This window comes from Helianthus annuus, chromosome 3, assembly GCF_002127325.2.
Source record: "Helianthus annuus cultivar XRQ/B chromosome 3, HanXRQr2.0-SUNRISE, whole genome shotgun sequence".
In the NCBI taxonomy this organism is placed as follows: domain Eukaryota; kingdom Viridiplantae; phylum Streptophyta; class Magnoliopsida; order Asterales; family Asteraceae; genus Helianthus; species Helianthus annuus.
Window position 1 is genome coordinate 91,184,819 of NC_035435.2, and position 144,179 is coordinate 91,328,997.

General features: G+C 39.3%; 1 protein-coding gene across 1 annotated transcript; it reads left to right on the forward strand.

Annotated features, from left to right (window-relative positions):
• The first annotated feature begins 65,217 nt into the window (after nt 1-65,217).
• On the forward strand, nt 65,218-65,664 carry LOC110931848 (probable ATP-dependent RNA helicase vasa-like). The gene has a single exon (XM_022175221.1). It carries the CDS (start codon nt 65,218-65,220, stop codon nt 65,662-65,664), a length of 447 nt encoding a protein of 148 aa, XP_022030913.1.
• The last annotated feature ends 78,515 nt before the right edge of the window (nt 65,665-144,179 follow it).

A 144,179-nucleotide genomic window follows, 5' to 3' on the forward strand; every position in this document is an offset into this window, starting at 1 on the left:
TTGATAAACAATCATTCCTCATGTGCAAACTTAGCAAGGAAACATAATGTCATAACCATCAATCCAAACACAAAACACAACATGAATCACTAATATTCAACAATAAACATCAAGAAACACTAACCGGTTGATGGGTTTCAAAGGTGTGTATGAATCTTCCAACCGAGTGTGTGTGTGAGCCGATCCAAGAGTCCAAATCCGAGAATGAGGGAGTGTTTGTGAGGGAAAGTAGGAGAGTGTGTGTAGAGGAGTATGTGTGTTGTCAAAAGAAATGGTAAGTGTGGCCATGAGTGTAGCATATATACTAGTTCTTCATGGTTCACCCTAATGGGTTTACAAGTCGGCTAAAGGGGTTATGGCCCAAATAGCCCAACCGGTTACTGTTCACTCGAGACCACATGGTCTCGAGTCGGGTCCTTGTTGTTTCGGTTCATATACATACACGCATACACATAAACATAACATATAGTTCACATAAGATGTTCACATATATCATTACACCAATCATGTCAACTAATCACATAACGTTACACGAAAGGTTCTAAATTTCGAGTTGTCACAATCAGGTCAGTATTTTCGTACAGTAGAGATCCCGAAAACTACCGAGGGCGGAGACAGATACCAGATTTGGTACGATTTGTGCATTTTTGCGCATTTGAATGACTTTATATGTAAGCTTCTTCAATTTAGGGATTTGGCCATTTTTAGCTCTTTTCTAGAAAAGATATCATAGCGTCTAGGTCAGCATGTATTTGGATGCAGCAGAAGAACAACTATGATATCCCCGAATAAAATACCAATATAAAGACCCGAAATCTCAGACTTTGGCAATCTATCAACGCAAGATTTAAGACCATTAAGCCATATGCCGCAACGTGTTACCCACAATGATGTGTAATGCCTGATAAAAGCTAGAATCCTTGTGTAGATGTTATGTTTTGCTCCCTAACAGCAGTTTACTCGTTGGTGTTGCTGAATCTACCAACATGTCGATGCTTGGTACCCCGATTTCTTTTGTTTTCTGTTTTTCAAGAAATGACAAAGTGTTAGCAATTTTCTATCATTTCCTCTAACAGGAGTCAGACACAAGCATCTAATTTTGATTTTTTGGAATATGCCCCCTAAAATCTTTATTTTCGAAAGTCCATTGCCCGAAAATGAAAATTTAACGCTTCAGAAAATCTTTTTGGTGGGCAACATTTTACGATACTTGTTTTACTTTTAACAAACGTTTTTTTTTTAATATGGACAAAAGATAGAGTATTTACAAATGCTTTTGGACAACAAGATTCATTTCCACTCAAGGAAATTAACCATTTCCAACCAGGTTACCAGCTGGTTGAATCGGGTTTTATCAAAAGTTTTCGTGAATATGTCAGCCCGTTGATGTGTTGTGTCCACTGGCACCACTTGAATGTATCCTTTCTCGTAAGCATCTCAAATTACGTGAATAAAAATTTCGATATGCTTTGTTCTTGAGTGGTGGATTGGATTCTTCACAATTCCCAGACATGCTTCATTATCGATGAATATCGGAGTCTTCGTGATGTTGATTACGTAATCCAACAACTGATTCTGTATCCAGAGAACTTGTGAACAACAATTGTAGGCCGCAGTTTACTCAGCTTGAGCAGTGGAGATGGACACAGTTGTCTGCTTCTTGCTTTGCCAAGAGATCAGATGATTTCCCAAGAATTGACAACTCCTGATAAAGACCTTCGATCCACTTTAAAACCTGCATGATCACTGTCAAAATAAGCAATAGGATCAAAATTACTATCTTTAGGATACAAAGACCCAGTTTCGGAGTTCCTTTAAGATAGCGGAAGATGCGCTTCACAACGGTTTAATGTGATTCTTTGGGATTTGTCTGAAAACGAGCACAGAGACAGACTGCCCACATAATGTCAGGCCTGCTTGCAGTTAAGTACATCAGGGAGCCTATCATTGAGCGGTAGAAGGACTTATTCACTGTTTTTCCTAGAGAATCTAGAGTAAGCTCCGTCTGTGAGGCGAACGGGGTGCTTGCAACTTTGCAGTCATTCATGTTATACTTTGTGAGAATATCCCGAATGTACTTAGCCTGGTGAATAAGAATAGCGTCCTCCTTTTGCTTCACTTCTAATCCTAAGAAGAACGTGAGTTCTCCCATCATGCTCATTTTGAACTTTGCCTTCATGACGGTCTCGAATTCTTTACACAACTCCTCATTTGTTGACCCGAAAATGATATCGTCCACATTAATCTGACTGGCATTACATCTTCTCTGATTCGTTTGGTGAAGAGAGTCATGTTGATTGTTCCTCTGGTGTACCCACACTTCAAAAGATAAGTTGACAAAGTCTCGTACCAAGCACGTGGAGCTTGGTGAAGACCATAGATGGCTTTGTGCAACTTGTAGTAGCGGCCTGGAAAAAATCGGATCTTCGAAACCTGGAGGCTGACACATGTAGACTTCTTCGTTTACCTTGCCATACAGAAAAGCACTCTTTACGTCCATCTGGAAAACTTTGAAATTTCTGTAAGACGCGTATGCCATGAATATTCTGATTGCCTACAATCTTGCGACTTGAGCAAACACTGCTTCGTAATCAATTCTTTCTTCTTGACGAAAACCTTGCACCACCAATCTAGCCCTGTTATTGATCACTACTCCACGATCATCCATCTTGTTGCGAAAGACCCATTTTGTACCAATCGGAAACTTTCCCTCAGGTAGATCTACTAGCTCCCAAACTTTGAGTTTGCGAAATTGAGATAGTTCTTCCTGCATGGCTTGAACCCAACTGGAGTCTTGAATGGCTTCTTCAATATCTCGAGGCACAGACTGCGAGAGAAAAGCGGCATAGAGCCCTTTATTGATGCTTGATGACTGACCACGTGTACGTACTCCTTCTTCTACTGCACCTATGACATTCTCAAGAGGATAATTGCGATTTTTCTTGAATCCTGCATTTTTGCGAGTGTCAATTTGCTGCGAAAGGTTGGTGAAGTGTTTGTCAACGTAGATTACTGGAGGATCATCTTCCTGAGTTGGTTCATCCACATTCGCCTGTGAAGAAGAAGCACCATTTTCAGGGGTGTTCACAGGCGAAGTGTCACCATTTACTTCATCCACAGAGAGAAGTGGATCAGTATAGAATGGAGAAAAACGAGTAGTGAAAGGAGTTAAACCAATATCTGAATAATCAAATAGAGGTTCAACTTGAGCAGCTTCTGAAGGTCCTTCTTCTGGAACATCTTCTGGAATTTCGAAGGTGTTGAAAATCACACCCACATCGTAAAACCAATCGGGAGTACTACCAGTGTTAGTATAGTTTCCTTCTTGGAAGTCAACGTAATAAGATTCAATCACCATCTTTGTTCTTTTGTTGTAGACTCTGTAGGCTTTCTGAGTGGATGAATATCCCATGAAGTAGCAGATATCATCCACTGCTTCGAACTTGATGAGATTCTCTTGAGTGTTTAGAAGAGTGCAAGAACATCTAAACGGCCTAAAGAAATCAATAAGCAGCTTCCTTTTGAAGGGAAGTTCATATGAAGTTTTTCCGTGAGGTTTTACAATAAGAACTCTTTTAAGAACATAGTATGCTGTATTTACCGCTTCTACCCAAAAGATGATTGGTGCATATGTCTGTCGACTTCGTCTTGTATCGAGTCTTGTATCTATATAGGATAAACCAGAGCTCGGTAGTCAAGAAAATAGAGTTTTAAAGTGGGTGGACCAGTTCACACGAACTGGCAAAGCCAGTTTGTACGACGTGGCACTTCACATGAACTGGTAATGTTAGTTTCATGCGAACTGGCCAAATCTATATATAGGGAGCTCATGTGTTTCATTTGTAACTTTGTGATTCCGGAGCAGAGGTGCTGCCGAAGTGTCTCCAGGCCGTGTAAAGCTGTGAAATCAATACAAGAGACATCATAAGTGATACTGAGTGTAAATCAAGCTGATACAACATCGATACATCTGTTTCCACCTTTCGTATTGATCTAGAACTCTTCTGAACGACTCGTATAGGTCGAATCTCGATCCTACAAGTGGTATCAGAGTTCAGGAGGAAGAGTTCTTACCATTTAAGCTTGTTTTCACTGAAATTTCTCATTTCTACTCATTCTTCTTCACATTTTTCAAAATTAAACAAGTTTTTACGGTTAAAATGGATTGATTTTTACATATAACACGCGAAACATAGCTTTAATCAATCCTTGAAAGGGTCAGACGTAAAATCGACCTAAAATGGGATCAATTTTGTCAAAAACATACCCGATCGTGTGACATCAGCATCAGTTCGTGTGAAATACACTCACTTCACACAAATTGGTCTCCCAACTCGCTTGAAAGTGGCCCAGTTCGCTTGAAACTCATCCAGTTCGCTTGAAAAGTGTTAACTTCGCATGGAATTGCCTCCAGTTCGCATGGAATGAGATAGATCGTGTGAAAGAAACTTCCACTTCGCACGAAGTGGTCATTTAAAGTTGATCAGTTCGTTTCAAAGTATCCAATTCGCATGTATTGAACATTAGTGACCCAGTTCGTATGAATTGGACCCATCAGGTAGTTTGAGTTCAAACCGTTTGAACCTGATCATTTGAGATAAAGGTCACTTCACACCAAACATTAGTTCACACCAAAATTCAAAATCTCACCAAAGTTCAATCCGTACCAAAGTCACTTCGCATCAAATTCCGATTGTTTAGATATCACATCAGTTTGTTTGAAACTTCAATTCGTTTAAACCTTGTGATTTTGTGAACTTTCAACATCGAAACATGGAAGAAGAGTTTTATAATGCTTTTGTTACTGAACAGGTCATTCCAGCTACCGTTGCTAAAACTGTTAATAGTGAAAATCAAACAGGAACTTTCCAAAAAACGTTGAAGCTTATGTACATTAAGGATTTTAAAGGGTGGCAAAACCGTTTTGAAAATTAGGTGCAAGCTTATAAGTTTGATGCATGGATTTCGTTAGATAAAGATTACGTTAAACCGAAAGATGAACATGGCAATGAAAAACCTTTAAGTGAATATTCAGCGAATGAGAAATTAAGATACACCAGTGAAAAATGATGATTAGCATTCTCCAACAAGCGGTAAAAGAATATATTTTTGTTCTGCTTCAACATGAGGAAACTGCTAGATCAATTTGGTTAGCGTTGCTTGACCAGTTTAAGGGAACTGCTGAAATGATAAAAAATAAACGTGCATTACTAAAGAAATCTTTTGATATGTTTACAGCTTGTAAAGGTGAGACGACTAACAAGACTATCGATAGATATTGTCATCTTGTCCAGGAAATGAAAAGATTGGACATCAAAAAGGAAGATGATGAATGGGTTGATAAGCTAGCTGATGCATTACCACAAGATAAATGGGGAACATTTCTGTTGATTTTAAAGCATACCCGAAAACATGAAGATGTGAATTTGAGTAAATTCATTCAGAAGCTTGAAGAACATGAATTGGATGTTCAGAAAACTGCTATCATGAATAATCCAAGTGCTCAACAAGATATTAGTTTATACTATAGAGAAAGTAAAGTTGAGACTACACCAAGTCCGAAGATTCAGACTGCTTTCAGTGCTGATGGTACTTCTGGAACAAATGCTAGCACTACAACTCATAGTGGTGGATATTCTTCAACTTATTCAAGCTTTGAACCAAATTTTTCACCAAGTTCTCAACCAAAAACTTCAACAAACTTTAATGGTCAAATTTTGCAATGCAATGTTACAATGAACATTCAAAATGGTCAAAATTTGTCTCCAGAAATTGCAAAACAACACATGGCATGACTTGCTACTATGTTTGAGTCGTATGAAAGTTTGGTTGCTGGACGAATCGGAAATCCGATGCTCACCAAAGAGGATTATGACCAAATTGATTCTAAAGAACTTGAGTTAATGGACATCAAGTGGTGTTTAGCTAGTGTTTTGAGAAGAGCAGAAAAATTCGAACAAATCACCGGAAGAAATGATCTTCGTGATGCTGCTACATCTCGACTAGGTTTTGACAAATCAAAGGTTACTTACTTTTGTTGCCGAGAAAAAGGGCATTTTAAACGAGAGTGTACAAACAGAGAAGCCACCGGAAGACAAGATCCGTTCGGAGACAACGATTATCATAGAAAAGCAATTTATCATCAGGTTGCTGAAAAATCAAAGGAGAGAGCTTGTTATGGTCTGTTAGAACAAAAGGATGAAAGGCCTCCGAATGGTGGTTTGATAGACCAAGAACATGAAAGATTACCAGAGGGATTTAGCTGGGATAAATACATTCCGGATAAAAATTACTTAAAGAATAAAGCCTTTGTTGCTCGAATCTTGGAAGAAGAATCAGTCAAATCTAAGCCAAAAAGAAAGAAGATTTTCAAGTCATCAGAAAGTGATGAAGACACTGATGATGAGGAAGAGTATATTAATAACGCTAGATTAGAATTGGATCCTTAAAGATTTAATTTGTTTTTTGCAGATAAGATCGAGATGTTGAATGAGAAAAAGGCTGCTAGATTGAAGAGAGAATTGGAAGCAAGAAGGATTGTTGAAGAAGAAATAAAAGCAAGAAGGGTAGCTGAAGAACATACTAAGGTTCAGATGGAAGTTGCTAAAACAAAAGTTGAAGAGAAACCGACACAAAAGGTCGAGATTGATGTAAGTAAAGTAATGATAAAAGTTGAGACAGAACAGAATGTGATTGAGAAGGTGGTGGAGAAAATTGTTGAAGTGGAGAAAATAGTTAAGAAAATTGTTGAAGTTGAAAAAATTGTTGAAGTTGAAAAAATTGTCGAAGTTGAAAAAGTTTTCGAAGTTGAAAAGATTGTAGAGGTTGAAAAATCTTGCCTGAAATATTTGGAATCATGCAAACATTGAGAAGAAAAAGACAAGAAGTATAGTGAACTAGACAAGTTGAAGGAAAAACTGTTGTTCGATGTTAAGTAGGTAAAAGAATCGTATAATGTGCTGAACAGAACGGTTAATAGTTTGAATAAGACAAACTTAGAAGTAGAAGCTGCTTCGATGATGATGAGTTCAATATTAATGACTAAGCAGAAAGCCATCAATCATTATATTGATGAGTGTGCAAAGATGAAGCAAGAATTAGAAACCGAAAAGATTGAGAATGAAAGAATCATACGATTGCTGCTGAGTTATTCAAGTTATGATTATTTGATTGATAGAGTTTATTCTACTGTTGCAGGTCTTAAAGCATTTCAAGATAAGAAGTCGGAAGATACGGATACTGGTAAGAAACAAGGTGTCAAGTATAACAAGTGTCTGCCTCCGATCGAGGAAGGTTATTCTCCCAGAAGACAAGATTCAGAACAATTCAAAAATGCAGTCAATATAAAGTTCAAGTCTGAAATAACTGATGAATTACCTGACAACATTGACGTCACATTTTCAGCGTCTGACACTGATCATGAGTCCGAGTTAATTAAGTAAGTGGTCGATCAGGTGTTGGAAAAAGATGAAGAGTTAAAGTCGGAGTCTAAATCTGAAACGTTGAGTTCATCAGACAACAGTCCGAATTCACCGATTAAAAGGGCTTATAATAAAGATTTTCTAATGTCAAAGAATAATTTGAATGACGAAACTTCCAAAGTTGCATATACTTTGAATGATTCTGACAAATTATTTTCTGATGAAGAATTTCTAATAAGAAGTGTCAAAACTGAAATGATCAACAAGGTTTTCAAATTATCAGAAATTAATCTTTCTGAAATAAAAGGTGTAAATTGTGACAATCCTACAAAAAATCCAGGTATCCGTACAAATTAATTAATAATTAATTAGTGTTTAATTACTGTGCTTGACTACAATTTTGAACGAACTGCTTTCTGTTTTCTGATACATACATACTCATGCATCATACTTTATTATTGTCACTCCATTTATTATACACAAACAATAGTGACAAACTTGATGCACAAAAGCACAGTTAGCACAGTAAACGAATAACCCAGTAAACATACTGACATTGCCAGCACTAGACAAACACTGTTTCTGAGGCCAGTTTGAGCCGGGAATAGATTACTACACTAGTAGGGAGTGTAGGGAGGTGAGGATCATAAAACTGCGTCACTAGGTGATAGTTATAGTGACCGGAAGTGCCTAAAATATACTTTAATTACAAAATTCTGCACTAAACACCAAAATCCAACTTTTAGCAAAGCTAGTAAAGTGCAAAAACTTGGTAAAATAGTCCTAGACACTTTCCAAAGTGTTGGGAAATTTAATGTGTCAATTAAAATTAATATAAAAGACACTTTATAGCTTTACTTAACACTTTAACGGATCAACATCCAACCGAACAACCGAACTTTACCCACAACATAAAAATATTACCAAAAACATTGTTTCTACTTTTCTAAGCCAGTTAGGGTCCTCGAACACCCTAACACACCTTGTATTAAACAACACACAAATATCCTAACTAAGTATCATTAGATTTCAAATAGATCCTAACTATATCATCACCACTGTGACACCTGTGTCACTGTGACCGTCAAACAAATACCAAACCAATGAAATATTGTGTTTCATACTTTGGATTTGTATAAATATGTGTATCGTTTGCACATATCAATTCTTGTTCGGTTTCGGGCTTTAAATTGCTTTCTGGAAGGTTATAGGCGATCTGATGCGTAAATATAACCAGTTTAATGCAAAAAACACTCCGGAATAGTGACATAGGCTTAACATACCTTAAATAACCTTTGTACTTTGATGTAACGTATGTGTACAACATGTGAATGTTATGTGAATGTTATGTTAACACGTGCTTGTGATTATATGAATGATTATGTGTTTACGAACCGAACCGCACAACGTGACCCGGATCGCACATCACCTCTTGACCGCACAAGTAATAGGGCCGTAGTACTTGGAGTCCGGTTAGATGGTAACCCAAGTGATGGGTTCGGCCCATCACTCCTTAACCGGTTAACATTAGGGGATGTGTAACCATTCTCCACTTTTTACAAAAACATAAACACACACAACCCTACTTCCCTCTCGTCTCTCTCTCTCTCGGCTTGAGTTAAAACCCGACGGCAGGAACACCCACAACTCGGATCACCCTCTCCCCTCTCTAATTCGGTTAGTATGTTTTGATTCATGACCATTCGGATAGTTGTTGATGATAATATTCTTGTAACCGGTTAGTATGTTGATTATGCTAGTATGATGATTATTGTTTAATGATGTTTTGATATGCGTATTATATAGCCTTGCATGTTTGATCTAGGGTTCGTGATTAGCATGATTGGTTATGTTCTTACTAATTGGTTATATGTTGTTGGTTGGGATTGTCGGTAAAGGTGTTTGCTAATCGGCCACACGTTTACATGAACCGGGTGTGTGTTAATATGAATCCGAATAGATGCAATGTAATCGGCTATAATAAGAATCGGTTTGATTAGGTTGCATGGTAATTTATGAGTTTGTAAATCACATTATCCGATTTGATGCTTGATTAATTGCGAATTCTGCACTCTTGATGATGATGCTATGAACGTGTATGAATGTGTTTGATTTTGGAATGAAACTGATTTGATCTGATTTCCGAAACTGCCAAGGATGTTTGCTAGAATCACGGAATAATTGTTGCATGAATTATGGAAACCAGTTACACTCTTGGTTGCGACACAGATTGCGAGTCGAGACCTCACGATCCCGACTCGAGACCACACAACAACATCAGCCGAAACCATGGTTGCGAGTCCCGTTGCGACTCGTAATCGGACCATGACGAGCCGAAACCACAGTTGCGGGTCCTGTTGCGACTCGTAACCTCCTATGGCGACTCGTAACCTCTTGTTGCGACTAGTAACCCCCTGTTGCGACTCGAGATCGCTGGTTGCGACTCGAGACCATATGCACGTGCACACACTATTGGGTTATGGACTGTTTTGTTATTGGGCTGTTATGTGCTAATTGTTGGACCGAGTGTTTTATACTTGAACTGTTTAGATTGGGCTTTGTTATTCGGGCCGGGTACATTAGGCTTATATATCCTGAAACGCACAAGAATGTTAATGTTGTCTGTTACGTGCATACGTGTTTGCTATGATGTTTATGCGCATTGTTTGGAGTCAAAACCTGACTTGTATAAAAACCGTGATAGGACGTGGTTGACCACTTACTTGCTACCTGTACTCTTCGTGTATCTGCCGAGCAAACCAAGGTGAGTTCACACAGCCAAGGCATGGGATTCCCGGGTTGGGAATTGGGTTGGAATGTTGATATGATATGATTACTCGTACTTACGCATTCACTAGACTATAGACCATCGTCCTCAGGATAGTCAGGACACGTTACGTAAAACCTACGTAACCCAGTATTTGCCATTTGTCTCCCGGGTCGGGAGGACATGTTACGTAAAGCCTACGTAACCTAATACCTTCTACTGTCTTCCGGGTCGGAAGGACACGCTGCGTAAAGCCTACGTAGCCACCCACGCATACCACTGTCCTCGGGGAAGGGCACGTCACGTAAAGCCTACGTGACCCAGTACGTATTCCTGTTCTCGGTTTAAGAAGAACACATGGTTGCACTAGTCTAGTAAGTACCATAATGGGAATCCCCCATTGTTCAGGAAAATTGTGAGAATCCCTCACCAGTAGTATATACATGTATGGGAAGCCCCCACTAGATGAACTTACGCATTACTGTTACGAACTTACTTTCTGTGAACTAGCTCAACTAGTTTGTTGATTATTTGCTGCATGCCTTGCAGGACCTTAGGTACATTATGGAGCTTGCACAGGGAGGAGCAGGTCGTTGTGGGATACGGATCATGAACGATATCTGAACTTATAACTGTTTTGAGATTACATTACTATGCTTCCGCTACTTAAACAATGTTTGGTTTTGAAACATCAATCATGTCATGATGAATTACATTAATCACTTTTATTATTAAATGCTATGTTTGATATGATTGATGGCTTGATCCTGGTCATGTCACGCCTCCAAGCGGTGGTATTCCGCGTGTGGGATTTTGGAGGTGTGACAGATTGGTATCAGAGCCATTGGTTATAGAGAACTTGGTTTTAATATGGGAAAATGTTTTTATTAAAACTAGACTATAACCAGAACAGCGCTCTCAACGATCCACAACGACGCTTCGCTCCACGTGCAAGACTCGACATCCTAGGTAATAAGGTTTATGTTTATTGCCTGTTTGCTAGAATTGCTTAGAACTTTGCTCGCATTACGCTTAGATACACATGACACTATAGCATGAGAATCCCTACGTGCTTACACTTTTCTGTCATCGCCCTACTCGCGAACCACTCTCACTTGCGTTACTTTTACTATGAAGATCATGTCTGGACGAATTAACATGACACAAGCCCAGCTAGAGGCTCTCGTTCAAGCTCAAGTTGCTGCGGCACTTGCAGCTGCTCAAGCAGGTAGTATATCCTGTAGTTATAACTTACGCTAGGATCTTTAGATCCTATACTAGCCCTTGTATTTAAACTTTTCCCTATTCGTACACCATAGGTCAACCAGCGCAGCAAGTGTGCACCTTTAAGAACTTCATGGACTGTCGTCCAAGTACCTTCAGCGGCACAGAGGGGGCAGTGGGACTCCTCCACTGGTTCGAAAAGCTAGAGTCAGTATTCGAAATGTGCGAGTGCCCTGAGGCTCGCAAGGTCAAGTATGCAACTGGCACCTTGGAAGGAATCGCGCTAACCTGGTGGAACGCGCAGGTGCAAATTCTGGGGTTGGCAGCTGCTAACGCCACACCCTGGAACGATTTTAAGGAACTTATCAAGAGGGAATATTGCACGCGTGAAGATATTCACAAGTTGGAAGACGAGCTGTATAATTTGAAATGGTGGGGTCAGAGATCGAAGTGTATACTAAACGGTCGAATGAGCTGGCCGTTCTGTGTCCAACTATGGTGGACCCTCCATACAAGCGCATCGAGATGTATCTCAAGGGGTTGGCACCAGAGATCCAGAGCCATGTTACTTCGGCTAATCTTGATAACATCCAGGAGATTCAGCGTCTCGCGCATCGCATCACAGACCAGGCAGTGGATCAGAATAAACTGCCTAAGCGTGTCAACGCTACTGCTACAGTCACTCCTTCAGCTACTCCCGCTACTACCGGTGACAGCAAAAGAAAGTGGGATGGAGATTCTAGTAAAGGTTCAGCATCTGTTCAGTCTCAAGCTCAGCAACAGAAGACTGACCACTACCAGAGTCCCAGTCAGCAATCCTCTGGTGGTCATAGACGGGGAAGATATCAGGGATTTCACCCCAAGTGTCACAATTGCAACAGGCACCATAGCGGCCCATGCAGCAAGGGTCGTTGCCAAAGGTGTCTCAAGATGGGGCACGAGGCCAAAGACTGTAGGAGCCCACGGCCTGCAAACCAGAACCAGCAACCGCAATAACCAGCTCCACAGAACCCACAGCAGCAACAGCAGCCACAGCGTGGAAATCGGGGATGTTTCCAGTGTGGGGCTGAAGGTCATTTCAAACGCGACTGCCCTCAGTTGAACCAGAATCGCAACAACAATAACCAGGGCAACAGGAACAACGGTGGTAACAACAACAATAATGGCAACGAGGCTAGGGGACGCGCTTTTGTGCTAGGTCGAGGTGACGCAGTGAACGATCCCAATGTGGTTATGGGTAAGTTTCTCCTCGACAATATTTACGTTACTGTTTTGTTTGATTCGGGTGCGGATACAAGCTATATGTCTGTGAAAATGTGTCAACTGCTAAAACGTACACCAACACTTTTACCCACCAAACATGTAGTAGAGTTAGCTAACGGTAAAAATCTAGAAGCCACGCACGTAGTTCAGGGTTGTAATCTTATCCTAGCTGGTCAAGCTTTCTCTATCGATCTCATTCCCATAGTTTTGGGTAGTTTCGACGTCGTGATTAGGATGGATTGGTTATCCCGACAACAGGCAGAAATCTTATGCAGCGAGAAGATTATTCGCATTCCTCGTTCTGGTCAAGAACCTCTCGAAGTTCAAGGCGACAAGAGTGGTGCAGTGGTTGGCATCATCTCTTTCTTGAAGGCTCAGAAATGCTTACGTAAGGGTCACACAGCCATTCTGGCTCTTGTTTCAGATGCATCAGCAAAAGAAGGGAGACTGGAGGATATACCAGTCGTACGTGACTTTCCTCAGGTATTTCCTGAAGACTTACCTGGATTACCGCCTCATCGTCAGGTCGAATTTCAGATTGAGCTCGCTCCAAGAGCAGCACCCATAGCTCGCGCACCATATCGTTTAGCTCCATCAGAATTAGAAGAACTGTCAAAACAGCTGCAAGAGCTCTTGGAAAAGGGCTTTATTCGTCCAAGCTCTTCGCCTTGGGGAGCTCCAGTACTTTTCGTGAAAAAGAAAGACGGTACGTTCAGAATGTGCATCGACTACCGTGAACTCAACAAGGTGACGGTGAAGAACCGTTATCCCCTTCCACGCATAGACGACTTATTCGACCAGTTACAAGGGTCGTGTTACTATTCGAAAATAGACTTGAGGTCTGGTTATCATCAGCTGAGAGTCCGGGAGGAGGACGTCTCCAAAACTGCCTTCAGAACTCGTTACGGTCACTACGAGTTTCTTGTCATGCCGTTTGGGTTAACGAACGCGCCTGCTGTATTTATGGATCTTATGAATAGGGTGTGCAAACCCTATCTCGACAAATTCGTCATAGTATTCATCGACGACATTCTGATTTACTCCAAGAGTCAGGAGGAACACGAGCAGCATCTTCGCCTGATATTGGAACTCCTTCGGAAGGAACAGCTGTACGCCAAGCTTTCTAAATGCGACTTCTGGCTTCTTGAAGTCCACTTCTTAGGCCATGTGGTGAACAGGGATGGGATCCATGTCGATCCATCCAAGGTGGATTCGATCAGAAACTGGCCTGCACCGCGTACACCGACAGAAATACGCCAATTCTTGGGTTTGGCAGGTTATTATCGGCGGTTCATCAAAGACTTTTCAAAGATTGCTCAGCCGCTTACACTACTGACACAGAAGGGTGTCGTTTATCGCTGGGGAGAGCCCCAGGAGACTGCTTTTCAGTACCTAAAGGATAGGCTTTGCAGCGCACCTATTCTCTCATTGCCAGAGGGCACAGATGACTTCGTAGTATATTGTGACGCATCAATACAGGGTCTGGGTTGCGTATTGATGCAGCGGGATAAAGTTATTGCCTACGCCTCTCGTCAACTAAAGATTCATGAACGGAACTACACGACGCACGATTTAGAGCTGGGAGCTGTTGTTTTCGCGCTTAAGATATGGCGACACTACCTGTACGGTACCAGGTGCACAATTTACACCGATCACAGGAGTCTCGAGCATATCCTTAAGCAGAAGGATTTGAACATGCGTCAACGAAGATGGGTTGAACTACTGAACGATTATGAATGCGCCATTAAGTACCATCCAGGCAAAGCCAATGTTGTGGCTGACGCCCTCAGCCGGAAAGACACTCTCCACGGCGCGTGCGAGCGCTACAGCTTACGATTCAGTCTAGCCTTCCAGAACAGATACGAAATGCTCAGATAGAAGCATTGAAGCCCGAAAACGTCAAGGCTGAAGCCTTACGCGGCTCACGACAACGATTAGAACAGAAGGCAGACGGCGCCTACTATGTAACGTGGCGTATTTGGGTCCCATTTTATGGCGGTCTACGCGAACTTGTAATGGATGAAGCTCACAAGTCTCGCTACTCGGTACATCCAGGGTCGGACAAAATGTACCACGACATCAGCACTACTTATTGGTGGCCTAGTATGAAGGCCCACATTGCTACGTACGTTGGAAAATGCTTGACCTGTGCGAGGGTCAAGGTTGAATATCAGAAACCAGCTGGCCTACTTCAGCAGCCTAAGATACCTCAATGGAAATGGGAAGAAATTTCCATGGATTTCGTTACAGGCCTACCTAGATCCCAGCGCGGGAATGATACCATATGGGTGATCGTGGATCGACTCACCAAGTCTGCACACTTCCTACCTATAAAGGAAACGGATAAGTTCTCCACTCTCGCAGACGTCTATCTTAAAGAAGTTGTTTCGAGGCACGGGGTGCCCACGTCCATTATTTCGGATCGCGATGCACGATTCACGTCAGAGCTATGGCAAGCGATGCACAAATCTTTCGGCTCACGACTAGACATGAGCACAGTATATCATCCTCAGACGGATGGGCAGTCTGAGCGTACGATCCAAACTCTTGAAGACATGCTTCGGGCGTGCGTTATCGATTTCGGCAACGGCTGGGAAAAACACCTCCCTTTGGTGGAGTTCTCGTATAATAATAGTTATCACACCAGCATCCAAGCCGCTCCATTCGAGGCATTGTACGGGCGTAAATGCCGGTCACCTCTCTGTTGGGTAGAGGTGGGGGATAGTCAGATTACAGGTCCAGAGATTGTAGTGGACGCCACGGAAAAGATTGCACAGATACGACAACGTATGGCGGCAGCACGCGACCGTCAGAAAGCCTACGCGGACAAGCGTAGAAAGCCTTTGGAATTTCAGGTCGGGGACCGGGTTTTATTAAAAGTTTCACCCTGGAAGGGTGTAGTACGTTTTGGCAAACGGGGCAAACTAAATCCGCGGTACGTCGGACCATTTGAAATCATAGAAAAGATCGGCAAGGTAGCCTACAAGCTAAACCTACCAGCTGAACTCGGGGCAGTTCACAATGTCTTTCATGTATCGAACCTAAAGAAGTGCCTATCAGATGAAACCCTCATCATTCCTTTTAAGGAACTCACTATCGACGAGCGGTTGCAGTTCGTCGAGGAACCAGTAGAAATCACGGACCGGGATGTGAAGGTCCTCAAAAACAAGAGAATCCCTCTTGTTCGAGTACGTTGGAACTCCAAACGTGGCCCAGAGTACACCTGGGAACGCGAAGACAGGATGACAGAAAAGTACCCCCAGTTATTCGGAACCAATGCAACCACTACTGAGACTGAAGCTACTACTTCGGAATTTCGGGACGAAATTCCAGATCAACGGGGGGAGGATGTGACACCCCAGGAAAACCAGTGAACGTTATAACTTACCTAGCTTCCTCAGTGAGTGCATACCAAATTTCGGGACGAAATTTCCAATTAGTTGGGGATAATGTGACAACTCGTATTTCCAAACCGACCTTTGTACTTTGATGTAACGTATGTGTACAACATGTGAATGTTATGTGAATGTTATGTTAACACGTGCTTGTGATTATATGAATGATTATGTGTTTACGAACCGAACCGCACAACGTGACCCGGATCGCACATCACCTCTTGACCGCACAAGTAATAGGGCCGTAGTACTTGGAGTCCGGTTAGATGGCAACCCAAGTGATGGGTTCGGCCCATCACTCCTTAACCGGTTAACATTAGGGGATGTGTAACCATTCTCCACTTTTTACAAAAACATGAACACACACAACCCTACTTCCCTCTCGTCTCTCTCTCTCTCGGCTTGAGTTGAAACCCGACGGCAGGAACACCCACAACTCGGATCACCCTCTCCCCTCTCTAATTCAGTTAGTATGTTTTGATTCATGACCATTCGGATAGTTTTTGATGATAATATTCTTGTAACCGGTTAGTATGTTGATTATGCTAGTATGATGATTATTGTTTAATGATGTTTTGATATGCGTATTATATAGCCTTGCATGTTTGATCTAGGGTTCGTGATTAGCATGATTGGTTATGTTCTTACTAATTGGTTATATGTTGTTGGTTGGGATTGTCGGTAAAGGTGTTTGCTAATCGGCCACACGTTTACATGAACCGGGTGTGTGTTAATATGAATCCGAATAGATGCAATGTAATCGGCTATAATAAGAATCGGTTTGATTAGGTTGCATGGTAATTTATGAGTTTGTAAATCACATGATCCGATTTGATGCTTGATTAATTGCGAATTCTGCACTCTTGATGATGATGCTATGAACGTGTATGAATGTGTTTGATTTTGGAATGAAACTGATTTGATCTGATTTCCGAAACTGCCAAGGATGTTTGCTAGAATCACGGAATAATTGTTGCATGAATTATGGAAACCAGTTACACTCTTGGTTGCGACACAGATTGCGAGTCGAGACCTCACGATCCCGACTCGAGACCACACAACAACATCAGCCGAAACCATGGTTGCGAGTCCCGTTGCGACTCGTAATCGGACCATGACGAGCCGAAACCACAGTTGCGGGTCCTGTTGCGACTCGTAACCTCCTATGGCGACTCGTAACCTCTTGTTGCGACTAGTAACCCCCTGTTGCGACTCGAGATCGCTGGTTGCGACTCGAGACCATATGCACGTGCACACACTATTGGGTTATGGACTGTTTTGTTATTGGGCTGTTATGTGCTAATTGTTGGACCGAGTGTTTTATACTTGAACTGTTTAGATTGGGCTTTGTTATTCGGGCCGAGTACGTTAGGCTTATATATTCTGAAATGCACAAGAATGTTAATGTTGTCTGTTACGTGCATACGTGTTTGCTATGATGTTTATGCGCATTGTTTGGAGTCAAAACCTGACTTGTATAAAAACCGTGATAGGACGTGGTTGACCACTTACTTGCTACCTGTACTCTTCGTGTATCTGCCGAGCAAACCAAGGTGAGTTCACACAGCCAAGGCATGGGATTCCCGGGTTGGGAATTGGGTTGGAATGTTGATATGATATGATTACTCGTACTTACGCATTCACTAGACTATAGACCATCGTCCTCAGGATAGTCAGGACACGTTACGTAAAACCTACGTAACCCAGTATTTTCCATTTGTCTCCCGGGTCGGGAGGACACGTTACGTAAAGCCTACGTAACCTAATACCTTCTACTGTCTTCCGGGTCAGAAGGACACGCTGCGTAAAGCCTACGTAGCCACCCACGCGTACCACTGTCCTCGGGGAAGGGCACGTCACGTAAAGCCTACGTGACCCAGTACGTATTCCTGTTCTCGGTTTAAGAAGAACACATGGTTGCACTAGTCTAGTAAGTACCATAATGGGAATCCCCCATTGTTCTGGAAAATTGTGAGAATCCCTCACCAGTAGTATATACATGTATGGGAAGCCCCCACTAGATGAACTTACGCATTACTGTTATGAACTTACTTTCTGTGAACTCGCTCAACTAGTTTGTTGATTATTTGCTGCATGCCTTGCAGGACCTTAGGTACATTATGGAGCTTGCACAGGGAGGAGCAGGTCGTTGTGGGATACGGATCATGAACGATATCTGAACTTATAACTGTTTTGAGATTACATTACTATGCTTCCGCTACTTAAACAATGTTTGGTTTTGAAACATCAATCATGTCATGATGAATTACATTAATCACTTTTATTATTAAATGCTATGTTTGATATGATTGATGGCTTGATCCTGGTCATGTCACGCCTCCAAGCGGTGGTATTCCACGATCTGATGCGTAAATATAACCAGTTTAATGCAAAAAACACTCCGGAATAGTGACATAGGCTTAACATACCTTAAATAACCTTTACATAACTTAGAAATAAGTTTTGGATGGTTTGGTATGCCGAAATCACGTTTATTCGCTTATAGGGACTAAATTCGACAAACTGCGAAAGTATGCCAATTTGTACTGTAACGAACACTCCGGAACATGACGTTAAGTTAAACACACCTTAAATATCCTTTAACTAGCTTAGAAATAGGCTTTGAGGGGTTCGGTGTGCTAAAATAAACTTTATGCTCAATCAGACTAAAAGCGTCAAAAAGTTCACAAGTTTGCATTTTCGCGCATATCTTACATTCTGAATATATCCGGACATCCAAAAATTTATGTAATAATTAAAATATTGTATTTTAGTGATTGGCATTATAAAATTCCATTCGTCGCTCAATTTGGATCGTTTTTGCGTTCGTTACGACTTTCGTCGTAATTAACAGAACAACGCAACCGTACGACCAAACGAACCGACATCCGGGACAGTTTTGAGCATGTTTTGAGTTCCCAATACATTAACTTCATTTCAGAGCCTTGAAATGGGGTTAACGGGGCTTAAACGTGTCAAAAAGGCATCGAAAACCAAGTTTTGGGCATGCAGGGGCTAAAAGTGTAAATCTGTCAAAGTCTTAGGCCTGGGGCGTAAGCCCAAGCTTAATTCTTACGCGGGGCGCGAGAGCCTATCAGACAGAAACATTGAATCTGGTCATTTAGCTCGATTTTGATGGTTTTGATCAATGATTTTCAATGCTATGGGCTGGTTTGTGAGGAGAACAAGTCCCCCAATCAGTCCTTAACACTTGTAAGGCCTAGATCATTCCCTCTTCTCCAAGAAATGATCCTAACGGTTTTGCGAAAACTATATAAAGGCCATGCTTTCATTCCATTTTCCTTGCATTTGGTCCGAGATTTCTCTAAGTGGTTGTGATTATTCACTACCTACCTGAGAATACTTGGAACCAAATCTATTTGGACCCTTTGTAAGTCCTCTTTCGTTCTTTTATCGCTTTTCGAGTGTGAAAGTCAAACTTTGTTTGACTTTCAGCTTTGACCAGGAGATGGTCAACGAGAAGTTCGTTTGAACTTCGCAACATGAGCATAATCACGATGGTTATAGTCCTTTGTGACTATACCTACTGATTACCACGTTGACTAGGCATAGTGACGAGTCGTAGTTTCGTTCAAAATGCGCATTTAAGCGTATTTTGCAACCAAACTACTCTTGGTATCAAAAGACTTTGTTTTGATATCAAAACATGTTTTCTAACTTAGTTTAGCATGTTTTAACATGCGTAGCTCGTCACTTTTAGTTTAGTGCTTGTTTAGAGTCGTAAGTCAAGCGGTCTAAACCACCGCTTAGACTTTCGAACTTGTTAGGGCTCTGTCGACTTCATCTTGTATCGAGTCTTAGATATCATTGTATAGATCAGGGTACGTTTATCAAGAAAATAGGAAGAGTTAGTGTGTTAAGTGTCTGATTTCGCTCATAGGAGTGATTTCGCTCCTAGGGTATTTTAGGTGATTTCGGGCGAAATCACAACATGTTGATTTCGCTCCTAGTGTATCATGTGGTTTCAAGCGAAATCACAACCTTATAAATAGGGTTCTTATGAGCGAAATCAGTAGTTATCTCCTTGTAATCCATGCCGAAGTGCTGCCGGTGTGAGAATTGATTGTAATCAGCGTCAAATTAATACAATCAATGATTTAAGTGAAGGTCAAGCTGTTACTAAGTCAGATTCTTGTTTTCCGCACCTGAATCTGATCAGAACCTCTCTGATCGACTCATTTGGGTCAGCAAACCGATCCTAACAAGTGGTATCAGAGCCAGTTGGAGGAGTTCTGCGGTTTACAGCCGAATTTCATTGGAATTTCTTGCTTCTACACCTTCTTTCAATAGTTCAGGAAGATTTAACGGTCAAAATCAGTTCAAAATTTCACAGATTATAGAGAATTGGACATTAACAAATCCCTGAAAGTTTGACACCTAAATTCGGACTAAAAATGGACAAAATGGACCTTCGATCTGATTTCGCTCGAACAGACAAGTTATGATTTCGCTCCAAATTTCTGATTTCGCTCAGGATTAGAGCCTGATTTCGCTCCAAGTTGCCCAAACATCTAATTTCGCTCCAAGGTGCATTCTGATTTCGCTCCAGAGTACAGGTTTTTGAGGGATTTCGCTTCTAAGTGTCATCTTATTTCGCTCCAGAGTAATCATTCTGAATTCGCTCTTGACAACCAAAGTCTGATTTCGCTCCTAGAAAAGTTGTGATTTCGCTTCAGTGTAACAACTTCGTGATTTCGCTCCAAGTTATATTTTGAGTTAATTTCGCTCCAAAGTACCTGTTTTGAAAAACGTGATACGTCATCATGAGTGAAGAGTACTACAACGCGTTCGCTTCATCATCGACTGCTCCGGCTTCCATTGCTCAAGCAATGAATTTGGAAAATGAAACAAGAACAACACAAAAGCCCCCGAAACTGATGAGTATCGAAGAATACCATGGGTGGAAAGACAGAATCGAGAATTGGGTGCAGGCAAATCATCTTAGGTCATGGGAATATACTCTAAAGAAATATATGTTACCACGTACAGATTTGCAGGTTATCAAAGAGCTATCAGAGTTTACCGATCAAGAATGAAATATGTAAAAAGCTGAAAAAATGATGAGTTTATTACAGCAGGCAATCAAAGAAGATATATTCATACTGCTTCAGCATGGCAAAACATCGAAATCGATTTGGGATGCTCTTCGTGTGAAATTTGAGGGTAGTAAGAACATGATTAAGAGCAAGAAAGCATTACTCAAGAAAGAATTTGATTTGTTCAGCATTCTACCGGGTGAAGACACAAAGAAGCTGATTGAGCGATACTGCCACTTAGTGCGATCCATGTCGATGCTAAGTATTACAAAACATTGTGAAGAGTGGGTAGACAAATTAGCAGCTGCGTTACCGCAAAAGGAGTGGGGAACCGACTTAATGATTCTGAAAAATTCCGGGGTGTATGATGGATTAACGATTTCTCAGTTCATTGAAAAGATTGAAAGTCAGGATCTGGAACAGCAAAAGATCACGAGGATGAACAGTCCAAGTGGTCAACAGGATGTAAAAATGTATTACAAAGGTAGTGTTCCTGTTCCAGAAGCTGAGAGAAGTCCCAAAATCCAAACTGCATTTAGTGCTGGAGATTCTACAGAAAAGATTGATCAGAGTTCAACTAAAAGCAGCAGTGGATTCTCTTCATTTCCGAGTGTTAATCCGAAAGAGTAAACCACAAGTTTCCATTCTCAAAGCACAAAGACAGGTAATGGTTATGTGATCCAGTGTAACATCGCATTGAATCTTCCAGAGGGTCAAAGTTTTTCAGAAGAAGTCGCAAAAGATCACATGGCTCTTCTTGGTTCAGTGTTGCTATCTTATGAAGGGTTAGTGGTTGGGAGGATTGGAAATCCTATGCTCACAAAGGAGGATTACGATCAGATAGACGCCAAAGAGATGGAATTAATGGATATCAAATAGTGTCTAGCTAGTGTTCTTAGGCGTGCTGAAAAGTTCAAACTGATTACCGGGAGAAATGACTTTCTCGATGCACATGTTTCTACTTTAGGTTTTGATAAATCTAAAGTTACTTGTTTTCGTTGCAGGGAGAAAGGCCATTTTAAACGGGAATGCAAGAACAGGGAAGCTAGTGGTGCTCAGAATTCGTTTGGAAAAGACGATTACTACCGGGAAGCCATTTATCAGCAGGTTGGTCAACCACAAGAATCACAGACGGCTCATGGTAGAAAGATTGAGGATTCCAAGAGAGCGTGTTTGGTGGATTTTAACTGGAACAATTACATATCACCCGAAAGCAAAGTCTGCTTAGTCAATCAAGATGATGAAAGACTACCTGAAGGCTTCAGCTGGGACATGTTTGTTGACGAAAAGGGAGAATTCAAAGCATTCATTGCTAATATTTTTAAAGAACCAGATATGTTTGCCACGTGGATGAAGTCTATTGGTGAGACTGTGATGAATGTGGAAGAAGAGTCTGTTGTATCTGATGACAACTCAGAAAGTGCTGATGAAAGCTCACAGAATTCAGATGAGAGCATACAAAATGATGATAGTTCAGAAAAGGAAATTATATTTGATAAAACTCCATCTGATACTGGGTCTTCGGATGACAATTCTGATAAATCTGACAAATCTGTAGAGTTTGATCAGTCACCACCAAATGACAGCAGTGATGATGAGGAAGAGAAACATATAAACATTGCAAAATCTCATCTGTCTCCTGAAAGTTTTCATTTCTATTTTGCAGATCGTGTGGAGAAGCTAAAGGAGAAACGAGCTACAAAAGAACAACAAGAAGTAAAGACTGAAAGTGTTGTTCAAAATGAAGAAGTTACGGTTAATGCAGAGAAGGTGACTGAAACCGAGAAGGTGATTGAAGTGGTGAGAATAGTTGAAGTAGAAAAGATTGTTGAAGTTATCAAGCCTCGCATGAAGTGCTTAGAACCGTGCAAGGAATATGTAGCAAAAGATGAGAAATTGGTAGAGTATGAGAAGATGAAGGAACAGTTACTGTTCAATCTCAACTATGTGAAGGAATCCTATGACGTTTTGAACCGAACTGTAACTGGACTTCAAAAGACTAACTCTGAAAGAGAGGATGCTTTGACGATGATGAATGCTGTTATGATGTCAAAGCAGAAAGCTATCAACTTCTACATTGAAGAAAGTGCAAAATGGAAGCAAGAATTGGAAACCGAGAAGATTGAGAATGAGAGAATCAGACGTTTATTACAAAGTTATTCTAGTTCTGATTATCTCATTGACCGAATTTATCCAATTGTTGCAGGTTTTGAAGCTTTCCAAGATGACAAGCCAAAGAAGAAAGATAGTGGTAAGAAACCGACTGTTAGCTATAACAAGTGTCCGCCTCCAATCTGGGAAGGGTATTCTCCTAGAAAACCAAACGAGGAGAAACTTGAAAAACCAGTCAATATAAAGATAAAAAACGACACAACTGATGAATTACCAGAAAACATTGACGTCACGTTTACTTCTTCTAACACTGATCATGAATCTGAGTTAATCAAAAAGGTGGTTGATCAGGTGTTGGATACTGAAGAGGAGTCTGAGTCAAAATCTGAGTCTGGAGGGTCAAGTTCATCAGTCAATGGTCCAAAGTCATCGGTTAAACGGTCTTATAGTAAAGAATTTTTGTTATCAAAAGCAAATTTGGATGATGAAACATTTGAAGTTGCATACACTTTAAATGATTCGGACAAATTATACTCTGACAAAGAGTTTCCAATAAGAAGTGTTAGAGTTGACATGATTAAAAAGGTTTTCAAAATGATAGAAATTAATATTTCTGAAATAAAAGATTTAAATCTTACTGGAAAACCTAAGAAGTACACTTCAAGAGTTCAACAACGGTTAAACAAGAAAAAGGGTTACAATTCTGGTTCTGGTTTTCAAAAGAAACCAAACCAAAATCGTAGCTACAAAAAGAAAGGATTAGGTTTTGTTCTACCAGAAAATGATAAAAATGAGAAAAATTCTAAAACAAAAACAGAATTTGTTTCAGGTGGAAATGCAGAAGATGAACAGAAGAAACCGTTCCGGAGACAATCAAACCAGGAGTTTCTTGCTGATAAGAAAAGGTGTGACAACTCGAACTTTAGACTTATCTTGTAACGTTACGTGCTTATGTGAAAGTTTACTATTTAATGATTTTATGAAATGTTATGTGCTTTATGTGTTACGTGTATGTATGTTAAGCACACAACCCAAACCGCACAACACCCACTCGACCGCACAAGCCCATTTGGGCCGCAATTGCTTGTACTCGGACATATGGGCAAGCCCATGTGTAGGATCGGCCCATTCTCCTCTTACACGCATACAAGCAATCACCCTTAGGGTGTTACGTCTCATTTGTTACACAAAAACACAAGTCACAAAACCCTAGCTCCCTCTTCTCTCCTTCGAAGCCGACGGCACCAACATTACAAGTTGGATCAATTCTTGTTTACCCTCTTTGATATCGGTTAGTGTTTGATATTGATGTTGTGTTGAATGATGTTATGTGCTTATGATTGATTGATTATGTATGTGTTGAAATCGGATAGTATGAAAATAATCATGAGCCTAATAGATGTTAATCGGCCACCATGTTCTATATTGGGATTTGTTTTTGAATTGATGTTAACCGAATGTTTGTTAACCGGCTATAGATTGACATGAATCGGATGATATGGTAGATATAAAACCGAGTAGATGCTAACCCGGATATCATGTTCTATTGGATGGATTGTTGTGTGATAATTAAACCTTAGATGCTTATGATCGAGAATTTCGGGTTGTTATTCATATGATTCTTAGTGAATTAGGGTTCATATGATTTGGATGTTAAAATTCCCTGTTTGATCGATTCTGTGTGAACTGGTTTGTTGGAATTGTGTTAATTGATAGAATGTAATTATGGAAACTGTTAAATGAATTGTAACCGAATGGCTTAATAATCGGATATTAAACTGATCGCACACGAGACCTATTGGTCGCACAAGGGGCCCATTCGCACAAGCTTAACCGGATCGTACAAGATCCCTTTGGATCGCACAAGTTATAATAGTGTTAACTGTTGGGCCGAGGGCATGTTGGGTTGGGCTGGTCGGGTCGCACAACCCAAATGGAACGCACAAGGCTAGTCCGGTCGCACAAGATGGTTGGGCTCGCACAAGTTCACGGCCCAACCATCCGAGTCGCACAAGCTGAATTGTTGGGCCGAACAAGCCCAAAGTCAGTCGCACAACCCGATCGTACAAGACGAATTGGGCTGTTATGTTATTGGGCTGGTATGTGTTATATATTTGGGCCGTTTATGCTATTGGATCAATTATGCTATTATTGGGCCAGATTACTATTGGGCTATTTTACTCGCACAAGTCGAATACATTGTTTGACTGTTATGTGTTTACCATGATATTCACATGTTCGTTCTGTGTTAACCTGTGTGAAACAAACGTGTATTATCTAAGTCAAAACCTGACTTGTATGGTAACCCTGTTAGGACGAGATTGACCACCCTTAGTTCAAGAAACCCTCTTTGTGTATCTGCCGAGCAATCCAAGGTGAGTTCACACAGCCAAGGCATGGGATTCCCGGGTTGGGAATTGGGTTGGAATGTTTGATAAGGAATGATTACTCGTACTTACGAAATCACTAGACTATAGACCATCGTCCTCAGGATAGTCAGGACACTTACGTAAAACCTACGTAAATTAGTATCTACCATTGTCTCCCGGGTCGGGATGACACTTACGTAAATCCTACGTAACCTAATACCCACAACTGTCTTCCGGGTCGGAAGGACACTTACGTAAATCCTACGTAAACCCCACGCGTACCACTGTCCTCGGGGAAGGGCACTCATGTAAATCCTACGTGACCTTGTACGTATTCCTGTTCTCGGATTAAGAAGAACACTTGGTTGCAAATAGTCTAGTAAGTACCATAATGGGAAGCCCCCATTAGTAAAGATAAACGTGGGAATCCCCCACTAGTAATATATATATACAAGGCAATGGGAAACCCCCACCATTAGTGCATACATGCATGGGAAGCCCCCATCTAGATGAACATACTCATTACTATTACGAACTTATTTTCTGTGAACTCGCTCAACTAGTTGTTGATTATCTGCTGCATGCCTTGCAGGACCTTAGGTACATTATGGAGCTTGCACAAGGAGGAGCAGGTCGTTGTGGGCAAATGGATCTAAACACTTATGAAATTTCATACATTAACACTTATGTTTGGGTTTTACGTTAATGCTTCCGCTACACTTATTTATGTTGGTTTGATAAACACCTTTCGTATTGTTGGATAATTATTACTGTTTATTTACATGTTCAATATGATTGGTGGCTTGATCCTGGTCAGTCACGCTCCCAAGCGGTAATACTCCGTGGGTGGATTTTGGGGGTGTGACAGATTGGTATCAGAGCCATTGGTTATAGAGAACTCGGTTTTAATATGGGAAAACGTTTTATTAAAACCAGACTATAACCAGAACAGTGCTCTCAACGATCCACAACGACGCTTCGCTCCACGTGCAAGACTCGACATCCTAGGTAATAAGGTTTATGTTTATTACCTGCATTCTAGAACTATATAGAACTTTGCTCGTAGTACACTAGATACACATGACTTTATTACATGAGAATACCTACGTGCTTACACTTTTCTGTCATCGCCCTACTCGCGAACCACTCTCACTTACGTTACTTTTACTATGAAGATCATGTCTGGACGAATTAACATGACTCAAGCCCAGCTAGAGGCTCTCGTTCAAGCTCAAGTTGCTGCAGCACTTGCAGCTGCTCAAGCAGGTAGTATATCCTGTAGTCATAACTCACACTAGGATCTTTAGATCCTACACTCCTAAACTAGCCCTTGTATTTAAACTTTGCCCTATTCGTACACAATAGGTCAACCAGCGCAGCAGCAAGTTTGCACCTTTAAGAACTTCATGGACTGTCGTCCAAGTACTTTCAGCGGCACAGAGGGGGCAGTGGGACTCCTCCACTGGTTTGAGAAGCTGGAGTCAGTGTTCGAGATGTGTGAATGCCCTGAGGCTCGCAGGGTGAAATACGCCACTGGCACGCTAGAAGGAATAGCACTAACTTGGTGGAACGCCCAAGTCCAGATCTTAGGGTTGGCAGCTGCTAACGCCACACCCTGGAACGAATTCAAGGAACTTATCAAGAGTGAGTACTGCACAAGGGATGATATCCACAAGTTGGAGAATGAGTTTTATCACTTGAAGATGACAGGGTCAGAGATGGAAGCTTACACGAAGCGATCGAACGAACTGGCTATTTTGTGTCCTACCATGGTAGACCCTCCCATCAAACGCATCGAGTTGTACCTCAAGGGTCTAGCCTTAGAAATTCAGAGCCATGTTACGTCGGCTAACCTCGACAATATCCAAGACATCCAGCGTCTTGCTCATCGCCTCACGGATCAGGCGGTGGAACAAAACAAGTTGCCCAAACGCATCAGTGCAACCACTTCAGCCGCTACTCCCACTACACCCAGTGACAACAAAAGAAAGTGGGATGGGGATTCTAGCAAAGGTTCAGCAACAGTTCAATCTCAAGCTCAGCAGCAAAAGACCGACCACTACCAGAGTCCTAGTCAGCAATCCTCTGGTGGTCATAGACAGAGAAGGTATCAAGGGTTTCACCCCAAGTGTCACAACTGCAACAGACATCACAGCGGCCAGTGCAACAAGGGTCGTTGTCAAAGATGTCTCAAGATGGGTCACGAGGCCAAAGACTGTAGGAGCCCACGACCTGCAAATCAGAACCAGCAACCGCAACAACCAGCTCCACAGAACCCACAGCAGCAGCAGCCACAGCGTGGAAACCGGGGATGTTTCCAGTGTGGGGCTGAAGGACATTTCAAACGCGACTGTCCTCAACTGAACCAGAACCAGAATCGCAACAACAATAACCAGGGCAACGGGAACAACAACAACGGGGGAAACAACAACAACAATGGCAACGAGGCAAGGGGTCGAGCTTTCGTGTTAGGACGAGGAGATGCAATGAACGATCCCAATGTGGTTATGGGTAAGTTTCTCCTTGACGATATTTATGTTACTGTTTTATTTGATTCGGGTGCGGATACAAGTTATATTTCTGTGAAAGCCAGTAAATTGTTAAAACGTACATCAACACCCCTAAACACCAAACATGTCGTAGAACTAGCTAATGGTAAGAGTTTAGAAGCCACGCAGATAGTCAGGGGTTGTAGTATTGTCTTAGCTGGTCAAGCTTTCTCGATCGACCTTATTCCCATTGTTTTGGGAAGCTTCGACATCGTCATAGGGATGGATTGGTTATCCCAACATCAGGCAGAGATCTTATGCAGTGAGAAGATCATTCGTATTCCACGTTCTGGTCAAGAACCTCTCGAAGTCCAAGGCGACAAGAGTGGTGCTGTGGTTGGCATCATCTCTTTCTTGAAGGCTCAGAAGTGTCTGCGGAAGGGTCACACCACAATCTTGGCACTCGTTTCAGATGCATCAGTGAAGGAAAAGAAACTGGAGGATATTCCAGTTGTACGCGACTACCCTCAGGTGTTTCCTGAAGACTTACGTGGCTTACCGCCTCACCGTCAGGTCGAATTTCAAATTGAGCTCGCTCCAGGAGCAGCACCCATAGCTCGCGCACCATATCGTCTAGCTCCATCAGAACTGGAAGAACTGTCAAAGTAGTTACAAGAACTCTTGGAAAAGGGCTTCATTCGTCCAAGCTCTTCGCCATGGGGAGCTCCAGTACTTTTCGTGAAAAAGAAGGACGGTACCTTCAGGATGTGCATAGACTACCGCGAACTGAACAAGGTAACGGTGAAGAACCGTTATCCTCTACCACGCATAGACGATTTATTCGACCAGTTGCAAGGGTCGTGTTATTACTCCAAGATAGACTTGAGGTCTGGTTACCATCAGCTGAGAGTCCGAGAGGAGGACGTCTCCAAAACCGCATTCAGAACTCGTTATGGTCACTACGAGTTTCTTGTCCTGCCGTTCGGGTTAACGAACGCACCTGCCGTATTTATGGATCTTATGAACAGGGTGTGCAAACCCTATCTTGACAAGTTCGTCATTGTCTTCATCGACGATATTCTGATCTACTCCAAGAGTCAGGAGGAACACGAGCAGCACCTGCGACTTATTTTGGAACTTCTTCGTAAGGAGCAATTGTACGCCAAGTTTTCCAAATGTGACTTCTGGCTTCGTGAAGTCCACTTTCTAGGCCACGTAGTAAACAAGGATGGGATCCATGTCGATCCATCCAAGGTAGATTCGATCAGAAACTGGCCTGCACCACGTACGCCAACGGAAATACGCCAATTCTTGGGTTTGGCGGGTTACTACAGACGGTTTATCAAGGATTTCTCAAAGATTGCTCAGCCACTTACGCTACTGACACAGAAGGGTGTCACCTATCGCTGGGGAGAGCCCCAGGAGACTGCTTTCCAGCACTTAAAGGATAGACTTTGCAGTGCACCTATCCTCTCTTTGCCTGAGGGCACAGACGACTTCGTGGTTTATTGTGATGCATCCATTCGGGGACTTGGATGTGTGTTAATGCAGCGCGACAGGGTTATTGCTTACGCTTCGCGCCAACTTAAGATTCACGAACGGAACTACACGACGCACGATTTAGAGCTGGGAGCTGTTGTTTTCGCGCTTAAGATATGGCGACACTACCTGTACGGTACCAGGTGCACGATTTACACCGATCACAGGAGTCTCGAGCATATCCTTAAGCAAAAGGATTTGAACATGCGTCAACGGCGATGGGTAGAATTACTAAACGATTACGAATGCGCTATCAAGTACCATCCAGGCAAGGCCAATGTTGTGGCTGACGCCCTCAGTCGGAAAGACACTTTACCACGGCTCGTGCGAGCGCTACAGCTTACGATTCAGTCTAGTCTTCCTGCACAGATACGGGATGCTCAGGCAGAAGCATTGAAACCTGAGAATGTCAAAGCTGAAGCCTTACGCGGCTCACGACAACGAATGGAACAGAAGGCAGACGGTGCCTACTATGTAACAGGGCGTATTTGGGTCCCACTTTATGGCGGTCTACGAGAACTTGTGATGGACGAAGCACACAAGTCTCGCTACTCAGTACATCCAGGGTCGGACAAGATGTACCACGACATCAAAACTACTTATTGGTGGCCTAGCATGAAGGCCCACATCGCTACTTATGTCGGCAAGTGCTTGACCTGTGCGAGAGTCAAGGTTGAATACCAGAAACCATCGGGTCTACTTCAGCAACCCAAGATACCGCAATGGAAATGGGAAGAAATTTCCATGGATTTCGTTACGGGTTTACCCAGATCCCAGCGTGGGAATGATACCATATGGGTGATCGTGGATCGACTCACCAAGTCTGCACACTTCCTGGCTATAAAGGAAACAGATAAGTTCTCCACTCTCGCAGACATCTATCTTAAGGAAGTTGTTTCGAGGCACGAGGTGCCCACCTCCATCATTTCGGATCGCGATGCACGATTCACGTCAGAACTATGGCAAGCGATGCACAAATCTTTCGGTTCACGGTTAGACATGAGCACAGCATATCACCCTCAGACGGATGGGCAGTCTGAGCGAACGATTCAAACTCTTGAAGACATGCTTAGGGCATGCGTTATCGATTTCGGCAACGGCTGGGAAAAGCACCTCCCTTTGGTGGAGTTCTCATACAATAACAGTTATCACACCAGCATACAAGCCGCACCATTCAAGGCATTGTACGGACGTAAATGCCGGTCACCTCTCTGTTGGGCAGAGGTGGGGGATAGTCAGATTACGGGTCCAGAGATTGTAGTGGACGCCACAGAAAAGATTGCACAGATAAGACAACGCATGGCGGCAGCACGCGACTGTCAGAAAGCCTACGCGGACAAGCGTAGAAAGCCATTGGAATTTCAGGTCGGGGACCGGGTTTTACTTAAAGTCTCACCCTGGAAGGGTGTGGTTCGTTTTGGCAAACGGCGCAAACTAAATCCGCGGTATGTCGGACCATTCGAGATCATTGAGAAAATCGGCAAGGTAGCCTACAGATTGAACCTACCAGCTGAACTCGGGGCAGTTCACAATGTTTTTCACGTGTCGAATCTGAAGAAGTGCCTAACAGACGAGACCCTTATCATTCCTTTTAAGGAACTCACTATCGACGAGCGGTTGCAGTTCGTCGAGGAGCCAGTTGAAATCACGGACCGGGATGTGAAGGTCCTCAAAAACAAGAGAATCCCTCTTGTTCGAGTACGTTGGAACTCCAAACGTGGCCCAGAGTACACCTGGGAACGCGAAGACAGGATGACAGAAAAGTACCCCCAGTTATTCGGAACCAATTCAACCACTACTGAGGCTGAAGCTACTACTTCGGAATTTCGGGACGAAATTCCAGATCAACGGGGGGAGGATGTGACACCCCAGGAAAATCAGTGAACGAACGATTGAACTTACCTAGCTTCCTCAGTGAGTGTGTACCAAATTTCTGGACGAAATTTCTTTTTAGTTGGGGATAATGTGACAACTCGAACTTTAGACTTATCTTGTAACGTTACGTGCTTATGTGAAAGTTTACTATTTAATGATTTTATGAAATGTTATGTGCTTTATGTGTTACGTGTATGTATGTTAAGCACACAACCCAAACCGCACAACACCCACTCGACCGCACAAGCCCATTTGGGCCGCAATTGCTTGTACTCGGACATATGGGCAAGCCCATGTGTAGGATCGGCCCATTCTCCTCTTACACGCATACAAGCAATCACCCTTAGGGTGTTACGTCTCATTCGTTACACAAAAACACAAGTCACAAAACCCTAGCTCCCTCTTCTCTCCTTCGAAGCCGACGGCACCAAGATTACAAGTTGGATCAATTCTTGTTCACCCTCTTTGATATCGGTTAGTGTTTGATATTGATGTTGTGTTGAATGATGTTATGTGCTTATGATTGATTGATTATGTATGTGTTGAAATCGGATAGTATGAAAATAATCATGAGCCTAATAGATGTTAATCGGCCACCATGTTCTATATTGGGATTTGTTTTTGAATTGATGTTAACCGAATGTTTGTTAACCGGCTATAGATTGACATGAATCGGATAATATGGTAGATATAAAACCGAGTAGATGCTAACCCGGATATCATGTTCTATTGGATGGATTGTTGTGTGATAATTAAATCTTAGATGCTTATGATCGAGAATTTCGGGTTGTTATTCATATGATTCTTAGTGAATTAGGGTTCATATGATTTGGATGTTAAAATTCCCTGTTTGATCGATTCTGTGTGAACTGGTTTGTTGGAATTGTGTTAATTGATAGAATGTAATTATGGAAACTGTTAAATGAATTGTAACCGAATGGCTTAATAATCGGATATTAAACTGATCGCACACGAGACCTATTGGTCGCACAAGGGGCCCATTCGCACAAGCTTAACCGGATCGTACAAGATCCCTTTGGATCGCACAAGTTATAATAGTGTTAACTGTTGGGCCGAGGGCATGTTGGGTTGGGCTGGTCGGGTCGCACAACCCAAATGGAACGCACAAGGCTAGTCAGGTCGCACAAGATGGTTGGGCTCGCACAAGTTCACGGCCCAACCATCCGAGTCGCACAAGCTGAATTGTTGGGCCGAACAAGCCCAAAGTCAGTCGCACAACCCGATCGTACAAGACGAACTGGACCGCACAAGATCGTTATTTGATTAATGAATTGGGCTGTTATGTTATTGGGCTGGTATGTGTTATATATTTGGGCCGTTTATGCTATTGGATCAATTATGCTATTATTGGGCCAGATTACTATTGGGCTATTTTACTCGCACAAGTCGAATACATTGTTTGACTGTTATGTGTTTACCATGATATTCACATGTTCGTTCTGTGTTAACCTGTGTGAAACAAACGTGTATTATCTAAGTCAAAACCTGACTTATATGGTAACCCTGTTAGGACGAGATTGACCACCCTTAGTTCAAGAAACCCTCTTTGTGTATCTGCCGAGCAATCCAAGGTGAGTTCACACAGCCAAGGCATGGGATTCCCGGGTTGGGAATTGGGTTGGAATGTTTGATAAGGAATGATTACTCGTACTTACAAAATCACTAGACTATAGACCATCGTCCCCAGGATAGTCAGGACACTTACGTAAAACCTACGTAAATTAGTATCTACCATTGTCTCCCGGGTCGTGAGGACACTTACGTAATTCCTACGTAACCTAATACCCACAACAGTCTTCCGGGTCGGAAGGACACTTACGTAAATCCTACGTAAACCCCACGCGTACCACTGTCCTCGGGGAAGGGCACTCACGTAAATCCTACGTGACCTTGTACGTATTCCTGTTCTCGAATTAAGAAGAACACATGGTTGCAAATAGTCTAGTAAGTACCATAATGGGAAGCCCCCATTAGTAAAGATAAACGTGGGAATCCCCCACTAGTAATATATATATACAAGGCAATGGGAAACCCCCACCATTAGTGCATACATGCATGGGAAGCCCCCATCTAGATGAACATACTCATTACTATTACGAACTTATTTTCTGTGAACTCGCTCAACTAGTTGTTGATTATCTGCTGCATGCCTTGCAGGACCTTAGGTACATTATGGAGCTTGCACAAGGAGGAGCAGGTCGTTGTGGGCAAATGGATCTAAACACTTATGAAATTTCATACATTAACACTTATGTTTGGGTTTTACGTTAATGCTTCCGCTACACTTATTTATGTTGGTTTGATAAACACCTTTCGTATTGTTGGATAATTATTACTGTTTATTTACATGTTCAATATGATTGGTGGCTTGATCCTGGTCAGTCACGCTCCCAAGCGGTAATACTCCGTGGGTGGATTTTGGGGGTGTGACAAAAGGAATGGAACTGGAGTGTTTCATCCAAGAGAAACTCAAACCTGTTTCAAATGCAATGAAGCTGGTCACATTGCATGGAATTGTCCGAAAAATGCAAAGACAAAACAAGGAGTTTCTAAGAAACTGAAAGAAAAAGTTGTTGATGTTGAAGCACTAACAGAAAAACTTAAAATCTTTGAAAATTCAACTTTTGAGGTTGGTGAGTGTTCAAAGAAAAATATTTACAAAAAGAAAGCCAAAGACAACCAAGTGTGGGTTGTTAAGAAAGTTAGTGAGAAAGTCGTCTATGAATCTGGTTCCACAAATCCAGAAGAGCCACAGGTTGAAGATAAAGTTTCAGTAAGTGATGATGAATTTCCATCACTGAAATTTGAAGAGGTTAAAAAGAAAGTTGGTAAAGTTGAGATCTCGAATCAATTTTACTGTGAGAAAAATGAATTTGATGTCGAGAAAACATTCAATGGGAATGTTAAGAAAATCTTTGGAAAAATGCTTAATGGGAAAGCAAAAGGGGTTAAAGATTTTTATGCAACTAAAACGGCAACATATAACCCTACTGAGCAAGATTTGAAAACCCTCAAGTCTGAAAAGACTTGGGTAGAAATTCTTTTCCCTTGAAGTCTTAGGACTAGGTCGGAGATCCCAAGTTTGTAATCGTTGATCAGGAATTGGCATCATTCTAGTTCTTGAATAGATTGTTTGAAAGATTTTGAACGAAGTTTAAATTTTACAGGATTGAAGGACTATTCCGGAGCTTCCAGGTTGGTAAGTGAGAAGCAGGAATCGGCATTTTTGAGATTGATCCTACAAGTGGTAAAATGATTTGTGTAGAGGTTTATTCCTACATATGGTCGGATGTTATGAATATTTTTACAAGGGCTCAATTTACAAGTGGTTAATCAAGGACATTAAATTGTACTTGATTTAACTAATTTACAAGTGGTACAAAGATTTCGTCAAGGTCATTGAGTTGAACTTGATGAAATCTTCATACAAGCAGTTGATGAACAATATGATGAACCATACCCCTATTTTACAAAATGAACCTACAAGTGATAAAAACAAACTTATTTTCCGGAAAAATCATTTTGATTAAAACAAACTTAAGTGTTTTGAAATCATAATGAGAAAATAGTTTGTTGAGAGGGGGAGTTCTGATTGTTTATGCCGAGTGGATGGCGAATTGATGCGATTTAATATCGGTTGTCACTTTATTTGTACAGTTTTGTGTTGAATTTTCTGTAAGTGGGTCAAGAGTTTAGATAGTTTTCAAATTTTCTTTTAAATGTGTTTGCATTTTAGGGGGAGTAGAAAATTTTCAGAAAATTCAAAAACATTAGAAAATTTGAAAAAATACAAAAACATGATAAAATCTAAAATGAGTTTTGTTGTGAAAAAGAGGAAATGATAGTACATCAGTGAGCTGTAACAACATGCTAAAGAATTGGAAAGTTAAAATGTGATAAACAATCTCACTGCGGATGTGTCAGTAGGTTTTTACACATTTAGTAAACTGTGACGAGATAGAAACCTAAATTTCAAACTTGCTTATTCTGTGGGTAACAACTTCTTGGATATATAGGTAACCCCTGAAATCTTGTTCGAAAGGTCCTTCTTTTTGAGATACTAGGTCTTTATACTCAATGATATCTGGGGTATTATCCCGGGACTTCTGATTTTGCGGAAGCAATGGCCTAGTCCCCGTATAATACTTTATGCATATGCTTGAAAAAGCGCAGCCCTCAGCAAGCTGATGAAAAAATAAAATTGATAGTCACTGTTGTTGAAACAAAAGATTCTCTAAAGGGGACACACCTAAAGTCGAAGCCGTCATCTCTCTGCGTATACGGAAGTATCGACCTGAGCTCTCACGGCCCTCGCACCTAACCCCTTACAGATATCATCTGTGGTATACTCACCTGTAAGACTGAATATTGGGATCTGGATACGGGAGTATATTCAAGTAGTGGGGCACACGGATAAGTTAGTATCTTAAGATATTAATATCGTATCTCGAAACAGTTGAACTTTGTGTGAAAATTTAAATGGACAAATATACTGACAATCTAGGTGAATTGTTTAGAACTTAAAATGAAATAGGCTTAACGGTGTTAGTGACGTGTCTCATAAACTGATATGATCTTCTTACACAAACTCACAAAAATAGTGTCTGTAAATATTTCTTTACTGCATTTCTCTTATTTCAAAAATCCAAAAAGATTTTAGTGTGTTTTTTAGCATAAAATTTTGAAAAACTAAAAAAAATTTCGACAACAGATATTGAAAAGCCGGTTTTCAAAATTCTGAGTGCTAAACATGATGAGCAAAGTTTGAGGGGGAGTGTGTAATTTGAAATTAAATGCTTTCAAAATCCAACCTTTCAAGTGGTTCATCAAAATTCTGAGTTTGATATGAGGGTGAGTCATTATTGGTGCATATATTCTATATTTGAAATGTGAATTTGAGGTAGAGGTTATGCAGGTTAATATGAGCTGGGTTATCGATCCTGAACAAAATAAGAGCCAGATTTCGACACCTGAGGACTCTGTGGATAGAGAATGTGCCAGGTTTCGATTCTGAAGACAAAACTTGAGCTAGGATAACGATCATGTACCTGTGTTAGCCAGTCAACAATCCTAAAGCTGATGATGCTGATGAACTAGAAGAATGCCAGCATATCGCAATGGGAAGTCTAAAGACAATTTGAAGATGAGAAGAGAGAGAAGCCCAGAGACTGATCAAGACTGAAGTTTGAGAAGACTCGACACGTGCAACTCGTCAACATCTGAGGGGGAGTCTGTTAGTGCTCTACATCTGTCGACTTCATCATGTATCGAGTCTTAGATATCATTGTATAGATCAGGGCACGTTTATCGAGAAAATAGGAAGAGTTAGTGTGTTAAGTGTCTGATTTCGCTCATAGGAGTGATTTCGCTCCTAGGGTATTTTAGGTGATTTCGGGCAAAATCACAACATGTTGATTTCGCTCCTTGTGTATCATGTGGTTTCGAGCGAAATCCCAACCCTATAAATAGGGTTCTTATGAGCGAAATCAGTAGTTATCTCCTTGTAATCCATGCCGAAGTGCTGCCGGTGTGAGAATTGATTGTAATCAGTGTCAAATCAATACAATCAGTGATTTAAGTGAAGGTCAAGCTGTTACTAAGTCAGATTCTTGTTTTCCGCACCGGAATCTGATCAAAACCTCTCTGATCGACTTATTTGGGTCAGCAAACCGATCCTAACAGAACTCGACCCGTTTGGTCGATCATTAGGATCTGACCAAGCATGTTTAGTGACCATAGTTTCGTAGGAAATAACCTTCCGAGGTTATACCTTATGGTCACATAGTTTAAGTAGTTGTATGATAGGTAGTTTATATGCCTTAGGAAAATTACCAAAATGCCTTTTTTAATGCATAAATGGATTTTAAGCATTTGTAACCTAAACATTTGTCACTTAACTGATTATGCAATATAAATAAACATGTTTAGGCATACAATACTTGTCATAGGACTAGTTAGTCTCGAACGCGTTTTACGCGAACGACGCGTAAAAGTAGCGTAAGCTACCTAAACGGGTCGTAACGGGTCGAAAGCACTTAGGTTAGGTTTCTTTTTTGAATATAGGCTTTGTTAAACCATATCATATGAGTTCCAACACTCATTTGGTTTACGAAACCTTATTCTTACCGATCTCCCGATTTAGGTTCAGTTATTTACATAGTTACCTATATAGGGTGCCGTTTGATTCCGTGATCCCTCTAGCTTTGCTTGGTTGTTGTTCAAGACTTCTAAGCACCCCCAAGTGAGTACATAGTCCCCTCTTTTACTGTTTTCAAACTGCTTTGGGGTGGAACACATGTGCGTACTTGATACTTTCATGTTTCCCATGTTTTTATGTCATATATTTACTATGATCAATAGTACACTATAGTACATGATTTCGTTATCTTTTGCTATGTATGTTCACTTAACATGCTAGCACATTGATTTCCATATACTACATTTTGTCGCATATGCTCACCCAGCATATGGACACATTGTTTTACATTTTGAACCGTTGTAACCGTTTGATCATGTGAAACGTTTGTGATCATTTGACTATGTGAACCGTTTGAAATCATTGGATTATGTGAACCATTGTAACCGTTTGATCATGTGAACCGTTTGTGATACTTGACTATGTGAACCGTTTGTAACCATTGAATTATGTGAACCGTTTGTAACCATTTGATTATGTGAACCGTTTGTGGCTACTTGACTATGTGAACCGTTTGTAACCGTTGATTGACATGAACCGTTTGAAATCTGTTTGAACCGTTGGGTTAGGGAAGTGATTAGGTAACGGGGCGGGTGTAATGTGTTAAAGGCATGGTGGATACGCCGCTGGTTCTTCCTATATATAAGTGCTTTTAACACATTATATATTGTTGCGTTATCTAGATCACTTGGGCAATGGTTAACAAAACAAAGTTATATTACAAGGTTTTTCAGACGATATATATATTATTTGAGTTTTTATTCCAAAAACGATTTACAATCTGGATTTAATTAAACAAATGTTTTGGTGTTAAGAATCATGGCTACGGGATTTATGTAACCAATTTGATTTGAGTTGGTTAATCATGTCGCAATACTACACTTTTCAAAACAAGGTTTTTAAATAAGTATTGCAACATGTAAAACGAGCCATGAATCTGGAACTCATACAAAACCTATGTACTCGCCGGCATTTTTATGCTCACATACCTATTTTCACATTTGTTTCAGGTACAATAGTTGATGATGCTTGATGATGATATTGGTGTACTCTCAGATAGGAATGGACAAGGCCTTAGCGACTTTAAAACTTGAAAGATAATAGTTGTATTTATCTAATTTGTAGCAAAACATTTAGTTCAATAGTTCAATAAAACAAAACTGTTTAATCCATGGTTGTGAAACAATGATTCTGTTACAACACTCCCCGACGTTTCCGCCACGTTTTGTTGTTTTACGTGGTCGGGGTGTGACAGAAAAGTTGGTATCAGAGCCAATGGTTATAGGGAATTAGGTTATTAGTAATGCTTTGACCTAGTCTATAACCTTCCTTGGACCCTAACGCGAGTTTACTTGCGTTTAGTCATAAAACAATACCATTGCAGCCACAACGAGAACACAAAATTCGAATCCGCTTTGAAAACTAATCATCTCTTCTAGGATGATTGATTACTAGGTTTTGAATCCTTTGTTACAAGGTTTCGAATCCTTTAAGTTTTCAAAGATCCCGTCAAAGTTTGGGTATTATAATGTGAACACGTGCAAACTGGAAGGGTGGATGCCTGTACCCTGGGTCACCTGTCTAAGGCTAGAGTGTTTGTACAAATCCGCAGTATCGGACCAGTCACTCTTACCTGGGAACTCTTGGGGTGAGTGTCCAATTATAGGCGAGCACGTCTTCGTGATACATTATATTGACCCGCTTACTTTGATTAGTCACTGTCTCATTTGTTTGCCTTTGGTAACAAACAAATGGTCACAATCTTCATGCGTTGTCATTTTCTTTTGACTATCTTTCGCTTGTTTCCTCCTATGTCTTACATTGTCTTCAAGATGCCTCTTCATCGCAACAACACTTAAATGTCTGAACCAGGTGCTGCAGTTACCCAGCAAATAGGCGTCATACTCCAGAGGACCGTCGATTTAGCTATCACCATGACTCGCCTTAGGTATGAAACCGTATAAGGGAACTGCTCCTTGTTGCAATCAATGTAGCCGTCATCATCCGAATCAAATACCCTGTTTCAAGTATACCCACGATGGGCGATGGAGACATTTGATTGACATGTGCCACTTTGCAATCCAAAGCAAAGCTGTTATAAACCCTACTGTTGTTCAAACCTTCAAATCCTGCTTCATGTGTCGCCTTGGCATATCTAGCGCCTCAACCTCATGAAATTTCTACCTTGTGTATCGACTTAAGCATGCCTAGTGCAAGGTGTCGGAACACCTCTCGTTACTCAAATTCCAAAATCCATGTAGGATCTTTCTGTTAGGACCGGTTTTGAATCCGAAATGATTGCGTAACCGAACGTGTGACGTGCGGAATCCATACACGAACGTGACTGAACACACGAGATGTAATATAATCTGTGATTCTATTGACGAATATGAAAACGTACAAAGCACCTGAATCACGATGTCACTTTCTCTCTCTAGTTTTTCTCTCTAGGTCCTATCTTCTCCAAAGTTCCAAATGAGTAAAGTGAAAAAAGTCTTAAACTCTAAGCCTAAGGCTTATATTTATAGGCCAAGGCAATAAGGAATCTTTCCTTATTTACAATTATGCCACCTTGCTTTTTTCTCTATATTTTACAATATAAAGCCTATAATTTTTCTTTTTCTACTACTAATGGAAATGACGGAGTCGATAGACATTAATGCACTAACAGACTCCCCCTTGGATATTGCCGTAGTCAATCCGTAGTCAAGCTAGTAGCGACTTTTCTTTCTCTCTCTTTTGAGTCTTCTTTAAGCTTAACATGTTTTTCAGCAAATACAGACTCCCTCTTGCTCGAACAGAATCCCCGTGGATCTGTCTTCAGCTTCAGCTCCCCCTTTCGGTAAACTCTTCAGGCTCCCCCTTTCGTCAAGCTTTCGTGCTTTTGGGATCGACACCTGGCTTTCCAGTTACAAGCTCTTCCAGGAGCGATACCTGGCTCCTTACATGCTTCCGTTTGCATTGAGCTCGTCTTCAGACTCCTCCTCAGACTTGGCTGTCGGGATCGTAGTCTGGAATAACATCTGCAACACTCATACGTTTATAAGTGACAATGTTTTGAAATTGTCCAGAAATCGTATTCTGGCTCTTTTAAACTTTCTACATCAAGATCCTGTCTTTAAGATATAATAATATGAATATATCCAGGATTATCTTGACTCTCTCCCCCTATCAAAAAGCTTCAAAGTTTTGGCAGTATTTAAGCATCCAAAATCGAAAACTGACTCTTTTACAGATTTTAACAATATGAGCATCCAAATCCTTCACGGTTGATCATCCAAGTCCAAACTAATGACCTTGGAGATATCACAAGCTGTTTTTGATTTTTAATTTTAAAATTTCAAGTTTCAAATTAATGAACTTGATTTATTTTCAGAAACACGATTAGCATACTTAGATTTTGAAACGTAGCATTCAGACATCGGTTGTCGAAAATAAAGCAGAAATCAAAATCTTTTTGTATTTTTCTGAAAAATAAAAAGCAGTAAAGAAATATGTACAAACATATTTACAGAAAATATTTTTGTTTGAGTTCGTGTCAGAGGATCATATCAGTTTATGACAAATCACTAGTACCGTTGAGCTTTAAACACTTTAAGTTCTAAACGATTCAAATTGATCCATTTAAATTTTCACACAAACTTCAATTGATTCGAGATACGAGATTAGTGTTTTAAGAACTTAAACTTATTCGCGTGTCCCACCTCAGAATATACTCCCGTATCCAGATCCCAATATTCAGTCTTACAGGAGAATATACTACAACGGTATCTGTACATAAATTAGGGGTTAAATGCGAGGGCCGAGGGATCTCAGGTCGATACTTCCGTATGCGCAGAGAGATATCAGCTTCGACTTTTCGGTATGTCCCCTTTAGAGGATCTTTTAGCTACAACAGCAATGATTATCAATTTTATTGTTTAATCAGCTGAGGGCTTATGCTATGTTTCAAGCATTTGCGGAAAGTATTATCCAAGGACTAGGTCAAAACTTCCATTCAGCAGAAGTCCCGGAATAATACCCCAGACATCATTGAGTATAAAAACCTAGTATATCAGAATAAGAGACCTTTCAAACAAGATTTCAGGGGTTATCTATATATCCGAGAGATGTTCCCCACGAAATAAGTAAGTTTGAAATTTAGGTTTATATCTCGAAAACAATTTCTAAGTGTGTAAAAATCTACTGGCATATCATCGGTGAGACCGTTTATCACATTATAGCATTATAATTCTTTGGCGTACTGTGATTGTCTACTGATGTACTATCATTTCCTCTTTTTACACAAAAACTCAATTTTTGAATTTTATCATGTTTTTGGCTTTTTCAAATTTTCTAACTGTCACACCCCCAAAATACCACCTAGGGAAAGTCCCTGCTAGGCGTGTGACGTATCAACCACGAGCCATTAATTACATTGAACCCATACAAGTTTATAAATAAAATCCTTAATTATTAATGAAAAATACCATTAACAAGTTTAAATGAAAACCAACTTGTTCAGCGGAAGCAATTAGTAGACCGAAGTTAATCTGTTTCAAAACCAATGTATACTATTCATAATTCAATCACATGAATCATTCCAGTCGACCCATGACCACTCCTGGCTACACCAGACAGCAAGTTCCAATCCATGACATCTAAAGACCTGTGAGCATGCAACAAGTGTATCAGACAACGCTGGTGAGTTCATAGTTTTACAAAAACGTTGGTTACCAAGTGTTTAGTTAATCCATTGAATTTAATTCCGAAAGTAATGTTGAAAACAATGTTGATAATACCCCGAATACAAGACGGCTTCTGATTATTTTGCCCTTTCTCCAATGCTCCTATCAAAGCATTGGTCATGACTAGGTCATTAGTTCAACACCCGTCCTCCCAGGTACGGGGTGAGGTTGCCAAACCTAAGTAGCGCTACTAACTAATACCATGTTACATCTCAGGTAACCAAACAACACGGAGGGACTTTAAAGGTGATAGGAAGAGTATATTATCCAACATTCCCGTTTTTACCCAAAAGACTTATCCCTCCTTGGGATACCCACTGACTGTCCCAACCACCGGGACGCATGCTCAAGAGAGATGAACTCACCTGGTGTGCATAGCATAATACTTCATATAGTAAATAGACTCAAGCAAATCCCTGATGCTTGAATTATCCAACCCCCCTGTGTCCTACTACAAGTAAATGACATCTTAAAGTCTAAAGCAAACAAGCTAAGTTTCACAACGTGATTAATTAGATTGCCCCGAAAACATTTAAAAAAAAAGGATTAGAACTCACCTCGAATGTAAAGCTCTCCACCAAAAAGACTCAAAAATTGTAAGAAAGAACGAACCCTAGACCATTAAGAACTTTCGTTAAACAACTGACCCGATATTCGACAACGAAAACCATTAAAAACAAGAAAGAGAATTAAGGTGTATGTATGCTTGGTTAAATAATTCTCATGTGTGCTAGCTTGCTTACTTTTTAATTTTTGATTCACGTAGATTTTGTAGAGCTATTTGCTTGCTTGCTTGCTTGCTTGCTTATGTTATTCTTTCAAAATCAACGACAACAGATATCATCTTGTTCCACATGTGTGCTTGGCTGCTTCAATTATTGTTCATTTAAATCCACTAAGCCGCCACCCAAAATTCATGTGCTCCCTCTCTTTAGTTTTAGTTCATACAGAATACCCATAAACGCAAACCATAATCCTCCTCCTCATCGCAACCCGACTCCCTTCTCACTACCGAGTTCCTTCATCATCACGCGTAGACCAGCGCCATAATTAGCGGCCACCAATGGCCACCGCACACCATCGCGTTTCCCCGCTCCCCACACCCATCGTCATCCTCACCACTACTCAACGCCAGCATAGCCATCACCCCGTCGGCCGCCATCATCGCAGTCATTACCCAACGCCTCCATCATACCATCGCACATCAACATCACCACCACGCTACATCATAGTCATCCCATGCACAACTATTGAAACACCACGACAGCCCCAACCGGCTCCATGCCAATCACCTACACCCGACCCCGTAACACCTAACGCCATCATAACCATAACACCAAAACCACCCCTACCCATCGTTGTCAAATAAACGGATCCAAACCAACTAATGAATCACTCCCCATATAGTGGTTGAATCGAGACCGTACCTGAAGAGATCCGGGAGGAAACGGTGAACCGAGACTGCTTCAAAACCCTTGCCGATCACCCAACCATGATTCCGAGGACTAGATGCAGTGCTTATCGAACTCTTTGGAATCAATCGTAGAATCAGGACCGATTCTATACAGCACAGGAACTAAACCAACTTGTTTGACTTGTTGTTGTTGCGTCGCAAAGAAAGAAAAAGAGACGAGGAAAATCTGAGAAACGGCACTAGGGTTTTGGTGTGTTTTATAATCACATAAATTGCACTTGTAGTCTCTTATTCCCAAAACAATTAAAACAACTTCCACTAATTACATTATGCCCCCTACAAGTTTCGTTAATCCGACACTGGCGCATTAAAGACTACATTTCGTCTCGTGGCTTGCACAACTAGTTTGTTACCCGTTAAGTCATGTGGTGTTATAAAAATTTGGGTACCCTACAATCATTAGGAGATGAAGAGGAAGATATGTGTGTATATGCCAGGGTTTAGATGTAGGTGTGTTGGGTGGAGACCGCGTATACGAACCCGTTTAACCTCACAAATCTAGTAAAATATATGGGTTAAGTTCTAAATATATTTACCGAGTTGTTAGATACATACTAATCTGTTTAAAATGAGTAATTGGAAAAAAAAATACTAAAATGTTTATATGCTAAATCAACACCGCTTGACTAGAATTATTAGTTTAACTACATGTTTTACGCGTCGCAGGTTATTATTATTTATAAATAATAATAATAAAATACTTTGGAATATTTAACCTTTTTCCGATAATTAAGGTCAAAAGTACGAGTTGTCACATTCTCCCCATGTTATAGAAATTTCGTCCTCGAAATTTAGGCTAAGGTGGACTCTATACTCTAGTTATGTATTCATCAATAACACGTTGTTACTCGTAAATATACGCGATTTCACGTAAGTTTACAAAATGAATATATAAGCCACATAAAACATAAATTCACTTAATATATATATATATATATATATATATATATATATATATATATATGTATAGTACTTGTCCGAGAATAGTATTCAGGTTGTTCGCCAATGTTGGAGTACATACTCGTTATTGATTTCGTAATTCCCTGAATTACCATTACACGAGTGTTTGTTTAATAACTGACACACTTAATTAACCCTACTCAAGTGTAATGCATAAATTAATGTTTGAGATAACGGATTTTGTGTTAACGTTTTTAACCTGAAAATGTTGGGTGTAACATCATCCCTTTGTTGAAAGAATTTTCGTCCCGAAAATTTAGATTGTGATACTTTAAGATGAAGTTTGCCAGTTCCTTGATAAAGAGAGCGACAAGAATTTGACGGTACAACGAGATAAGATATGGTCAGACCACATGATTGAGACGACACGTGATGACGAATAAGATTCAATGGTTTATCCTAACTAGTTACAAGGGATTATATATAGGTATAGAATAGTCAATAGTCGAAGCAACAAATCGATTTCAGCAGGGGAAGGTGCACATGAGTGCGACTATCAAGAGTTATAGGCGGTCGCTTATAATGTAAGTATACACAGAAATAAAGAAATGACGTAATTTCAAGATGGTACCATGGTATTGAATGCTGGTGGTTCAATTTCCTTTTCACGAATAAGATGGAATAATACACCGTTTAGTAACCAAGTATAGCTATTGTCATGGAGGTGACACCAGTAATAAGAATTTTAGCAGGTGAAGCCACTATGGCTTGAAGAGGTCGTGAGGTGTCGAAATGAATCCTTGCATGGTGATTTCGAATGGAGATTAAGTTAGGCTAACAAAGGGGAAAAATATACTGCTACATGTCAATTCGTACTTGGTTTTAGGTAGAAATGTAAGTTGAGTAAATGGGAGCTCCATAATAAAGAATGTTGTAACAAGTTGTGTTAAGCACGGAAGATGCTCACAAGAGTTGGAACACCAGTATGTCATTCATCGAATATGACGCATGACGCTGACTGATTTATTTAGTATGTATGGCCGGGGAGGGGGGGTATTGCACAAAATATAGTTTAGGTGAGCTTTACATGTTTGGATTTGAGTGACTTGAAAGAGGCAGTAACTAGTTTTCATGGAGGGATCTGAATAATAAGTAGTCAACACTTCACGAAGCTCGTGTATCTAATGTATATTTTGGGGTTGCCCGAATGGACACGAATGTCATACGTCATAAAAGAAAGGTCGATGAAATAAACCAAACTGGAATTGTGTTAAGGTAGTTTATTAAAGGACCGAATTACTCAAATTCTAGAATCACGTGTGCCGGGAACACTACCGAGGACATACTCAACGTAACCGTGGTGAAGATAATCCAAAGTAAGGGTTAGGGAGATTCGTGGTTATGTGGTATCGCTACCGGAGATCAGAAATGGTGCAGTCACCGCTACCAAATAATAGTGGTGATGCCATCATACGCAACGATTCGAGAAAAAAAAAATATAAATTGCTTAAAACAAGTGTTTCAGATAAATTTATCAGCAGACCACATGATAACTCAAGTCAGACATTATGCCCCTTTATCTCGAAATGTTAGCATCTTCACAAGTTCATACAGAAGGAAGGGGGTTTCCGGGTGATACGGATCATGATATTTTGGCTGTAGTTGATTGTAATAGATGACCAACTTTCGGTTAACGAGGTACAGGTATTAAACAAAGAGGTTGATGAAGCTATACATAAGCATGGTGCTTTCACACGGAAAAGGGTGTTGACTTCGGCATACCTCACGGAAGTAGAAATTTTATTTTATGCTCCTACACTTAATGAACTTAAGTATGGCCTGTTGCTTCTTGATTGATGTTCGTAGAGAGAGATTTAGACAAAAGAGAATTAGCGTACCACAGGGTTAGACAAGAACTATGATATCCATTTTACCACAACAAGATAAGACGCGAAGAACATACCAAGACGTGACTATCACCAATCTGTTCCACATAATTGTTTTAGAATCACTAGTAAAATAATGAATCCGATGATGACGGTGTAGTTGGTTGTACACACAAGCGGTATAAGTAGATATAGAGTGACGCTACCGGTCGTTGGAATTTCACATTGAAGGTGTTAACGCAATAAGAATTTTGTAGAAAAGCAATGGTTCATCGAATTCGTTGTGCTCCAGAACAGTCAAAGTGTACTCCACAGTCGTCGAGCTTGCGAGTATATGACTAAGAATAGATTCACTAACTTTCATGCATGAAATTGGGCATGTAATTACTCGAACATGTATGCAAACGAGTTTGAAAGATTGAACTAAAACGTATGCATGAATTAGGAGCATCACATACGTCGCCAAGAGGTTTCATTTCAAGGACGTGAAAATATGTTATAAAATGGTATGATAATAATAAGGATCAAGAGGTGAGTTTGTCGGATTCTTTTAAATTAGAGCACAATTCCCTGGGAGTTTATGGGTAGGGAATCAAAGATGTAGTGTGACCATGACAATGGAATGAGAGATTTATCTACGCCGACAACTGAAATCAGTTATCACATAAACAGTAAGCATTGACCAGTACAAAAGCTAGGGGATAGATTTGCTTAGAAAATAACGAATCTAGCAATATTAGGGGTAAGATTATTGTGTAGGCCATCGCATTGACCTGGGTGTTGATTAGCTTGTATCTCTGTCTTCTAATGTTCCTGAGATGATGGAACCGTTTTGGGGAATTCCACTTGTTAAGTTAAATATGTTGGGATGTACCTCCAGTTAGAATGAGAATTAGCCGCATGACAGAGTAATGTGGTCAGAGGAAAAGAAAAAAAAAATTACAGGTGTGTGTAAAGGATAAAGTGTAAGCGTACGAGGGATTCTTCATGTTTCGTTTATAAGCTGATGCTGAAAGGCTTACTCTTCGATTCTGGTAGAGTTTCGATCAAAGCAACAGGTTCTAGTGATAATCTTAGTTTCATTAAGACGCTTACATCGATTAAAACATATAATGAGGGATTCCATTGATGAAAGCTCAATGTGCCCGAGAACATCTCCAGTCTAATAGTTGCGCCTGTCAACTAACTACGAGGTTTAACGATACCAGTTAACCGCTGAGTGGTTTACGAGAACTTCTACTAATGGTATAAGTTTTAAACGAGGAATTCACAGGTTAGGACACTTTATTCACACGCAGGGTTTCACAAGGATTCACATGCATCCACAAGAACGGTGGAAAAAGTAAGGATCACGATTGAGTAATAATCAATCATCGTTGTGACTCCTATGGCTTGTTGAATTGCCAATTATGTCGGATAATGGGTCAGAACCCCTTTCACACTTGCTAAGCCTCACTGGGAATCACATGCACCCCACATTATTATTATGTGTGCACCCATAACGATAATGTAATTTGCATGTTCATCTCAGTTCCTCTTAGCTTCTGTCCAAAGGTTCCTTAGATTCGAGTAGGAAAACGAACGTTGTCAAAATGGTAAAGATCACAAAAGTCAAGAGACTATGCCATACTAACAATGCATCATAATGTAGACAAATAATTACATGTAATCATACTATAGTGCTGAGTGTGTAGCCATATGCAATGTCATAAGTAGGTGTGCGCTAGGCATGTAATACATAAAGTAAATGAAAAACAAACCTTGCAATCTGGAGCTGAGTGTCATGGTCGATTTCAGAACTGTTCGGTTATAGTCTGGTTTTATAAAAATCGTTTTAAACCTAGTTCACTATAACCAGTGGCTCTGATACCAAACTGTCACACCCCCAAAATACCACCTAGGGAAAGTCCCTGCTAGGCGTGTGACGTATCAACCACGAGCCATTAATTACATTGAACCCATACAAGTTTATAAATAAAATCCTTAATTATTAATGAAAAATACCATTAAAAAGTTTAAATGAAAACCAACATGTTCAGCGGAAGCAATTAGTAGACCGAAGTTAATCTGTTTCAAAACCAATGTATACTATTCATAATTCAATCACATGAATCATTCCAGTCGACCCATGACCACTCCTGGCTACACCAGACAGCAAGTTCCAATCCATGACATCTAAAGACCTGTGAGCATGCAACAAGTGTATCAGACAACGCTGGTGAGTTCATAGTTTTACAAAAACGTTGGTTACCAAGTGTTTAGTTAATCCATTGAATTTAATTCCGAAAGTAATGTTGAAAACAATGTTGATAATACCCCGAATACAAGACGGCTTCTGATTATTTTGCCCTTTCTCCAATGCTCCTATCAAAGCATTGGTCATGACTAGGTCATTAGTTCAACACCCGTCCTCCCAGGTACGGGGTGAGGTTGCCAAACCTAAGTAGCGCTACTAACTAATACCATGTTACATCTCAGGTAACCAAACAACACGGAGGGACTTTAAAGGTGATAGGAAGAGTATATTATCCAACATTCCCGTTTTTACCCAAAAGACTTATCCCTCCTTGGGATACCCACTGACTGTCCCAACCACCGAGACGCATGCTCAAGAGAGATGAACTCACCTGGTGTGCATAGCATAATACTTCATATAGTAAATAGACTCAAGCAAATCCCTGATGCTTGAATTATCCAACCCCCGTGTGTCCTACTACAAGTAAATGACATCTTAAAGTCTAACGCAAACAAGCCAAGTTTCACAACGTGATTAATTAGATTGCCCCGAAAACATTTAAAAAAAAGGATTAGAACTCACCTCGAATGTAAAGCTCTCCACCAAAAAGACTCAAAAATTGTAAGAAAGAACGAACCCTAGACCATTAAGAACTTTCGTTAAACAACTGACCCGATATTCGACAACGAAAACCATTAAAAACAAGAAAGAGAATTAAGGTGTATGTATGCTTGGTTAAATAATTCTCATGTGTGCTAGCTTGCTTACTTTTTAATTTTTGATTCACGTAGATTTTGTAGAGCTATTTGCTTGCTTGCTTGCTTGCTTATGTTATTCTTTCAAAATCAACGACAACAGATATCATCTTGTTCCACATGTGTGCTTGGCTGCTTCAATTATTGTTCATTTAAATCCACTCAGCCGCCACCCAAAATTCATGTGCTCGCTCTCTTTAGTTTTAGTTCATACAGAATACCCATAAACGCAAACCATAATCCTCCTCCTCATCGCAACCTGACTCCCTTCTCACTACCGAGTTCCTTCATCATCACGCGTAGACCAGCGCCATAATTAGCGGCCACCAATGGCCACCGCACACCATCGCGTTTCCCCGCTCCCCACACCCATCGTCATCCTCACCACTACTCAACGCCAGCATAGCCATCACCCCGTCGGCCGCCATCATCGCAGTCATTACCCAACGCCTCCATCATACCATTGCACATCAACATCACCACCACGCTACATCATAGTCATCCCATGCACAACTATTGAAACACCACGACAGCCCCAACCGGCTCCATGCCAATCACCTACACCCGACCCCGTAACACCTAACGCCATCATAACCATAACACCAAAACCACCCCTACCCATCGTTGTCAAATAAACGGATCCAAACCAACTAATGAATCACTCCCCATATAGTGGTTGAATCGAGACCGTACCTGAAGAGATCCGGGAGGAAACGGTGAACCGAGACTGCTTCAAAACCCTTGCCGATCACCCAACCATGAATCCGAGGACTAGATGCAGTGCTTATCGAACTCTTTGGAATCAATCGTAGAATCAGGACCGATTCTATACAACACAGGAACTAAACCAACTTGTTTGACTTGTTGTTGTTGCGTCGCAAAGAAAGAAAAAGAGACGAGGAAAATCTGAGAAACGGCACTAGGGTTTTGATGTGTGTTTTATAATCACATAAATTGCACTTGTAGTCTCTTATTCCAAAAATAATTAAAACAACTTCCACTAATTACATTATGCCCCCTACAAGTTTCGTTAATCCGACACTGGCGCATTAAAGACTACATTTCGTCTCGTGGCTTGCACAACTAGTTTGTTACCCGTTAAGTCATGTGGTGTTATAAAAATTTGGGTACCCTACAATCATTAGGAGATGAAGAGGAAGATATGTGTGTATATGCCAGGGTTTAGATGTGGGTGTGTTGGGTGGAGACCGCGTATACGAACCCGTTTAACCTCACAAATCTAGTAAAATATATGGGTTAAGTTCTAAATATATTTACCGAGTTGTTAGATACATACTAATCTGTTTAAAATGAGTAATTGGAAAAAAAATACTAAAATGTTTATATGCTAAATCAACACCGCTTGACTAGAATTATTAGTTTAACTACATGTTTTACGCGTCGCAGGTTATTATTATTTATAAATAATAATAATAAAATACTTTGGAATATTTAACCTTTTTCCGATAATTAAGGTCAAAAGTACGAGTTGTCACACTAATGTTTTTGGATTTTTTTGACAAAATCTATATCTTACTCCCCCTAAAATTCAAAACCATTTAAAGAAAATTTGACAACCTAATTACTGATAGCTTTATTTCGCCATCCATTTTCTGCTTCTCATGCACTGATTTGTAGAAAACATAATGTACTCCCATGATTTACAACACATTGATCTTTTATAGTTTGAAAACCGTTTTTCAATCCTGTGAAATTAATCATGTTTGTTCTGCCGTGAGGGTTTCGGCATATTCAATCAGAACTTCCCCAGATGACAAACTATTTTCCCATTATGATTTCAAAACACTTAAGTTTGTTTTAATCAAAATGGTTTTTCCGGAAAATAAGTTTTGTTTAATTCATACACGGGGTTTATTCATCACCTTGTTCTTTTATCAACTATTACGAAAGTTAAATCAAGTACAACTTAATGTCTTTGATAAAACATTTCTCAAGAAGAATGCCGATTCCTACTCCCCAATTTTTGTATTTTTGACAAATTTAAAAACAAACATATTTTTCATTTTTTAAATTTTGACAAAATGAAAACATATTTTTTATTTTTAAATTTTTCAATCAATTTTTTTAGGGTTTTTGAAATATGGTTTATTTATATACAGAAAACAAACAAACTCCCTAATTAACCATCGCAGGGACCAGCAACCTCTTCCTCTCGTGCCAGGCTGCTTAGATTCTCCTTTGATTGATGTTCAGATTTCTTCAGAAGCACCTGCACATTCAACTCAATTCAATCACTTGAACAATTTAGCCCAGGTCTGTTGAACCTTAGGCATTTCAACACAAGATGCATCATTTAGCTTCGGAAAATCTTTGTCATTTTGAACAAAGACTTTTTCAACTTTAGTTTCAACTTTTTCATGATTTACCGAAGTCATTTGTTTCTTAATAGACCATGTTTGACCTTTTGGAGTCCCTCGTTTGTAAAAATGTGACTCTTTTTTAACATTTGTATTTTGAACAACAACTTTTGGTTTCCAAAACTGGTTTGGTTTTGTTGCATCAACAGTTGTTTTCCAACTTTGTGTTGTTCTAAGTCTGGGTTTTACTGGTTTCCAAGTTTGTTGTGAGTCATCCTTTGACATTTTCGGCTTCCAAGTTTGCTTTGATTCAAACTTGGTTCACTTTTGATTCACAACTTCAGATTTCTCTTTTTGAACATAAACATACTTCTTTTTCGTCTCAACACCAACAGGTTTCAGATTTGGACACTTGCGAGCAAGATGTCCAATTTGATCACATTTGAAACATGTTCTCTTGGACACATCTTTGACCTGTTGTTGCTTTTTCTGAGCTAAGAACTTGTCATTAGACTGTCGTCTAAATTTTAGTTCTTTCTCTTCTTCTGACGCTGTTCCATGAACAAAGTTCATTTTTGCCTGAAAATTCAGAGTTTCATTTTTATTCCAATTTTGTTTCTTCTTATAACCCAACCCAGCCTTTATATTTTACTTCTTGAAATTAGGTTTGTTATAAAAAGTTTTGTGACCTTTACCAGCAAACTTTGGAATTTCAGATTTTTCAATCTCAACCATCTTGAAAACTTTGTCAATCTTTTCTGAAATCACATTCTGAATCGGGAATACAACATCTAAGAATAATTTGTCCGATCCAATCATGGTATAAACCAATCCTTTTGAATCATCATTCAAATTTTTTTCGGATTTTGTGTTCTTCAGATATCCATCATGAAGATTTCCTTCATCTTCATCCTGTGATTCAGATTTACCTGTATCAACTGACTCTTCGTTCAACACACTTTCAACGACTTTACCTACCACCTCTGAATCATGAGAATCATCAGATTTGGAATAGGTTATGTCAATGTTGTCTGGCAATTGGTCTACCATGTTGAAAGCTTTTTCGACCTTTTCCTCATCATAAAATGCAAACTTTTCCGGTGGTGGAACTTTATGAAACTCTGAGCCAATGCCTTTCTTGTTCTGCTCAGACTCACCATCACCCGGTTTTATATTGAAAATTCGTTCAAGCACATATGACGACACATGATAACTTTTTAACTTGTTGTTTTCATGTTCTAAATCAACAATCTGTTGCTTTAGCTTAGCAACATCCTCAATATAGGAATTAACAACATCTTGTTTTATAGCATACATTCGTTTAAGTTCTTTGGTTGTTTCACATAAGTAATTCATTCTTGATTGAGCATATTTCATTTCATCTTTTACTTTTTCATATGACTCTTTTCTAATGTGATATGATAATTTCATTGAGTCATATTCCCTTTTCATTTCTTGACAAGCAATCTCTTTTTGTTCGCATTCATTTGTTATTTTCAAAACATTTTCTTTCAAAACTTCATTTTCTTTCTCTAATTTGTTACATCTTTCTGAAAGTTTTTCATCATTTTCTTTAAAAACTTTTTCTTTTTCTAACATCTCTTTGCATTTTTCTTTGAAAATGTTTTCAATTTTTGTGAACTCAAGATCTCTTGTTCTGAATTGCTCATCTTTTTCACCACAAGCTCTGCACAGTTCCATGCATTTCTTGCACTGAACAATTAGTTTCAGGTTTTTAGAATCAGAATTTACCTCAGTGATTGGCACTTCGGTGTCTTCAGTAGCTTCTTTTTGCTTCTGATCAGCATCATCTTGTTTTTCTTCAACACTGACTCTCTCACCAACTTCATCAACTTCTGACTTCACATCCTTCTTTTCTTCTTCTTTTACCTCTTCTTCAATCTGCTGTTCTACAGAAACAGCTTCTTTCACAATTTCTGTGTTAACCTCTTCAGCATTCTTCTTCAGGTTGTTCACCATTTCTTCAACACTCTTCTTAATTCTTTCCTCATCCCTTTTTCTCAAACATGACAGCATAGCATATCTGATATCTTTTTCATACTGTTTAACGTATGCATCATCTTTCATCACCCTTCTGTAGTATTCGGCTCTCAACGGGACAACAAGAAGAACATCATCAAAAATTATGTATTTCTTTGGAACAACCGGTTCTCCTTCTCTGTTGTAGTAACACTCTCTCTTCTTATCCCATCTTCTGTTGTTGCCAACACTTTCATACTCTTCCTACATCTCATCTATTCTGTTGAAAACAATGTTTCTTTCTCGATAAGTTTTCTCACTCAAGATCTCTTCCCGAGTTTTCTCCTTGATCTCAACTTTTTCTTTTTCTTCATTGTTTTCTTTACAGATTTCAGCAGTGTCTTTGTCTTTGTTTTCATCTTGAATCTCAGCAACAAAAACAAACTTTCTTTTCTCTGTTATAGCCCTGCCATGAGCTATTTTTCGAACATTCTCCAAACGATCTTCTTCTGGACAAATTTCACTCCAGTCAAAGCCTTCATCATCATGAATGACAAAACAGGCTCTTGATTTCTCCTTGGGTTTATCTTCGATCAATTTCGGCTCTTCTCTGCTTCGGTGGTAGATTGCCTTTCGATAATAATCATCATTGAAAGGACGTTCATTTACTTCAGCAACTTTAGCATTCTTACACTCTCTTTTGAAATGACCCTTTTGCTTGCATCTGAAGCAGGTCACTTTTGACTTGTCGAATCCGAGCTTCGTTGATGGACCTCCAAGAGATTGTTTCCTAGTAATTTCCATGTATCTTTGAGCTCTCCGAATGCAGCTTGCCAAACACCAACGAATATCACTAAGTTCCATTTCCTCTGGATCAATCTGGTCGTAGTCTTCTTTTGTAAATTCAGAATTACCGATTTTTCCAGCTACAAGACCTTCATATGATTCCAGAACAGATGCAAGAAAGCTCATTTTTTGCATTGATGCTCATCGAAGGAGAATTCTTTAGTTTAAGAGCAATGTTGCACAAAACCTCCTCTCCATCTTCAGAACTAGTTTGTGAGGATGAATGATATCCAGAATGATGACTTGTTGACGTTATTTGTGGTTCCTTCATCTTTTCACCACTGAATGCTGTCTTTGGTGAACCAACGCCTTTATCAGAAGGTACACTGCCTTTGTAGTACAATCCAACATTCTGTTGATGTGAAGAACCAGTCATCTTGCTTTGCTTTTGTAGCTCCAAGTCATGACTTTCAATCTTTTCAAACAAAGAATCAAGAGAAATTTCATCGTATGAAGCATCATTTTTAAGATAAAAACAAACGTTTGCCACTGATCAACTCGTGGTAACGCTTCAATCACTTTATCTATAAGTTCCTCTCTTGTTTTGTCAATTTTAAAACGTTCAAGCTCGTTTTAAGGTGACAGAATCTCTCTATCATTTGCCTCACCGATTCTCCTTTTAAACCATCAAAAAGATCAAATTCCTTTTTAAGTAAAGCGATGTTGTTCTTTTTTATCTGTTTGCCTCCCTCAGCTTTAACACGTAAAGCTTCCCAAACCGATTTGGATGACCCACTATGATTAAGCAATGCAAATATATCATTCCTAATTGCTGACTGTATCAATGCAATCATCCTTTGTTCGGCGGCAAATCCTGCTTTGTCATCTCTGGAGAATCTTTTGAACGATAGTTCTTCACCTTTGTCATCTTTTGGCTTTTCGTATCCATACTCTAGACAGAACCAGCTTTCATGCGCATATGCTTTCGCCCAGTTAATGAACCGTTCTTTCCACCAAGTGTAGTCTTCAATACTTTCGAGCGTTGGTGGTTTAGAATGTGTTCCGTAGAAGTTATCATGTTTGATGTTATCATTGATCGTTTTTGGTATTGACTTCGGTGTGACGGTTGATGTCTCAGACGAATCTGATGTAAACGCGTTGTAGAACGTGTTGTAAAATTCTTCAGCCATGATGCTTTCTCCTTGAATCTCCTCGAATCACCTGAATCAATCACGTAAACAAACGATTAGTTCAAAAAATTATCCAACAATTTGAATCGGATGAGAAGTTGATCGATCGGACAGTATGCTGGTCGATCGGACAGAGGTGTTGTTCGATCGGTTGGTGTTTTGAAGCTGTTCGATCAGTCGGAAACTTGCTAGCCGATCGGTTGGTGTATTGAAAAGAATCACAAAATGACAAGCTTCTGTTCGTTCGGTTGGCCTAGCCGAACGGCTAGGCTAGTCGAATGAATACACTACACAAACACGCTTTGAATCGGTTGGCACAAGAGGACAAAACTTAACCGATCGGTTGGGATTTTGACACTTTGAGACCTATTACTTCCCAACAAACTGACTTGTTTAAGATGCTATTATAATGACCGATTTAATCATAGTGCAAATGATGAAATGATTAAAAAAAATAGCCGACAATCTTTTAAGATCAATACAAGCTCATTGGACCACCAATATTCACATCACATGGACCCTTTAAATGCTTTGTAAAAAACCAAAGTGAATTATATGATGTCTGACAAAGAATTAAAACAACATTTAATTGGACAAAAATATGACTTCATATGATCTCTTGATGTAGTTGTTTATGTAGGCAAACTAGTTAATGCCACCACCCGCGTTGCGGGGCGATGGCCGCATAATTCTAAATCAATTAAAAAAACACTATTATAGTTTTGTTAGAGAAAAAAAAAACTAAAATGATGACAAGACCGTAGTTCTGAGCTTAGGGAAAAACGGTAGTTTGTAAGGATTAATGAGCGAGTTTTAGGAAGCTTCTTGACATGGGAAAAAATTAAATCCAGTCAACTAATAAAAAAAACTATTATAGTTTTGCTAAAAAAACTAAAACGATAGCAATACTGTAATTTGAACCGAGGGCAAAGTTGTATTTTTTGACTTGGGTAAAATCATAATTTGCCAAAAGTTAAAGTGATGACAATACTATAAATTTGAACCGGAGACAAAATCGTAATATAACTTTGCACTAAGGACAAAATCGTAATTTTAAGCTGGTGACAAAACTATATTTTTAATTTGAACTGGGGCAAAATCAAAATTTTGAACTGAGGGCAAAATCGTAATTTTGAATTGGGGGAAAAGCATAGTTTTATTTTGAACCGGGCAAAAATATAATTTTAAACTGAAGGCGAAATCATAATTTTTGAAACGGGGCGAAAATGCAAAGTCGTCATTTTTAGTTTCGGGCAAAAGCAAAAAATTATTTTGAGCTGGGGTCAAAATTGTAATATGGGGATAAAATCATAATCTTAAACCGAGTGCAAAATCGTAATTTTGAGCGAGTGAAAAGAATATACTTTCATTTTGAGGTAGAGGAAAAAACATAATTTTACGTTAAATTAAGGACGAAACCGTAATTTTAAAACGAGTATAAAAGAGTAAAACTGTAATTTTGAGCGAGTGAAAAGAATATACTTTCATTTTGAGGTAGAGGAAAAAACATAATTTTTACGTTAAATTAAGGACGAAACCGTAATTTTAAAACGAGTATAAAAGAGTAAAACTGTTGGTCCAATGAGGGAGCGCCACGCAGCTGCGTGGCACTATTCCTCAAGCTTCCTTTTGTATGTGTTACAAATTACTTTTGTTGACTAGTGATGCATGAACTTAAACGATCATTCATTGGGCCTTTGATTTTGTGGGTCGGTGAACTTAATATCATTAGACCGTTATACTAACCAATTGTTACCTTTTAAAGAATGGCCGACAACTACAATAGCCCCTAAATTCTCATTGGACCTTTCATAAGTGGCGGCAAGTTTATATCATTTATAAAATCTCATTGGACCATTTGAACGGTAATGAAACACTATTCTCATTGGGCCGCTAGTTAAGACTTTATTTGATGATTGGGCCGATTAATTTTTAATACTTGAATTTAATTCACATCAAAGTGGGTCGGTGCACATTGTTCATGATAGGTCCGTTAATATGTCATCACGTGAAACACTTATGAGTGTGTGCAGCCGACAGCAACTATGTTCACATGCACAATTAATGATCTATTCACTAATGAAAATTAAATGCTCTCATGCAAGTGTGGCCGACAAGATACATGAATTCTAAAATCTTGATTGAACCGACGACTGATTAAAGCTGATTAATGTTGACAAAGTGCTGAATGAGTTGACTTAAAAGGATAAATGTTGCTAGCCGATTGGATGCAAAAGTCGGTCGATCGAATAAGAATCCTAGCCGATCTGCTAGAGTCAACAAGTCAATGTGTCAGTGATGCTGCAGTTCGATCGGTTAGAAAATAATAGTGTTGTTCGATTGGATGAATGATACGGTGACACTGCTAGCCGATCGAGGTAGCTAGCTGTCGCGACCCCCGACCCACCCTGGACGGAATCGGGAGCCGCGAGCAGTCCAGTGATACCCGTGGTATTTAATTTATGCGGCAGCGGAAGTCTTTTATTACAGGATTTTTTCACCGTAAAATGCTCGTTTAATATATTACACAAAGTTTTAAGGGATAAATCCCATAATTTACAATAAGTTGATTTCACACAGAAATCTTTATTTTTCAAAACACGTTTTATTGGTTTATTTACACTGAGCCACTTCTTGAGCTTGATAGTGCTTTACTGCACTTTTCGTGGATCACACAGATCACCTGAAACATGTTTGAAAAAGGTTTTGTCAGCGGGGAAATACTGAGTGAATCATTCTGTTTTCTAAAACGACCCGTTAGTTATAAATTCACAGTATTAAGAGCGATTACAATGTTTCTATCAACCAATTATCAAGAATGGGTATTTGTCACTCGACCGGATCTGTGACTGTGGTCATACCACTATTGGGTCCCGTCGCCCCAATAGTGACGGTTCACTCACATAGAGTGATACTCACTCACCTAGAGTGAAAAAAAATAGTAATGTGCACAATACCCCACATACCAGCTGTAATTTGGTGATTACAAAGACTTAATCCCTGTAATTATAACCTTGAAAATAACTTGGAGTTTTGTAATACTTACTCACAAACTGTGAGAAAATAGTTAAAAAGAATAATGACTCACATTGCAGATTAACGAGCAATAGATATAAGCCTACTGATTAGCCTTGATTAAACCTAATTTAACACAATGCACACACAGACAGGTTAGTAACTAATACAGCAATTACGTCAATTCACGAGATTAAACCTTCACAACGATTAATCAGTGCAATACTCGATAATTCAATCGGATTCACAACGAATAACAGAGCATATTCCGAATTCGAACAGCACTCTAATATTCAAGTCGAAATCACGACGAATAATCAAAGTACAAGCTCAATTTGAGAAGCACCTGGACTATCGTTGGATAGTTATAATCGATCGGACGTTGAATCGTAATAGCGATCGAGTTATTACCCTGATTGCGGCAGCGTTTCGATATTAGTGTGTGCTGTGAACGATTTTTGCTATAACTCAGTGCATAAGGTGAATTTGGACGTGGAAGTAACACCAAAATTCAAGTGCCACTGCCCCCTATTTATAGCTGGAAATTGCTTCCCTTCGCGCCACGCGTGTGACAACTCGTAAATCTACATCTAATTAATAACGTTATGCATTAATTATGTGCATTTAGACTTAATATTAAGTGATTAGGTCGTCTCGTGTCTATCCAAGTCCATGAATCTCATGTCGTGTATGGGTTACTCATGGAATCGCCGTTATGTGATTTGTTGATAAACGAACGCGAACATTGGTGGTTGTACTAAACTATAAAATTTGAAAATTTCATTAACATTTATCGATGCCTGGTTTTATCAGTTGGTATGTTATGGTCTTAGATCGCGACAAGTCGTTGAACCTTCACACACAACTGTGTGTGTTAAAATTTCCGGAACTCGACAGCATATGCTTTTGTCTATGTATGCATATCTAAAAAAAAATATACATAAACGCATTCATATATGTGCTACACATTTTCGTAACACCAATACTTACATATGTTATTGTTATTATTTTTACTATTGTTATTATTGGAATATGTTTATAAAATTTCATCAGTAGGAATACATATAAATGATGAGTGTTAATCCTACACCAAGTTGATTTAAGTTAAAATGTAACTTAAATTCCAATCATGTCTCAAAAGGTGAAGACAAGACATAAGACTGTGTGTAGTGGGGCGCTATATGCCCACATAAAGCCCCTATAAAGCCCCAAACACCACTACGAAGGGCTTTATGAGACAAAAAAAGGGGGGAGGCGCCATGCATATAGCGCCGGGTATGGGGGATGTTTTCAAAGTTTGGACCAATCACAAACAAGCAAGGTTTTTATAATTAATTAATAAAATTGAAAATTAATAATTAGGTAATGATGGGTAGGGGCTTTATGACTACGGGCTCCAGTGATATAACGCCCCATAAAGCCCCCGTGTGACGTGGCATGACACGTGTCGTATAACGCCCCACAATGGACTTTATGACTAAGCATTTAGTGTTTTTGTTTCTAACTCCCATACCCATTCCCAAGGTCCCACTCTCGGTTCTCCATGTCAATTTGGATTACCCATGCAGCCAACTAAGTGGGTTTTGAGTGTTGATCAAGATCACCTTCAACCAAAAGCATGTGTCAATATTATATTATATTGTGAATGCTATGTTTTTTTTTATTTATTCATTTTCCTCCTCTCTATATGAACTATCACATCCCTGGATGCATGCTTACCCTTTTAAAATTCTATCACCATACGTATTCCAAACTTTCATGCACACAGTCATGATTACTTTTGAAGTCCTCCATTCGGTTTTGAGAGAACCAATTCGTTCCCAATGGAATCTAACTAAAACTACTCTTATGTATTATAACTATTTAGTTAGCAAACAAGAATGAGACACCCAAGACCACCTCACCACCCTATATAAACCACCCATATTACTAACTAAACAAATTTTAAAGAAATCAACACTTGCACTCTTAAACACCATCTCCAGGTTCTGAAAGCCCATCCGAAACCACCAAAAACATCAACCCATCCAACGAATTCCAAGGTATCCTAGCGTGGTTAACCTTCAACAATCAAGCTCGTTCGAAACCGAGCATCATCACGGTTTTCCGTTCAACACTATTCTCATGACATCTTAGTTCAATTTGAACTCATCTAAGTGTAAGTTTACCAAGTTCAAACCTTAAGTAACTAGTTTTCATAAATATCTTTCTTGTCTAGTCAATTTCATGACCAAATTAGTTCAAGATCCGCTATAATCAAGTCTCGACCCCCCACGGAGAAACGATCTCGAGTTCTTCGCCATCTCACCTTTCAATCGCATCCTTGCTTGCTATTGTAAGTGTTTATCATGATTTTCCGTTGAGCCCTTCATGTTGTTCATAGATCAAGTCATCCAAGTAATGTCTTTTTTTTATCTAAACTTAAAAATTCATAAATCCGATCTAAACTTAAAAATCCATAAATCCGTGAGTTAACATCTAGTAAATTGTGAGTTCTGTAAAAAGGCCACAAGGCTACAGGAGGGTTTCTTAAAAGATAATACAAATGTCTTGTGTGGATGGTTTACAAGGAAGTCTAATAAATGTGTAGCATGTATCTCGAGACTTTAGTATGTAAATATTTTCCCATATACATGACATGAATAATTAATATCTTAAGATAATATGTCATGTTAAATATATAGCTTCATTTCAAGGTTTTTAGTCTGATATATATTTAGTACATGGTTACATAGAGATGAGAAACATTAATATAGGATACAGGTCACCATTACAAACTATTGTTTTATGTGGAATGATGCTAACTTTATTTTTGCTAAATAAGCATGTCTATGTAGTCGTACACATACATTTATTTATTCAATTAGAAAACTACATTTCTAAAAAAAAAAATAAAAATAAAAATACAAAACACATGTGCATAGCCTACAAAGAATTTAAGATTTACACAGTTATATGCATGTACTTTCATGTGGTAAACCAATTTTGACTTCATACTATTTTCTAAGACCAAAATTTGTTTCAGAAAATCACTAAACCAATATTAATAAACTATCACAACAATGATATTATTAGTATTGTGGACAATGTTATTTTAAAACTAGCTAGTTGGATGATTTGATTATGACCAACACATGTGCTAGGGCTTTATGTCATGGACCTTAGTGTCTTATATGAATTAGGACACGTGTAGGTCGGGAATTATTTTGGACATTTGATTTTGCTAGCGTACGCTTCGGAGCGCAAAACTGTGAGTTCATGTCCCCCCTTTTTCTCTTAACTATTTTCGGTTTTATAACTCTCGGGGGTGGAATACATGTTACGAATGTATAAACGGTATGAATTGACTATGAAATGAACTATTAGATCATGTGAGCATAGACTAAATTTGAAATGCCATTAACTCTTAATTAGGGACGAAGGTTAGATCTAACGGGTACGGCCGAACCCCACTCATCGTACTTATGTGACCACTTGAGTGCTTCGGTGTCCCAGTCGAGGTGAATCGACATTAGTCGAGGTGAATCGACAATAGTCGAGGTGAATTGACATAGTCAAGGTGAATTGACATAGTCGAAGGGGAATTCGACATAGTCGAGGGGAAATCGACAAGGGTATAAGCCTACTCATTTCGAGTGCTCCCTATGTCCTCACATGCTTTAATGTCCTTGTAAAACATTAATTTGATATGTCTATAACTGCTTTTCATACCTGTTTTCAAAGGAGTCTCTCAAAGGTTTACAAGCTTGTCAGTACTCACACAAAACGCATGAACTCGCTCAACTTTTGTTGATGTTTTCCCAAACTTACATGTATTTCAGGTAACAGGTTGGATCTTGGGCGCGGGTGTTGTTTCTAGAAGTAAATATCAAGTTTAGATGTCATCCACGTTTGTTGGTTTGTGACTTAGTCGAAGGTTGTGTTTTAAAACTTAAATAAACGTTGTTTGTAATACTTTAAAGTTTATGAATGGATGAACATCGTTTGATCATTTAGTCGTTTATTATAATTGAATGCAATGATATTAAACCAGTCACACATCATACGCTTCCACAAAAGTCAGGGTGTGACAGTTTGGTATCAGAGCCAGGTTGTAGTGAACTAGGATTCCTTCTCGAGTCTAGACTACAATCACTAGAACTCTCTCACGAAAACATTATCACAAAGGGTTTTTCATTGCATTCACAAAAGCGCCAAGATCCACGAGTCAAACATTTTTCTGAGAAAAGACAAGACAAGGACATTAGTAGGGAGGAGAATACCCTAAATTAAAGTGCCAACTAAGGCATAGTCTACATGAGTTAGACTTGCCAAAGACAAAATGACCCCCCCCAAAGGACAAACGAGAGTTATATGTGATATGATGCATCTATTTTCCTGTTTGTGCTAAGTAACATATTTATTGATATATATACGTATAAGTGTATGGAATAATCATTAACGTGAACAAGATACTTTTGATTCCGGAACCTATCATAGTCCTTGACTCACACGATGAGACCATCGACTTTGCGATTATTACGAAGCTCATGGCTGGAGTGATCACCAAACGAGATCCTCAGCTAGTTTCCGTAGAAGATGGCTGCTCTTCCTGTGAAGGTGCCTGACTACGGTAGTAACGACGAGGCGGAGGAGGCAACCTTGGTCAACACCCCTATCAGCAGGACGAGGTCCCTGTGGCTTTGGTGAAACCAGATTGACGACACACATGACCGGACAAGGAAGATAAAGTACTTATCTTGAAGGTGCCCCTCCAACTACTAGGAATTCTCCTCATTCCTATTACGTTTAATCATCATGCCTATCCGCGCGTAACGATAACGGATGTTAGCACGTGGACCACCGCAATGGTCTTTTCTATGGTATAAGGACAGTAGTGTCCCCTCTTTGATTGATCATCTGCTTGGGTGAGGGAAAGTTGGGGTGACCGTGCAAGACAATTTATTATTACGGGGGCCCACGTAATAACGACTTGTAGTGCATGGGAATCCTGATGGACTCTGCGGGTCGAGCTAATGATCACCACACAAAAATAAACTCTAGGTGTTCAGACCTCCATCTAGTAGAATGACACCTAGACCGTTGCCTTAGTACTTTACAAAGTAGGAAACCCGTCTTTGCCTACTTCGTGTCAGACACTTCTACCCGTCCGCGAATTGTTTGAAAAACGATATCTAAGCAAGTAGAGATGGCTAACACGCGGGAAAGATTCAATGACGTTACACTCTCTATCACCCTTACATAAACAACCCCCATTTCTGGGAAAGTATACCCGACTTGGGAAGCTAAAGACCAAAGAAAACTAACGTAGAAGGAAAATCACTACTACTTTGGTGAGGTAACTTCGAGTGCAATTTGTTTCCCTATTACAAGCGATAAGTCGAGTTGCCAAGCCTATATGAAGGCTCAGTAATTGTTTCCTCCCTCATACATTGTTGATTATATATGCATGTGATATTGAGTGATTACATGTTTGCTTATGGTGCTATGTACCACATAGACAATTATGGAATGTTGTCTAACCTACCTCATACCTTTTGACAGCAGAGAATGCCGCCCAGACGTGACACAGACACCAGTATGTTACCAAGGACAGAAGCCGAGCTTCAAGAACGCATCTCACAGGCAATTGCACGACATGAAGCCCTCCGCTCTGAACGCAGTGGTGGCACTTCTGGAAGTAACCCTCCAACTGACTGCACTTACAAACATTTCCTGAACTGCAAGCCATTGAACTTCGACGGCACAGGAGGCGCCGTTGCATTTGTTCGTTGGGCAGAAAAGACTGACTCTGTTCTGAGAATGAGTAACTGTTCACCCCAACGGAGTGTTACCTTTATCTCAGGGTTGTTTTTGGATGGCGCGCTCTCCTGGTGGAACCTTCAGGTTCAGACCCTTGGTGAAGAAGCTGCTTATGCACTAAGCTGGGACGAGCTCAAGAAAATGATGGAGAAGAAATACTGTTCTAGGGCCGAAATCCAGAAGCTTGAGGTGGAGTTCTGGAATTTGAAAATGGACGGGCCGAAGATCGCTGAGTACGTCCAACGTTTTCATGACTTGTCCAGGGTCGTTCCCTACTTAGTCAAGCCGGAATTCAAGAGAATTGAGCGATTCATTTATGGACTTGCATCGCAAATCATGAGCATGGTTACTACCTCAAAGCCCCCAACCATCACATAGGCTATCGATTTAAGTGTCACACTTACCGAAGAAGCTCTACGTATGGGAAAGTTTTCGGAATCTGAGACAAACAAGAAAGAGACTCATGTGGAGTCATCGGGCAACAAGAAAAGGAAGTCTTCAAACCTAAAGGTAGGCACCCAAGTTGGCTATGGAAGCTCAAAAGCAAACAAAAGAAGGGAAGTGAACCCGCCCCGTGGCAGGAATGCTTATGGAGCCACTAATAAGACCGGCGGTAAGGTATACTTGGGGAAGAAGCCGAGATGCGAGGAATGCAATTTTTACCATGAAGGTCAATGCCTGAGACCTAAGTGCGGGAAGTGTGGGAAAGAGGGTCACAGCAAGGATGCCTGTTGGGCGAAGGATCCAGACGAAAGAGATAATGGTAGAGTACCAGGTTGCTACAGATGTGGTGAAGAAGGGCACTTTAGGAAAGATTGCCCTAGGAAGAACCAAGCGAGGAAGGGTCTCCGCTATCGGAGCCCGTGAAGCACGCCAGGATCTAGATGCGGTTACGGGTACGTTCCCTATTAACCAACTCTATGCATCTATTTTTTTTAATACTGGCACCAACTTTAGCCTTGTATGCTTAGAACTTAAGAAACTACTTAGCTTAGTTTCGAGTAGAATAAACTTCCCGTGTTCTTTAGAAATGGGCATATATAAGGCTAGTTTAACCAGACAAGGCTATTAAGAATTATAAGTTGGGAACTCAGAAGGCCGGAGCCTTCTAATATCATTGACTTGGGAAGTCATGTTGGGGTAGTCAGCATGGATTGGATACCCAAGTATAGAGCCGAAGTCGTTCGTTCTAAGGGAATCAGTCGCATCCCTCTTGCGAATAATGAAACACCTATAGTACTCAACCTTCCTGCAATAGGTGCGAGGGTACTAGGCCCATAAGGCAATGGATTTGCGACATCTTACATTGGTCGTAGAGATACAGGAGTGCCTCCGAATAGGCTGTATAGCCTTCCACACTCATGTTGTCGATAAAAAGACCAAGGAGCCAAAGCCTGAAGACATCCCCGTGGTGGAGGAATTTCCAGAAGCCTTTCCTGAAGACTTGCTATGAATACTCCCACAACGACGAGTGAAGTTTAGGATAACCTAGTGCTAGGAGCTGCACCAGGGGTGAAGGCACCTTACCGAATAGCTCCGTTCGAGATACAAAAACTAACGACTTAACTACAAGAACTGCTAGAACAAAGGATTCATCAGACTGAGCTTCTCGCCTTGGGGAGCTCCAGTGCAAATTCGTTAAGAAGAAAGATGGCAGTTTCCGTTTGTGCGTCGACTTCACGGAATCGAATAAGTCAGCCATCAAGACTCGGTATCCTTTGCCGAGGATTGATGAATTGTTCGACCAATTACAAGGCTCTAGTTACTACTCGAAGATTGACTTGAGGTTAGGATATCCTCAACTACGAATACAAGAAGGAAGTACCCCTAAAACAGCCTTTAGGACTCGCTATGGACACTACGAGTTCCTTGTCATGACGTTTGGCTAAATGAACGCGCCAACGGTGTTCATGGACCTCATGAATCGGGCATGCAAGCCATATCTGGATAAGTTTGTGATTATATTCATCGATGACATCCTTATTTACTCGAAGACCATGGAAGAACGTGAGCAACATCTGCGAGTTATCTTGGAACTTTTGGAGAAAGAACAGCTCTATGCAAAGTTGTCAAAGTGTGAACTTTGGATTCGCGAGGCAAAATTCTTAGGTCACGCGATGAATAAGAATGGGATTCATGTCGATCCTGCAAGCAAGAACTGAGGAGTCCCAAAGACACAACTGAGACACGACAATTTCTGGGGATTTCAGGCTATTACAGACAATTCATAAGGGACTTTTCAAAGAATGCTCAATCGTTAACAACCCTAACCTAGACGGTACCTATCTTGTCTTTACCTGACAATACCGATGGATTTGCGGACAATAATGACGCTTCTCGACAAGGTCTCGGTTGCTTGTTGATGCAATGAGACAAAGTCATCGCGTACGCGTCATGTCGATCGAAGGATCATGAGTAGAGCTACACCACGCACAACCTTGAACTAGGTGCAGTGAATTGCGCGTTGAAGATTTGGCCTCATTACTTGTGCGAAAATGCTGCACGATCTTTATTGATCACAAGATTTGCAGCACATCTTGATCAGAAGGATTTGAATATGAGAAACCGAAGATGGGTTGAACTGTTGAATGATTACGACTGTGAGATTAAATATCATCTGGACAAGGCGAGCGTTGTAGCAGACGCCTTGAGCCGCAAGGAACGCGCAAAACCTCTAAGGATGCAAGCCTTAGAGATGACTATACAAACTGATCTCACAATTCGGATTCGTGAAGCCCAACAGAAAGCATTTAAACCAGAGAACTTACGAGCGAAATATCGCTGCGTGGTATGGAAGTGAAATTGGTTCCAAAGGAAGATGTAACAATGTATTTCGTGGAATGAAATTGGGCACAGTTCTTCGGCAATCTACGAGCACTTATTCTGGACGATGCTCATAAGTCGAGGTACCCGATCCGTCCTAGATCCGACAAGATGTACCCAGGCTTAAAAGATTGGTATTGGTGGTCCAAGATGAAAGCCGACACCGCTGTATATGTGAGTAACTGCCTTACTTGCGCCAAGGTTAAGGCAGAATACCAGAACCCGCCAGGGTTACTGGAACAATCGGAGGTTCCCGTCTGGAAGTGGGAGCAGATCTCCATGGACTTCATTACAAGGCTACCAAGGACATAAAGAGGACACGATATGATTTAGGTGATTATCGATCGACTCACGAAGTTTACGCACTTTGTACCTACAGTAAGAAAGACAGCACAAAGAAGTTGACAGAAATACCTCTCAGAGAGACTATGGCACGTCAGGGAATGCACGTATCCATCATATCCGACCGAGATGGTGTTAGTGCACTACGTCTATTGACTTCGTCTTGTATCATGTAATAGAATAGGATAGGATAGAATATCCAGTGCACGAGGTTCGAGAACTGAAATATGGTGTAATAGCATGTAGGTCCGCTTATATGGACATTGACCATATAAGCGAACCACACACATCATACAGGTTCGCTTATTTGGTCGTCTACATAAGCGAACCCCAACCACAATAAATAGTGCACAGGTTAGTTCATTTGGTAACAGACCTGATTGTGTAATAAAGTGCTGCCAAATTGCTTCCAGGTTGTAAACATTGTCAAGATCAATAAAGAGAAGCATTATATTTAGTTTGAGCGTCTGATTCATTGATTCCGCCTTTGAATTAGATAAACGACTCTTCTGATCGACTCATTCAGGGTCAACGACGATCCAATATATGGTCGCGTTGCGTCAAGGATTTGACATACGTTTTAATGGGCGTTTGGTTTACAGTTGAATCTTAGCACAACCCTTCACCGTCAAACGAACGGCCAGAGTAAACGGACGATTCAGACTTTAGAAGACATGCTACGTGCTTGTGTGATGGACTTTGGTGGGAGTTAGGATACTCACCTGCCCTTGGTGGAGTTTTCCTACGATAATAATTATCACACCAGCATTCAGGCCATCCCGTTTGAAGCTTTATATGGACGTAAGTGTCGGTCCCCGTAGTGTTGGGCAGAGACCAGAGATAAACAGCTTATTGATCCAGAGTTGGTTCAGGAAACTACAGACAAGATTGCTTAGAAACGTGATCGTATCAAATCAGCACTTGATAGACAGAAGAGTTATGCTGAGAAGCGGTGGAAACCGTTGGAATTCGAGGTTGGAAATATGGTTTTATTGAAAGTCTCGCCTTGGAAAGGCGGGGTACGGTTTGTTAAACGTGGAAGGTTGAACCCGCGTTACATTGGTCCTTTCAAGATTCTGGAGAGAATCGGAATCGTTGCGCACAAGCTGAAGCTTCTAGAATAACTTAGCAGTGTCCACGACACGTTTCACGTGTCTAACCTCAAGAAAAGTCCTACTCAAGAAACAATCGTCATTCCATCACATGAGATTCACGTCAACGACAAACTCCAATTTACCAAAGAGCCTGTTGAGGTTACGGACTGGAAGGTACACAAGACACGGAAAAGTCGTATAAAACTAGTCAACGTTCGTTGGAATTCCTGTCGCGGCCCAGAGTTTACATGGGAACGGGGAGATCAAATCAAGTCTAAGTACCCTCACTTGTTTCAAGACTCCCCTGCAACCGATAACGCAGCTTGAATTTCGGGACGAAATTCTTTTAACGGGGGGAGAATGTGACAACTCGTAAATCTACATCTAATTAATAACGTTATGCATTAATTATGTGCATTTAGACTTAATATTAAGTGATTAGGTCGTCTCGTGTCTATCCAAGTCCATGAATCTCATGTCGTGTATGGGTTACTCATGGAATCGCCGTTATGTGATTTGTTGATAAACGAACGCGAACATTGGTGGTTGTACTAAACTATAAAATTTGAAAATTTCATTAACATTTATCGATGCCTGGTTTTATCAGTTGGTATGTTATGGTCTTAGATCGCGACAAGTCGTTGAACCTTCACACACAACTGTGTGTGTTAAAATTTCAAGAACTCGACAGCATATGCTTTTGTCTATGTATGCATATCTAAAAAAAATATACATAAACGCATTCATATATGTGCTACACATTTTCGTAACACCAATACTTACATATGTTATTGTTATTATTTTTACTATTGTTATTATTGGAATATGTTTATAAAATTTCATCAGTAGGAATACATATAAATGATGAGTGTTAATCCTACACCAAGTTGATTTAAGTTAAAATGTAACTTAAATTCCAATCATGTCTCAAAAGGTGAAGACAAGACATAAGACTGTGTGTAGTGGGGCGCTATATGCCCACATAAAGCCCCTATAAAGCCCCAAACACCACTAGAAGGGCTTTATGAGACAAAAAAAAAGGGGGGAGGCGCCATGCATATAGCGCCGGGCATGGGGGATGTTTTCAAAGTTTGGACCAATCACAAACAAGCAAGGTTTTTATAATTAATTAATAAAATTGAAAATTAATAATTAGGTAATGATGGGTAGGGGCTTTATGACTACGGGCTCCAGTGATATAACGCCCCATAAAGCCCCCGTGTGACGTGGCATGACACGTGTCGTATAACGCCCCACAATGGACTTTATGACTAAGCATTTAGTGTTTTTGTTTCTAACTCCCATACCCATTCCCAAGGTCCCACTCTCGGTTCTCCATGTCAATTTGGATTACCCATGCAGCCAACTAAGTGGGTTTTGAGTGTTGATCAAGATCACCTTCAACCAAAAGCATGTGTCAATATTATATTATATTGTGAATGCTATGTTTTTTTTTATTTATTCATTTTCCTCCTCTCTATATGAACTATCACATCCCTGGATGCATGCTTACCCTTTTAAAATTCTATCACCATACGTATTCCAAACTTTCATGCACACAGTCATGATTACTTTTGAAGTCCTCCATTCGGTTTTGAGAGAACCAATTCGTTCCCAATGGAATCTAACTAAAACTACTCTTATGTATTATAACTATTTAGTTAGCAAACAAGAATGAGACACCCAAGACCACCTCACCACCCTATATAAACCACCCATATTACTAACTAAACAAATTTTAAAGAAATCAACACTTGCACTCTTAAACACCATCTCTAGGTTCTGAAAGCCCATCCGAAACCACCAAAAACATCAACCCATCCAACGAATTCCAAGGTATCCTAGCGTGGTTAACCTTCAACAATCAAGCTCGTTCAAAACCGAGCATCATCACGGTTTTCCGTTCAATACTATTCTCATGACATCTTAGTTCAATTTGAACTCATCTAAGTGTAAGTTTACCAAGTTCAAACCTTAAGTAACTAGTTTTCATAAATATCTTTCTTATCTAGTCAATTTCATGACCAAATTAGTTCAAGATCCGCTATAATCAAGTCTCGACCCCCCACGGAGAAACGATCTCGAGTTCTTCGCCATCTCACCTTTCAATCGCATCCTTGCTTGCTATTGTAAGTGTTTATCATGGTTTTCCGTTGAGCCCTTCATGTTGTTCATAGATCAAGTCATCCAAGTAATGTCTTTTTTTTTTATCTAAACTTAAAAATTCATAAATCCGATCTAAACTTAAAAATCCATAAATCCGTGAGTTAACATCTAGTAAATTGTGAGTTATGTAAAAAGGCCACAAGGCTACAGGAGGGTTTCTTAAAAGATAATACAAATGTCTTGTGTGGATGGTTTACAAGGAAGTCTAATAAATGTGTAGCATGTATCTCGAGACTTTAGTATGTAAATATTTTCCCATATACATGACATGAATAATTAATATCTTAAGATAATATGTCATGTTAAATATATAGCTTCATTTCAAGGTTTTTAGTCTGATATATATTTAGTACATGGTTACATAGAGATGAGAAACATTAATATAGGATACAGGTCACCATTACAAACTATTGTTTTATGTGGAATGATGCTAACTTTATTTTTGCTAAATAAGCATGTCTATGTAGTCGTACACATACATTTATTTATTCAATTAGAAAACTACATTTCTAAAAAAAAAAAAAAAATACAAAACACATGTGCATAGCCTACAAAGAATTTAAGATTTACACAGTTATATGCATGTACTTTCATGTGGTAAACCAATTTTGACTTCATACTATTTTCTAAGACCAAAATTTGTTTCAGAAAATCACTAAATCAATATTAATAAACTATCACAACAATGATATTATTAGTATTGTGGACAATGTTATTTTAAAACTAGCTAGTTGGATGATTTGATTATGACCAACACATGTGCTAGGGCTTTATGTCATGGACCTTAGTGTCTTATATGAATTAGGACACGTGTAGGTCGGGAATTATTTTGGACATTTGATTTTGCTAGCGTACGCTTCGGAGCGCAAAACTGTGAGTTCATGTCCCCCTTTTTCTCTTAACTATTTTCGGTTTTATAACTCTCGGGGGTGGAATACATGTTACGAATGTATAAACGGTATGAATTGACTATGAAATGAACTATTAGATCATGTGAGCATAGACTAAATTTGAAATGCCATTAACTCTTAATTAGGGACGAAGGTTAGATCTAACGGGTACGGCCGAACCCCACTCATCGTACTTATGTGACCACTTGAGTGCTTCGGTGTCCCAGTCGAGGTGAATCGACATCAGTCGAGGTGAATCGACAATAGTCGAGGTGAATTGACATAGTCAAGGTGAATTGACATAGTCGAAGGGGAATTCGACATAGTCGAGGGGAAATCGACAAGGGTATAAGCCTACTCATTTCGAGTGCTCCCTATGTCCTCACATGCTTTAATGTCCTTGTAAAACATTAATTTGATATGTCCATAACTGCTTTTCATACCTGTTTTCAAAGGAGTCTCTCAAAGGTTTACAAGCTTGTCAGTACTCACACAAAACGCATGAACTCGCTCAACTTTTGTTGATGTTTTCCCAAACTTACATGTATTTCAGGTAACAGGTTGGATCTTGGGCGCGGGTGTTGTTTCTAGAAGTAAATATCAAGTTTAGATGTCATCCATGTTTGTTGGTTTGTGACTTAGTCGAAGGTTGTGTTTTAAAACTTAAATAAACGTTGTTTGTAATACTTTAAAGTTTATGAATGGATGAACATCGTTTGATCATTTAGTCGTTTATTATAATTGAATGCAATGATATTAAACCAGTCACACATCATACGCTTCCACAAAAGTCAGGGTGTGACAACGCGAAAGAAGACATATGTACCCGTCGCGTGGCGCGACGGGTCTATTTACTAGCCTAGGTTGTTTCGTGTCCCAATTAGCCTTGGTGAGTCAGTATGTCAAACGATTTTTACTTCTACAGCAAGTTTAAAGGATAAATGTCCACTAGGGTTTAACCCCCCTGAGTTTTTAGGGGCCCTGATCCTGATTCCGATTGTTATGAAAATTTTAGGGTTTATGCGGAATCACTTGGGTTTCTCAATTAGGGTTTCCTTAATAGCTAATTACCATCCTAATTATGGATTTTAGTGGCAGTTGTTACATCCTCCCCACCTTGAGAAAAATCTCGTCCTCGAGATTTATGGGAATAAATGAGGATATTTGCGCTTCATTTCTGATTCTAGCTCCCAAGTGTATTCTGGTCCTCTCCTTGAATTCCATTTGACTTTGACCAACACCAGTCGTTTGTGTTTGAGAAATTTGACTTTTCTATCTTCAATCTGTAGTGGTTTCTCTATAAACTTCAACTTTTCGTTCACCTCTACATCTTGAAGAGGTACTACCAGGGACTCATCTGATAGACATTTCTTGAGATTAGATACATGAAATACATCATGTACTCCAGCTAATTCTTCTGGTAGTTGTAAACGATAGGCAACTGGTCCTATTCGTTGGTTTATTGGAAATGGTCCTACGTATCTGGGACTCAGCTTTCCTTTCTTACCGAATCGTACTACTCCTTTCCAAGGAGAAACTTTTAAAAGTACTTTATCTCTGACTTGAAATTCTAAAGGCTTGCGACGATTGTCTGCATAGCTTTTCTGACGATCTCGAGCTGTTTTCAGTCTTTCCTTGATCTGAGTTATCTTGTCAGTAGTTTCTTGTACAATTTCAGGACCTGATAATTGACTTTCTCCTATTTCTGCCCAACATACTGGGGTTCTGCACTTGCGTCCATACAGTGCTTCGAATGGTGCAGCTTCGATGCTTGAATGGTAACTATTGTTATAGGAGAATTCAATTAATGGCAAATGGCTATCCCAATTACCACCAAAGTCAATTACATATGCTCGGAGCATGTCTTCTAGAGTTTGTATTGTCCTTTCACTTTGTCCGTCTGTTTGTGGATGATAAGCAGTACTTAGATTTAGTCGAGTTCCCATTGCTTTCTGAAAACTTGTCCAGAAATGAGATGTAAAACGACTATCTCTATCCGATACAATGGAAAGCGGGACTCCATGTAGGGATACTACTTCATCCACGTACAGTTGTGCTAACCTTTCCATGCTAAAGGTTTCTTTCATTGGTAGGAAATGAGCTGATTTGGTTTAATCGATCGACAATCACCCAAATAGCATCATTACCTTTTCTGGTTCTGGGTAACTTGGTAACAAAATCCATTGTTATGAGTTCCCATTTCCATACAGGCATTTCTAACTGTTGTAATAGTCCTGAAGGTTTCTGGTGTTCAGCTTTAACTTGTGAACAAGTTAAGCACTTGGATACGTATTCGGCTATATCCTTTTTCATTCCTATCCACCAGAAATTCTTTCTTAAATCTTGGTACATTTTATTGTTTCCTGGGTGCATGGTATACCTAGATTTATGAGCTTCTTCTAAAATCTTATTTCTTAACTCTCCTTGCTTAGGTACCCAAATTCGTTTCTTATGGAATTTCCAAATTCCATCATTTCCTTGTTCTAGTTCTTTTAGGTAACCTTTCATTCCTTCAGCATCGTCTTGGATTGCTGTTTTATGAATTTCTTTAATTTGTGCCATTAAATCTACTTGTAGATTTAACCTCAGAGCACGAACTCGTTTCTGTTTCTCATGGTACTTACGACTTAAGGCATCTGCAACTACATTTGCCTTTCCTTCGTGATATTGAATATCACAGTCGTAATCGCTTAACATCTCCATCCATCTTCTTTGCCTCATGTTTAACTCTTTTTGCCCAAATATATATCTTAAACTTTTATGATCTGTATAAACAGTAAACTTACTTCCATACAGATAATGTCTCCATATCTTAAGGGCAAAAATTATGGCTCCTAATTCTAGATCATGAGTCGTATAATTTTCTTCGTGCTTTTTCAATTGTCTAGAAGCATACGCAATTACCTTCTTGCGTTGCATTAACACACATCCATAGCCTAATTTTGAAGCATCACAATATACTTCAAAATCTTCTGTTCCTTCAGGTAAAGCTAAGATTGGTGCATTCGTCAATCTATGCTTTAAAATCTTAAAGGCTTCTTCTTGTCTAGGTCCCCATTCAAACTTAGCAGCTTTACAGGTTAACTTAGTTAATGGTATGGCTATCTTAGAAAAATCTTTGATAAATCGTCTATAGTATCCAGCTAAGCCTAGAAAACTTCTTATCTCCATAGCTGTTTGTGGGACTTTCCACTTTGTAATTGCTTCTATCTTAGCAGGATCTACGTGGATACCTTCATGATTTACCACATGACCTAAGAATTGTACTTCTTGCAGCCAAAATTCACATTTCGAGAATTTGGCATAAAGCCTTTCTTTTCTTAACAAAGTTAAGAGAACGTGTAAGTGTTCACAATGTTCTTTTTGGCTTTTCGGAGTAAATAAGTATATCGTCGATGAAAACGATCACAAATTTATCCAAGTATGGTTTACAGACTCGATTCATCATGTCCATGAATGCTGCTGGGGCATTCGTTAATCCAAAGGGCATGACTGTAAACTCATAATGACCATACCTAGTTCTAAAGGCAGTTTTAGGTATGTCTTCTTCTTGTACCTTCAACTGATGATATCCAGATCTTAAATCTATCTTAGAGAAATACCTAGCTCCTTGCAATTGATCAAAGAGATCATCAATCCTAGGTAATGGGTATCGATTCTTAATCGTAATCTTATTCAATTCTCTATAATCGATACACATTCTCATCGATCCATCTTTCTTTTTCACAAACAGTACTGGTGCACCCCAAGGGGATGAACTTGGTTGTATGAATCCTTTGCTTAATAATTCATCTAATTGCTTTTTCAATTCTAGCATTTCGGTAGGTGCTAATCTATATGGTGCTTTGGCTATTGATGCAGTACCTGGAATTAAATGAATTCTAAATTCTACTTCTCTATCAGGTGGTAATTCAGGTAATTCTTCTGGAAAAACGTCTGGGTATTCTGAGACTACGGAAATCATATACACCATTTCCTGTTTTCTCGAATAACTAGCCAATTTCATTACTGATATGAATTTCAATGGCTTTCGAGGTTTATTTCCAGTAATCAAAATTACTTCTCCTGTAGGGGTTTGAATTTCTACGGCATTCTTATCACATAGGATTCGAGCATGGTTGGCTACTAACCAATCCATTCCTAGTACCACATCGAATCCAGCTAAATTCATTGGTAACAGATTTGCAGAAAACTTATGGCCTAATAATTCTATTTTTCCTTCTTGCCAGATTTTATCTATGTTCACAGAATTTCCTTCTGCGGTTTCAACTGTGAAAATTTGCCTAAGAGTGGTTAATGGTAACTTAAGAGCTTGACAAAATGAAGTATTAATAAAACTTTGGTTCGCACCAGAGTCAAATAATACTTTTGCAAATACGTCATGTACTAGGAATGTACCAGCTATCACATCCGGAATGAGTTCGGCCTCTTGAGTGGTCAGCTGGAATGCCCGCGCATTTCTCTTGGTTGCTCCTTCAGCTGGTTTGGTTTGGTTGGCTACAGGTTTAGCTAATTTAGGACATTCAAATTGGAAATGACCTCTTTCTCTGCAATTATAGCAAATTCTTGTTTTCTTCCTGCAGTCTTCTTCCCGATTTCCTTTGGTCTTGCAAAAATTGCAAACTATGTTGCATTGTCCATAATGCTTCTTTTTGCAAGTTTTGCAGAAAGGAGATGATGAGGATTGCCCCGTTCCTCTTTTCTTGGTATTACCCACACGAAATCCTTGGGTAATCTTTTGAGCTAATTCCTTCTTGCGATCTTCCTCTCTTGTGCGTACCAACTCATCCGTTAGGGTATTAGCTACTTCTACCGCATCGTCAATAGTACGAGGTCTCGCAGCTTTAACGATGTTTCGGATTTCACTAATTAACCCCCAGATGTAACGAGAGATAAGTACCGGTTCTGGCGAAGCCAGTGTTGGCACTACCCTTGCGTATTCAAAGAATGTCGAAGTATAGCCCCGGCAATCTACCCCTGTCATACGGTGACTTAGGAATTTGTTTGCCATTTGGTCTTTTTCATATTCGGGACAGAATTTTCTCTCTACAAGACTCTTAAATTCTTCCCAACTCATAGCATAGGCTATCCTTCTTCCTTTTGCCTGGAGGACCGTGTTCCACCATTCTAGTGCTCCTTCTTTGAACAGATTTGATGCATACATCACTTGATCCTCTTCGGCACATTTGCTTATTGCAATTACTGCCTCGGTTTTCTCTAACCAACGCAGTGTTGCAGTTGCCCCTTCATTACCTGCAAATTCTGCGGGTTTGCAAGCAAGAAATTCTTTGTAAGTGCAACCAGGCGTTGCAGTTTTTATTCTCTTAGGGAGTGGGGCCTGTTGCGGATCATGATCATCATGATTGCCGCCTCCATTTATGCTGTTACTGCCGTTATCTTCTGGAATACGTTTACTAGGAATTAATTGTGGTTCGGCAGGTTTCTGAACAGCAGCTACAATTTCTGGAATAGCATTGGCTATCCCTTGGGCGATAAAGTGCTCAATATCTTGTCGGGTTATATATTGATCTTCCTGTTCTTGCTCAGATTGATTTACTTCATTAATTGGTTCATTGTTAGCGTTTTCCATCTGCTAATTAGTAGGAATTATTAGTGTCTAACTTAATAACAAATTTAGCACAGATGAACATATAAATTACTACAACATACAAACATAACGAAAATTGTCGATTTCTCGACTTTCATTTTGTTATTGTATATTGTATATGCCTCCGTACACACCATATCTTACAAGGTTTTATTGCCCATTTTACAGAATCAGTTTTTACTATATTAGTTATAATACAGACAAACTTTTTCCAGCCCTTCCTATCTTTTAGTCCACTGGCAGTGTTAGTAACGACGCTCCCTCTCGTCATACTTCCAAGAGATCTGCTCCCCCATTTCCCGGATCCTATTCCCGGTGCCTATTAGTTCTTCACCAAACTGACGTAACTCAGCTAAATTTTCATAGCTCATTGGCGGATTAGGGATAAGTTCTGGATCAAACCGTGGGAGAAAACTATAGGGACTATTAACTATATTTTGGAATTGCCAGTCATTAGTCCACCATTCCTCCATTTGGCCTAATGGTCTAGTGTGAACTAGTGGGTCTGGAATAGCTGGTCCTAGGTTTAGTGGAAATTGGGCTGTAACAGGATAAGAGAAAAGATTATCATTGATAGGCTCTAGAACATCACAATTATCCAGTAGGCGGTCTATTTCGTCCTGGAATGTGATTTCTCTTACTAGACCCAACTTATCGGGTATTTAGAGGTTGGCATTTTCTGCTACAGTAGCTAGCATATAGAAATTTGCCCATTTCTTGTCTATTTTATCTTCCCAAGGTGTACTATTACCCAACTCTTGGACTTCTGGGTTAAACCTAACTCTCTTGGTTCGGGGTTTCTTTTTCTCCTGACTCTTTTTAAGTATCGAATCCCTTTTCTCTGGGGAAAGAGGATTTTCATAGTTTGCCTTGCGGACAAAGATTCCTTCTTCTAAATTTACTGGGTTTTTAGAAGAAGATGCAACATCTAGTTTGTGGTAGATAGCAGACAGCTTTTGTTTACCCATACTGTAACTATCAAATAATCAGTTAATACAACAAATAATCACAGAATGATAACTAGTAGGATTAAGTATTTTGTCAAATACTTAATTCTGTAATAGGCTTAAATCAGTGGCTCGATCAGTGGCTCAATAGTTATTAATTATTAGCTCTGATACCACCTTCTGTCGCGACCCCCGACCCACCCTGGACGGAATCGGGAGCCGCGAGCAGTCCCAGTGGTACCCGTTGTATTTAATTTATGCGGCAGCGGAAGTCTTTTATTACAGGATCTTTTCACCGTAAAATGCTCGTTTAATATATTACACAAAGTTTTAAGGGATAAATCCCATAATTTACAATAAGTTGATTTCACACAGAAATCTTTATTTTTCAAAACACGTTTTATTGGTTTATTTACACTGAGCCACTTCTTGAGCTTGATAGTGCTTTACTGCACTTTTCCTGGATCACACAGATCACCTGAAACATGTTTGAAAAAGGTTTTGTCAGCGGGGAAATACTGAGTGAATCATTCTGTTTTCTAAAACGACCCGTTAGTTATAAATTCACAGTATTAAGAGCGATTACAATGTTTCTATCAACCAATTATCAAGAATGGGTATTTGTCACTCGACCGGATCTGTGACTGTGGTCATACCACTATTGGGTCCCGTCGCCCCAATAGTGACGGTTCACTCACATAGAGTGATACTCACTCACCTAGAGTGAAAAAAAATAGTAATGTGCACAATACCCCACATACCAGCTGTAATTTGGTGATTACAAAGACTTAATCCCTGTAATTATAACCTTGAAAATAACTTGGAGTTTTGTAATACTTACTCACAAACTGTGAGAAAACAGTTAAAAAGAAGAATGACTCACATTGCAGATTAACGAGCAATAGATATAAGCCTACTGATTAGCCTTGATTAAACCTAATTTAACACAATGCACACACAGGCAGGTTAGTAACTAATACAGCAATTACGTCAATTCACGAGATTAAACCTTCACAACGATTAATCAGTGCAATACTCGATAATTCAATCAGATTCACAACGAATGACAGAGCATAGTCCGAATTCGAACAGCACTCTAATATTCAAGTCGAAATCACGACGAATAATCAAAGTACAAGCTCAATTTGAGCAGCACCTGGACTATCGTTGGATAGTTATAATCGATCGGAAGTTGAATCGTAATAGCGATCGAGTTATTACCCTGATTGCGGCAGCGTTTCGATATTAGTGTGTGCTGTGAACGATTTTTCCTATAACTCAGTGCATAAGGTGAATTTGGACGTGGAAGTAACACCAAAATTCAAGTGCCACTGCCCCCTATTTATAGCTGGAAATTGCTTCCCTTCGCGCCACGCGAAAGAAGACATATGTACCCGTCGCGTGGCGCGACGGGTCTATTTACTAGCCTAGGTTGTTTCGTGTCCTAATTAGCCTTGGTGAGTCAGTATGTCAAACGATTTTTACTTCTACAGCAAGTTTAAAGGATAAATGTCCACTAGGGTTTAACCCCCCTGAGTTTTTAGGGGCCCTGATCCTGATTCCGATTGTTATGAAAATTTTAGGGTTTATGCGGAATCACTTGGGTTTCTCAATTAGGGTTTCCTTAATAGCTAATTACCATCCTAATTATGGATTTTAGTGGCAGTTGTTACACTAGCCGATCGAGGTAGCTAACTAATCGAGGTAAACTTAATGATACTATTCGAACCAAGACAATGCTAGCCGTTAGGAATGCTATGACTGCTGTTCGATCGGTTAGTAAATACTAGCCGATCGAGTGAACTGTTCGAACGAAAAAAAAACTTCCTAGTCGATCGAGTGGCGTGTTCGAACGAACAGGACTTTGCTAGCCGATCGAGTTTGCTACTCGATCGAACAAGAACTGATGAACTGGTTGACGAACAGTTTCAGCAAAAACGTTCACAAAAATGCAGATTTCTCCCAAACGGCTTGGAATTTTGACCTGAAAATTTGTAGGCTTGTAGATCAGATAGTTTCGCACAAACATATCAAAAAATCAGCAATTTTTAATCGTAAAAAGTCATTTAATTTTGCGATTTTCAGTCAAAAACGTGAATAGATGAAAAAGTGAAGGAATTTTGACAAATCTCAGTGAAATCGACTCTGAATCTGATGAATTTCTGTGCGAATTCGTGCGTTTGATCCGTGCAATCGAGCTCCTGCTCTGATACCACTTGTTAGGACCGGTTTTGACTCCTAAACGATTGCGTAACCGAACGTGTGACGTGCGGAATCCTTACACGAACGTGACCGAACACACAAGATGTAATATAATCTGTGATTCTATTGACGAATATGAAAACGTACAAAGCACCTGAATCACGATGTCGCTTTCTCTCTCTAGTTTCTCTCTCTAGTTCCTATCTTCTCCGAAGTTCCAAATGAGTAAAGTGAAAAAAGTCCTAAACTCTAAGCCTAAGGCTTCTATTTATAGGCCAAGGCAATAAGGAATCTTTCCTTATTTACAATTATACCACCTTGCCTTTTTCTCTATATTTTACAATATAAAGCTTATAATTTTTCTGTTTCTGCTACGGATGGAAATGACGGAGGCGATAGACATTAATGCACTAACACTTTCTATCCTCTTATTAGATCCTTGTGGATGGGTATCGTTCATCGGAGCCCTTAATTGAATTCTTTGTATGATTCAATACGTACATTGCGATTCAATAAGGACAAAGCCGAATTCCTATTAAGATTTTCCTATCTTCATAGATAGATACTTGAAAATGATTAAAGTGCCAAATGAAATCCACGGATTGGATTCCTGGTGTGCTTTAAATATCCGTGTCCAAAGATAACAAATTAAAGGTCAAGTTAAACAATTATGTGATTATGTGCTTATGTGTTCCCTTTTATGTTTTTGTGTGATCTAAATTTTTGTTATCCAAATCCTTGTAGAATCTTCCATATTTTCGTATAAGGGATTCATAGTAGGATATCCGAAGGTACTATCTTAAATCCTTAATGGACTTCTACGTTGTAGTTAAGTCCCTTGGGTTATAAAGTACTGTTCCATAATTAGACCCCTTGAGTGGTCTAGTTAAACAGATTGAATCAAAAATCTGATTAGTTAAATCATGTGATGATATAACTAAAAAGACTCCTTAGTGGTCTAATTAAAGAGATCATTTGTCGATCTAATTAAAAGGACCCTATGGTAGTCTAGTCACACTCATCACATGTTTGATATTTTATTCCCCTACACATTATGAAATGCACTATGCGGACTGTGGAAGGAATTACGTAATTATGGACGCGTACATAATTATGGAATTTAGTGCACAGAAACCACAGCGAGTTTTGTCATGTGTCTAGAGTGAACCCTGTTCATTTCCAATTCTGATGAAGCACCGGTTGAAGAAAAATGTACTAGCTATTCATTTTTCACTTCTGAAAGAATATCCGTTGATGGAAATGAATATCCGTTTGTTTAATCCTTTATTTCCGTTCTGATGAAGAATCTGTTGAGGAAAATGGATCACCCGTTCATTTTCGCTTCTGAAGAATATCCCTTGATGGAAATGAATATCCGTTTGTTTAATCCTTCATTTCCGTTCTGATGAGGAATCCGTTGAGGAAAATGGATCATCCATTCATTTTCGCTTCTGAAGAATATCCGTTGATGGAAATGAATATCCGTTTTTTTAATCTTTCATTTCCGTTTTAATGAAGAATCCGTTGAGGAAAATGGATCATCCATTCATTTTCGCTTCTGAAGAATATCCGTTGATGGAAATGAATATTCGTTGTTAAATCCTTCATTTCAAATTCTGATGAAACAACCGTTGAAAATGACTCCGTTTATTCATTTTTGTTTCTGAAGATTATCCGTTGAGGAAATGAATATCGGTTTGATTATCCTTTTCATTTCCGTTTCTGATGAAACATCCGTTGAAAATGACTCCGACTGTTCATTTTCGTTTCTGAAGAATATCCGTTGAAGGAAATGAATATCCGTTTGTTAAATATTTCATTTCCGTTTCTGATGAAACATCTGTTGAAAATGACTCCATCCGTTCATTTTCGTTTCTGAAGAATATCCGTTTAGGAAATGAATATCTTTCAGTTTATTCCTTCATTTTCCATTTCTAATGAATCATCTGTTGAAAATAACTCCGTCCGTTCATTTTCGTTTCTGAAGAATATCCGTTAAGGAAATGACAGGATTATGCCTTACATATCTCTGGAGGTTACTTAACACAGCGTCATAGACAGACTCCTACGAATAAATTTCGGGACGAAATTTCCTAAAGTAGGAGAGACTATGACACCTGTGTCACTGTGACCGTCAAAAAAATACCAAACCAATGAAATATTGTGTTTCCTACTTGGGATTTGTATAAATACGCGTATCGTTTGCACATATCAATTCTTGTTCGATGTCGGGCTTTAAATCGCTTTCTGGAAGGTTATACGCGATCTGATGCGTAAATATAACCAGTTTAATGCGACAAACACTCCGGAATAGTGATATAGGCTTAACATACCTTAAATAACCTTTACATAAATTAGAAATAAGTTTTGGATGGTTTGGTATGCCGAAATCAAGTTTATTCGCTTACAGGGACTAAGTTCGACAAACTGCGAAAGTATGCCGATTTGTACTGTAACGAACAATCCGGAACTTGAGCATAAGTTAAACACACCTTAAATATCCTTTACATAGCTTAGAAATATGCTTTGAGGGGTTCGGTGTGCTAAAATAAACTTTATGCTCATTCAGGGAATATACCCGGACATCCAAAAATTTATGTAATCATTAAAATATTGTATTTTAGTGATTGGCATGATAAAATTCCATTCGTCGCTCAATTTGGAGCGTTTTTGCGTTCGTTACGACTTCCGTCGTAATTAACCGAACAACGCAACCGTACGACCAAACGAACCGACATACGAGATATTTTTGAGCATGTTTTGAGTTCCCAATACTTTAACTTCATTTCAGAGCCTTGAAATGGGGTTAATGGGGCTTAAACGTGTCAAAAATGCATCGAAAACCAAGTTTTGGGCATGTAGGGGCTAAAAGTGTAAATCTGTCAAAGTCTTAGGCCTGGGGGCGTAAGCCCAAGCTTAATTCTTACGCGGGGCGTGAGAGCCTATCAGACAAAAACATTGAATCTGGTCATTTAGCTCGATTTTGATGGTTTTGATCACTGGTTTTCAATGCTATGGGCTGGTTTGTGTGGAGAACAAGTCCCCCAATCAGTCCTTAACACTTGTATGGCCTAGATCATTCCCTCTTCTCCAAGAAATGATCCTAATGGTTTTGCGAAAAGTATATAAAGGCCATGCTTTCATTCCATTTTCCTTGCATTTGGTTTGAGATTTCTCTAAGTGGTTGTGATTATTCACTACCTACTTGAGAATACTTGGAACCAAATCTATTTGGACCCTTTGTAAGTCCTCTTTCGTTCTTTTATTGCTTTTCGAATCTGAAAGTCAAACTTTTTTTGACTTTCAGCTTTGACCACGAGATGGTCAACGAGAAGTTCGTTTGAACTTCGCAACGTGAGCATAATCACGATGGTTATAGTCCTTTGTGACTATACCTACTGATTACCACGTTGACTAGGCATAGTGACGAGTCGTAGTTTCGGTCAAAATGCACATTTAAGCGTATTTTGCAACCAAACTACTCTTGGTATCAAAACACTTTGTTTTGATATCAAAACCTGTTTTCTAACTTAGTTAAGCATGTTTTAACATGCTTAGCTCGTCACTTTTAGTTTAGTGCTTCTTTAGAGTTGTAAGTCAAGGGGTCTAAACCACCGCTTAGACTTCCGAAGTCGACCCGTTTGGTCGATCATTAGGATCCGACAAAGCATGTTTAGTGACCATAGTTGCATAGGGAATAACCTTCCGAGGTTATACCTTATGGTCACATAGTTTAAGTAGTTGTATGATAGGTAGTTTATATGCCTTAGGAAAATTACCAAAATGCCCTTTTCATGCATAATAGGATTTTAAGCATATGTAACCTAAATATTTGTCACTTAACTGATTATGCGACATAAATAAACATGTTTAGGCATATAATACTTGTCATAGTTGTAAGCTACCTAAACGGGTCGTAACGGGTCGAAAGCACTTAGGTTAGCTTTATTTTTAGAATACAGGCTTTGTTAAACCATATCATATGAGTTCCAACACTCATTTGGTTTACGAAACCTTATTCTATCCGATCTCCCAATTTAGGTCTGGTTATTTACATAGTTACCTATATAGGGTGCCGTTTGATTCCGTGATCCCTCTAGGTTTGCTTGGTTGTTGTTCAAGACTTCTAAGCACCCTCAAGTGAGTACATAGTCCCCTCTTTTACTGTTTTCAAACTGTTTGGGGGTGGAACACATGTGCCTACTTGATACTTTCATGTTTCCCATGTTTTTATGTCATGTATTTACTACGATCAATAGTACACTATAGTACATGATTTCGTTATGTTTTGCTATGTATATTCACTTAACATGCTAGCACATTGATTTCCATATACTACATTTTGACGCATATTGATGCAGCGTGTGATACGATAAACGAAGATCAACACGTTGATTCTACGAATACCCGTGTGTCTCTTCCCCAACCCCCAAATTGCAACCCAAAGGCCACGGAATTTGAAGTGAAAAATAACTTTTCTCAAAATTCAAGTCTGATTGTTTCATTCACTAAAGGGACATATAAATAATGACAGAAATTCGAAACGGGCCTAAAAAAGACAACGGGCCAAACACAAGCCCAAGAACAAAATGCCCAAAATACTTGAAAAAACATAAAAATGGAAAAAACTAATAGAAATAAGCGTTTTTTCGGCCCGGACGATGACCCAAACCGCCGTAGGCCGTTTGCAGCAAGATAGAGCTCGTTCTCCCGTTCGTTTTGACTGGTCACACGCCCCAAACGGACCTCCGTAGCCCAAGTTAGGGCCATTTTAGTGAAGGCCCTTTTCTTACGCGGTCTTGGGCCTCCAAGTACAAAATAGCCCGTTCCTCCACACTTGGGCCCACATCACATATGCTCATCCAGCATATGGACACATTGTTTTACATTTTGAACCGTTGTAACCGTTTGATCATGTGAACAGTTTGTGATCATTTGACTATGTGAACCGTATGAAATCATTGGATTATGTGAACCGTTGTAACCGTTTGATCATGTGAACCGTTTGTGATCACTTGACTATGAGAACCGTTTGTAACCATTGAATTATGTGAACTGTTTGTAACCGTTTGATTATGTGAACCGTTTGTGGCTACTTGACTATGTGAACCGTTTGTAACCGTTGATTGACATGAACCGTTTGAAATCTGTTTGAACCGTTGCGTTTGACATGAACCGTTTGAAATTTGTTTGAACCGCTGGTACTTCCTATATATAAGTGCTTTTAACACATTATATATCGTTGCGTTATTTAGATCACTTGGGCAATGGTTAACAAAACAAAGTTATATTACAAGGTTTTTTAGACGATATATATATACTATTTGAGTTTTTATTCCAAAAACGATTTACAATCTGGATTTAATTAAACAAATGTTTTGGAATTAAGAATCATGGCTACGGGATTATATAAACTGTAACCAATTCGATTTGAGTTGGTTAATGATGTCGCAATACTACACTTTTCAAAGCAAGGTTTTTAAATAAGTATTGCAACATGTAAAACGAGCCATGAATCTGGAACTCATACAAAACCTATGTACTCGCCGATATTTTTATGCTCACATACCTATTTTCACATGTGTTTCAGGTACAATAGTTGATGATGCTTGATGATGATATTGGTGTACTCTCACATAGGAATGGACAAGGCCTTAGCGACTTTAAACTTGAAAGATAATAGTTGTATTTATCTAATTTGTAGCAAAACATTTAGTTCAATAATTTAATAAAACAAAATTGTTTAATCCATGGTTGTGAAACAATGATTCTGTTACAACACTTCCGGCGTTTCTGCCACGTTTTGTTGTAATAGGTGGTCGGGGTGTGACAACCACCCAACCCATACCCCCCCTCTAATCGACGGTCACCTTAGGGTGACCCAGACTTCCATTTTTCTTGATTATTTAACTGATATGGTTGGGTATTTAGAAACATATTACATGTTGGACAAAGAAGATAATTGGTGTATAAATAAACACTTGGGTCTTGAACTTTCATTTTACAAAACCAACACCAAACAAAGCTCTCTCTCTCTCTACCTCCATAACCACCTACGGCCGCCACCCTTCCACCACACCACCACCACTTTCAAACCTTGTTCAACCATTTCTCATACATACATAGAAGCAAGGAGTCCTACAAACAAGCCCGGTGCTCTCGGAAGTTCAAGAACAGCTCTAGATTTCTTTTATCCACCACATTTACACCTTGTTTCTTCCCTAGCCTTGTGCTAGTAGCAAGTGCTTCTAATCATCATCTTGATTTTGTTTATTGTGGTTAATAGATGATTTAATGGTTAAAAACTAAGAAACACTAAAGAACTTACATTAAAGTCTTGAACATAAGTGTTAATGGGTGGATAAAGAGAAGTTATGTGTATAGTTATGATTATTTGATGTTGTTTGATATTAAAAGTAGGATGGATCATCATCTAGACATACTAGATCATGTTCAAGAACATGAACTAGTAGTATGTTAGTGTTAGGAATATTAAAGATGATGAAACCATCCACCATGAACTTGAAACTTGAATAAACATGATTTTTCTTGTAGAATGAAGTTGTAAACTTGTGGATCTAAAGATCTACAAGTGGTTTTTCGGAAGAACCAAGCGGAAGATACAAGTTTTGTTAAAACCCGGATATTTTATGAACTATAAGCATTTTTGGTAAATAAACAAGTGTGTAAACGCTTGTGTATCAAGGAAATTTCATAAAGAAATATTTTTGTGAATCTTGACTAGAAGTTGTTAAACTTCAAATTCTTTAAAAATAAAGTTTTCAAGAAACTAAACTTATTTTTAAGGATAACAAAACCTACTAAATGTGTTAGTGAGTTACTACATATTTTTACAAAACCTCCAAGTTCATGAGTTTATGATTTAGTCTTATTTTGTCAAGATTAGTGATGAAATATTGTTGATTGATGATTGTTGATTGGTTTTTGAAAAGAAAATGATATGCTAAAAGCATGGACACCGCCATTTATAGAGGAAACTCTGGCAAAATTTTTCCAGAAATATAACACTTAGAAATATTTTTCTAACAAATATTTACAAATATAATTTTTAACTTGTTTTCAAAAATAAACTTCGCCATTATTTTTATTACAAAATACCAAGTACCGGAGGTGGATTTTCGTAAATAAAACTTGTTAAATATATTTAGAATATATTTTATAATAAGACGCTTGTGTGATTATGTGATTATTTTGTGAACTAGATATATATTATTTTTAGGGTAAAAATAATATAATATGAAAACATCGTAAAAGCACGACTCCAAAATAATACCAACGCGCTCACAAAAATAAATATTTAAGTTATACAAGTATCGTCAACGCGAACTTTAAAAATGTAACTTATGTATTTTTTTTTTCAGAAAAATACTCCTATTTGTACATTTTTGTGAAATATTATTTCGGGAAAAACTTATGAAATAAAATATAATATTTTTGGGAAAAATATATATTTTTTGGAATTAAAAGCAGTTTAGACAAAGTAATTAAAATATATTTTCAAGTGAGACTTAAAAATATATTTTCAGAATTATAAAACACACATGTATTATTACCCCCATCCTTGGGAAGGAATACACTTATAAAATAATTTAGAAGTGTGGTTACGTAATAGTTGTCTAACTATTTCCCAAAAACGTTAAACCTTAAGCCAAGGCACGACCGTCTGTCTAATAGGCATTAGTACGTGTAGGTCGTCACGCTGCAGATTGTGTTGGAGTTTGACGTTTTGCGAGACGCACTTCTGTGAGTTCATGTCCCCCTTTTCTCTTTACTGTTTTCAGTTTTATACTTTGGGGGTGAAATACAGGCGACAACTATTACAAACGTTTATTACATGGTATGGTTAGCGTAGGGAAGGTTTATACTACTAGATCATGTGAGGGGTGGGTACAACACTCGAGGCCATTAATCCTCATTGTAGGACCGAGGGACACAAGAGTGATAGATCTATTTGGGTGTATCGAGCCCACACCGGTGAGGCCGGGGAGGCCCATAGAGGTGACTGTGTCTTACAGCCGTATCCCGGTACAAATTTGCTAGGTTTGAGTTTCCCTGCACTTTCTCACACATACCAGTGGATTTGCAATCCATTGGTGATCTCTTTTTCCTTATTGCTACATACCAGGGACTTTGATACATACTTTAAAGGTTTACTCATACTCACTTTTACATGAACTCGCTCAACTTTTTGTTGATTTTTTTCAAATTACATGTATTTCAGGAAATTAGGGATCTGGCAAGGTATGCTATGTCATCCACCTGCGTAGGAGAAATGATGTCATCCGAGTTTAGGGATTGTGACTTTTGCCTGGACGAGTCACAAGTCTTAAACTGTGTTTTTAATTCATGTCTTATGGTTGTGTCGTATGAACAAGATTTTTATTATGTCATGTTGTAATCCGTTGCATGTGTTGACTTTTGAAAACAATGTTATCGTATTTTATCTTTAAAACTCGAATTAATGGATAAACATCATGGTTTATTTTCATATAGCATTGTTGTGATTATGCTAAGGTATTAAGAAGTCACACCAAAGCCAGGGTGTGACAACTTGGTATCAGAGCATTGATCATAGCGAACTAGGATTCTTTCTCGAGTTTAGACTATGATCACTAGGGCTATCACGAAAGCATTTTTACATTGCATACATTACGTCCAGATCCAGGATACAAAACATTTTTATAAACAAAAGTATGAGCACTTTTCCAAATTTATGGTTCTGTCCAAGAGACTGAGGGAGTTCTGCCCTAAAGGCTGGGGAGGTTCAGTCATGTAGACTGAGGGGCCAATCTTTGAGATTGGGGAGATTTGGTCTATAAGGCCACGAAGTTAGTCTGAGAGATTAGGAGGCTCAGTCTGAGAGGTTGGGAGGGTAGTCTTGTGAGACTAGGATGATTACTTGTTTGCTTTATGATGACTAACATGTTAATTTGATTATATGTTGATTATTTGTGCATATGTGTGGTTGTGTTACAGACATCATGCCATCATCCTCAGAAACAGGAGTTTTGGACACCTTAGATCCCATGGCAATAGTATCTGATGACGAGATTCCATCCGAGCGAGAGGTCTACACTTCCGACACCACCAGTACCGATGCCGACAATTTCCAGCCCTTTGCGCTGCCTGACGTTGGAGCTGAGCCTGCTGATGGCCTTCCTGTCGGGGACTTACCACTTGCGGTGATCCCTGCTCCTATATGTAACACCTCGAAAATTTACGTCCAATAATGTCTTGACACGTGTCATAAGGTTCCGGTATGTGAAAACAAACTTTAGAGGGACTAAAAGTGACAAACAGTGAAAACTATGGAACGTAAGGGTCCAAGGTGTCAACAATGGATAAATAGACTCTATGAGAACCCTACATAATGATCATAACCTTAAACGGATGGTTCATGGATCATACGAAGCGGAAATTGCACAAAAGTGAGGAATTACAAACTATAGGGGCCAAAAGTGTCAACATGTTGAATTTATACCTCTGAGTGAACTTTTGGCAGACCCGAAGCATTGTAATGCTAAAATATACTCACTAGAATATGTGGTAAAAATTTCGTGAAGTTTCGATAACGTATGAGAAAGTTATGGCCAAAACCGTACTTGAGGGGTTAAGAGCGTCAACGTCGAATTTCATGGCTTTTCGGTTGAGCGCAAAGTTATCCGATGACATTACCATGTTGGTAAATGTCCCAAGGTTCTTAAAAACCAAGTTTGAGGGTTTACGGGTCAAAATAAGTAGCCGAAACATCGCGTGCAAGAACAGGGACCAAATCTGCCAAGTGTGAAAGTTGTTTGGCTGACCAGCAGGCCAGGCGACCCGCCTGGACATGCCCAAGCGGGCCGCGTGAGACTATCAGATGCTGAATTCGCGAATTATTTGCAAACTGGTCCATTTTTGAAGTGGTAAACAGCTGCCATCACCTCTCAATGCTCCAATTAAATCCCTTGCATGCCTAGGACAACAGTAAGCTATCCACAAACATCTGAATCCTCTTTAAATCAGATCATTTCTTCACTTTCTTGAGCACTTGTTGCAAACAAAGAACACTAGCACTTGCAAGAACACTCAAAGCAACTTCTGGAGCAAATCTGAACGACAAGGCCACCTCCTAGAGTTAACTAAGCTTCATTAGGACCTTTGTAAGCCTTCATAACATTCTATAATTCGTTCTTGCATTGTTTAATTGTTAAAAGTCAAACCATTGTTCTTATTATTTGACTTTTCGATTAAACGAGTTATACTCTGTCATTTCTCAAATTAAAACCACTGATATGTTGGTATTTATGTGGGAAACAAACCCTCAAAAGGGTATTCTCTGATTTCCACTTTATGCATGCTAATTGTCGAGTCAAAGGTGTTATTAAAAAGTCAACAGAAATCGTTTTTGCGAAAAATAGATCAAATGGTAATGTAGATGACATGCAATCAGTTTGATCATCAAAAATAACTTATAATATATGTAAGAATGTGTTTCACCATAATCAACTCGACAATCTATAGTATAAATACGAATCGGAACCGAAAGTCTTGTAGAACGACTTTTTCGTAGACTATCGATTCGGATCCGTACATGCATGTTTGAGATCTGTATTGAAGCCTATTTTTGACCATTTTTATTTTGGTTAAACTTTCTGGAATTTTTGATACTTGAGTCTATACTTAGCCGATTCATTTGCATGTTTCCGATTTATGCTTAAAGTTGACTATTTTGCCCTTTTTAATATAAAACGTGATTTTTGGAAAAGTGAAAGAGTAGAAATCTTTATTTCTAATATATAAACTTGCACCGAAAATCTGAGATCAGTTAGTGGTCCAGATTTTGAGTTATGGCCGATATCGTAAAACTATATCTTAAAGTTACTTAAACGGCGCATTTAGCGTATAACCTATTTCAGGCCACGTTTTGATATAAAACTTTTTACCCACTGATGTTATATATTATTTTGGGATTTTTGATGATTTTTATTTAATTTTTGGCTGATCGTATCATAGATCGCTTAGTCGATTCGGTTAATGCCGGTTTTGACCGTTTAAGCCATAAAATGAGTTTTATACATCCTTTTGACCCGAAACCTTTTTCTACTGATTCTATATGTTAAATAAAATATTTTGAGCATTCTGGAAATATAAAAATCTCAGCTTTCTTTTAAAAACCCGGAAACGGCTCCAAATCGCATTTTAAGCGTTTTTAGCGTATAGTAGGCGTTATACTCATTTTAAACATATAAGACTCATACCTACTGATGTAACTAGTATATTTTCATATAATAACAGTAGGTATAAGTATATGAACCCAGATTTCCAGTTTTGGCATTTTTAACCCTTGTGAAATTACTAAAATACCCCTACGGTGCATAGTTTGATTTTAAATGATGAGTTTGGTATATGGGTCATACCCTGCTGTTATAATATGTCAAATGAAGTATATTTACTGTATAAATCAGACCCGTAACTCAGATTTCCAATTTGACTCTTTTATAATCTTTTAAATGACCAAAATGCCCTTCTAAGGCATAGATTGAGTTTAAAATCGTTCGGGGCATAATAGAACATAACTTACTGATATTATATCATATTTAAAGCATATTATCTCAGGGAACTTGCATTTGACTCTTTTGGCCACCCGTAACGCCCTTTTTGCGTTCGGTTCGGTTTACGTAACTAGTTTGCGTAAATTGACCAAAACGGGTCAAACGTTATCATTTTTATCTCAAAATCCAGAATGTATTTAGTATACCCATATTATACAAGTATTCAAACTTGTCGGGTCTAAATCACATTCTATCCGGTCTTTCGCTTAATCGTGCGCTTGTACCGTATCGTCCTTAAAACTAACCGGTCTAAGCTAAAGCTTAAATAAAAGACCCGTTAGGAATCTAATAGGTTATTATAAACCTTTGTTCCAGATTAGGAGGCCCAGTAAAAGCTACCTACACTTACCAATTGTGATTCATACTTGCTCAGGTAAATACATTTTGACTTATTTTCCCTATACGGGCTTGGGGTACGGTATTTAAAATACCGCTTGATCGAGCGCACAAATCTTGCACCCTATGGGTGTACAGTCTTGAATAGTTTGTGCGACTCGTTTAAACAGTCTTGTTCTTACTTTAGGCTTTGGGGGGTTATTGACCGTGTCCCGGATATCCTTGGCATTATCTTACGAGATGGCCACGACCAGAGCATGGGGTGTAGGCGTACACCCGACGTGTATAACTCTTTAATGTGGTGTGTCATTTAATCTTTAGCCCGGACAGCAGATCCCGGGCCACCAAATGTACGAGTAACATGTAATTCGTTCACAAGTTTATATTGCATAATTATCCCAAGTTAATAAAAATATTTATGCCTTGTGCATTTAAATCAATTTTCAATCATTTTCAAAATGAGTCAGTTGATTTGTATTTACCAGTGTAAACTGACGTATTTTCCCAAAAGGTTAAGTGCAGGTACTAAACGAACTAGGCTGGCTGTTTCCTAAGAGCGTCCACTATAGTCTCGCAAGCTCGGACGACAAATAACTGTTGAACAATTTTATCTTATTTTTATTTGATCCGCCTGTGGATCCGTTTCAACTACTTATGATGTTTATTATGTCATTTTTAATTAAAGTTGAAATGTATCTATTCTGTTTCCGCTGTGCATTATTATATTGTGTTGTTTGTCTATGACGATGCCAACCACGTCACTGTACCCCACACCGGGCCCACGGGTGACACGTGGAGATCGGGGTGTGACAGGTTGGTATCAGAGCCAACGCTGAGTGAATTAAACACTAGTCCTTTGTGTTTAATCTCAGTTACACAATTGCACAATCCTCGATTTTCGAGTCTAGACAAGAACTTAGGAAATGTTCAAGATTTCGTTTATTTTTATTGTCATTTTCTAACTTTGTCTCATATATATATTTTTGTTGTGCAACTTGTTTGATTTTTGACAGGTTCATCATGCCGCCACGTATGCGAGGACGAGGAGGATTCGCCACATCACATGACCACGAGGCAGGGCCTTCGCACAGGCGAGCCCCATCAGCATCGCACAACACTGCTGCCCATGATCTTTGGAGATCATTTGCTGAACCAGCCAGGCACTCGGTATCACTGAGTACCTCACCATCCCTACCTCACTCCTTTGGGCCACATTCTGAAAATGGGCCCCATGACTCCCATGGATCTTTTATTCCATTACACCAGTCACCTCACCACTACCCAGCACCAGCTTATCAGGGCCTGTACAACCCTGATGCCTACTTGGATGAACCAGTGGGTCATAACCCACTCGGACCGGAAGACCACTTCTCTGGTGGTAACGAGATGGAGGTCGACGAGGACACTGACCCTTCCCTGCCACCGTCCGGCACGCCTAACCATCCCATTGAGATATCGGATGGGTCACCATACAGGGGATCACCAATCAATGGTGTTGACAGCTACGAGGAGAGGTTTAAACAGCATGATTGGTTTTACACCCCCAGCCACCACAACTCCCCCATGCACCAGTCTTACCACGGTTCTCCCGTGCACTCTCAGCACCACTCCCAGCAGCAGCAGCATCAGCAGCAGCCCCAGCAGCAGGACCCATCTGAGGCCTTCTGGCGCGACGTGATTACTCCGTCGCCACCATCACCACCGGTTTTGCCTCCTCCGCCTCAGAGGCCAAGGAGGAACGCGCGTATGTCTACGCGAGGAGGGATTCGCATTGCCACCCCTCGACATTCAGGTAGCGGCCGCTACTCGCCGCTCCACAAGGAGTCAGAGATGGGAGAGTCTCAGCATCCCGTCTCAGAGGTTACTTCTGCGACTATTGCGCCACTACCGCCGCAGAACTTTGGAGAGCCCATCCCTGCGTATCAGAGGTTACTTCTGCGACTATTGTGCCACTACCGCCGCAGAACTTTGGAGAGCCCATCCCTGCGTATGCTAGCGCAGCTCAATTCAACCCTTTCGAGCCGACTTTTCCTCCCGGTTATGATTATACGGGAGATCCCTACTGGTTAGCTTCAGGCTACAACCCTCTCAATCAGGAGAGTACTTTTGGAGGTCCCTGGGCTACGGGACAATCAGCTTTTGGATTCCCACCGCAGGGATACCAGCAGCCGCAGCCTCCACAGCCACCGCAGTATCAGCCACCGCCGCCGGCGCCGATGATGTCGCCACCGCAAGTCCAAGAAATCCTGCAAGGGATGCACGACGTGCGACGGGAATTGCAAAATGATCGCCGACACAACCGCGGTATGTTCAAGAAGATGGTTGACTTGATTAAGGGTAAGAGTAAGAAGGATTATTAAATCCTGAGTTGTTAGCTCTTTTACTCATGTCCCTGCGTGGACATTAATTCCTGTATTCTACCCCTGCGTGGGTATATTTCTCTTATTCTACCCCTGCGTGGGTATGTTGTTCTGTTAACCCCTGCGTGGGTTTGCTTTGTTTTATTTGTTGTTGTTATTATTGGTTTAGCCCCTGCGCGGGCATGTTATTCATGTTATTTGAATTAAAGTCCCGTTTAGGGCAAAAGATGTACTAGTTACTTTATTTAAAGTTTAAAATGGTTAATTTGAATTTCTCATTTTTATTTATGTGCATGAATATAATATTCAAATAAATGGAAAATATCAATTTTTATTTGATTTGCCATTTTAATAAGAATCTTAGTAAGGTAGAACCTAGCTTGAATGTCTTATTAACAGGCCTGGCCAATATGGTAAAACCTGGTTGAAAAGATTCAAATCCCTGTTAACATCTGTAAACATGTTAACATTCTTGGCCAAGCGTGATCTGTAAAATCACACAAGCCACCCTTTTTAATAAATTATCTACAGATTATATCTGTACACAAGTCTGTTTATGACTTGATACCTACGGGTTATGACTATGTCATATAGTGGCAGTTGTGGTTTATGACTCTCTGTCTAGTAAAGGATTATTTGTTTAATTATACAATGCTAATCCTATAAAAATCTAAATTTAGAATTTAGAAGTTGTCCGAAGTGACTAGGCCTATTGTGCCAATATATATATTTCATTCCATAATATAGTTGCTAATAAAAGCCCTGAATGAAATTAAATAAATTAACTATTATGATTCTTAAATATCATGGTTAATAAATCGTCTAGGACGATAATTTTGTTAGGTTTCTAAATAAGACCTTGTCCTTTTATGTAGCTTAAAGCTACATGGCCAAATCGGAGGAGACCAACAGTCATTCTGGAGAACACCCAGATGATACAAAGATTTACGTCACTGGTGCGGAACTGCAAGCACTGGTTGAAAACGCTGTTGCCAAAGCTATGGATAGGCAATTCAGAGAATCTAGCAGGACTCGGAGTAGGACCCGAACTGTAACGCACGTTAAGCCCAAGACTCATTCAGAGGCTCATAGTAAGACACCTTCTAAGAAGAATGAGCCAAAGAAGGATGAGGGGGATAATCACTCCTCCAACCACAGCAGTATTCCTAAGCAAGAAATCAAGCTGAAGCATGATACGCACAGCAAGTCCTGTACGTACAAGTATTTCGTTTCATGCAAACCCAGGGATTTTACTGGGGAAAAAGGAGCAGTTGATTGCATGACGTGGATTGATGAGATGGATACAGTTGTTGACATCAGCGGGTGTGCTGATAGGGACGTTGTGAAGTACGTGTCCCAGTCATTCAAGGGAGATGCTCTAGCATGGTGGAAGTCTCTTCTACAAGCTGCCGGTAAGGCCGCTCTGTACAGCTTGACATGGGATCACTTTGTAGCACTGATCAAAGAGAATTTCTGCCCGCAGCATGAGGTCGAAAGGATTGAGTCGGATTTCGTATCCCTGGTAATGAAAAACCTCGATTGTCAAGCGTATCTTACTACATTCAACACCTTATCTCGATTGGTGCCGTATTTGGTGACCCCTGAACCGCGAAGGATTGCCCGTTTTATTGGGGGCTTGGCACCGGAGATAAAGGCGAGTGTTAAGGCTTCAAGGCCTACGACATTCAGATCAGTAGCTGATCTATCCCTCTCCCTCACTCAAGATGTAGTCAGATTGAGAGCTATGAAAAGCTCAGAGGAAAACAAAAGGAAACGTGAGGATGACACCTCACGAAGATCTGAGAAACGACACAGAGGAAACAACGACCATAGGAAAGGGTCGGGGTCTAAGAAAGGAGATCATCAATCGGGTGAGAGACCCAGATGCAAAACCTGCAAGAGACACCATTTTGGGAAATGTCGCTTGGAGACGAAATCCCAGTCTCAAGAAAAGCGATGTGGAATCTGCAAGTCCACAGACCATAAGACATTGGATTGCAAGAGGATTAAGGATGCAACTTGTTTTGGTTGCAACGAGAAAGGGCACATTCGGCCAAATTGCCCAAAGAATACAAAGAAAGCTGATGAGGGGAAGAAGACTAATGCGAGAGTCTTCAGAATGGACGCCAAGGAAGCAGTTCTAGACGACAACGTCATTACAGGTACTTTTCTTGTAAATGATGTTTTTGCTAGAGTCCTATTTGATTCAGGAGCTGATAAGTCATTTGTAGATGATAAGTTTTGTAAATTGTTAAACCTTCCTGTTAAAACCTTAAGTGTGACATATGAGGTGGAATTAGCCGATGGAACCATAGAAACCGCCTCTACTGTTCTAGATGGATGTGTTATATCCATTAGGAATCATTCTTTCCCGTTATCCTTGCTTCCCTTTAAGCTAGCTGGATTCGATATAGTGATAGGCATGGATTGGTTATCGAGTAACCAAGCCCAGATTCTGTGCAATAGAAAGCAAGTAGTAGTGAAAACTCCATCTGGTGAGTCACTCACTATTCAAGGAGATACCCAGCATGGATTGCCTGAGCAAGTGTCCATGCTCAAAGCATCCAGATGCATGCAGAAAGGATGTGTCATTTATATGGCACAAGTTACCATTGATGAGCTGAAGCCGAAGATTGAAGATATCCCTGTTATCTCAGAGTATCCTGAAGTATTCCCTGAAGAACTACCCGGTTTGCCACCAGATAGGCAAGTGGAGTTTCGAATAGACATCATTCCAGGTGTTGCGCCTGTAGCAAGAGCACCATACAGATTGGCACCAACGGAGATGAAGGAGTTGAGGACGCAGTTGGATGATTTGTTAGCTAAAGGTTTTATTAGACCTAGCTCGTCTCCTTGGGGAGCGCCAATCTTGTTCGTTAAAAAGAAGGATGGATCGATGCGTCTGTGCATCGATTACCGTGAGCTTAACAAGGTCACCATCAAGAATAGGTATCCGTTACCCAGGATCGACGATCTGTTCGATCAGTTGCAAGGAGCAAGCTATTTCTCCAAGATTGACCTGAGGTCAGGTTATCATCAGTTAAAGGTCAAAGACGAAGATGTGCACAAGACAGCGTTCAGGACTCGTTATGGACATTACGAGTTCCTAGTGATGCCGTTTGGGCTCACTAACGCACCAGCCGCATTCATGGATCCAATGAATCGTGTCTGCAAGCCCTATCTAGATAAATTCGTTATCGTCTTTATTGACGACATCCTTATCTACTCGAAGAGCCAAGCTGACCATGAGAAACACCTTCGTTGTATTCTCAAACTTCTGCATCAAGAGAAGTTTTATGCCAAATTTTCGAAGTGTGAATTTTGGCTTCGAGAAGTCCAATTCCTTGGACATGTAGTAAGCGAGCGTGGTATCCAAGTAGATCCCGCTAAAGTAGAAGCAGTCATGAACTGGCAGGAGCCGAAGACTCCTACCGAGATTCGCAGTTTCCTCGGATTAGCAGGATATTATAGGCGATTTATCGAGAACTTTTCAAGAATTGCTGCGCCCCTAACTTCGTTGACTCGTAAGAAGATTAAGTTTGATTGGGGCCCTAAGCAGCAGGAATCCTTCGACATCCTGAAGAAGAAGTTGAGCAACGCGCCAGTGTTGACACTGCCCGATGGCATAGAAGATTTCATAGTGTATTGCGATGCATCGCACACTGGTATGGGCTGTGTACTCACGCAGAATGGCAAAGTCATTGCCTACGCTTCTCGACAGCTAAAGGTGCATGAGAAGAACTACACCACCCACGATTTGGAATTGGGTGCGGTTGTATTTGCATTGAAGCTATGGAGACATTACTTGTATGGAACCAAGTGTATAATTTATTCGGATCACAAGAGTCTTCAGCATCTGTTCAATCAGAAGGAATTGAACATGCGTCAAAGGCGATGGATGGAAACTTTAAATGATTATGACTGCGAGATAAGATACCATCCAGGCAAGGCAAATGTAGTTGCCGACGCCTTAAGCAGATAGGAAAGGGTGAAACCGATCAGAATCAATGCCAAGCGCATTGAAATAAGAAATAATTTGAATGAAAGGGTGTTAGCTGCACAGAAGGAAGCTGTGTTGGAAGCTAACTATCCTGCAGAGAAGTTAGGAGTAACTGAGGAGCAGTTATCCTACGACAAAGATGGAATGCTACGACTAAACGGACGAATATGGGTTCCAGTTTATGGAGGACTTCGGGATGTTATCCTCCAGGAAGCCCACAACTCTAAATATTCCGTTCATCCTGGAGCTGATAAGATGTACCAGGATTTGAAAGCAAACTACTGGTGGATTGGTTTGAAAAAGTCAGTAGCTGAGCATGTAGCTAAATGTTTGACTTGTGCGCAAGTCAAGGCTGAGCATCAGAAGCCGTCAGGTTTGCTTCAACAACCTGAAATTCCCAAGTGGAAATGGGAAATGGTGACAATGGATTTCATCACCAAGTTGCCGAAGACGAAAAAGGGAAATGATACCATATTGGTCATAGTAGATAGACTGACTAAGTCAGCTCATTTTCTACCCATCAAGGAGACGTATAGCTCCGATATGTTAGCTCAATTATACGTCGATAAGATTGTAGCGTTGCATGGTATACCTATATCTATTATCTCCGATAGAGATACTAGATATACGTCGCATTTTTGGAAGAGTTCCCAACAGTCGTTGGGCACTCGTTTGAATTTTAGTACGGCTTATCATCCTCAGACTGATGGTCAGAGTGAGCGTACTATTCAAACTTTGGAAGACATGCTTCGTGCATGTGCGATCGATTTGGGTGGTAGTTGGGATAAGAACCTACCGCTGATTGAATTCTCCTACAACAATAGCTACCATTCCAGCATAAAACCTGCGCCTTTTGAGGCCCTATACGGTAGAAAGTGTAGATCGCCCATTTGTTGGGCAGAAGTTGGAGAAGTCCAACTGTCAGGACCAGATATCGTCTTTGAGACGACAGACAAGATCGTTCAGATTCGCGATCGTTTGAAAGCTGCCAGGGATAGGCAGAAAAGTTATGCGGATCCTAAGCGCAAAGATTTTCACTTCGATATGGGTGATAAGGTATTGCTTAAGGTATCGCCCTGGAAAGGGGTGATGCGATTTGGAAAGAAAGGCAAGCTAAGCCCGAGATATATAGGACCTTTCGAGATCATCGAACGTGTCGGGTCAGTCGCTTACAAGTTAAACTTGCCTGAAGAGCTTAGCGCTATTCATAATGTGTTCTACATCTGTAATTTGAAGAAGTCTTTCGCTGACGAATCACTGGTTATACCGCATACAGATATACACATAGATGAGAGTTTGAAGTTCGTGGAAAAACCTTTGTCGATTGAGGATCGACAGGTGAAAAAGCTTCGAAGGAAGCACGTGCCTATTGTTAAGGTCAAATGGGATGCCCGTAGAGGTCCCGAATATACGTGGGAAGTGGAATCCACGATGCAAGAGAAATATCCTCATTTGTTTCAGTAAATCTCGAGGTCGAGATTTCTTTTAAGGGGGTGAGGATGTAACACCTTGAAAATTTACGTCCAATAATGTCTTGACACGTGTCATAAGGTTCTAGTATGTGAAAACAAACTTTAGAGGGACTAAAAGTGACAAACAGTGAAAACTATGGAACGTAAGGGTCCAAGGTGTCAACAATGGATAAATAGACTCTATGAGAACCCTACATAATGATCATAACCTTAAACGGATGGTTCATGGATCATACGAAGCGGAAATTGCACAAAAGTGAGGAATTACAAACTATAGGGGCCAAAAGTGTCAACATGTTGAATTTATACCTCCGAGTGAACTTTTGGCAGACCCGAAGCATTGTAATGCTAAAATATACTCACTAGAATATGTGGTAAAAATTTCGTGAAGTTTCGATAACGTATGAGAAAGTTATGGCCAAAACCGTACTTGAGGGGTTAAGAGCGTCAACGTCGAATTTCATGGCTTTTCGGTTGAGCGCAAAGTTATCCGATGACATTACCATGTTGGTAAATGTCCCAAGGTTCTTAAAAACCAAGTTTGAGGGTTTACGGGTCAAAATAAGTAGCCGAAACATCGCATGCAAGAACAGGGACCAAATCTGCCAAGTGTGAAAGTTGTTTGGCTGACCAGCAGGCCAGGCGACCCGCCTGGACATGCCCAAGCGGGCCGCGTGAGACTATCAGATGTTGAATTCGCGAATTATTTGCAAACTGGTCCATTTTTGAAGTGGTAAACAGCTGCCATCACCTCTCAATGCTCCAATTAAATCCCTTGCATGCCTAGGACAACAGTAAGCTATCCACAAACATCTGAATCCTCTTTAAATCAGATCATTTCTTCACTTTCTTGAGCACTCGTTGCAAACAAAGAACACTAGCACTTGCAAGAACACTCAAAGCAACTTCTGGAGCAAATCTGAACGACAAGGCCACCTCCTAGAGTTAACTAAGCTTCATTAGGACCTTTGTAAGCCTTCATAACATTCTATAATTCGTTCTTGCATTGTTTAATTGTTAAAAGTCAAACCGTTGTTCTTATTATTTGACTTTTCGATTAAACGAGTTATACTCTGTCATTTCTCAAATTAAAACCACTGATATGTTGGTATTTATGTGGGAAACAAACCCTCAAAAGGGTATTCTCTGATTTCCACTTTATGCATGTTAATTGTCGAGTCAAAGGTGTTATTAAAAAGTCAACAGAAATCGTTTTTGCGAAAAATAGCTCAAATGGTAATGTAGATGACATGCAATCAGTTTGATCATCAAAAATAACTTATAATATATGTAAGAATGTGTTTCACCATAATCAACTCGACAATCTATAGTATAAATACGAATCGGAACCGAAAGTCTTGTAGAACGACTTTTTCGTAGACTATCGATTCGGATCCGTACATGCATGTTTGAGATCTGTATTGAAGCCTATTTTTGACCATTTTTATTTTGGTTAAACTTTCTAGAATTTTTGATACTTGAGTCTATACTTAGCCGATTCATTTGCATGTTTCCGATTTATGCTTAAAGTTGACTATTTTGCCCTTTTTAATATAAAACGTGATTTTTGGAAAAGTGAAAGAGTAGAAATCTTTATTTCTAATATATAAACTTGCACCGAAAATTTGAGATCAGTTAGTGGTCCAGATTTTGAGTTATGGCCGATATCGTAAAACTATATCTTAAAGTTACTTAAACGGCGCATTTAGCGTATAACCTATTTCAGGCCACGTTTTGATATAAAACTTTTTACCCACTGATGTTATATATTATTTTGGGATTTTTGATGATTTTTATTTAATTTTTGGCTGATCGTATCATAGATCGCTTAGTCGATTCGGTTAATGCCGGTTTTGACCGTTTAAGCCATAAAATGAGTTTTATACATCCTTTTGACCCGAAACCTTTTTCTACTGATTCTATATGTTAAATAAAATATTTTGAGCATTCTGGAAATATAAAAATCTCAGCTTTCTTTTAAAAACCCGAAAACGGCTCCAAATCGCATTTTAAGCGTTTTTAGCGTATAGTAGGCGTTATACTCATTTTAAACATATAAGACTCATACCTACTGATGTAACTAGTATATTTTCATATAATAACAGTAGGTATAAGTATATGAACCCAGATTTCCAGTTTTGGCATTTTTAGCCCTTGTGAAATTACTAAAATACCCCTACGGTGCATAGTTTGATTTTAAATGATGAGTTTGGTATATGGGTCATACTCTGCTGTTATAATATGTCAAATGAAGTATATTTACTGTATAAATCAGACCCGTAACTCAGATTTCCAATTTGACTCTTTTATAATCTTTTAAATGACCAAAATGCCCTTCTAAGGCATAGATTGAGTTTAAAATCGTTCGGGGCATAATAGAACATAACTTACTGATATTATATCATATTTAAAGCATATTATCTCAGGGAACTTGCATTTGACTCTCTTGGCCACCCGTAACGCCCTTTTTGCTTCGGTTAGGTTTACGTACCTAGTTTGCGTAAATTGACCAAAACGGGTCAAACGTTATCATTTTTATCTCAAAATCCAGAATGTATTTAGTATACCCATATTATACAAGTATTCAAACTTGTCGGGTCTAAATCACATTCTATCCGGTCTTTCGCTTAATCGTGCGCTTGTACCGTATCGTCCTTAAAACTAACCGGTCTAAGCTAAAGCTTAAATAAAAGACCCGTTAGGAATCTAATAGGTTATTATAAACCTTTGTTCCAGATTAGGAGGCCCAGTAAAAGCTACCTACACTTACCAATTGTGATTCAGACTTGCTCAGGTAAATACATTTTGACTTATTTTCCCTATACGGGCTTGGGGTACGGTATTTAAAATACCGCTTCATCGAGCGCACAAATCCTGCACCCTATGGGTGTACAGTCTTGAATAGTTTGTGCGACTCGTTTAAACAGTCTTGTTCTTACTTTAGGCTTTGGGGGGTTATTGACCGTGTCCCGGATATCCTTGGCATTATCTTACGAGATGGCCACGACCAGAGCACGGGGTGTAGGCATACACCCGACGTGTATAACTCTTTAATGTGGTGTGTCATTTAATCTTTAGCCCGGACAGCAGATCCCGGGCCACCAAATGTACGAGTAACATGTAATTCGTTCACAAGTTTATATTGCATAATTATCCCAAGTTAATAAAAATATTTATGCCTTGTGCATTTAAATCAATTTTCAATCATTTTCAAAATGAGTCAGTTGATTTGTATTTACCAGTGTAAACTGACGTATTTTCCCAAAAGGTTAAGTGCAGGTACTAAACGAACTAGGCTGGCTGTTTCCTAAGAGCGTCCACTATAGTCTCGCAAGCTCGGACGACAAATAACTGTTGAACAATTTTATCTTATTTTTATTTGATCCGCCTGTGGATCCGTTTCAACTACTTATGATGTTTATTATGTCATTTTTAATTAAAGTTGAAATGTATCTATTCTGCTTCCGCTGTGCATTATTATATTGTGTTGTTTGTCTATGACGATGCCAACCACGTCACTGTACCCCACACCGGGCCCACCGGTGACACGTGGAGATCGGGGTGTGACACTATACCGCTTGCTACTTATCCAGTCATAGACATGCCACTCGATGTTGTTTCTGATGACAACGTCGATCTATTTGAGGAGGACCCACCTGAGGCTGACCGTGAGGGCGGGGCCCCTATCGTTGCTGATGTCATTCTACCCATCGCTGATGCCCCTGCAGAGGAGCTTCCAGCTGATTCACCTGTCCCAGATTCCTTTGAGTCTGTCGCATATGCGTCTTTATACGCTCAGGGAGTGCAACATCACTCTTCAGACGCCGACCCTGACATGGCGTTATCAGCTGCACCTGCTCCAGCGCACGACTTTGAGTTTGATCATGAGGTTGACGATGATTTTGATCCTATCTTCCCCCTGGTTTTGATCCTGACCAGGATATTGAGTTCATTCACTTAGATCAGCCCCTAGAGGAGCCTGTAGCCCCTATCGATCCTTTGTTTGATGATCCAACTGCTTTTGATATGGATTTTATTGACCCGGAGCCTGCTGTGGCCCTAGAGCCTGTAGCTGCTCATGACCCTGCATTAGAGCATGACCCTGTTCATGACGATGCACCAGCCATTGTCCCTTTTGTTGATGATGTACCCATTGCTGACGCTCCTGTTGACGCTCCACTTTTTATAGAGGATCCTGTTGTTGCACCATTTCCTGATCCAGTGCCAGTGCTGTTCGACCGTGCACCTTTTGCTACCCATATAGATCCACGTTACGCTGACACCCGTAACGGGTGGATTGATGACGATGACGATTATCCACCATTTGTGTTACCTGTTACACCTCCAGTAGCACCCGTTTCAGCCCCTATTTTAGCACCCTTTGATATCCCGTTGTTTCCCCCAAACACTACAGACGCTCACTGCACAGATCTTCTTGTTACGTTTCTTCAGGACATACCGCCACCGCGTCCTGTAGTGGGGTCATCTAGGCAGCCGTCTATTCCTGTTCCACCCATGTTGTCATCCCCTTTTCCATGCGTGTCTCAGTTTTCCACTGTTGCACCACCTACTGCACCGTCCTTCACTCCATCGAGCGAGCCATTTCTATGGACCATGCCCCCTATCATGCCCCTGTCTGATCCATACCACCCATACCATGTTGGGTACTCTACGGAGGACATCCTTACTTCTTTGATGATACAGCAGGAGGCATTGACACGTCGTATACAGGATCTGGAGAGAGCTCAGCGACCACCTTGTCATTGTCAGACCCCATTTTCAGCACCGCACACACCGCGTCCACTTTCCCCCGACTCAGACACCCGCTTTTGGACTTCCGAGCAGTAGATAGCATATTTGTTGCGGGTCATTCTTTAGAGCAGGATTGGTTACATATGCGTCGTTTGCTCTATTCTCATTTTCCCCCTCCTCCTCCGCCATCAGCATAGGCGTTTTGATTCGACGCAGGTAGACTTTTGGTGAGACGACCGCGATTGTGCAGACTATACAGCTTTTTTTGGAGACCGCATTTTGATGTTGTGACTTTTGATGTTTTGTATTTTGGTTGTTGTTGTCACTGATTAGATAGTTTGGACTAGGGCAATGTGGCCCTTAGTCACTGTTGATGTACGATACAATTATGAACTTGTAAACATTACATTGAGGTCTTGATTTATGATAGCACAATCGCAGTATTCTCATTATATGTGATGTTGGATTTATTGTTTTTAATTTTGTAACATGAGATGTTATGTGCTTGATTTATTTGTAACATGAGATGTTATGTGCTTGAAATTGTTGTTGCATACGTATACCATTTACTTACTATGACCTGACCAACGTGAAACATCTTTTAGAAGATGCCACCAATACGTGATCCGCGCATGCCCACTAACGAGGCAGAATTTCAAGGAATCATTGCCGCTGCTATCGCGCAATATGCTGCTTCTCATGCAGAAACAAGTGGAAATATCTCTCAAAACCACGACAATAACAATCCACCGAATGGTAATGTTAAAGTCGTTTGAGATATACCTTGATACATTTGGATATTTATAGCACGTTCGCTAATACCATTTGTAGAATCTAACGTATGTGTAGGGTGCAATTACAAGCAATTTCTTGATTGCACGCCCGTGAATTTCGACGACACAGGAGGTGCTGTTGCGTTTGTAAGATGGGCTGAGAAGACTGAGCCTGTTCTTAGAATGAGCAAGTGCGCTTCCGAGCAACAAGTGACCTACATTTCAGGGCTATTTCTGGATGGAGCCCTATCCTGGTGGAATTTGCAAGTGCAAACTCTTGGTGAAGCTACTGCTTATGCGTTGTCATGGAATGAGCTGAAAGAGCTCATGAGAAGGAAGTATTGCTCGCGTGCCGAAATTTAGAAGCTAGAGACTGAATTCTTGCATCTAAAAATGGAAGGTCCCAAGATTGCGGAATATGTTCAGAGATTCCACGATTTGTCCCATGTAGTGCCATACATGGTCACACCGGAGTTCAAACGAATTGAGCGCTTTATCTGGGGATTGGCACCTCAGATTATGAGTATGGTTACTACTTCCAAGCCCGTGACCATCACAGAAGCCATTGATCTCAGTGTGGCTCTTACTGAGGAAGCAATTCGATTGAACAAGTTCTCGAATTCTGAGCAGAAGAAGAAAGAGACTCACGTGGAGTCGTCTGGTGACAATAAAAGAAAATTTTCAAACTTCAAGCAAGGTACAGGTAATGTGATCAATAAGGGTGAATCGAGCACACCGGCTAGGGCTGCGACCGGTGTTGACAATAAAGGAAAGAGTTACATGGGTACTCTGCCAAAGTGCAATATGTGCCAGCGCCATCATCATGGACAATGTAGATTGAGGAAGTGTGAAACGTGTGGAAGGAATGGCCACACGAAGGATACGTGTTGGGCCGGAGCTGGTGCTGGGCGTATTGGGAATCGAGGTTATGGGAATGGTAACGGAAATCACCAGCAAGGAGGAAACAGTGGAAATGGAAACCGTGGGAACAATGCAAATCAAGCTGGGAATGTGAATCACAACCAAAACAACGCTCAAGTTGGGAACGTAGGTGGTAATGGTCACCGACCAGGCTGTTTTAATTGTGGAGAAGTTGGGCACTTTAAGAAGGAATACCCAAAGCTGAACCAGGCCCGTGGGAGAGTATTTAACATCAGAGCGAGGGAAGCGCGCCGGGATCCCAACGTTGTCACGGGTACGTTTCTTATAAATCAACGCTTTGCATCTGTTCTGTTTGATACTGGTGCCGACTATAGCCTTGTGTCGTTAGAATTTAAAAGTATGCTTGGGTTAGCTGCTAGTAAATTAGATATTCCGTACTCAATTGAACTGGCTAATGGAAAGCTAGTTGAAGCAAATGAAGTTGTCAGAGGTTGTGTAATTGAGCTGGGAGAATGCGAGTTCACTTTGGATCTACTACCAGTCAAATTGGGAAGCTTCGACGTGGTAGTAGGGATGGATTGGTTGTCGAGCAACAAGGCTGAGATTATTTGTCACAAAAAGATCATTCGCGTCCCAACAAAAGATGGAGAGACGGTCGTGGTTCACGGAGAGAAGCACGATACGCCTCTGAGAATCATCAGCTGTCTGAAAGCTCCAAAGTGTCTACAGAAGGGATGCGTTTCCTTCTTGGCACACATCGTGGATAAAGAAGCTGCTGAGCCAAAGATCGAAGACATCCCAGTGATAAAGGAATATCCGGAGGTCTTTCCAGAAGACTTTCTAGGATTACCGCCGGAGACACAAGTCGAGTTCCACATTGACTTAGTTCCAGGCGCCGCGCCTGTGGCTAAGGGACCCTATCGACTTGCACCTTCAAAGATGCAGGAGTTGTCGACATAGCTCCAAGAGCTGTTAGACAAAGGATTTATCAGACCAAGCTTCTCGCCTTGGGGAGCTCCAGTTTTGTTTGTTAAGAAGAAGGATGGTAGTTTTCGTATGTGTATCGACTACCGTGAACTGATGACCTGTTTGATCAGCTGCAAGGTTCAAGCTACTACTCCAAGATCGATTTGCGATCAGGTTATCATCAGCTCAGAATACAAGAGGAAAGTATTCACAAGAGTGCTTTTAGAACTCGATATGGACATTACGAGTTTCTGGTGATGCCGTTTGGGTTGATAAACGCGCCAGCCGTTTTTATGGATTAAATGAACAGAGTTTGTAAGTCGTACCTTGACAAGTTTGTGATTGTGTTCATTGATGATATTTTGATCAACTCGAAGACGAAGGATGAGCACGAACAACATTTTAGAACTGTCTTGGAGCTACTTAAGAAGGAAAAGTTGTACGCCAAGTTCTCGAAGTGTGAGTTTTGGGTACGAGAAGTCCAATTTCTTGGACATGTGGTTAATGGAGATGGAATCCACGTGGATCCAACAAAGATCGAAGCGATAAAGAATTGGGAAACTCCAAAGACGCCAACCGACATTCAACAATTCTTAGGATTGGCTGGTTATTATCGAAGATTCATTGAGGATTTCTCAAAAATCGCTTAACCTTTGACTTCCCTCACGCAGAAGGATAAGAAGTTTGATTGAGGAATCAAACAAGAAGAAGCATTTCAGTTGTTAAAGGACAAACTTTGTAATGCACCGATCTTATCGCTACCGGAAGGAACGGATGATTTCGTGGTATATTGTGACGCCTCGTGTCAAGGATTGGGTTGCGTGTTGATGCAGTGCCAGAAAGTCATAGCTTACGCGTCACGCCAATTGAAGGTTCACGAAAAGAATTATACCACACACGATTTGGAGCTAGGCGCAGTGGTATTCGCGCTAAAAATTTGGAAACATTATTTATACGGTACGAAGTGTACAATCTTCATGGATCATAAGAGTCTGCAACACATATTCGACCAGAAGGAGCTTAATATGAGACAGAGGCGCTGGGTTGAACTACTGAACGATTACGACTGTGAAATTAAGTATCATCCAGGGAAGGCGAATATGGTCGCCGATGCCCTAAGTCGTAAAGAAAGAATTAAGCCCATTAGGGTTAGGGCTCTAGAGATGATTATCCAAACAGATCTTCCATTGCGCATCCGCGCCGCACAGAAAGAAGCTTTTAAGGAAAGGAACATTGAGGAGGAATACCTCCGTGGGATGGAGAAGCAATTGGTACCAAATGAGGAAGGAACGTTATGTTTCATGAAACGGATTTGGGTTCCTCTGTTTGGTGGTTTGAGAAAGGTTATTTTTGATGAAGCTCACAAGTCACGGTACTCTATTCATCCAAGAGCGGATAAGATGTACCAAGATCTTAAGGATTTCTATTGGTGGCCTAGGATGAAAGGCGATGTAGCATTTTATGTTAGTAATTGTTTAACGTGCGCCAAGGTAAAAGCCGAATACCAGAAGCCTTCATGACTTCTGCAACAACCTGAAATACCCAAATGGAAATGGGAACAGATTTCAATAGATTTCATAACAAAGCTACCAAGAACGCCCAAAGGTCAAGATACTATTTGGGTAATAGTAGACCGGTTAACGAAATCTGCGCATTTCTTGCCAATCAGAGAGAAAGATAACACGAGCAAGTTGGCTGAGATATACATGACAGAGATTGTTGCACGTCATGGAGTGCCTCTCTCAATCATCTCTGATCAAGACGGAAGGTTTGTGTCAAGGATTTGGCAATCCTTTCAAGAAGCATTTGGATCTCAGTTGAACCTAAGTACAACTTTTCACCCGCAAACAGACGGATAGAGCGAACGAACGATTCAGACATTAGAAGATATGCTGCGAGCTTGCGTAATGGATCTAGGTGGGAGTTGGGATACTCACCTACCATTAGTCGAATTTTCACACAATAACAGTTATCACACAAGTATTCAAGCCGCACCGTTCAAAGCTCTTTATGGACGCAAGTGTCGATCACCGATTTGTTGGTCTGATGCAGGTGATAGACAGTTAGATGGTCCTGAAGTGGTCCAGGAAACCACAGACAAGATTGCACATATCCAAGATCGCATCAAGGCGGCTCGCGATCGACAAAAGTGTTATGCGGATAGAAGAAGGAAACCTCTAGAGTTCGAGATAGGAGACATGGTTTTGTTGAAGGTATCACCCTGGAAGGGTGGGCACGCTTTGGAAAGCGTGGGAAGTTGAATCCGCGTTATATTGGTCCATTCAAGATTCTGAAGAGAATTGGATTGGTAGCATACACGTTGGACTTACCTGCCGAACTTAATGGTGTTCATGATACATTCCATGTATCAAACTTGAAAAAGAGTCCGACACAAGAAACTATGGTCATTCCTGCTGACGAAATTCATATTAATGATACGCTCCACTTTGTCGAAGAACCCGTTGAGGTTATAGATTGGAAGGTGAACAAAACGCGCAGGAGTAGTGTCAAGCTTGTCAAAGTTCGTTGGAATGCAAGACATGGCCCAGAATACACATGGGAACGTGAGGGTCGCATGAAAGAAAAGTACCCCCATTTATTTCCAAAGACCCCGGTGACCAGAAGCAGAACTTAAAATTTCGGGACGAAATTTTCTTAACGGGGGGAGAATGTGACAATCCTCACAAATCCAGCTATCCGTACAAATTAATTAACAATTAATTAGTGCTTAATTACTGTGCTTAACTACAATTTTGAACGAACTGCTTTGTGTTTTCTGATACATACATACTCATGCATCATACTTTATTACTATCACTCCATTTATTATACATAAACAATAGTGACAAACTTGATGCACAAAAGCACAGTTAGCACAGTAAGCGGATAACCAGTAAACATGCTAACATTGCCAGCACTAGACAAACATTGTTTCTGAGGCCAGTTTGAGCCGGGAATAGATACCTACACTAGTAGGGAGTGTAGGGAGGTGAGGATCATAAAACTGCGTCACTAGGTGATAGTTATAGTGACCGGAAGTGCCTAAAACATACTTTAGTTACAAAATTCTACACTAAACACAAAAATTTAGCTTTTAACAAAGATAGTAAAGTGCAAAAACTTGGTAAAATAGTCCTAGACACTTTCCAAAGTGTTGGGAAATTTAATGTGTCACTAAAAATAATATAAAAGACACTTTAAAGCTTTACTTAACACTTTAACGGATCAACATCCAACCGAACAACCGAACTTTACCCGGAACATAAAAATATTACCAAAAACATTGTTTCTACTTTTCTGAGCCAGTTAGGGTCCCCGAACACCCTAACACACCTTGTATTAAACAGCACACTAATATCCTAACTAAGTATCATTATATTTCAACTATTTCCTAACTATATCATCACCACCCAACCCATACCCCCCCTCTAATCGACGGTCACCTTAGGGTGACCCACACTTCCATTTTCCTTGATTTTTTAATTGATATGCTTGGGTATTTAGAAGCATATTACATGTTGGACAAAGAAGATAATTGGTTTATTAATAAACACTTGGGTCTTGAACTTTCATTTTACAAAACCAACACCAAACAAAGCTCTCTCTCTCTCTTCCTCCATAACCACCTACGGCCGCCACCCTTCCACCACACCACCACCACTTTCAAACCTTGTTCAACCATTTCTCATACATACATAGAAGCAAGGAGTCCTACAAACAAGCCCGGTGCTCTCGGAAGTTCAAGAACCGCTCTAGATTTCTTTTATCCACCACATTTACACCTTGTTTCTTCCCTAGCCTTGTGCTAGTAGTAAGTGCTTCTAATCATCATCTTGATCTTGTTTATGGTGGTTAATAGATGATTTAATGGTTAAAAACTAAGAAACACTAAAGAACTTGCATTAAAGTCTTGAACATAAGTGTTAATGGGTGGATAAAGAGAAGTTATGTGTGTAAATCATGTGAATCTTGTATAGTTATGACTATTTGATGTTGTTTTATATTAAAAGTAGGATGGATCATCATCTAGACATACTAGATCATGTTCAAGAACATGAACTAGTAGTATGTTAGTGTTAGGAATATGAAAGATGATGAAACCATCCACCATGAACTTGAAACTTGAATAAACATGATTTTTCTTGTAAAATGAAGTTGTAAACTTGTGGATCTAAAGATCTACAAGTTGTTTTTCAGAAGAACCAAGCGGAAGATACTAGTTTTGTTAAAACCCGGATATTTTATGAACTAGAAGTATTCTTGGTAAATAAACAAGTGTGTAAACGCTTGTGTAACAAGGAAATTTCATAAAGAAATATTTTTGTGAATCTTGACTAGAAGTTGTTAAACTTCAAATTCTTTAAAAATAAAGTTTTCAAGAAACTAAACTTATTTTTAAGGATAACAAAACCTACTAAATATGTTAGTGACTTACTACATATTTTTACAAAACCTACAAGTTCATGAGTTTATGATTTAGTCTTATTTTGTCAAGATTAGTGATGAAATATTGTTGATTGATGATTGTTGATTGGTTTTTGAAAAGAAAATGATATGCTAAAAGCATGGACACCTCCATTTACAGAGGAAACTCTGGCAAAATTTTTCCAGAAATATAACACCTAGAAATATTTTTCTAACAAATATTTACAAATATAATTTTTAACTTGTTTTCAAAAATAAACTTCGCCATGATTTTTATTACAAAATACCAAGTACCGGAGGTGGATTTTCGTAAATAAAACTTGTTAAATATATATTTAGAATATATTTTATAATAAGACACTTGTGTAATTATGTGATTATTTTGTGAACTAGATATATATTATTTTTGGGGTAAAAATAATATAATATGAAAACACCGTGAAAGCACGACTCCAAAATAATACCAACGCGCTCACAAAAATAAATATTTAAGTTATATAAGTATCGTAATACAACGCGAACTTTAAAAATGTAACTTATGTATTATTTTCAGAAAAATACTCCTATTTTTACATTTTTGTGAAATATTATTTTGGGAAAAACTTATGAAATAAAATATAATATTTTTGGGAAAATATATATATATTGGAATTAAAAGCAGTTTAGACAAAGTAATTATAATATATTTTCAAGTGAGACTTAAAAATATATTTTCGGAATTATAAAACACACATGTAATATTACCCCCATCCTTGGGAAGGAATACACTTATAAAATAATTTAGAAGTGTGGCTATGAAATAGTTGTCTAACTATTTCCCAAAAACGTTAAACCTTAAGCCAAGGCACGACCGTCCGTCTAATAGGCATTAGTACGTGTAGGTCGTCACGCTGCAGATTGAGTTGGAGTTTGACGTTTCGCGAAACGCACTTCTGTGAGTTCATGTCCCCCCTTTTCTCTTTACTGTTTTCAGTTTTATACTTCGGGGGTGAAATACATGCGACAACTATTACAAACGTTTATTACATGGTATGGTTATCGTAGGGAGGGTTTATACTACTGGATCATGTGAGGGGTGGGTACAACACTCGAGGCCATTAATCCTCATTGTATAACCGAGTGAAACAAGAGTGATAGAACTATTTGGGTGTAGCGAGCCCACACCCGTGAGGCCGGGGAGGCCCATAGAGGTGAGTGTGTCTTACAGCCGAAGCCCGGCTAGGTTTGAGTTTCCCTGCACTTTCTCACATATACCAGTGGATTTGCAACCCATTGGTGATCTCTTTTTCCTTATTGCTACATACCAGGGACTTTCATACATACTTTAAAGGTTTACTCATACTCACTTTTACATGAACTCGCTCAACTTTTTGTTGATTTTTTTCAAATTACATGTATTTCAGGAAATTAGGGATCTGGCAAGGTATGCTATGTCATCCAGCTGCGTAGGAGAAATGATGTCATCTGAGTTTAGGGATTGTGACTTTGCTTGGACGAATCACAAGTCTTAAACTGTGTTTTTAATTCATGTCTTATGGTTGAGTCGTATGAACAATATTTTTATTATGTTATGTTGTAATCCGTTGCATGTGTCGACTTTTGAAAACAATGTTTTCGTATTTTATCTTTAAAACTTGAATTAATGGATGAACATCATGGTTTATTTTCATATAGCATTGTTGTGATTATGCTAAGGTATTAAGAAGTCACACCAAATAAACCCACACTTCCGCAAAGCCAGGGTGTGACATAAATCTTACTAAAAAACCGAAAAAATACACTTCAAGAGTTCAACAAAGATTGAACAAGAAAAAGGGATACAGTTCTGGTTTTGTTTTTCAAAAGAAACTAAACCATAACAGTAATTTCAAAAAGAAAGGTTAGAAAATTTATAAACCAAAAACAAAATTTGTTTCAAGTGCAAGTTCATAAGAAGAGAAGGAGAAACCGTTCTAGAGACAGCCAAACAAAGAATTTCTCGCTGAAAGAAAGAAGAATATGTTGAAAGAATCTGAACGAAGAGTTGAAAGAAGAACATGTTTCAAATGTCAAGAAGTTGCACATGTCGCTTGGAATTTTCTAAAGCCAACCAACACAAAACAGCGAGTTTCTTTTAACTCAAAGATGAAAGAAAAATGTGTTGATAAAACAGAACAACCTACAGAAAAATTTAAAAAGTTCAAAAATTCGACTTTCGAAATTGGTGAAAGTTCGAAATGTTTTTACAAAAGAAGAGTCAATTTGAACAAACAAAAATGGGTTGTCAAGAACTCAGATGTTAGTTCTGGTGATGAATCTGACTCGTCAAAGTCAGAGGGGCCACATGTTGGGAAAAATGATGAAAAATCAGTTCCGCCAATGGATGATGTCAACTTTCCACCACTGCGGACTGCAAATTATAAACAAAAAGTTGGTAAGATTAAGATTTCAGATCAATTCTTCTCTAATCAATTCTTCTCTGGTAAGGAAGAATTTGATGCTGAAAAGGCTTTTAATGGGAAAGTGTTACATATTTTTGGGAAAATGGCTGATGGGAAGGTGAAAGGAGCAAAAGAATTTTATAAATCAAAGAGGTAGAGTTACCCACCGAGTGAAAAGAACTCGGGAACACCCAAGGCTGGTCAGGCTTGGGTGACATCATTCACTATTTAAAATCCTGACTTGCTAAAGCTGCCAAGTTGGTAATCGTGGAGCATGAATCGACATCTTTCTCACATCTAAAAATTGTCATATTTCAACTTACAAGTGGAATTGTTGATGAGAACCTCCAAGTGGTTAATCAAGGTCATTAAGTTGAACTTGATTTAACTTTCATACAAAGTGATTGAAAAACAAAGCGATGAATTTATTCCCCGATTTTACAAGTGAAATCAACAAAACTTATTTTCCGAAAAACCATTTTGATTAAAACAAACTTAAGTGTTTTGAAATCATAATGGGAAAATAGTTTGTTGTCAGTGAGAGTTCTGATTGTTTAAGCTAAGTGGATGGCGAATTGAAGCAATTCAAATCAGTTTGTCATTTTATTTGTACAATTTATTGTTTTCATTTCAAATTTTCCTTGAAAATCAAAAATTGAAACATATTTTTGATTTTAGGGGGAGTAAAAAATTTAAAAATCCAAAAACATGATAAAATCCAAAAAGACAAAAACATTGAAAAATCAAAAATGAGTTTTGTTGTGAAAAAGAGGAAATGATAGTACATCAATGGACTATCACAAAACGCTAGAGATTTGGAAAGTCAAATGTGATAAACGGTCTCACTAATGATATGTCAGTAGGTTTTTACTCATTCAGTAGATTGTTTTCGAGATATAAACCTAAATAGAAATGCTTACTTATCTCGTGGGGAACATCTCTCGGATATATGAGTAACCCCCGAAGTCTTGTTTGAAAGATTTCTATTTCTGACATACTAGGTCTTTGTGCTTGATGATATCTGGGGTTTTATACCAGGACTTCTGATTTTGCGGGAGCGATAGCCTAGTCCTCGTATAATACTTTGCATTGCTTGAAATAGTAAAGCCCACCCTCAGCATAAAAAATGATGAAACATTGAAAAATGCTAATCATGTGCTGTTGAAGAAAAGATCCTCAATCGGGACACACCAAAAGACGAGCCATCATCTCTCTGATTGAACGGAAGTTCTAGCCTAGGCTCTCATGGTCTCGCATTACCCGTTTACAGATATCATTAGTGTACATTCACATGTACGACTGAATATAGGAGTCTGGATACGGAAGTATATTCTGAGGTGGGGCACGCGAATAAGTTGAGTTCATTAAAACATTAATCTCGTATTTCGAAACAGTTGAACCTTGTGTGAAAATTTAAGTGGATCAGTATACTGACAATCTAAGTGAATCATTTAGAACTTAAAATGTTTAAAGCTTAACGGTGTTTGTGATTTGTCTTATAAACTGATATGATCCTCTTACGAAAACTCACAAAAATAGTGTCTGTAAATATTTCTTTACTGCTTTTCATTAAAACAAAAATCCAAAAAGAATGAGTTTTAGCACAATATTTTGAAAAATCAAAAAGATTTTATTTCATCTTATTTTGACAATTGATGTTGAAAAGCTGAGTTTCAAAATTCTGAGTGCTAAACTTGATGAACAATGGGTTGGGAAAGTTTGTTTAGAAATATGAAAAATGGTATTTTTACAAGTGGTCATCAGAGATTATAAATGTTAAATCATTTTGAACGATATCTACAAGTGGTTTATAAATTTGTCAAATTTTTAAAATTTGTGAAATTTATTTTGAGGTAGAGTCTGTGCAGGCAGAAGCAACCAGGTTTTGACTCCTGAGAATATGCAGATTTAAGCCAGGTTCCAGATCCTGTGGCTACAGAGAGACAGGAGACATTCCTGAGACTGTGAACGTTACAAAACAAGATCCCCGTGGCTAAACCTGAGCAGAGTTTGAGCCAGGTTATGATATTAGATCAAGAGTTATGTCAGACTGCGATCCCGGAACAACTTAAGGGGGAGTCTGCTAGCAAAAGGGAGTCTGAAGATGCAAGAGCCAGTTTCTGATCCTGAAAGTTTGTTAAAGATAGAAACGGATGGAAGAAGATAAAGATTGAAAGATGCTTACATTGTCAGATACTTTGGAAAGAGCACGAAGACTGATCAAGACTGAAGATTCGTCATGCTGAAGAATCGACACCGAAGACTTCGTCATCATCTAAGGGGGAGTCTGTTGGTGCATATGTATGTCGACTTCGTCTTGTATCGAGTCTTGTATCTAGATAGGATAAACCAGAGCTCGGTAGTCAAGAAAATAGAGTTTTAGAGTGGTTGGACCAGTTCACACGAACTGGCAAAGCCAATTCGTACGAACAGGCACTTCGCATGAACTGGTAATGTTAGTTTCATGCGAACTGGCCAAGTCTATATATAGGAGGCTCATGTGTTTCATTTGTAACTTTATGATTCCAGAGCAGAGGTGCTGCCGAAGTGTCTCCAGACTGTGTAAGGCTGTGAAATCAATACAAGAGACATTATAAATGATAATGAGTATAAATCAAGCTGATACAACATCGATACGTCTGTTTCTGCCTTTCGTATTGATCTAGAACTCTTCTGAACGACTCGTATAGGTCGAATCTCGATCCTACAACTTATGATCGACTTCACTTTCAGTTTGGTCACGTTTTCAATCAAGCGAATGAATGACTTGAGGATATCAGCCGTCTCACTTTTAGCTTCAAGAAAATAGACCCATGAGAAACGAGAGAAATCATCTGTAATGATCAAACAGTAGGAACTTTTAGCAAGACTTTTAACACTTATTGGGCCAAAGAGATCAATATGCATTAATTGAAGAGGCGCAGTAATCGTATCCACTGCTTTGGGCTTGTGCGATTTCTTGTGTTGCTTTCCTTGGTCGCATGCTATGCATTTTTCAGAAAAAGGAAATTCTTTTATCGGAAGACCTCTTACTAAGTTTAACTTAGAGAGTTTGTTCATATTTTTTGAAATTTACATGCCCCAATCGTCTGTGCCAAAGCAGTGACTTCGATTCTGAAGTCTTTGAGATTAAACAAGTCAAGTTATCATTTGTCTTGGCATTCTTCATGTTGAGCACGTATGTGTTGTTTTGCAACCAAGAATGGCAAGATATTACAATGCAACATTGTATTAAATCTTGAGAATGATCAGGATTATTCAGAAGAAGTTGCAAAGAGTCATATGTCTTTGTTGGGGACTGTGTTAGAGTCCTATGGGAGCTTAGTAGCAGGAAGGATCGGGAATCCAATGTTGACAAAAGAGGATTACGATCAGATAGATGCTGAGGAGATGGAATTAATGGATATAAATTGGTGTTTGGCGAGTGTACTAAGAAGAGCTGAGAAAATCAAGCAGATCACTGGAAGAGATGATTTCCGTGATGATAATGTTTCTACTTTGGGTTTTGATAAATCTAAAGTTACTTGCTTTCGTTGTAGGGAAAAAGGACACTTCAAAAGAGACTGCAAGAATTATGAAGCAAGTGGAGCTCAAAATCCATTCAACAACAACAATGAATATTATAGGAAAGCGATTTATCATCAGGTTGCTCAACAACCACATCAACAACAACCTCAAACTGCTCATTCCAGGAAGGAGATTGAAGAATCGTCAAAGAGAGCTTGTATGGTGAATCAAGATGATAAAAAATCAACACAAGGATCAAGTTGGGATAAATATATTTCAGCTGACAGCAAAGCACTTCTGATAGATCAAGATGATGAGAAATTACCAGAAGGATTTAGCTGGGCATATTTCAGTTGGGATGACTATGATCCGAACACAACTTCAAATTAGACAGCTTTTGTTGCTCGATTTGCTGAAGATAGTGATAATGATAATGATTATTATGCATGAAGAATGGAAGAACACTTGAAATTGATGGAAGAAAGTGATAATGATGATGAAAAAGCTAGAAAGAAAAAGAAGAAAGTTAAAAATCCAATCAGCAGTGATGATGTAGAAGTTCCTGTGGTCAAAATAAAAGTAAAAGAAGTTTCAGTTTTCAAAGTTGATGAAGAAGTCAATGCACAAAAGATTCCGGTGAAATGTCAAAATTGTGAAGCAGTGAAAAAGCAAAACAGTACTTTGATTCACAACATGAACAGGTTGAAAGAGTCTTATGATGTTCTAAACAAGTCAATGAATCTGTACAATCAATCTAGTAGTGAATAAGCAATAGCCATGAAAACACTTCAAGGAGCATTCATGACTAAGCATAAAGTTGTCAACAATTACATTGAAAAGTGTGTTGTTCTGGAACAGAAATTGGAAACTCAAAGGGTTGAAAAAGAGAGGGTAAACAGGTTGTTAAAAAGCTACTCATGTACTTCTTATGTTATTGACAGGATTTATCCAACAGTAGAAGGCATGAAGGTTTTTGAAGAAGAAATGTCTGAAGAAAAGAATTCTGAAAAGAAGAAGGATACAAAAGTGAAGATTTCTGGTAAGAAACAAGGTGTCAGTTACAACAAGTGTCCACCCCCGCTTGAAAAAGGATATTCACCTCGAAATCCAAATTCAGAAAGAGTCGAAAAGGCAACCAACTTGAAGTGGGAATCTGAACCATCAGATAATTTGCCAGAAAACATTGATGTCACGTTCACATCGTCTGACACTGATCAGCAATCTCAATTGATGAAGAAAGTCGTGGATCATGTGTTGGATAACGATGAAACTGAGGAGTCAAAGTTGGAGTCAAATTTTGAAACGTCAAGTCCAACAGTCAAAAAGGATAAATGAGTTTACAATAAAGAATTCTTGTTATCAAAATCTAATTTGAATGACGAAACATTTAAAGTTGCATATACTTTGAATGATTCTGACAAATTATATTCTGATGAAGAATGTCCAATAAGAGGTGTTAAACAAGAAATGATAAAAAAGGTTTTCAAACTAGCAGAAATTAATACTTCTGAAATAAAAGATGGAAATCTTTCTGAAAAACCAAGACCTTACACCTCAAGAGTCAAGCAAAGAGAAAACAAGAAAAAAGGTTACAGTTCTGGTTCTGGTTTCAAAAGAAACCAAACCATAACGGTAATTTCAAAAGGCAAGGTTTAGGTTTTATTCCTCCAGAAAATCATAAAAATGAGAAAATTTATAAACCAAAAACTGTATTTGTTTCAGGAGCAAGCTCGGAAGAAGAGGTGAAGAGTTCTTTTTGGAAGCAGACAAACAGAGAATTCCTTGCTAGGAAGAAGCAAGAAGAACTGAAGAGTGAAGATGTTCAAAAGAAAGAGACAAGAAATTGTTTTCAATGCAACACAGTTGGTCATATTGCCAAGGATTGTTCTAAGGCAATTCAATCGAAACAGGGGGTGTCTCTTAAAATGAAAGATAAGATGGTTGAAATTGAACCACCAACCAAACCTTTTATAGTATTCAAAAACTCAAAATTTGAGGTTGGTGAGTGTTCAAAAAGGTTTTACAAGAAAAAGACAAAACTTGACAATTAGAAATGGGTTGTTAAGAAATTTGTTGATAGTCCTAGCGATGATTCTGATTCGTCAAAATCAGAGGAGCTATCTTCAGGTGATGAATCTGATTCCATCAAATCAGAGGAGCCACAAGTTGAATCAAAAGGTGAAGATTCAGTGCCGCCAATGGATGATGCAAATTTTCCACCATTGCGGGCTGAAAATTTAAAATCGAAAATTGGAAAGGTTGAAATTTCAAATCAATTTTTTGTTGAGAAAAAAGAATTTGATGTTGAAAAAGCCTTTAAACCCAAAGTGAAGCATATTTTTGGAAAAATGATTGATGGGAAGTCAAAAGGGGTAAAGGAATTTTATGAAAAGAAAATGAAAGGAAAGAAACCGAGTGTTGGTAACTCGGAATCTCCTAAGATCTGTCAGGCTTGGGAGAATGAATCTAACTAAAAAAACCTGACAATGTCGGAGCTCCTAAGTGGGTAATCGTGGAGCATGAATCGGCATCATTCTTTGAAAATATTTCTGTGAAAAAATCTTAAAATTGTGGAATTTTTTTCAAGTGTGACTTGCCGGAACTCCGAGGTCGGTAAGTGTGGAGTAGGAATCGGCATCTTCATACAAGTGGTAAGATTGAAAGGTAAACCTACAAGTGGTTGGAAGTTATTCCTACAAGTGGTTAATCAAGGTCATTAAGTTGAACTTGATTTAACTATCATTCAAGATTGTTTGAAAAACAAAGTGATGAACAAAACCCCAATTTTACAAGTAATGAAATCAACAAAACTTATTTTCAGGAAAAACCATTTTCATTAAAACAAACTTAAGTGTTTTGAAATCATAATGGGAAAATAGTTTGTTGTAAGGGGGAGTTATGATTGTTTATGCCAAATGAATGGAGAATTGAAGCTTGGAAATCAGTTGTCATGTTTGTACAGTCTTGTTTTTAAATTTTCCCAGAAAATCAAAATTAAAACATATTTTGATTCTAGGGGGAGTAAAAATTTGTAGAAATTTCGGAAATTTGAAAAATCCAAAAACATGATAAAACCAGAAAAAGCCAAAAACATTGAACAATTTTAAAAATGAGTTTTGTTGTCAAAAAGAGGAAATTATAGTACATCAGTGGACTATCACAACACGCTAAAGATATGAAATGTTTAATGTGATAAACGATCTCACTGAAGATGTGTCAGTAGGTTTTTACTCATTTAGTAGATTGTTTTCGAGATAAAAACATAAAAATCTATGCTTACTTATCTCGTGGAGAACATCTCTCGGATATATGAGTAACCCCCGAAATCTTGTTTGAAAGATTTTCTATTTCTGACATACTAGGTCTTTGTAGCCTCGTCCTCGTATTATACTTTGCAAAAGCTTTAATCTTAAAGCCAGCCCTCTGCTAAAAAAATGAAAAATATCGAAAGATATGTATTAATGGCAGTTGAAGAAAAGATCCCCAAACGGGACACACCTTAAGTCGAACCGTCATCTCTCTGATTTTGCCAAAGCAATAGCCTGAGCTCTCACGGTCTCGCATGTACCCATTTACAGATATCATTAGTGTATACTCACCTGTAAGACTAAATATAGAAATATGGATACAGGAGTATATTCTGAGGTGGGATACTCGAATAAGTTTAAGTGCTTAAAACATTAATCTCGTATCTCGAAACAATTGAACTTTGTGTGAAAATTTAAAAGGATTAATATACTGACAATCTACGTGAATTGTTTAGAACTTAAAATGTTTAAAGCTTAACGGTGTTAGTGATTTGTCTCATAAACTGATATGATCCTCTTACACAAAGTCACAAAAATATTGTTTGTAAATATTTCTGCATTTCATTAAAATGAAAAATCCAAAAAGATTTTCGGAGTGTTTTAGCATAAACTTTTGAAAAATCCAAAAGGATTTTCGACAACTGATAATGAAAAGCTGATTTTCAAAATTCCAAGTGCTAAACATGTTGAATATCAATTTGAGGGGGAGTCTATGTATATTAAGAAAAGATTTTAAAATGTTATATCTTCAAGTGGTTCATCAGGGATTAAAATTGTCATATCATTCTTGATTAATACCTGCAAGTGACGTTTAAATTGTCAAAATTTTAAATTTGTGAAATTTATTGTGAGTTAAAGGATGTGCAGGTAAGCCAGGTTTCGATTCTTGAGGAGGCTGTAATTAGAGAAAGCCATGTTTTGATCTTGAACAAGTGTGCCAGGTCACGATCCTGATCCCAGCTTATTGATAGGGGGAGTCTGTCAGCAAATTGTGAGCCAGGTTACGATCTTGGAACTGATGATGCTGATGAACTTAATGAATCAAGAAATCTAATCAAGAGAGTTTAAGAGCAAGAGATCTTGGGATAAGAGTGAATTAGAGTGAAGCCAGGTTGAGATTTTGGAAGCGAAGAGAAAAGATAGAGATTGGGGATGCTTAATATTGTTAGATATTTCGGAGAAGTTCGAGAGGACTGATAAAGACTAAAGATTGAAGACTCGACATTGAAGACTTCGTCAACATCCGAGGGGGAGTCTGTTGGTGCATTCTGTCACACCCCCAAAATCCACCTGCGGAGTATCACCGCTTGGGAGCGTGACTGACCAGGATCAAGCCACCAATCATATTGAACATGTAGTTAATAAGTAAAAGTAAATGCCATTCAATCACCAATATGAAAGGTGTTCCAAAACATAAGTATGTTATCACTGTATAGCGGAAGCGTATAAATAAAACCCAACATATATAAGTATGTAATGTCATAAAGTGTTTAATAAACAATCACGATCCAAGCCCACAACGACCAGCACCTCCCTGTGCAAGCTCCATGTATCTAACGACCTGCAAGGCATGTAACAGAGGATCAACAACTAGTTGAGCGAGTTCACAAAAAGTAAATGCGTAATAGTATATTCGTTTGTACCATGTGGCTCTACTGGGCCGATAGTACGTTCTATTGGTGGGGGCTTCCCATGTTGTATAACCACTAGACTATTCGTAACCATAAGTGTTCTACATATCCCGAGAACAGTAATACGTACATGTTTACGTAGGTTTTACGTAAGTATCCTTCACAACCGAGGATAGGGGTACGCGGGGGTTTACGTAGGTTTTACGTAAGTGCCTGACACAACCGAGGCAGTAGTGAGTATAAGTTCACGTAGGTTTTACGTGAGTGTCCTTCGCAACCTGAGGACAGTGAGTAGCATAAGTATACGTAGGTTTTACGTATGTGTCCTGCACAACCGAGGACGATGGTATGGTAGTCTAGTAACAGTGTATGTACGAATCTAGTCAATCTCATTCCTTCAATCCCATTCCCAAGCCCTTGGGAATCCCATGCCTTAGTAAGGGTGTGAACTCACCTCGGTTTGCTCGGTATGTTAAATTATGTGCTCACGAATAATCAATCACGTCCTATAGTATGCATGTATACACAATCAGTTAAGTTCTCAAGGATTTCGCATGCAATATATGTCACGAAGTGTCTTTAAGCAATTGACAACATGCCCCACGTAAGCAGTTAGTAAGTTCTCGTGCAATTTATGTTTCACACAAATGTTCATCACAGTTTGTACTAACATGGTTATTGATTCACATACTTGAGAGAGTCACAGTCCTAACGAAGTTAGCAACTTATCAGGGTTTATAAACATAACAGGAATAATAAGGTAACACCGTTAATTAACTAACAGAATTTACTAACGGAGTTAACAAAAGTTAACCACTTACATAATCATGTACGTAACTTAACAGAGTTAACAACTTAACAGGTTCAATCATGATATAACATACATTCATAGCTCCATGTTAACAACACACAAGTCGGACAGAGCCTTGCCCTATTTAAAACTCGGACAAGAAGTGAGGGGGGCTTCCCCTGTTTAAAAGTCGGACTAGAACATTGGGCATTAAAAGTCGGACCCAAGAGTAGGGGATTAAAAACTCGGACAACATGGGGGTCACAAAGGTCGGACTATACGATGACAGTAAAGGTCGGACATCACAACAATCAAAACTCAGACTATCAAGCTTACAAAATTCGGACCATGTGGGGTGTCATGAAACTCGGACAGGGGTAGGGGGTTCAAAACTCGGACCCCTCCTCTATTCCTTAACAAAGTCGGACTAGGGTGTGTTTTACATAATACTCGGATCAAACACAATCTAAAAAGGTCGGACCACCACCTTAACATTAAAAGGCGGACTCTACTTGCATACATAAAACTCGGACGACATGATATCTTGCCTAAAATTCGGACTAGTTTTGATATATATAAAAGTCGGATAATAGAAGATAGCATAAAACTCTGACAGCATATTCATTCACAAAACTCTGAATAATCTTTAAACATGATTTCCAATCATTGCGCTGAATCAAAAGATCATAACAGTTACGTTTTCACATTTCTTGACGAAGAAAACCCTAATTACATCGTATCTGTCTAGCATCAATTCAATTATCCAATCAATCATGTATTCTTAATCACAAGGCAATCGATTAAACAACTATTCAATATCATTATCATCATAATCAGAATCAAATAAAAAATCACAGAATATTATATGAAGAACTAGGGTTTTCATGAACACATAATCAAGAATCAAGACTTGATAATAATCAAGCAATCAATTAGGGTTTACAAGTATTACAATAATCAATAAACAATTACCTTGAATGATCCTAGAGAAAGAGAGGAATCAAGAGTGATGAATATCTTGCCAATGATGATGGTGATGATGATTGCCAGAGAATGTGAAGTACGTGCTTTGTTTCTTGTGTGAGGTTTAGTGAATGATTTAGGGTTAAGTATCATATAAGTTTCACTAATAACTCTACACACCCTTAATTATTATATTTTACAATAGTACACCATCTCAAACAGTTTCACAGTTTCACCACCAAGTTTATATATTTGACAAGTTTATCACAATTAACTCATAACTATGCACAATCACACAATACACTTCATTGTATCAAAACGTATACAATTCCATAGCAACTAATTGTGCAAATAATTAACTACACAAACAATGAACGTGCAATAAATGCGAAATAGGAATCATGGAAATTCGAGTTGTTACATTATCCCCAACTTAAAAGAAATTTCGTCCCGAAATTTAGCATGCGGTTACTGAGGAAGCTATGTGAGTTGTATCGTTTACTGATTTTCCTGGGGTGTCACACATTCGTCCGTCGTCTTCGTCTTGTATCGAGTCTTGTATTAGAACAGATAGATCAGGGCACGTAGTTTGAGAGAATGTCAAAAATAGGTTTGGAGGTAATTTCGTGTGAAATGTAATTTCGTTTGGCATTTTCGTGCGAAATTACACAACCTATAAATAGGTGCTTCTTGATTTCGTTTATAACGATCATAACTTTTCGTTTTCAGTGCCGAACTGCAGCCGAAGTGTCTACTTGCTATAATTCTTTGTCAAATCAATCAAGAGACAATTTAAAGTGAATATCTAGCTGAACTGAAACGTTTGTTTCTGCCTCTCGTATCAAGCATAAACTCTTCTGAACGACTCGTTTGGTCGGTAAAACGATCCTATACTTCCAAAAAAAGCTGTTGAATTAACCAGATTTTTAACAGATTTCTTTAGTTAATCAAGCTGATCTGTGAAATTTTTAACAAAATCATATTCTGGTTTAGAAAAATTCTAGTTTTTACAATGTTTCGCTGTATGTCCTAAATGACCACAGCGAAAACATCGTTTACGTCTGGGCTTTTTGGTGTTAGAAGATGATGTATGTGATGAGTGTCTTGAGCTTTTTGAAGATTCTTTAGATGCGGTGTATCTTGAGCTCTCGGCTTTCTTCATTTTCTTGTCAACTCGACTTTCATCTTCTGAAAAGTCTTTATCATTGTCGGACTCTGATAAACTTTCTGATGTTTGATATTCACTTGAATTTTTTGAATGTTGATCTTCACTTGCTTCGTCACTTGAATCATTGGAGCTCTGATTTTCACTTGAATTTTCTGAATTTTGATCTTCAATTGTTTCGTCACTTGAATCTTCAGAGCTTTGACCTTCTATTGTTTGATCTTCACTTGAATTTTCTGATTCTTGTTCTTCATCAGAACTTGAAGTCTCTTCTTCCTTTTCTAAGGCAGAAAAGCTTGAATCTTCTTTGTTGCTATCTTTAGCGACTTTCGTCTCTGAATCTGTCATACCTGTTGGAGATGGAATAAATTCTGGAATTTCATCGGTGAGGAATTTTCCAAAGCTATTCTTTTTCAATTCTGGCACAAATACAGGAGATTCACAAACTTTTTTTTCATCACAAAATGCATAATTTAAATCATGACATTCAAACATAGCATGGTCACGATCACGGGGCTCACATGTAGGCACATGGCCCTTACAGTCATCCAAAGAGTTAAATTTAGGCACACGGCCATTACAGTCATCCTTCCTAATTAAATTATTACATCAACCCGAATATTGTTTTTCCTAGAACAGTTCCAGGCGAACCAGTTAACGGTGGAATAACTGTCGCCTGAATAACCTATTCCTATTTTTGAACCGGCGCAGTCTCCATCCTCATCACACACATCTTCTTTACACACAAGTGGATCTGCTTTACTTTTAGGAATGTTAGCGGTTGTTTCGTTTTTGAAAGAATCATTTTGTTCTATAGAGGCCTTTTCATCAATGAAATCATTGTCGGGATGAGGAGTTGGCATAGGCACATAGTTTTTGCTATGTGGTGGAAAGAAAAGTTTTCTTTCATTTCCTTGCCTATCCTTATACCTGCTCACATCTTTTACATACGTTGGTCGTTGGCAGTTTTTGATGTCAGGAAAGGCCTTTTGACTGACATTCCATTTGTCTATAATAATTTGTAATTTATTATTTTCGTTCAAAGCTTTTTCTAGTCTATCTGTTAGATAGTTGATGATAAAATTGTTTCTAAAAAAAAATTCTCTTAGAGTTTGCATTTCACCTAAAGTTGAATTCAACTTTATCTGATATGCGACCTCTTTCTGTTTAAGTTCTTTATTAAATTTTAAAGCTTTGTCTTTTTGCCTCTCAAATTCTAGATTAAGAGATTTGTAGTGTGCTACGACGTCAACGCATGCTGGTGTGCATAACTTTTCTTTAAAGTTATGTTGAATGCTATTTACCAAGTCCTTGTCAGCTTTTTCTTTTGAGGATTCAGTTTTCATTGCTGCTACTGAGACTTTTCCCTTTTCTTTCTTCTCATCAGATGACACCTTAGGAACTTGCTCCTTGGGTTTTTTAGCTTCTTCATAATTCTTTTCTTTCTCAGGCTCTGGGGAGGTGAGAATGCTTTTTAGACCCTTGTCAGCAATGTTATCCCCTTTTGGGATTCCAGTAGCCTGTTTCTCAAACTGTTTTGATGACGACCCGCTTAAGATCTTTGCCATGAAAGGTTTGTTGACTTGTTCCTTGGCTTCAGCAATTTCTTCACCCCAATCATAATCTTCAACAACCAGAACTTTTGGTGTGTTGGAAGCTGCATTGTTCTTGTTTTCTTCGATAGCAATTGGTTTTATGGCAGGAGCAGCTTTAGTGTTTCCTTCCTTCAACAAAGGACACTCTCTCTTGAAGTGACCCAAACTTTTGCAGTTGTAAATCTCAGCTTGGATTTGTCAAAACCAGCTTTTCCAAGACCTGGACGCTTCCCAGTCTTATCCTGAAACTTCTTCAACCTTAAAGTGATCATAGCCTCTGCCACTTTAAATCCATCTCCTCCATGTCATCTGGATCAACCTGTTACATGTCTTCAGCAGTGAGCATCTCCTTCTTGAGTTCTCCTGACATTAAAGCTTCATAGCTACTCAGAAACATGTTAAATAGTGCTACATGTTCAGTTGACACTTTCAAAGATTGAGTACCACTAACCACAACAGCCTTATCACTAGATTGTGGAGCCTTTGATGCGCTTGCGGAAACGTTAAAGTAGGACATTTCGGAAGCTTGTTTACTGGTGCCACCTGATGCAAGAAATGCTACATTCTTTAGCCTAGTAGAAGTCTGAGATGACTTTGGGGAGCAACCAACCGTATTCATTTCGCGTTTGTTGACATTTCAAAAGCCTTCAGGGTGTTGATTAAATCAGATAGAGTGACAGGATTTGGGTTGTTGAGGAAATCCCTTTTTATCATCATGCATTGAATGCTCCATTCCTTTGGAAGTGAGTCAAGAAGCTTCTTTATGGAAGCATGATTTGTGACAAGATTTCCTGCCTTCTTCATCTTGGTCATCATATTCAGAAAGCGACTGATGTGATCGGCATATTCAGAAAGCGACTGATGTGATCGGAGAGACTTTCTCCATGAATTCCACCAAACATGTCGTATTGCTTCTGCACCATGTCTCTTTTGCTCTCTATCAGCTCTTCATTTCCCTCGTAGTGTTTGATCAAAGCGTGCCAGAGTTCATTAGCAGTTTTGTATTCTACAAACATTTTACAGTCATCAGTTGACAAAGCCATGGTTAAGACAGCGTGTGCACGACGGTCGTGTTGGATTAGGCCTTTATCTTCATCAGTGAAGGTTGTGGGGTCGTTGTTATTGATTATCACATCTCTTTGAACCACTGTTGGAACGTGGGGTCCAGCGATGACAGAAAGCCATAGATTGTAGTCAGTGAATTCGAAGGATGACTTGATTCGATTCTTCCAAGTACCGAAATCTTTGGCTGCTTTCAACTTTGGTGGTCTTGTGGTGGTTCCGATCTCAAGTTCAGCCTGAGGAATTGGGCTTAGTTGATTCAATGACATTTAGACTTGTTTATGACTTAAGAAAGTTGATCAGAAGTTAAATTCGCTGAATGACTGATGTTGAGCAATTTCGCCGACGAAATAGATAACTTCGCCGGAGATTCGACTGAAATCTAGAGGAACAGGACAGATTCGCCGATTGTCTTCGCAGATCAAATGTCTTCACCGGTACGCGGAGAAGTTCTGCACAAGCGAAGAAAGCTAATTACGCTGATACAATAAACACACACGTTAGCTTGGCTTATTTCGCCGGACACCATGATAAAACCGGTGTGGTTCTTTATCACGGTTCTCGAAGTCGCCTTCGATAAATTCGCTACAGGGACACTTGACACTATTTCGCCGGAAATTAGCAATTTCGCTCGAGTTTTAATCGGTGAAATTGATAATTATGTGATATTAAAATATTGTTCGTTGTATTCAAAAATAAATTCGTTGTATTCATATTAATTTCGCTACCTTCAAAATTATCTACGCTGACCAGAGTGTTTAACACGAACTAAAATCCTATAATCACCGAAAAACAACTCAAAAACCATGTTTCATTGCATCAAAATGTTAAAAATGACTCCCTAATCATTGATTAACAACAACCTATCGATTAAACATACCAAATCAATCCATTTTAAGTCTAAAAATTTGAAAAACCTTGAAACTTTGAAAAACCTTCAAAACTTTGAAAAATCTTAACAAAAACACAACAACCAAGAGCATTAAGGCTCTGATACCAAATTGTAGATCCCAATATCAATTCGGATCATAGTGGTTGATTGTTTTAGTCCAAAACACCTATTGATTTGGTGTTTGTACTATGAAAAATTTATGAAGAATCAAGAATGAAGATGAAGCTAGTGGTTTGATGAATACAACAATTGTTGTATTGAATCCAAACAATAAGATAAACAATAAAGCACCTTGGAAATCAGATTAAGCATAATGAGTAGAGATAGAAATGTAAACAACACTAATATTTACCAAGTGTGGCAAAAAGCTTGGCTAGGGCAACAATACAATGGTTTATATAGATCCTGACTTGCAAGCATAATTATAATTATGCTAGCATCTTAACTACACTAGGTCAGGTTTGCTACTTTCATATAATTACAAAATAAGTCCCTAGACATCAAATAAGCTACAAACTATATGAAAACTAATCCAGTGCAAGTATCAACGATCTCATAAGCTCCAATAGATTGGGATGCTCTGGAGGATGTATAGGAGGCGGCGAGAGCCCGAGATATCATCGGACATGATACGCCGTGGGACGTGTGTACTATTTATGAACTTGTTTTATTTGTTTTGTTTATGAAATACTAACCACTTCATGTGACAGGTTGTTCGAACAGGCGTATTTGCCGTCATACCGAGCGATGATCATCGAGCACTTACTGTCGTGTTCTCACCGAGACCAGCCAATCATCCTAAGCATCCGCTGCCATCAGGCACTGCTCAGAATTCGGGGACATCAGGCACCACTTAGGATTCGGATTGGACAGTTTAGGATAGTTTGTTGTACTTTTTTTTTGCATTTTCACGGTTTATGTATTTTAGAATATGTCATGTATATACAAACATATTATATAGTTATATTTGCAGATTCAGTTTATTTATATTTATGATTGTTTATTGACAATGTTTTGATTGGTTTGTTGGTTACGTATAATATATAATATGATATAACACGACACGACACGACACGACACGATATAGTATGAAATATCATGATACGATACGTCACGATATGATACATCACGATACGATACGACATGTCAACATAAAATGTAATAAAAAATGCAACTATGATGCGTCACAATGAAAGATAATACAAAATACAAATTCGATACGATACGATACGTCATGATAAGATACAAGTACGATATGCTATAATACGATATATATAACAACAAGATACTATACGATAGAAATACGATACGATATCATACGATAAGTCACGATAAAAAATATAATACAAATCATAAAACATATAAAAACAAAAATAACCAACAATAAACACTAACAACCACACCCAACACACCAAATTTTTAAATTAAAAATTGGTCTCAATACAAATCGTATGGCCTATACGATCCATGTAAGACCTTTGCATATCCTTTATGTGTTGCTGAAATTCCAAAAAGATTTAAAACTCCTAATATGAAGCTTTATGATGGGACCACAGATCCTAAAGAGCATATTGCTCAGTATAGGGAGAGGATGGAGATTAACCATCTCTTGGATGGTTTCACCTCCCAGCTGTTTGTGTGTCCTTCTTTTATAGATGACAGCACCAGTTGGAGCAGTGGCTCTCCTGATTTGCAGCTTTGTTGGTCTTTTTGAAACCTCTGCTTCAGGATAGTCAGGATTTTGAGGAACCTTTGGAGCTTTCTTTCTTAATTCCTCCAACCTTTTGTAGGTGATCCTGGCCACATCTTCTTTCCATCTAGCAATTTGTCTTTTGTTTCCATATTCAGCAGCAACCAGTTCTTCTTTCATTCTTTTCAGTTCTACCTGTTTGTCAGGTACATTCTTTCTAAACTTTGCCCAGTTAGGAGGAGTGTGAGTGACATTCCTTTTTATCATGTCTTGAATTCTTGCTGCTTCATTCTCTAGCTCAGGAACACTCCACTCTTTGTACATGTATCTCTCTCCTTTGTACTTCTTGTGAGCCATGATGCTTTCAATGTAGTCTTTCTTCAAAGTTTCAGCTGCTCTTTCTAAAATTTGTTGACTGACATTTTTTGCAAATTGTTGTAGGGAACTGACTTGTGTGAGCAGATATTGATAGTTTCTAGAAATTGCTTTGTCAGATTTCCCTTGCGTGTTTCTTTTTGAGATATCCTCTGCCTGCTTGGCCTTGATCTTCAAATATTCATCAACATTTTTAGGCCAGGGATATCCTTTTATTGATGGCAACCTCCTTTTGGCTGGGTCATCCTCATAGTAAAAAGATTTTATTTCTTCTCTAACAGCTGCTAGTTCAAGAGGAAATTGAACACCTGCAGGAGGAAAGGGCTTGTGCATTAGAACTGAAGAGAGAGTAACTGGTTTTGGTATTGTGACAAGAGCTAAAGATTTTGAAGATGTTTGAGATGGTGAAGTGTCATCATCTTTGAGAATTAGCCTTCTCCTCTTTATTTGAGGAGGGGCTGATGATGTTTTGGATGGAACAGTGGTGGTGGATGTAGTGGCAGTGATTTGTGATTGACTAATAGTTGTTGAAACAACTGGTGTTCCCACCACTATTGTCTTTACAGCAGATGTTGTAACAACTGCTGTCTTCTGCCTTTTGGCAGGTGGTGATTTTGTTTTTGGTGGTGATGGTGATAAGGCAGTGGATGTAGTGTGTGTTGAAGTGGTGTGTGTTGAAGTGGGAGCAGATGTTGAAAACACTGAAGTACCAACAGTAGTGGATACAACAAGAGTTACAACAACTGTTTTAGGTGGTGGTTTTGGAACAGACTTTGAACGTCTGGTTGGAATGGATTTGGGTAGCCTTACTCTTCTTGTAGGCTTCTTCTTTTCATCAACAAGATTTTCATCATCTTTTGACCCTGAAGTACCCTGATCCGGATAATCCACCCTGGCTTTCCTTTTGGCCTCTCTATCCCTTTTTACACTTGCAACTGCTTCTGCCAGTGCATTTTTGGTCACATCAATTTTCTTGCTTCCATCTGGCAAAGGTATCTGTTTGGTCATGTTTGCATTTTCTGGTTCAATGTAGAGACCATCCTCTAGTCCCTTCTTTTTCCACTCCTGAATTTTCTCCCCCTTTTTGGCATTATCTGGGGGAAGTTGATCAATGAAGAGAACTGTTAGAGGAGCAGTGCCAGTGGTGTGCAGGATCTGAGTTTTAAGAGCCTTTAGATCAGCCTGAGTGTTCTTGAACCTTGACTCCATTGCATTTCTCAGCTGTTGAACATGTTTTTCGTGTTGCTGATCTGTTATTTGTGCTTGATGATGAAGAAAAGGTTGAAATAGATTCCAGAGCTCATTTGTAGCAGGTGCCTGTGGTGGAGCATGTGCTTCAGGTGGAACAGCAGTGGATTGTACCTTTTGTACTTGTAACAACTATTGTAGCATATCTTTGAGTTCTGCAACAGAGTTATCAAGCTTCTCAACACGAGCCGTCAATTTCTGGTACTTTAAACCATCACCCAATTTAATGGGATCATCTGATTTCCCACTAACAGTGGGGTTTATCAGTGGTAGAGGTAGGGAGTATACTCCAAACATTAACCACTGATGCCTCTTTTTCTTGGTACCGGGGTCTTCTCCCTTCAACACTTGACAACCCTTTGATGTTGCCAGTAGGATAAATAAATCCACTGGTGGTTGGCAGAGGTGCTATAAAAGGAATTGCCTCCAAGGAAGTCTTATTGATGTAACCACTGTCCAACTGTAAACCAGTGGGTTCAACAGTTGTAGTGGCTGCTTCACTTGGATTACCACCAAGAGTTACTTGTAACTCAAGGGGTGTAACCTCCTCAGGTGGTGTTGGTGGGTTAGCAAGGAATGATACATCAGGCTCAGTCGGTTGTTGAGGCATATTCTCATTAATAGGTGATTGAGAAGGCCTGGGTAATGCCTGGTTCAAATCGATTGCATCCAACAAAAGTTGTGTTTTTGGTGGAATTGTGGATGTGAGGTTGGGTGTAGAAAGAGAAGTTGCCCCGGGCATTGGGGTGTGGATGATGGAAACGAGTGTTTCTAGAGCATCATAATGTGGTGGCCCTTTGTGTACAACCTGTTCTTTTTGTGAAGAAGCAGGAGGAGTTTTGGTTATGGGTTGAGATATTTGTACCAACTGCTGTGAGGAAGCAGCAGCAGTGGTTTCTTGTGACATTTGTGTTGTCACAGGCAGTAGCTCTGGTATCTCATCCTCCAGAGTTGCCGTTTTGATTGGTTTTGGGGGTTTTTGATTTTTCTTTTTGTTTGGCTTTTTGGGATTTGTAGGTGTGGGTTTCAAAACAGTTGCTCTGCTGCTTTGATCACCTTGAGCAGTGGGCTCAGCAGGAGATACCTAAGGAGCAGTGCTAGCTGCTAAATTCTGCTCAGACACCTCTGCTTGTGTTTTGCAAGGTGCTAACATTCTCGAAAAAGTTTCAGTTGTTAAGCTGTTTATTTGAGTAATCTCACCTTGATTTATTTCAGCTAAATCATTCTTACTGAATTTCTTTTCAAAATAGTAACTTAAAAACGTTGGAAACGGTAAGAATGATTTTGTTTCAACATTATTAACCAAATCTTTAAAGATTTCCCGAGAATAGTTAAAATTTTCTTCTTGAAGAATTGCATATCCCAGATTTTGAATCTTTAAAGGGATCTCATTAAAAGAAGTGGTTTTGTTTGAAACACATAGTAGGAGGGTATGAAATAAAAATCTGGTTGCAGAAGGAAAATAACCTTTTTGTAAGGTAAGTTTCTTCATCATTGTGGCTTCATACCCTCTTTCAATGAAGTCAGTTTGTAACTCGTTTTTAGTGAAAGAAGTTTTACCTTCCTGATCATCGAGTTGAAAGACCTCTGAAATGGATTGTGGCGTGATTTGGACAACTTTACCCTTTATAGAAGAGTGTATGGTGGTTGCAGTGTCTCCTTGTTTTTCAAGGGTTGCATTCTTCCAGAACTCCCTTTGGGTCTCCAAATAGATTGATGCATTGGCGGAGAACAAAGTTTTGTACTTTGATTTTGCCATGGTTTCAATGATGGAATCGAAGACATTTGTGGTTCCTGGTTTTGTGAGAAGACCTAGGAGATTGTGAGATGATTTATATGGGATTTCAGTGGAGATTGCCTTTTGAGAGGCTGTTTTCGATGATGATTTGGATGAGGGTTTTGCTGATGGCTTCGATTTTGTCATCTTGAATGGAATGATCGAAGAAAGTTGTGAAAGATGAGATGAAAAACTGCTTTGAGAAGAGAATTTTTAAGAATTCAATTCGACAGTAAAACCCTGTTTTGGTGTTGAGTGGGGGATTTTATAGGGAAGAAAGTGAATGCTGACGTGGCAGCCGTTACAAAAGGTCTGACCATTATGTACTGCCCACGTGACAACCCCTGGTGAAAGTGAAGGACAGTACTTTGATGAAAGTGACTGATGAAGGCAGTGGTAAGGAAGCAGTGGATGATTTTCACTATCAGTGGATAGCATATCAGTGGATAAGACACTGCTTTTGAACAACAGAGTTTATCAAAGGAATGAGAGAACAGGGGTTGACTTTCAGCAGTGGACAGACGTTTGAGGTAGAGCAGACTTTTGAACAATCAGTGGTTATGGCAGACTTTTAAGGATTTTAATGAAAATTTCATTGATAGCTATTTTTAAGGATGGATTTTTGATTTTCTGAAAACATTTTGTTGCTTTTATTCCTAGAAAAACAAGATGTTGCTTGTTATTCCATGTTCAGCATCCCAATCCTAGAGACCAAGCTTTCAAAAGTGGCTGTATCAAGTGCTTTTGTGAGCACATCTGCCAGCTGGTCTTTAGTTGGGGCATGATGCAGAGAAATCAAACCTTTTTCATAGCAATCCCTCACAAAGTGATGTCTAATGTCGATGTGTTTGGTGGTAGAGTGGGAAACTGGATTTTTGATGATATTTTCTGCTGCCTGGTTGTCCAACATGAGTGGTGTTTTTAAGGCAGTGATACCAAAATCCAGTAAATGATTTTGAAGCCGCAGGAGTTGGGTTGTACAGCTTGCAGCAGCAATGTATTCAGCCTCAGCAGTGGATGTTGAAACTGCTGGTTGCTTTTTGCTTTGCCAAGAAACTAAGCAATCACCCAAAAACTGGCACCCTCCTGAAGTGGACTTCCTTGTGGTGTGACATCTAGCAAAGTCACTGTCTGAAAATCCTGAAAGCTTGATGTTCCCATTAGCTGGATACCAGATACCAAGTGTGGGAGCACCTTTTATGTATCTGAGGATCCTTTTTACAGCAATGAGATTTGATTTTATGGGAGCTGATTGACTTCTTGCACAGACACATGTTGCAAACATGATGTCTGGTCTAGATGCAGTTAGGTACAATAAAGACCCAATCATGCTTCTATATAGTGTTTGGTCAATCAGCTCATCCTTTTCATCAGACATGACCAGCTTATTTGTTGCCATGGGTGTGCTGCATGGTTTACAATCATTCATATCAAATTTGGTCAAAAGTTCTTTAGCATATTTGCTTTGATGAATGAAAGTTCCATTTTGCATTTGCTGTACTTGGAGACCAAGAAAGCATTGCAGCTCACCCATTGCACTCATTTCAAACTCAGCTGTCATGAGTTCTCTAAACTCTTCACACATTTTGTTACATGTGCTTCCAAAAATAATGTCATCCACATAAATTTGGACAATCATTAAATCCTTCCCTCTCCATTTAAAAAACAGTGTTTTATCAATGGTACCTCTTTTGAAACCATTTGAGAGTAGGAAGTTGGAAAGAGTTTCATACCAGGCCCTTGGTGCTTGTTTCAGGCCATACACGGCTTTGTTTAGCCTGTAGACATGATCAGGATAAAATGGATTCTCAAAACCTGGAGTTTGACATACATACACCTCTTCTTGAAGTGTACCATAGAGGAAAGCACTTTTGATATCCATTTGAAACACCTTCATGTTGTGGTTGACAGCAAAGGCCAGTAACAGTCTAATGGCTTCCAATCTTGCAACATGGGCGAATGTTTCATCATAATCAATCCCCTCTTCCTGTCTGTAACCTTGGACCACAAGCCTGGCTTTATTCTTGACAACAATGCCCCTTTCATCAGTTTTGTTCTTGAAGACCCACTTTGTGCCAATGGGACTAACCTCTTCTGGCAGTGGTAAAAGCTCCCATACTTGTTGTCTTTTAAACTGTTAGAGCTCCTCTTGCATGGCTTCTACCCAGCTGTTGTCTTTTAGTGCCTCTTGGTACTTGACTGGCTGATGGAGTGATAGAAAACCAGCAAAAAGACAAATGTTTTGGGTTTGCCTTCTTGTGAGCACCCCTTCATTGATGCTGCCAATGATTTGATCAGGTGGATGAGATCTCAAGAAGATTAAATCTCCTTGGTATGGTATGATGGCATTTGTTGGTGAAGGCTGCAAATGTGTATCATCTGAGCTAACCACTGCTGATGACTTTGATGACCCAGCAGTGGCTTCAAAAGGTGGTGGAATAGGAGGTAATGAAGTGGACAACTGCTGACTTTTATCCACTGTTTGAGGACTTTTGTCAGCAGTGTTTGAGGATGTGGAAACAGTGGTGGATGGGCTACTTTGGTCAACAACTGTTGAGGTAGCAGTGGTTGAGCTTTGACAACTGTTTTGAATAGCTGGTGCTTTTCCCTTTGTGGCAGACCTTTGAGGGATGATGATTTCATACCCACAGTTTGGTGTTGTATCCTCTGATGGACCTGCACTGTTAGTCTTGACAGCAGTATTTTCAAAAGTAAATTTTTCAAGATCAAACAGATCTGCAGGATTTGCTAGGATTTTCATTGATGAAAGTTCATTGAACTTTACATTCAAAGTCTCCTCCACTGCCTTGGTCCGTGTATTGAACACTTTGTAGGCCTAGGCAGTGGATGAGTATCCCAGATGATAACCACAATCAATTTTGGCTGCAAATTTTGAAATGGAATCTTTTAAGTTCAAAATAAAGCATGGGCATCCAAACACCTTGAAATATGAGATCAGTGGTTTGATTTTATACAGAATTTCATAAGCAGTCTTTTTGTGCCTGGGGTTTATTAAAACTCTGTTCTGGACATAGCAAGCAGTGTTTACTGCCTCTGCCTAGAAAGTTAATGGCAAACCTGAATCTGCAAGCATAGTTCTGGCAGCCTCAATCAAAGTTCTGTTCTTTCTTTCAACATCCCCATTTTGCTCTTGTGTTCTAGGGATACTGTACTGCCTTACAATCCCTTTCTTCACACAGAAGGCATCCAACTCCTTATTTTTAAACTCTGTGCCATTGTCACTCCTGAAGCTTTTCACTGGAAGGTCAAATTGCTTTTCAACCTGTGTCACAAAGTCTTGCAAAATGCCTGCAGTCTCATCTTTTGAGTGTAAAAAGAAAGTCCATGTAAACCTAGAAAAGTCATCAACAATAACCAAACAATATCTTTTCTTCTTGAGGCTCATGACTTGAACTGGGCCAAAAAATCCATGTATAGCATTTGCAAACACTGGGCTGTTTTGGACTCTTCAATGTACTTGTAAGAACTTTTATGCTGTTTTCCTTTTAAACAGGAAATGGAATGTTCAGGACATGAAAACAATTTTTGTGGTAGGCCTCTCACTAAACCATTTTTTGAAATTTCAGTGATTCTCTTAAGATTTGTGTACCCCAGCCTTCTGTGCCAAAGTTCTGTCTCTTTGCTAGAGGCAGCTGAGAACAGACAGGCATCAGCTCTGGGACACTCTTTTGACATGTCAACCACATAAACATTGCCACTTCTTTGAGCAACAAGTTTAGTTTGACCAGTTTTGATTATTGCTTCAATATTTTTGACCATTTCTGGTCCAACAATCCTACAACAATCTTTTGTGAAGAATGACCCAAACCCTTTGTCACTCATTTGTGATACACTCAGAATGTTGAATTTTAGATTGTCTATTAGATTGACATTTTCAAATTTTACATTTCCAGATTGCACTGTACCAGACCCCAGAACTTTCCCTTTACTATTATTCCCAAAGGATATATCACCCCCTCCATGGATTTTAAAGTCTTTGAGGAGGGCTTTACATCCTGTCATGTGCCTGGAGCCTCCACTATCTACATACCAAAGACTATCAAAGCATGCAGAAGCTCCCTGCACATGAAGTAAAAGGATTAGTTCATTAAGGGCTCCAAATCCAACAAGGCTTTGGATGGGGTTTCAACAGTGTCTGGTATGGATGCAGAGTGATGGACAATGGTTAGGTCAGGGGTTTGGACAGTTTTACTACTGTTTCTTGCTAATCACTTTTGGGGGTCTTGACCAATCACCTGTAGGGCTGTTCAAATTGCTCGGCGTTCGACGCTCGTTCGATGCTCGCTCGGAAAATGCTCGGAATTTGCTCGTTCGATTCAGCTTGATTAAAAAAATGCTCGGTTCGGATCGGTTCGGTTTGTAAACGAACCGAGCACGAGCAAAGGTCCGCTCACTTCGGTTCGGCTCGGTTGGCTTGATTTATCTTTTAATATATATATATACACACACATATATATTTGTGTTTGTGTGTGTATCATTTTTAATGAAATGACTAGAGACCAACATTAAAAATGTTTGGTCCAAGATTCAAATTGAGCTCATTTAGGTAACTAGAATTGAAATCCAATATCAATAGTCCATTATCCAAAATGTCCATTTGAGTAATTGAGTCAAAATTTCAAATACTAAAATGTGAAGCACCGATCAATACTCAAGTCTCAACCCGTCTTTTGATCAGAAGTGCAAGACCCTAATCAAACCCCCCCATTGGCCATCGTTATTCGGTTTTTCTATCGCCACTCGCAAAGACGCCAACTCGTCAGGGTTTGGCTTCAATCGATTCATTCAATTTCAAACTTCCGATAGAACAAGGGTATGTTTCAATCGGTCAACGATTTATCTTCCCGCTAAGTTAATCTCGATTGAACTAGTTGAGTGTTTTTGTATTCCTTGTTATTTGTTAAACTTTTACTCGTGCTCTATTGGACGAAACATCAGGGACGAAAACTGTACTTTATTCTAATAACTAGCACTTCCATCATCACTTTCCTTGTTTATTCTACGACACTTGATACTCGCTCGATGTTCGTTCGAAAAAATGCTCGGATCGAAAGACACTCGCTCGACTTTGGCTCGGTTGAAAAAACGCTCGGTTCGGTTCAGATCGGTTTGTAAACAAACCGAGCACGAGCAAAGGTCTGATCGGTTCGGTTCGGCTCGTGAACAGCGCTAATCACCTGCTGATAACCAAAAGGATGCCTATTCACTCTAGGTTTAGAGGGCCTTTTGTAGGCGTCATAAACGTGTGGAATCCTTTGGTAGGACTGTTTTTCTTTGCCTTTTCTGAACTGATTGGTAGGGGGTGCATCAGTAACCTGAACATCTCTTTTGACAGATGTTTGGTTCAGCTATTTTGTGACAGCTATTTGAACTGGCACAAACAGTGGTTGTTTCTTGGTGAATTTGACAGATGATGATGATGATGAACTCAAGGATGTTTTAGCAATGTACTCATTCTTTTTCACATCAAATTTTTTGAGATACACACATGCTTGAGTTTTGTGGTTTGTTTTACCACAAACAATGCAACTTTCAGCTGAAACAATGATACTTGTTCTGTTTAAATCATAAGCTTTTAAGTGGAAGTAGTCTTTTGTTAGATGATTCCTTTTTGTTGGTGCATGTTTTGTGTCAATAGCTTAATAGTTTGTTTATTTAGTCTTTGGATATTTTGTATTGAGCTTAACATATTGGTTAGAGAGTTATTTAGAGTAATGGGCTTGGAGAATGGCCTGGCCCAGACCAAAGCCCATGTGCAAAGCTTGTCCTATAAATACAAGGCTTGGTATTAGGGTTTAGGTTAGCCATTTAGAGATATTGAGAGAAAGTTAGAGAAATCTACAGAGAGTGGCTGAGAGATTTCTTGGGTCTTGAATTGATTGTACACATCGCGTTGGATAATCAATAGAAGACCGGATTGAAAGTGTATCGGGTTCTTGATTCTTGTTCTACTCGTTTTTCTGTGAAATCTGATCTAGAGGATTCCGCACTCTAGGTTGGATCTACGATTCTGTTACGATCCGCACGCGTTAGGGGACTTACAATTGGTATCAGAGCTTTCGGCTCTTGATTGGCTTGGTTCAGAATCGTTTTTGCAGAAAAATCGGCGTTTTTGGAGTTTTTGGAGGCTGTTTCGGAGATCTGCTGCTGATTTCGGATAAAATTCAAGCATTTCGGACCATTACTGGTCAAAAAGCTTGGATTTCGGATAAAAATCAAGCATTACGGATCATTACTGATCAGAAGACTTGGATTTCGGACTGAAAATCAGTCATTTCGGACAAACAGTTTGGATTTCGGATAAAACAGCATCCATTTCGGATCCATTTCTGATCAAACAGTTGCATTTTGGATTGAGGGAGTGCATTACGGATCAATTACGGATAAAACTGTTAAATTTCGAACCAGATCAGTTGCATTTCGAACAGAATCCAATCATTTCAGATCAATTTTGGATCTAGATCAACCATTTCGGATCATTAAGCCTCATTTCGAATCAGAGTCTTCCATTTCGGACCAGAAGGTGTTGATTACAGACCATTTCGGACCATTACAGACCATTTCTGACGATTTCGGAAAGGGTGGTATTTTTCTTGGCTTGCGTAAGAAAACTTTCACTGTTTCGTGTTTAGAGAACTATCCGTAACTCATCTGGACAAACCGGTTGCACCGTTGGGATCCTTGGATTTTTAGGACAAAAAAAAAAAAAAAAAATATTACGGTATAATTTGACTCTGGAAAATCTGGAAATAGGTATTTGACATTATATATCATTGGAATCGTAATTTCGAGACGAATCTAACGGTATAATTTGGTAAAAACAGTTTTCGGAAAATATTTGTACGGTTTTTATCAGTTCGCTTACGGTGAAAGCTTGAAAAGGACCAGTAGAGAAGTTAGATTTGGATTTTGACACATGTTACCAAAATCCATTTAAACTTTTACGCTGCGTGATGGCTAAGAAGGATAATGCTAGTGAGGTTGCTAAGAACTGGCCAAAGCTTGTAAATGTGAAAGAATATGCTGACTGGAAAGAGAAGTTTGAGTTGTTTATGAAGAGTGAGGATGTCAGAATGTGGTGCTGTATGATTTATGGATATGTTGCTCCTACACGACGTGTTGAAGGAAGAGTTAAAGTGATTTCTTATGAGAAGATGGATGAATCTGAAAGACAGATGTTTGATGCTGAGAAGAGAGCTTTAGCAGTGATCAAGAAATCCTTACCTGAAGGCATTAAGCATACCTTCAAGAACTATGGGAATTCTAGAGATCTGTGGGAAGCTTTGGAAAAACGTTATCAGATCTCGTCAAAAGTGAATACTTGTGATCAAGCATTGGTTGCTGAGTTTGCAGCTGTGAAGATAGGAGAAGAGGCTGCTGAGAAAGAAGAGAAGAAGGAAGCAGATGAGGAGAATGCTGAAAAAGATGGTGCAGAAGTTTCAAAGAGCTTGACTGATGTGAATGGACTTACAGCAGAGGTAAAGGTATCATCAGAACCTGTAAGTTATTCATGTCATAATTGCACTAAACTACAGGGTAAAGTTGACAGACTATCGGAGCAAAACAAAATTCAGTTAGCTGAATCGCAAACATTAAAAGAGTCAAATGTTCTTTTGATTAAACGAGAGTCAGATTGTTTAAATAAACTCAAATGAACTGAACAAGAAATTAGCAGTTTAACAAGCAAAGTCAATGAACTACTACAGGTCATTGATTTAGCTCGTGAAACTGTGAAAGAAAAGACTAACGAGCTTTCAGAAAAGTGCACAGAATTGGCTGATGCACAAGCCAAAATTGTAGAACTTCAGGGGAAGTTACACAACTTTGGGAATTCTTCGTTAGTCAGAACTCAAATTCAAAAGGGTTTAAAAAAGAGTAATGATAAAACAGGGGTGGGGTATACTAAAGCTTCATCTTCTGGAAATCAAGAATACTCATTTTTACCAACTGAAGATGAGCTAGCTGATTTTGTTGCCACTGCACAAGTAGTAGTGGATCTGATAGCTGTGGACTTGCCAAATAGTCCAGTTTCTTTGAAAGAATCTGTTGGGTCTAACAGTACACCTCATAAAGTGGATGAGGATACTGAAGACGAAAAGATCAAAACATTTAAAAAGGGATCAAATAAAAGGAAAAGTCGTAAGCAAAGATCCTGTTTTAAATGTCACAACAAAGGACATGTGGCGAGCTGTTGTCCTTTGAAGAAAGGTAAACAAAAGGTTGATGAGGTTAAGGATGAAAATCAGGTTGAGTTAAACAAGAGTGTAAAAACAAGTTGTCAAACTAAGAAACCTGAATCTCAATCAAAACCTTCAACTTCGAAAAGATTTGATAGACCCAGAAGTATTTCTCCACAATTTAGTCATTATAATGGTAAATCAAATCGTTTTCAAAGTCAAAATAAAAGTTTTGGATATCAAAGTCGATACCAGAATTCTGGAAATCGAAATTTTCAAGGAAGAAACGGACATAGGGGTTTTAGTAACTCAAATGTTCAACAACATCCAAGATTTTTCCAAAATTCATTGTATTATAATGGGAGAAGAAGGTATCAAGATAAAAGGTTACCCAAGGATCCACTGAAGTGTGATGGATATTGGATGGATGTTCCTGTATTGGATGAATACGGCAAACCCAAGACCATCAGGGCTTGGGTTCTCAAAACTAACTGAGTTGTTGAGTGAATGCACGATGACTAAGAAGGACTGTTGATGTGCTCGACAGTGGTTATTCCTGTACAGCATCTGAGGTGAATAGTCGGTTAACATGGGTAACGAACTATTTACTTTTGTGATAGTTTTGATTTGTTAAACGTGGAAAAACTTTACTCGGATTTAAAGTGGGGAGTCTGTTTGTGTTTAAATTTTGTGTTTTTAAAACATACTCCATAAAAACAAAAATTTAGGGGGAGAAATTCCTCTAAGCCAAAAAGAGTTTAGATAGTGCATGAGTTTAAGGGGAGTAAGTTGTAAAATTTTAAAAAGTGAAAAAAAAATTAATAGAAAATAAAAAATGGGTTCATGGTGTGAAAAAGAAGAAATGATAGTACATCAGCAAGTTAGACTGTCACACTCAAAATGTATTAAATTGCTTAAGTGTGATAGCAGCTTCATCATATGATGTACCAGTAGGCAAAAAGCATGAAATAATCAACTTACCAAAGTGATATAAACCTAAATGCACTGAGTATGAGTGGGGAACACATCAGTGGTGTATGGTTTAATGACCTTAATTCTTGCGTTGATAGATTGCCAAAATCTGAAGTTTTGGGTCTTTATTCTGTTA

Bases quoted from the DNA above. Each gene is read 5' to 3' on its own strand.
- LOC110931848 (XM_022175221.1), top strand. From the start codon at position 65,218: ATGGGAAAGTTTTCGGAATCTGAGACAAACAAGAAAGAGACTCATGTG.